At 43.2% G+C, this 144179-nt stretch overlaps 1 long non-coding RNA gene across 3 annotated transcripts; it reads left to right on the forward strand.

Moving 5' to 3' along the window:
- The first annotated feature begins 877 nt into the window (after positions 1-877).
- Positions 878-113082, forward strand: LOC142142851 (uncharacterized). Of its 3 annotated transcripts, none has more exons than XR_012689356.1 (3): positions 878-975; positions 67773-67890; positions 111214-113082. It is a non-coding gene; the product is annotated as an uncharacterized LOC142142851 (long non-coding RNA). The 3 variants fall into 3 exon arrangements; XR_012689357.1 differs by lacking the exon at positions 111214-113082 and adding an exon at positions 109521-110087; XR_012689358.1 differs by lacking the exon at positions 878-975 and adding an exon at positions 2079-2234.
- The last annotated feature ends 31097 nt before the right edge of the window (positions 113083-144179 follow it).

A 144179-nucleotide genomic window follows, 5' to 3' on the forward strand; every position in this document is an offset into this window, starting at 1 on the left:
ATACAGATATTGATATAGATATAGATATATAGAGATAGAGATAGATAGATGTACTTGCTCAGTGACCATTGTAGGTTTTTTCTGCAGGTTTTTTTCTTTTGCAGGATTATTTATTCTCATTAAGAGCCGTGCCTATGGGGCCCCCGGGCAGCTGCCCATTGTGCCGAATGGAAAAGATGGCCCTGCCCCTGTCCCTCTCATATACCCCCTGTGCCACATACTCCCCTGTCCCTCTCATCTACCCCCCTGTGCCACCTTTTCCCCTGTCCCTCTCATCTACTGCCCTGTGCCACCTTCTCCCCAGTCCCTCTCATCTACCCTTCTGTGCCACCTTCTCCGCTGTCCCTCTCATCTACCCCCCCCCGTGCCAATTTCTCACCTTCTCCCCTGCCACTCTCAACTACCCTCCCATGCCACCTTCTCCCCTGTCCCTTTCATCTACCCTACCCCCCATGCCACCTTCTCTCCTGTCCCTCTCATCTACCCCCCTGTGCCCTCTTCTCCCCTATTCCTCTTACTTGTTATCCTGCAGCCCACTTCCAGCACTGGGTGTATATGTCTTTAAAAATCCAAATTTATATAGTGTATGTCTTCTAATGTACAGGAAATAGAAAATTTGTCATTTTCATATTAATAATCTATGATTTCTATTTTTCTCCACATAGTTAGCTTCTATTGCTGTGCAAAAAATACAGATGTAGCCGAGGGCTCTTCTATTTCTTTCCTGCAGTGAGAGAAATTGTATAGGTTACACCTGTAAGGCTACCAGCTACACAGCAATACAAAAGAATGATGTGGCTAAAAATAAAAGTCATAGCTTAAATTATAATATATATTATTATATCAGCAAGTAATTTTAAATAAATTACAGCTGTTACTGCAGTAACTTGCCATTAGGCAGAAGTGGAGCTTGGACAGTGTTGAAAGCATCAGGCATCAGTGCATCTGGACTGCAGCCTTGCTAGGCAGGAGAGGGTAAGTGTTGTTATTTTTTTTACACTTCACCTTGACCCAAATACTGACAGATTTATTTATATATTGTTTGTTTTAGACAACCAGAGTATGGGGGGGTGGGTTGGCTGAAACTTTGCCTAGGGTGCCTAGAGACCTTGCACAGGCCCTGTATAGTAGCAAGATCAAATTTGTGGATACCTGATATTCACAGATAAACTTCAGATGTTCCAGCCATGCAGATATCAAGCTCTTTAACCACAATGAAGTTAATCTGGAAGTATGTTGCATAAAAACTAGAGATGCTCACTGACCCCCGTGAAGTGGCTCTTGTTTTGATTTTGGATCTGTATTAGCTTCGTGTTTTGGTTTTGGCAAAACCACCCTCGTGTGTTTTGGTTTTGGATCTGTATTTTTTTAGAAAAATTGCTAAAATATGCTAAAATCACATAATTTTGCTCTTTTTTTGATCCTACATTATTATTAACCTCACTAACACTAATTTAAAGTCATTTGCAGTCATTTTTGACCACCTCACAGGTCACAATATTAATTTAATACACTTTCAAGCAAAGGTTGCTGCAGTTCTTGCCAGTGATAAGGAAAATAAACCATTGTCATGCCTGGGCCTAAGCCCAAAAATCCACCTCTTATGTGTGCAATTATTTTTACACAAATAATGACAACAGTTGTATAGCCATTTGTAGCGTTTGTAAATCCACATTCAGTAGAGGCATGGACCTTAACCATCTAGGATCCTCATCCATGTTACGGCATTTGAAGTGAGTTCATGGAAAGCTGTTGGGAAAATCAGAAACTTATGTTTAAAAAATAACAACATTACTCTGTTGCAAATTAATACTGCAATAGCTAGGCTCAATCAAAAATTCTATACCTTGGGGAATAAAGCTAGTAAACTACTTGCCCGTAAACTATGTGCGAAGAATGCTATTATTAGAATCAAATCCATTTGTAACGCGCAGAGTATCCATATATCTAATCCTCTTTCTATAGCTAATAGATTCACTTCTTATTATGAAAGCTTACATAATCTAAAGACAGATGTAACCTTGACTCAACCCTCCCAGGAGACTATTAATGATTTTCTGGCCTCTCTTTCAGCCCTCCCAGCCCTGCCGCCGGAGGAGGATGAGGCACTATGTTTGGACTGGACAGAGGACGAGGTCCACGCTGCTATAAAATCCATGAACAAAGGGAAGGCCCAAGGCCCCGATGGACTTACACTAGAATTCTACTCCTCTTTCCAGTCTGAACTATCCCAGGTACTAACTAGCCTATTTAACTCAGCTACTAAGGATTCGTTCCTACCTGCAGAAATGTTAGAGGCGCCGATTATCACCATCCCAAAGCCAGGGAAACACCCCACACAATGTCATAAGTACCGGCCAATAGCGCTCCTTAACCTAGATCTTAAAATTTTTGCCAAGCTGATTGCTAACCGTTTAAATCCTATCCTCCCACAATTAATCCATATGAATCAGGTAGGTTTCATTCCGGGTAGACAGGCTCCAGACAATACGAGGAGAGTTCTGAACATTATTGAGACGCATTCAGCTGGCTCTGTGCCCATCTTGTTGCTCTCCTTGGATGCTGAAAAAGCATTCGATAGAATCCACTGGAAGTATATGATGGCTGTTCTTACTAAATTTGGTTTTGGGGGCTCCTTTCTTCAAGCTATAGCTACCTTGTATACTACTCCATCTGCTAGAGTCTTTAGTAATGGGTTCCTCTCCTCTGCCTTTCAGATTAGCAATGGTACCAGGTAAGGCTGTCCATTATCACCCCTGATTTTTGTTCTTGCCATGGAACCCCTGGCGGCTAAAGTTAGAATGGATCAAAATGTGGTGGGGACGGTCATTGGTTCTCAACAGCATAAAATTTGTTTGTTTGCGGACGATGTCCTTTTGTTTGTTTTAAGCCCTGAGTCTTCCCTACCCACCCTATCCCGCATTTTACAAGACTACTCAGCAGTATCTTAGTATTAGCTTAATACTACCAAATCGGAAGCTTTGGGAGTGGCCCTCACACAAGATGCTTCGAAGCTCCTTAAGTCTACATATAAATTTCATTGGTCTAACCTCTCCTTAACTTACTTAGGCATATGTATACCGTCTGACCCTAACCTGACTATTCAACTTAATTACCAACCATTGTTAGGCTTGTATGATAAACTCACAAAATCCTGGATTAACTTTGAGGTTTCCTGGGTGGGGAGAGTAGCAGCCGTAAAGATGATGCTCCTTCCAAAGATACTATACCTATTCCATTGTATTCCTTATCTGGTGCCTATGTCTTTGGTAAAAAAAAAATATTCTATTGCGTTTAAATTTATTTGGAGCAATTGATGTCCCAAACTATCAAGAGATAAGATGTTTAGAGCTAAAGTAAAAGGAGGACTAGCTGCCCCTAAGCTAGAAACATACCAGTTTGTGGCTATCCTAGACCAGCTTAGGGATTGACATGCTCCTTCCCAGCTAAGGAAGCCTTGGGTTGACATTGAGCAACATAGTTTCTCCTAATTCCCACTACTAGACCTGCTCTGGGTAGGTAAGCCAAGTAGACCAAGCCCTTCCCAAGCCCTGAGAAGTGTTAGAGACTCTCTCTCTGTCTGGGATAAGATGTTGACTCCTCCCTTCCTCTAGCCTTTCTACAATTGCATTGTCTCAACTGATTCCAGATTTGCGCCTTGGCGTTTGGGATGGGCACGGGGCTAGCCGGGTGCAGGACCTTATGGAGGGAGGTTCACTTCTCTCTTTTTCCCAAATTCAGGAGAGATTTGATGTCCCAGTCCGTGACTTTTACAAGTACCTCCAAATTAGACATTGGGTGCACTCTCATCCCTCATTCCCACCAGCCTTGAAACCGGCTCCCCCTGGTATTATGTCATCTCTCTCTCCCACTTCTCATGCGGGAGGCATCTCAGTTTGGTATCGAATCTTGATGGTTCCTGTGGATAGCAGAGATCTCTCGGTACTGGGGATCTGGGAGAAGGAACTTGGCTTAGATATTTCGCCAGAGGTCTGGGTGAAAATCTATAAGAATATATACAAAATGTCAAAGTGTATTAACCATTCAGAAATACTTTAAAAATGGTTCACAGGGTGTATCTCACGCCAGACAAACTGCATAAAATCTGGCCGTCAGAAACTAAATACTGTTGGAGAAACTGTGGGGAAATTAGTACGCTTATACACGTTTTTTGGAACTGTCCTAAGCTACAACCACTTTGGGTTGAAATTTTCCAGCTAATTACCAAGGTCACTAAGGATGATTTATCCCCATCCCCGGCTACAACGCTTTTACACCTATATCCCCCTCATCTTCAGCGTCATAATCACTATGTGGCTGGGCACATTCTCATCTCAGCCAGAGCCGCAATAGCCCAAACCTGGAAATCCCCTTTGGTTCCAACTCTTACCAAAATCATCAGCAAAGTTCAACACAGCTATGAGATGGAAACCATAGGCTTTAACTATTCCTCAAGGGCTTCCTCACCCCTGTTTAAATGGTTCACATGGTACGATTTTTTTTCAGAGTATAGACCTGTGTCTGCCACCTAACTCTCCCATGCTGTATACCCCTCTGGAGGGTAGATGTCCTGTTTTCAAAATGTATTTTTATTGTTGATTGGGTTCACTACGGCCAGTCTCCGACTCTTGCCCCCCTGTCTTTCTCCCTCCCCCTCCCCTTTGAAGTCTTTGTATTACGTGTATTTGAATGTTTCTTGTGTTATTGTTTTTTGTTACTTTTTTGATTGTTTGTTTATGGGCAGTTCTGTCTGAGTTATTGGATTTACATTATGCACTGTACTCTGTTATAACTGCCATGTTTGTTACATATTCTTTTGCTAAAGACTTAATAAAAACCTTTTAAATTAAAAAAAAAAAATTAACAACAAGCAGTCCAGCATCATCTATCTCCCTTCTCTCATCTAGATCCCAGCACCTGCAATCTACACCCCCAACACCTTCATCATCAATATCCTCACAAGTGATGGGAGTTAGTCCTGCATCAAAGTTGCTAAGGCTAGATGACTCCTCCACTAGCCATGATTCCTCTGAAGAATTATTGAGCGTTAGTCCTGCTGCTGCTGCTGGGAGTTGATCTTCAAACCAGAAGTATACTGCTAGTAGTTTACAACAAATGACTGTTAAACAATCCTTTGTTAGAGGAAGAAAGTAAGAAAGCTGTCACCCAATCGCAAAGCGGATCACAGACGCCATGGGGACTATGCTAGTATTAGATTTGCGTCCAATATCCACTATTAATGCAGCTGGTTTTAGACAGGTACTTGAGATCTTCTGTCCCTATTACCAAATTCCATCACGACACCATTTTACTAGAAAAGCAATTCCTCACCTCTAACTGAAAGTTCGTAAAAATGTAACTATTGGGCTGCAAAACTCCATTCTACCCAGTGGACACTTAACCACAAATATGGGGACAAGCGGAACTGGGCAAACTAAAGATTATATGGCTATGACAACCCACTGGGTTGGTGATACGCCTTCGCCAGCAGGAACAGCAGCAGCATGTACCCAAGTACGTCACATTTTTCATAAGTAGGCTACTCTGTGTATCAGCGGCTTCACTAAGAGGCATACAGCTGACAATATGTTACAAAAAGTAAGGTATGTCACTGCAACATGGCTAATCCTGCTTGGACTTTCCTGAGGATATGTGATTTGTTATAACGCCACCAATATTGTTAGATTATTACAGCGGGGGGAATTCCATCACATTTTCTGTTTTTCTCTCAAAATCAACTTGGTGTTACAGAACTTTTTAAAAAATGACAATGACATGCAGGAAATGCTGTCTGTGTCCCCAAAAAATTAGGGTCATTTTTGTGATTCTGCAACAGCATGTAAGACAATGCAGCAGCTACAAGAAGACTAGAATTTGAGAGAGAATGTACTTTTTAGTCCAGTGAAGTAGTCACCTGTGAAGAGAGTGCAGACACTGTTAGATTGAGTCAAGTGATTGCCTTAATTATACTTTTTGAGAAGCAGCTAGAGAAATTGAAGGATGAAATGAAACTAAGCAAAACCGCTAACTATATTGTAATTGTAGATCTAGGACTTAATTCGCTTTGCCAGAATCCAAGCTATCAACATCTTGTAATGACGTCTCCTCCTTCAGTTTCTCTGGCAACTGCTTCTCGGAAAAAACTTAGCATTCCCAAGACACCCAGTGGTAATGCAGATGAGTCAGCACAATATTTTCACATTTGCTCTGCTCTAAAAGAACTGCCCAAAAATCGTGACAGCTCTGCCATAAAATGAAGTACAAATTCCATGAGGAAGGCCATTATCAGCAATTACATCAAAGTACACAGACTTCTGTGATGGTGGATTCCAGCGGGGATGAATTAGTATTGTTTGAGGAAGATGTACACAATGATGAGGGTGAATATGATGACAGTGTAGATTGCAGGTGCTGATCTCTAGCTAAGAGAAGGGAGGTACCTGATGCTGGTATGCCTGATAATATTGTGGGTAGAATGGTACCTTGGCAATTTTATGTTTTTCTACAATAAACTTTCACCTTTTTAGAGAAGTTTTTTTTTCTTTAAAAAGGTGCAAGCTTTTTATTTCCATTTTTGTTTCCCTGACTTAAAATCACTATGCACTTGAAGATAGGCTTTAGCACATGAGGTAGAGGGATTAATGTCATCATGACTGAGACTGCAGAGTGACAACAATGTCACTCCTCCTGTTTCTGTATGAGCTATGGCACAATGCAATGTCACTGGAGACTTTGACGAACACTGTCAGCCCTATTATTACAATTTCTGTTTCAGCACTGATCCCTGCCACCTCTCCTGTTTCTGAGTGAGCTATGGTGCAGTAAAATGTAACAGCAGATTTAGACCAAGCCAGCCAGCCCTATAATTTCTATTTCAGCAATGACTCCTAGCAAAAAAGCACTCCTCTTTGTCTGTTACCTATATAACGTAGTAGAATTTGCCTATAAATTCAGAAGACAAGCCTGCAAGGACTAGTATATTGTATTTGTATTTCAGCAATGACAAAATTAGCAACGCAGCTCTTGTCTTTGGGTGTATATAACACCCTACACTTTTTGGTGCAAATTCTGAACAAAAGCCTGCAAGGACTTGTATATTTGGATTTCACCAATGACAATTAGCAATGGAGCTTTGTTGAACACTGCTACCACCCTTCTCTTTCACTTCTGTACATTTGCCTGCCCAACTGCTCTACGCTCTATCCTACCTCTTCTGTATCCCTCTCTCAAATGGTGCTAGATCGCTGTGGGGGGCGGTATTTATAGATTCCAAATCTCCCGAGATCCGACGATGTCTCGATGAAGTTTTGGAATATGAAAAAGCGCGAAAGTACAGAGCCGGCTTGGCTCGGTACTCGGATCCCCTAAGTTTGGATGGGCTCGATTTTTGGGAAACCAAACCTTCTCTAATAAAAACCAAGCCTCGTGTCCTTACAAGTCTCTGCTTGACCAATCAGTGGTTTCATCAGAGGAAGCATTTTGTAGCTCTATCTGGCACTATTACATACCAAATGACAGAGTAGTATTCCCAGTACATACCATATGTGTCACGACTAGTATAGCGTACCTGCTATCGTTGGCACTACTCGGAGGAAGGCGCGGAGTCTAACGTGCCCCTGGTGTTCACCAGGGACCCCCACAAGGAGGTATGGACTTGGCTGCAGGAAACACGCAGGTCGCGGTCCTTCCACGAGTCAGATAGCGAAGCACGAGAGGGATATCAGACAGGCGGGTTCAGCAATGATGCGGGTAATGCAGGTACACAAGGAGAATTCAAACGGGGTGTGAGTCAAGCCGGGTCGATAACGTTCTGACAGCGAGGTACAAAGGGAGATCCAAAGGGGTAGTCAAGGCAATCCGGGTCACAATGGTCACAGGCAAACGGCAATAAACTGGAGGAAGGCAAGGGTCAGGAAACAGATAGACACAGGAACACTGGAACGCTGGAGGACAGGAAAGGACCTGAAACTCTGGCACAGGAGGTGAGGTCAGAGGGACTTAAATAGGGCTGCTAACCAATGCCCTCAGCACTAGTGGTGCTGTAATAGCTGTAGCGCCGTAGCGCTAGTCATTAGGCAGCGCCGTAGCGCTCTCTTCCTGCAGCGTCCCGTTGTCTAGCAACGGGGACGCTTCTGGGTCTGGGCTGGCCGGCCGGGCGGAAGGGGAAATGACGCGTCTGGTTGCTAGGCAACCAGACGTTCTTGTATGGACGGGCGGGCGGCCGCCGAGCGGCGCCTGACAGTATGCCCTCCTCCTTCTCCCCTTGTTTGGAGGAATCTCTTAAGTAACTGAGGAGCGTGAAGGTCCGGTTTATCCACCCAAGATCTTTCTTCCGGGCCAAATCCCTTCCAGTGCACAAGGAACTGTTGTTGCCCGTAGCGAATGCGGACATCCAGGATCCGGCTGATCTCAAACTCTGTTCCAGAGGAGGTTTGAACCGGAGGAGGTCGAGATGGAGGTACAAAGAACCTGTTAAGCACTAATGGCCGGAGTAGGGACACGTGAAAAGTATTATGACATCGTAAAGAAGCCGGTAGCTTTAGTTTAACACACACTGGATTAATAACTTGTGAGATGACGTAAGGACCAATAAAACGTGGAGCCATTTTCATAGATGGTACTTTGAGTTTTAAGTCTTTAGTGGAAAGCCATACTTGATCCCCTACCTTCAATAGGGGAGTAGCCCTACGGTGGCGATCTGCAAAGATCTTATGGTGCTGTGATGCCTTTTGTAGAGCTGCTTTGGTTGTGGCCCAAATGATAGAGAATTCTCGATAAAGTGAGTCCACCGCTGGAACAGAGGAGGAAGAATTGGGAAATGGATCTGGGATAATAGGATGCATCCCGGTCACAATAAAGAATGGAGAAAACCCGGTAGATTCATGGACATGGTGATTGTGTGAGAATTCTGCCCAGGGAAGGAATTGCGACCATCTGCTTTGATTATCAGCGGTAAAGCAACGGAGAAAAGTCTCTAAATCCTGGTTGATCCGCTCGGTCTGACCATTGGTCTGGGGGTGATATCCCGATGAGAATTTTAACTCCGTACCCAGTTTTTTACAGAAAGCCCTCCAGAACCGGGAGATGAATTGCACTCCCCTGTCAGAGATAATTTCCTTAGGGCAGCCATGAAGTCTGAAGATCTCCTTGATAAATGTGTCGGCTAAGTGACTGGCTGAAGGTAGACCTGAAAGAGGAATAAAATGCACCATTTTAGAAAATCGGTCAATGACAACCCAGATAGTATTGAATCCAGAACTGCAGGGGAGGTCATTAATAAAATCCATGGCTATACTCTCCCAGGGAGCATCCGGCGTAGGTAGGGGCTGGAGCAACCCAGCAGGAACCTTCCTGGAAGTTTTGTGTTGGGCACAAATGGTACATGCTGCAATAAAGTCCCGTATATCAGCGCGTATGGTAGGCCACCAGAACCGACGGCAGAGAAGGAATGTGGTCTTCTTTATGCCCGCGTGATCCGCGATACGGGACGAATGGGCCCAACGCAACACCTTGAGTCGTAATTGTGGTTCCACAAATGATCGTCCTGTGGGCGGAACATCCTTCACCGTATTGGTAATAGCAATGATGTTCGAAGGGTCAATAATGCAATGAGGAATTGATGGGTTCAGGCGGTCTGTATCATCAAAAGAACGAGATAGAGCGTCTGCCCGCCCATTCTTAGCACCTGGACAGAAGGTAAGAATCATGTTGAAGCGAGCAAAGAATGATGCCCAGCGGGCCTGCCGAGGATTCAGACAGCGAGCTTCCCGAATGAATGTCAAATTTCGGTGGTCTGTAAAGATGGTAACTGGATATAGGGCTCCCTCTAATAGGTGCCGCCATTCCTCCAAGGCTGCTTTAATAGCGAGAAGCTCCTTGTCTCCGATTCCGTAATTAATCTCGTTGGGAAGAAATCGTCTGGAGAAGAATCCGCATGGAGAGTGGGTACCTGAAGTTGTCTTTTGGAATAACACGGCTCCAATGCCTATTGAAGAGGCGTCCACCTCCACAAAGAAAGGTCGCTGTTGATCCGGCTGAGAGAGCACAGAGGCAGAGGAAAAGGCTTTCTTCAGAATAGTGAAGGCAGAAACAGCTTCTGGAGACCATATCTTAGGATTGGCAGATCTCCTAGTTAATGCTGTAATTGGAGCAATGATGGACGAGAAATCTTGGATGAACTGTCGATAATAATTGGCGAATCCAATGAATCTTTGGATACTTTTAAGACTCTGCGGTTGAGGCCAATTCAAGATGGATGACACCTTGGTGGGATCCATCTGTAACCCGGAGCCGGACACAATGAACCCAAGGAAGGACACTTGGAGAACTTCAAAAACACATTTTTCCAATTTGCAATAAAGATGATATTTGCGCAGTCTTCGTAAGACCTCCCTCACTTGTTCTTGATGAGAACTCAAGTCTTTAGAAAACACTAGGATGTCGTCTAGATAAACGACTACGGAGGTGTACAATAGATCTTGAAAGATGTCGTTAACGAAATTCTGGAAGATGGCGGGGGCATTGCAAAGACCGAAGGGCATTACCAGGTATTCAAAATGCCCATCCCTCGTATTGAAGGCGGTCTTCCACTCGTCACCCTTCTTTATACGAATGAGGTTGTAGGCCCCTCGTAGGTCTAATTTAGTAAACACTTGAGCCCCGCTGATTCTGTCAAATAGGTCAGAGATAAGAGGTAACGGGTACCGATTCTTGATGGTAATACGATTCAGGGGTCTATAGTCAATGCATGGGCGCAGGGACCCGTCTTTTTTTTTGACAAAGAAGAATCCAGCCCCAGCAGGAGAGGTAGACTTGCGAATAAAACCACGTTCCAGATTCTCCTTGATATATTGGGACATTGCCAGGGTCTCTGGGCGAGAAAGGGGATACGTTCGCCCCTTGGGTATAGGTTGATCGGGAAGCAAAGTGATGGAACAATCCCAGGGCCGATGGGGAGGTAATAACTCGGCCTCCGTTTTACTGAATACATCTTGGAAGTCAGTGTATGCAGCTGGAAGGCTAACTTCCGTAACCGTGGACTGAGCAACAACTTGGGAATCAGGAGGCAGAACACTAGGTAGACATCTATGATGACATTCTGTACCCCAACGAGTAACCTGAGCTCGGTCCCAATCCATCTGCGGAGAGTGTCTTCGTAGCCATGGAAGCCCCAAGATAATGGGATTGATGGATTTTGGCAACACCAACAACTGAATCATCTCGCTATGGAGGGCTCCAACCATTAACCGAATAGGTGACGTGATGTAGGAGATGGAGCCACTGCTGACACGGTTCCCATCTACTGCTGTTAACGATAATGGTTGAGGCAAGGGGAGAGTTGGAATTTGAAGCCCAGCAATGAGAGTGGCAGAAATGAAGTTCCCGGAGGAGCCAGAATCCACAAAGGCCGTGGTGGAGAAGGGACCTCTAGGGGTGCTCAGGGTGACTGCCATAAGAAGCTCAGGGGTGTTTTTTGAGTAGGGAGCAGCTGTGGATACTCCTAAACCGGCCTCCCTGCTACCGTTTAGGAGGACGGGTTTCCCGGTTTCTTAGGACAGACCTGAGAACATGTCCGGAATCGCCACAGTAAAGGCAGAGACGCTGCCTGAAGCGCCTCTCTCTTTCTTCTGGGGATAAACGGGACCGTCCTACTTGCATGGGTTCATCCATAGGCAAAACTGGGTTTTGAAATTGAGGAGCCAGACGAGGAACCACCCGCTTAGAGACAGGACGTTCCTGGGTGCGTTCTTGATAACGTAGGTCTACTTTAATGCATAGCGCAATTAGGGTATCAAGATCAGAGGGGAGATCCCGAGAAATTAGTTCGTCCTTAATACGGTCGATTAGACCTTGCCAAAAAGTTGCGACCAGCGCCTCGTTGTTCCATTTCAGCTCTGACGCTAAGGTCCGGAGCTGGATGGCATATTGCCCAACAGATAAGTTGCCTTGACGCAGGTTCAGCAAGCTGGTGGCCGCAGAGGCTACTCTCCCAGGGTCATCGAAGACTCTCCTGAAAGCTTCAATAAAGGAGCCGGTGTTATTAAGAAGAGGGTCTCCATTCTCCCACAAAGGCGAAGCCCAGGCTAGTGCTTGACCACTCAGGAGGGAGATCATAAACGCCACCTTCGTTCGCTCTGAAGGAAATGCTCCTGCATTGCACTCAAACTGGATGGAGCACTGGTTCAAGAAACCCCTGCATTTCTTGGGATCTCCATCGTATTTTTCAGGTGTGGGGATACGCATGCCAGAAGTTGCAGTGGATACCGTAACCACACTGGCGGACGCCCCTGGGGCGGTGGTAATGGCAGGAGCAGCAGGCAGGGAGCCTTGTAAGGCATCGAAGCGTGTAGCGATACCTTGAACACATTGTAGGACATGTGCTTGGGCTGCTTCTTGCTGTTCTACTCGCTGAGCCAAATGAATGAGAAGGTCCCGGGCTGAGGGTTCCCCCGTTCCTTCGGTAGTCATCGCCAGAGTTTACTGTCACGACTAGTATAGCGTACCTGCTATCGTTGGCACTACTCGGAGGAAGGCGCGGAGTCTAACGTGCCCCTGGTGTTCACCAGGGACCCCCGCAAGGAGGTATGGACTTGGCTGCAGGAAACACGCAGGTCGCGGTCCTTCCACGAGTCAGATAGCGAAGCACGAGAGGGATATCAGACAGGCGGGTTCAGCAATGATGCGGGTAATGCAGGTACACAAGGAGAATTCAAACGGGGTGTGAGTCAAGCCGGGTCGATAACGTTCTGACAGCGAGGTACAAAGGGAGATCCAAAGGGGTAGTCAAGGCAATCCGGGTCACAATGGTCACAGGCAAACGGCAATAAACTGGAGGAAGGCAAGGGTCAGGAAACAGATAGACACAGGAACACTGGAACGCTGGAGGACAGGAAAGGACCTGAAACTCTGGCACAGGAGGTGAGGTCAGAGGGACTTAAATAGGGCTGCTAACCAATGCCCTCAGCACTAGTGGTGCTGTAATAGCTGTAGCGCCGTAGCGCTAGTCATTAGGCAGCGCCGTAGCGCTCTCTTCCTGCAGCGTCCCGTTGCCTAGCAACGGGGACGCTTCTGGGTCTGGGCTGGCCGGCCGGGCGGAAGGGGAAATGACGCGTCTGGTTGCTAGGCAACCAGACGTTCTTGTATGGACGGGCGGGCGGCCGCCGAGCGGCGCCTGACAATATGTAACTCTTAGTTACCTTGGTACATACATACACTTTAGAAATCGCATAATATAATGTGTTTATGCTAATAAAATTTGCCAATTAAAATGTAAAACAAATATCAATATACACTTGAAGTGTTCGTTAAAGATGCACAGTCTTACCAATAATTAAAAACAATCATAAAGATTAAACAAAAATAATAACATAAATAACATAAATAAATAGTAAAACATTTTCTATACTATGTAAAATATTGTTAGTCTGTAGAAATATAAGCTTAAACAAATGAGAAAGTGGAGAATTTTTATTTGGAGTTTTTAATTAATGATTTCATGATTTAATGAACATACATACATAATTGATACAATATATATATATATAGTATCAATTATGTATGTATGTTCATGAAATAATGAAATCATTAATTAAAAACTCCAAATAAAAATTCTCCACTTTCTCATTTGTTTAAGCTTATATTTCTACAGACTAACAATATTTTACATAGTATAGAAAATGTTTTACTATTTATTTATGTTATTAATGTTATTAATTTTGTTTAATCTTTATGATTGTTTTTAATTATTGGTAAGACTGTGCATCTTTAACGAACACTTCAAGTGTATATTGATGTTTGTTTTACATTTTAATTTAATATATATATATATATATATTTATATATATATGTATATATATAATATATATAGAGCTCCAAAATATCATTTACAATAAGCGTGCAAAATGTTTCACCAATACAGACTTCAGCCAGAATTTGCCTAGATATACAAACTATCAAAGACATGGGACCCTTTGCATTTGGTTAAAATATTATTTAGCTTAACCATGTAATTTAATCCATGTGGAGGAAGAGTTCTCAACCTAAAAATCCAAAAGCCTTCCCTTTTGCATAGTAAATAAAACAATTGCCTCCTCTCTTAGTGGCACATATCTGTTCAATTGCTGTTATCCTAAGATTTTAACATTTTCACACTGACATCTAACTAAATATTTAGGTAAATATGACTTTTTACTTTATAAATCACCTTATGATGATGTTTCAGAAAGTATAAATGTTACGATCTTGTAGTGCAACCAATATACTGGATACTACTCTTATATTGAATCAGATATATAGCATAGGTGGATAAAAATGTCTCTGTAGTAAACTTTTATTTGGATATATGGGAAACGATTGCAGAGCTGATATGTTCAGCATGTTCATACAATACTTTTTTCCATATTTAAAAAAACGTTGGGCTTTGGATATAACCAGAAAAGTTGACTCTTAAGATATCTTATTATCTCTTAAAAAAACAAACAAACTAGGAACAAGCTTATGTTCCAGTTTTCTAAAAATAATATTGGTGCAGTCTTTTATTACTGGGACTAATAGATGTACCTCAAAAGTGAATATTTTTTCTTTACTTAATGTCAGAGGCACAATAATTATATTTATATATTAAAGCTATATAATTATCATCTTTCCTTCTTTAATTTATTTATTTTGAAAGTTTCTGCTGCTGTTGAACAGCTCCTCCTCAAATTGAGGAACTGTACATTAGGTATATTAGTATGCCATATTTGAGATGAATCCTGTTGTAATTAAGGAAGCAGTTGGAATCTACCTCTTTCACAAATGTCTCAGTTATCATCTTATTGTCACTGACAGAATTTCAAACATAGAAACATAGAATTTGACGGCAGATAAGAACCGCTTAGCCCATCTAGTCTGCCCATTTTTTTTTATTAAATTAAGGTACCTTAAACCCGATTTGATCATTTGTTCATTATAAGGATATTCTTATGTCTATCTTAATTTCCTATTTTTCATCTGTCTCAAAGCTTCTTTTAAATAATCAGAAGTTTGCTTAGTAATAAAGCAAAAACATAAAATCATAGGATCCAATGAAATATATTTGCGCCAGTGTCTGGCACCATGAGATTGTGCTTTCCTTTCAACTGTATATTTGCAGCTTGTCACCCAATAGGCAGCTATTGCTGGCCGATTCTCCTTGTTCTTGCTCTTATGGTCTGTGATTTATTATGCTCAGTCATGTGTTTTAAAAACAGCTTACTGTATTGACTGTCTATTTCTTACATGATGGAACAAAGTGGAGCAGCAATGTGAGAGGCAGTATAAGACGGAAACTGGCTTATACAATATAGAAGTCTTGTGGCAGAAAAACAGATACACTACAAATTTACCATTATTAGTTTCACTAAACCGTGGGGACTCATTGCCCCTACATAACATACTTGCATACTTTCTTGGACTGTTGGGAGATTCACAAATTTTGTGGAGTAGGCCACCCTCCCAGAGCCCGTGTCTCTTTTTTTCTGGAGTGGAAGGCAGTCTTGATGATGCAAATCACATCATCATGGCCCCTACCCAGCTGCGCAAAGATGAAAATTGCATCATTGCACAGCAAGGGGTGGGGCCATGATGACGTGAGTAAAGTTATCACTCACTCCGCACTTGCCCCTTGGACTTCCCCTCCGAGAGCTCTCAGAGGGAAGGTCCAAAAAGTCAGCAAACATGCTACATAGCAATCCCTATCTCAGCAAAAACATCTTGATGAAGAACTTCATCACAGCAAGAAACTCCTACAAGACGCAGTAGAAATATTATGTGTTATTAAGGTTAATTATTTTTTTTTTATCTTTTTTTAAACTTTTTATATGTAACGGCAGAACAGTAATACATGCCAAAGAATCCATTTATACATATATATATATATAACAAACAACTGAAGAAAGAAGGGCTAGTCATATAAAACAAACAATTTGTTAACTAAAATGCAGACAGCAAAGATCCAGCACTATCTGTAGCCTTAGAGACAAATAGAACACAATTGTTAGAAAACATGAAAAATGTGACCTTGTAGTATGGAGAATAGGCTAAAAAAACTGTTGGATTTTATGATTTTAAATGGGGTGGGAAGTAAGGGAAAAGATTTAGGAAGGGAGGAAGTAACGTTCTAAAGTCTGAGAGGAGGGCCCCTAGTCAAAGAGCCAGGGCCGGACTGGCCATCTGGCAAATGCCAGAAGAGCCAATGGGCAGATGGGCCGGTCCGCATGTCCGCCGAGCAGCAACACTGCTCGGCGGACGGAGAATCAGTGGCAGCCGCCTATACGAGCAATCACATGGGACGGCATCTGTCACATGGTGCTGTCCCATGTGATTGCTTGCATAGGTGGCTGTCACTGTTTCTCCTTCTGCCGGGCTGCGCACAGAGTGTTGCTGCTGGATGTAAGGTAAGTGTCTGTGCGTGTGTGTGTGTGTAATATGTCTGTGTGTCAAATAGTTTGTGTGGGGCTATTAGTGTGGCTGTGTAGCAAATAGTGAGTGTGGCTATTGTGTGGCAAATAGTGTGTCTGTGTGGCAAATAGTGTGTCTGTGTGGCTAATAGTGTGTCTGTTTGGCAAATAGTGTGTCTGGCTAATAGTGTGTCTGTGGGGCAAATAGTGTGTCTGGCTAATAGTGTGTCTGTGTGGCAAATAGTGTGTGTGCCTAATAGTGTGGCTGTGTGGCAAATTGTGTGGCTAATAGTGTGGCTGTGTGGCAAATAGTGGGGCTGTGTGGCCAATAGCGTGTCTGTGTGGCTAATAGCGTGTCTGTGTGGCTAATAGTGTGTGTGGCTAATAGTGTGTGTGGCTAATAGTGTGGCTGTGTGGCTAATAGTGTGTCTGTTTGGCAAATAGTGTGTCTGGCTAATAGTGTGTCTGTGGGGCAAATAGTGTGTCTGGCTAATAGTGTGTCTGTGTGGCAAATAGTGTGTGTGCCTAATAGTGTGGCTGTGTGGCAAATTGTGTGGCTAATAGTGTGGCTGTGTAGCAAATAGTGTGGCTGTGTGGCAAATAGCGTGTCTGTGTGGCTAATAGCGTGTCTGCATGGCTAATAGTGTGTGTGGCTAATAGTGTTTGTGGCTAATAGTGTGGCTGTGTGGCTAATAGCATGTCTGTGTGGGTAATAGTGTGTCTGTGTGACAAATAGTGTGTGTGGCTAATAGTATGGCTGTGTGGCAAATTGTGTGGCTAATAGTGTGGCTAATAGTGTGTCTGTGTGGGTAATAGTGTGTCTGTGTGGCAAATAGTGTGTGTGGATAATAGTGTGGCTGTGTGGCTAATAGCATGTCTGTGTGGGTAATAGTTTGGCTGTGTGGCAAATAGTGTGGCTAATAGTGTGTCTGTGTGGCTAATAGCGTGTCTGTGTGGCTAATAGCATGTCTGTGTGGCAAATAGTGTGTGTGGCTAATAGTGTGGCTGTGTGGCTAATAGCATGTCTGTGTGGGTAATAGTTTGGCTGTGTGGTAAATAGTGTGTGTGGCTAATAGTGTGACTGTGTGGCTAATAGCGTGTCTGTGGCTAATAGTGTGTCTGTTTGGCAAATAATGTGTCTGGCTAATAGTGTGTCTGTGGGGCAAATTGTATGGCTAATAGTGTGTCTGTGTGGCAAATAGGCTGTGTGGCAAATTGTGTGGCTAATAGTGTGGCTGTGTGGGTAATAGCGTGTCTGTGTGGGTAATAGCGTGGCTAATAGTATGGCTGTGTGGCAAATACTGTGTGTGGCTAATAGTGTTTCTGTGTGGCCCCATGTTGCTATAGTGTGCGTTTGGCCATGTTCACATAATGTGCGTGTGTGTGCGCGTGTAGTATTTTAATATAATATGTGAGGGAAGGGAGGATCTTAAAATAGTGTGGGAGGTATGCTATTTAATGGTGGAGTGTAGGTGGGGGCTAATTATTTAAGGTGAGGTGAAGGAACCTTTAATTTAATGCTGGGGTGGTTTAGGGCTATCAGTTGAATATGGGGCTGATTTTGGGGTGGAGGGCTATTTATTAAATGTGAATATGAATTATTTATTGTCTGGGATGGTTGTGAAAAATGGCTATATTTATTAAACTTTAATGCTATTTAATGTATTGCTGTTTGGGGGGAGGGAAATATGTTTTGAGTAAATGGGTATACTGTTAATTTAATGTTGGGGCCGGTTGGAGGGAAATAGGTCTACTTATTAAATGTGAATATTATTATTGTGGAGACTGGAGGGAGGCCTAATTATAAAACGTGAGTGTTATTGTTTTATCACCGGGGAGTTTTCTAAATCTCATGTATCCATTTTTTTTAAAAAATAGGGCATCCAATATTCCAGGATCAAGACAAGAATGAACTGAGCTAAAGAAACCAGCTGCTGCAAGTGGTGAAAGTGACCAAGACAGGTAGGAGAGAGCAGGACAGTCTGCCAACTGTCCTGAATCTGGTGGGGCAGTCCTGAATTTGGGTGAATGTCTCTCTTAGTCAGGATTTGATCCGACTGCAAGGATGGTTGGGAGGTATGTCCTGCTTCACAACGTACTGCTTGTGAAGGCAAAGCTGTGTGCTTCTAACAGTAGTGCCTGTGTATATTTTTAAAATGATAAATGTAATGTATTATTATAATGTATGTATCAATGCCCCATGTTGGCCACACCCACAACACAATGAGGTCAAGCCCTGTTCGGCGCCGCCACGCAGCGGTGGCACATGTTTTCTTTCCTGCTGGAGCTAAGGTGGGCCTGTGTACCTTAAATGCCATGGCTGATTTTTAGTCCCAGTCCGGCCCTGCAAAGAACTTTAGGTAAAGGAAGGGAGAGGAAGGGATAGCATACTTAGCACCGCTGAAAATATATGTTGGAAATTAAATGTGGAATCTACAAAGAGAACCATACTTATGAGCTGAGGAAAGAATAAGGAAGTTAGACGGAGCCAGATTGGTCACTATTGTTCAAGAAAAAACATGGTGTATTTTTCTTTTTACTTCATTATTTTACTTATTTATGCCATACAGCTAAGCTAAAAACTGAGATGTGGTATATTTTTCAATAATGTAGTTCTTCTTCTGACTATAATACCAGTAATTCTCAATGTATTACGAGCCCCAGCAGGGTTCATAGCCTCCGCGGCTCGCTCTCCTCTGTGCCTGGCATCCCGGTTGTCAAGGAGATGTCACTTCCGGTTTCCGGCCTATTGTTGCCGAGGCACAGGCCAGACACCGAGCTGTCAAACGCTGCTTCCCGGGTGCGTGCGTATTAGGGAGGAATTTATTATCAGCCTCCTGTGGCTGATTAGGCACAAGGGGACATTACCCAGTGGAGTTCCTCGTGTTCTCGGGCTTGTTTGAGCTTGCCTCTTCAGATTCTGCAGCCTGCTTCCGAATTAATTCCTCCTCAGTGCTGTGAATTCTGGGATGTATTCTCTAAAAAAGCGGCTGACACTCTGTCTCCACATCGGGATTTGAATTTCGCCATCGAATTAATTCCAGGCGCTAAATTACCAAAAGGAAGACTGTATTCATTCACTGGTCCTGAAACCAAGGCCATGCAAGAGTACGTCGAGGAAAATTTACAAAAAGGATTTTAAATGCCTTCAAAATCTCTGGTGGGTGCTGGCTGTTTCTTTGTCTCCAAGAAGGATGGTGGACTATGTCCTTGTATTTATTTCAGAGGCCATAACAAAATTTCTATTAAAAACAATTACCCACTTCCTCTCATCTCGGTCCTGTTTGATCAACTTAGAGGTGCTACATTTGCAGCAAAATTGACCTTCGCAGGGCATACAATCTCATCCGCATCAGAGAAGGAGATGAATGGAAAACGGCTTTCAATACCCATTCCAGCCACTACGAGTATGTGGTTATGCCGTTCAGTCTTTGTAACACACCAGCTGTCTTCCAAGTTCTCATTAATGAAGTTCTCCAGTAGTTGATCCATCAGTTCGCGGTTGTGTACTTGTATAACATATTAATATACTCCCACTCTTTGTCCCAGCATCGGCTACATGTTCAGCAAGTTCTTCATAGATTACGGGACTATCATCTTTTTGCCAAGCTTGAAAAATGTGAGTTGGAAGTTCGGAGTGTGTCATTCCTAGGATATATAATATCCGCTACCAGTTTCTCTATGGACCCAAGTAAAGTTCAAGCTATTCTGGATTGGGTGCGGCCCGTTAATCTGAAAGCTGTACAAAGGTTCCTGGATTTCGCCAATTATTACAAAAGATTTATTCAAGGTTTTTCCGATTTGGTGGCTCCTATTGTTGCCTTTACCCGAAAGGGGGCTGATCTTGGTAATTGGTCCTCAGAAACTATCAATTCCTTTGAGGCTCTGAAAGTATTTATCTCCGCTCCTGCATTGTGACATCTTAATCCTGAGTTGCCTTTCATTTGGAGGTTGATGCCTCTGACATTGGTGCTGGCGCTGTTCTCTCACAGAAGGATCCTGGTAATCACCGACTGTGTCCTTGAGCCTATTTTTCCTGCAAGTTCTCTGCTGCAGAGGCCAACTATGATGTTGGCAATCGGGAACTCTAAGCCATCAAATGGGCTTTTGAAGAATGGCGTCATTGGCTGGAAGGAGCCATCCATATCATCTCAGTCATCACTGACCATAAGAACCTCCAATATATTGAATCTGCAAAATGGCTGAATCCTAAGCAAGCCTGTTGGACATTGTTCTTTACCCACTTCCATTTTATCATCAGTTATAGACCAGGATCTAAGAACACCAAGGCTGATGCTTTATCCAGAAGTTTTGTCTCTTATCATACATTAGTTCCGAAACCGCTGCCAATAATGCCACCTTCAATTATTCATGCAGGTTTAGCCCAAGACTTGGTTATAACCTTTCTCAGATTTCAAAAATTGGCTCCCTCTGAGACACCCGCAAACCGCTTATTTGTGTCAGTTCATCTTCGCAAGGCTGTCCTCAATGAAGCCCGAGAAAATGAAACCACCGGACACCTGTAAAACAACGGAAAATCTTTCATGTTCTGTTTGGTGGCCCACCTTGTTCTCAGATGTTCGAGACTTTGTTATGTCCTGTGAAATTTGTGCTTAAAACAAAACCTCTAGGAATCGCACTTCTGGTCAGCTTATGCAATTATCTGCTCCTACTAGATTTTGAACACATTTGTCTTTGATTTTATTATGGAGTTCCCTCCTTCAGCAGGTCACAATACTATTTGGGTAGTGGTTGACTGCTTTAGTAAAATGTCCCACTTCATACCTTTAACCAGACTTCCTAGTGCACAGACCGTAGCGTCACTTTTTGTCCAGCACATTTTTTCCATGGCCTACCTTTAAATATTGTTTCTGATCGCGGCTCTCAATTTATTGCCCAATTCTGGAAGTCTTTTTGTGCATTCCTTGGAACAAACATCAGCCTCTCTTCAGCATACCATCCTCAATCCAATGGACAAACTGAAAGGGTTAATCAATCCCTGGAGCAATTTGTTTGCTTATACACTTCTGAATTCCATAATAACTGGTCAGCCCTGTTACCATGGGCAGAGTTCGCATACAACAAATGCTGCCATTCCTCCACGTGTATCACTCCATTCTATTGCAATCTTGTTTACTATCCTAGATCTAACTGATTGGCTTCGCTTAACCCTTCTGGTCTCCCTGGCATACACTCCACGACTTCTAGTCATAAGAATTTCTGGAAGAAAGTTCACTCTGCCTTAAAGCGAGCCTCATTTCAGTCCAAAAAATTTGTGGATCAACACTGTAGATGCTGCTTTTTTAAAGTGGGTAAGAAGGTTTGGCTCTCCACCCGTAATATCAGGCTCAGACAACCCTGTAAAAAACTTGGATCTAGATTCATTGGTTCCTTCTCCATCATCAAGCAAGTTAATCCTGTAGCATTTAGGTTAAAGCTTCCTCGCTCTCTGAAAATTCCCAACACATTTCATTGGTCTTTGCTCAAGCCTGTTATTTTTTCTAGTAAATTTAAATGTGTTCATTTTCTGAGGCCACACTCAGTTAATGTGGAAGGACATCACAAAATTTTCATAGAAAAAATACTTGATTCAAAAAGAGTCCAGTGGCAGATTCACTTTTTGGTCCAATGGAAGGGCCGTGGTCTGAAAGAGCGTGTCTGGGTCCCATGGAAGCGTCTTCATGCTGATAGACTTATTAAAGAGATCTTCAAACAATTCCCCAGGAATCAATGGTGTCAGTGCTTCTTAACCCCTCCTCAAGGGGGGGTACTGTTACAAGCCACGGCGGTGTCCATAGCCGCCGTGGCTCGCTCTCCTCTGTGCCTGACTTCCTGGCCGTCTCCTTGATGACCGGGACGTCACTTCTGGTTTTTGACCGACCATTGCCAAGGTAACGGCCAGGCTCGTGCGTATTAGGGAAGAATTTATTATCAGCCTCCTATGGCTGATTTGTTTAAGCTGGGCTGCTTGGTTTACATTGGATGCTCTGGGTAGTTAAGGCAGGGAGGATTGGACCTCCCTGCCAGTTATAGCGTTTCCAGTCTTGTGCTGTGCTGACCTGCTGTTGGATTCCTGTCTGCCTGATCTACTGTTATGACCCTTGTCTGCACCTTGGACCTTGCCTGTTTGCCTGTTTCCCTGACCTTTTGGCTTGTATTCTGGACTTCACTGTTTTGCCTGTGACCCTGATCTTTGTTTGGATATAAATTTGCCTATTTGCTTCGGACCCCTGACCTCGGCCTGCCACTGACCACCCACTCCAGTCTGGACTAGCGCCGCTGGTTCCATCTGCGCTACGGCCATCTGTGATGAGCTATTACTACTCTGAGCTTAAGACCTGGGGGCATCTGAGTAACTGTGAGCACATTAAGCTCTATGGGAAAGGCGGCTGCTAAAGGTGAAGATCTCTACCCTAACTGTTCTAAAAGCTCATCTTAGTGGTTGTGGGCCCTAAAACAATGTCCATTAATATTCTCTATGAATGAGAAAATACACTGAACAAATTATTTTCTTCTGCATGTTGATGTAACTACCATGTTCATTTGTAATATATAGTACAGTGACAACAGCACAATACCACTTCTTTTGTTTTTTATGTTGATTCAAATTTTCAGGAACTGTTGTTTTTCTGTACTTATGAACAGTTGCACTATACAAGATCTATTGACTTACGTGCTATACGTAATTGTAATGATTTGTTTTAATTCTGCAATAAACAAAGACTCATTTAAACTTTTTAGCCAATGCATCAAAAATCCAATAAAACACATGTGTGTTTTTTTCATTCCAGCAAGTGTTTTTAAACACTGGTCTAGACACCATACCATTGATAACATGAAAAAATATTTATTAACAGATGATAAACGTGTAGCACTCTACACTTTTAATATGAAGATGTGCACAGTTTTGTATAAATCAGAGAAGGGCATGTATAAAAACAAATTCACAGGGAACTGCCTAGAAACGGTTGCTTCTTCTAGAGTGTCACAGCGCCGCGGCTGCTGTATAACTCATGTTCGCGAGAAGGAGCTGCTGCGCATTCACGAGCGCAGCAGCTCCTCCCTTGAATACCCAGCATCACTCATCCTGGCTTCCCTGGAGCACGGTAGGCCCTATAAAAGTTCAAGAATTAGTCACAATTTTTTTTAACTTTAGAGAATATTCAATAATCATCTATGGTTCTTAACCCTGTCCTCCACAAGGACAAAAAGAATGTTTAGCATTGTGATAATACACAGGGAATGGGTCCTTATGATATTAAAGCTCTTTAGAGTGTAAGGGGCTCCTCTCACTTCGAGCCAGGAGTTGATTTACTGTATAGTTTTCTTTGCTCCTCCATGGAACCGAAGTCTGGGATGTGAGTAGAGTGTCTGTGGAACTGACTGTCCCTTAAGCTGGAGGAGACTTGTTCTCCAGTACTTCCTGCTCACATTTATGGCAGTCTGTTCTCTTTAGGTTTATAATTTTTCTTGTGCCTCACTATCCAGGTTCTGGGCACTTAGTGTATAGAAGGTGCATGTCTTTGTTTCATATTTTTAAGTTTTTTTTATAATGGTGCCAGTAATTCCTTTGTAATGTCTGGTAAATTGATAGTTTCCCAAATGTTCTTTTTTTTAGTTCTTTCTTCCATATTTCTGTATATTGCTCTTTGACTTATTACTTACTTCATTTATTTCCTTTTATTGCTGTTAATAATGAGCTTTTGGCTAAAGAGCTTATGAGTTGTTCCTGATGACATGGTTTATTCAGGAACTCATAGGTTAGCATTAAATTCTGTTTGGAACTGCTTTTGTTTAAATGTGGCCAATATGTTTGTGATATCTTCTGTACTGCAATGGGTAAGGGGGAATCAACTCAGAGCAGCAGCCTTTTCTTTTACCTTCCTGTTCTAGAGCCTCTACTATAGGTATGAGTGTAAACGAGTCAGGATTCCTTTGAAGATGGATGGCCGTAAGACTGGCTCTACTAAATGTCCCATATTCTCTGCTCTAAATCCGTGTTTAGGGAGAAAAACTCCCTGGATCCACCCAACTTCTCCCAGAATCCTCTTGTGCAAACTTTTGCATCTCTCACAGACGCCGCCATTTTGGCCTGCAGATCCATACATTTCCCTGCACTTATGCACAAGTCTGCACTTACGCATAAGGCGTCAATGATGGTCTGTATTCCTGTATAGGAAAAAAGAAAGAAGGCACTCTCCACTAATTTACAAGAATAGGTATTATAGACAATCTGCATAGGCAAAGCGAGGGGGGGGTTCTAGTGCCTGGAAACCCCCTTCCAAGCCTGGGGCACTGTATAACTGAGGTGGCTGGAGCCTGTTCCCCCTTCACACAGCTCTGTTTGAAAAGGGAGAGCTGTGTGCCCCTAACAGCAGTGCATGTAGCATTGCCCATGTATATTATGGGGATAGGAAGAGTTGGAGAGCTACCTAGCACTGTCTAATATTATAGCCACGCCCCCATGCATGCTGGTCACGCCCACTGGTGGCGTGGTGTGGAAACTCCCCTCTACAAATCCTGCGTTTGCCCCTGAGAGACATGTTTTCTTTTACAATTGGTGCCAAATCAATATGTTGATATTCTGTGAATAATAAGAATCTAACACTGCTTTGTGTGTGGACTTTGTGTGTGAACTAACAGATTGCGCAGAACAGGTTTTGGCTGATCATTTTATGTTCATTTTATGTGGTTGCTATATTAGTTAAGCCAACTGTTCTGGATGTCTGAGGTGTTAATATCTTGCTAGTGCTTTAATTCAGTTGTTATCATTGCTTTGGCTTACATTAATAACCTGGATGCTGTTCTGCAGGAGTGATATTTAAGGAGCAAACACATTGGAATTTATAATGTTATATTGCAACAACATTATTTGATTACCAGATACAATGTTTCATTTATAATGTAAGAAAATCCACTTTTCATTGGGTACAGTGTTTCCTTTTTGCTCAGTGAATACCACCATCATTTACATTCATTTCAGTCCTATTAAAAATGTAACTATTGGATTCAAATCATCCATACAATGTTACTATTAAGCTGGCTGGCGATACCTTTTCTTCTCTGAAACCTAAGGGAGTATTTTTTAGCTTTGTATAATGGTTAATGTTTATTAAATGTGTTTTCAACCTTAATCATTTTGTGTCCTTTCCATATTTAGAAAAACATCTATGTTTTACGTGTTTACTACATAAAAAATCAGATGAAGAGTGCATAATTATGAATTCAGTGAAAACAAGGTGCGCTTCTTTAAATCAATGAAATATGTAAAAGTGAATAAATCATTTGAAAACTGTTGACCAGGACAATTGAGACCACTGTGTATATGAAAACAAGATAGTGCGGTGCTCTAAAACAAACAATATATAAATCACTATCAGACATATTCAATTAGCGCATATTTGCAATAGTACGGTACCTCAAAATCGCGTATTTCTTCTCATATCTCTATGAGGGGCAAAGAAAAATCCGGTATGTTACATCGCTGCAGAGTGCCTTAGCAACCATTCTAGAGGCACTGCACAAATAATTGAATATGCCCCTGTGTTAGTGCCTTAAAGACCAGAGATGTCGCTCATAATTGTCTAATATCTCAAATCAACCCCCACTGTTAGATGCATGTGAATAATAAAGGTTCCGACTCAGTTGTCACGCTATAGATACCACTAGGAATCATGGAGTTTGATCAGAACAGCAAACAAGGTTTGCAGATAGACACAATCAAAAGAAACTATGATTGGTGATGATAAGCATAAAAATAATTCATGGCTGCCAATTGTGTTACCCCTTGTAAAAGCTGACGGCGTAGGGGTGTGATAACTGACGTCTTAGACCCAGAAGTAACAGTCGACAGCGGCTGTGTAGCCATGTTTATCTGCAAATCTTGTTTGCTGTCCTGATCAATCTCCTTGATTCTTAGTGGTGTCTGTATGTCGACAGAACCTTTAGTACTCACATGCATCTAACAGTGGGGGTTGATTTGAGATATTAGGCAATTATGAGTGACAAAAGGGATACCTAGATGACTAAAATGTCCCACAAGACAATATAGTTTACATATAGGAGCAATAACAGCTCCATAATTTTTATGAGAAAGGGAACAAATAGCTCTATATTAGATAGTAGGGAATGTATGTGTAAATGAATGAGATTGTCTGGGAGTGGCAGCTGGGGTCATGATTTCAATTGCCGACCGTAACCTTATCTGTGTGGAGTTTGTATGTTCTCCCCATGTTTGCGTGGGTTTCCTCCGGGTGCTCCGGTTTCCTCCCACACTCCAAAAACATACTAGTAGGTTAATTGGCTGCTATCAAAATTGACCCTAGTCTCTGTCTGTCTGTCTGTCTGTCTGTCTGTGTATGTGTGTGTGTATGTTAGGAAATTTAGAGTGTAAGCTCCAATGGGGCAGGGACTGATGTGAATGAGTTCTCTGTACAGCGCTGCGGAATCAATGGCGCTATATAAATAAATGGTGATGATGATGATGAATGATAGTTCCTCAAAAATAAAGGAAGTACTAACTGTCTTTGTAACACACCAGCTGTCTTCCAAGTTCTCATTAATGAAGTTCTCCGGTAGTTGATCCATCAGTTCGCGGTTGTGTACTTGTATAACATATTAATATACTCCCACTCTTTGTCCCAGCATCGGCTACATGTTCAGCAAGTTCTTCATAGATTACGGGACTATCATCTTTTTGCCAAGCTTGAAAAATGTGAGTTGGAAGTTCGGAGTGTGTCATTCCTAGGATATATAATATCCGCTACCAGTTTCTCTATGGACCCAAGTAAAGTTCAAGCTATTCTGGATTGGGTGCGGCCCGTTAATCTGAAAGCTGTACAAAGGTTCCTGGATTTCGCCAATTATTACAAAAGATTTATTCAAGGTTTTTCCGATTTGGTGGCTCCTATTGTTGCCTTTACCCGAAAGGGGGCTGATCTTGGTAATTGGTCCTCAGAAACTATCAATTCCTTTGAGGCTCTGAAAGTATTTATCTCCGCTCCTGCATTGTGACATCTTAATCCTGAGTTGCCTTTCATTTGGAGGTTGATGCCTCTGACATTGGTGCTGGCGCTGTTCTCTCACAGAAGGATCCTGGTAATCACCGACTGTGTCCTTGAGCCTATTTTTCCTGCAAGTTCTCTGCTGCAGAGGCCAACTATGATGTTGGCAATCGGGAACTCTAAGCCATCAAATGGGCTTTTGAAGAATGGCGTCATTGGCTGGAAGGAGCCATCCATATCATCTCAGTCATCACTGACCATAAGAACCTCCAATATATTGAATCTGCAAAATGGCTGAATCCTAAGCAAGCCTGTTGGACATTGTTCTTTACCCACTTCCATTTTATCATCAGTTATAGACCAGGATCTAAGAACACCAAGGCTGATGCTTTATCCAGAAGTTTTGTCTCTTATCATACATTAGTTCCGAAACCGCTGCCAATAATGCCACCTTCAATTATTCATGCAGGTTTAGCCCAAGACTTGGTTATAACCTTTCTCAGATTTCAAAAATTGGCTCCCTCTGAGACACCCGCAAACCGCTTATTTGTGTCAGTTCATCTTCGCAAGGCTGTCCTCAATGAAGCCCGAGAAAATTAAACCACCGGACACCTGTAAAACAACGGAAAATCTTTCATGTTCTGTTTGGTGGCCCACCTTGTTCTCAGATGTTCGAGACTTTGTTATGTCCTGTGAAATTTGTGCTAAAAACAAAACCTCTAGGAATCGCACTTCTGGTCAGCTTATGCAATTATCTGCTCCTACTAGATTTTGAACACATTTGTCTTTGATTTTATTATGGAGTTCCCTCCTTCAGCAGGTCACAATACTATTTGGGTAGTGGTTGACTGCTTTAGTAAAATGTCCCACTTCATACCTTTAACCAGACTTCCTAGTGCACAGACCGTAGCGTCACTTTTTGTCCAGCACATTTTTTCCATGGCCTACCTTTAAATATTGTTTCTGATCGCGGCTCTCAATTTATTGCCCAATTCTGGAAGTCTTTTTGTGCATTCCTTGGAACAAACATCAGCCTCTCTTCAGCATACCATCCTCAATCCAATGGACAAACTGAAAGGGTTAATCAATCCCTGGAGCAATTTGTTTGCTTATACACTTCTGAATTCCATAATAACTGGTCAGCCCTGTTACCATGGGCAGAGTTCGCATACAACAAATGCTGCCATTCCTCCACGTGTATCTCTCCATTCTATTGCAATCTTGTTTACTATCCTAGATCTAACTGATTGGCTTCGCTTAACCCTTCTGGTCTCCCTGGCATACACTCCACGACTTCTAGTCATAAGAATTTCTGGAAGAAAGTTCACTCTGCCTTAAAGCGAGCCTCATTTCAGTCCAAAAAATTTGTGGATCAACACTGTAGATGCTGCTTTTTTAAAGTGGGTAAGAAGGTTTGGCTCTCCACCCGTAATATCAGGCTCAGACAACCCTGTAAAAAACTTGGATCTAGATTCATTGGTTCCTTCTCCATCATCAAGCAAGTTAATCCTGTAGCATTTAGGTTAAAGCTTCCTCGCTCTCTGAAAATTCCCAACACATTTCATTGGTCTTTGCTCAAGCCTGTTATTTTTTCTAGTAAATTTAAATGTGTTCATTTTCTGAGGCCACACTCAGTTAATGTGGAAGGACATCACAAAATTTTCATAGAAAAAATACTTGATTCAAAAAGAGTCCAGTGGCAGATTCACTTTTTGGTCCAATGGAAGGGCCGTGGTCTGAAAGAGCGTGTCTGGGTCCCATGGAAGCGTCTTCATGCTGATAGACTTATTAAAGAGATCTTCAAACAATTCCCCAGGAATCAATGGTGTCAGTGCTTCTTAACCCCTCCTCAAGGGGGGGTACTGTTACAAGCCACGGCGGTGTCCATAGCCGCCGTGGCTCGCTCTCCTCTGTGCCTGACTTCCTGGCCGTCTCCTTGATGACCGGGACGTCACTTCTGGTTTTTGACCGACCATTGCCAAGGTAACGGCCAGGCTCGTGCGTATTAGGGAAGAATTTATTATCAGCCTCCTATGGCTGATTTGTTTAAGCTGGGCTGCTTGGTTTACATTGGATGCTCTGGGTAGTTAAGGCAGGGAGGATTGGACCTCCCTGCCAGTTATAGCGTTTCCAGTCTTGTGCTGTGCTGACCTGCTGTTGGATTCCTGTCTGCCTGATCTACTGTTATGACCCTTGTCTGCACCTTGGACCTTGCCTGTTTGCCTGTTTCCCTGACCTTTTGGCTTGTATTCTGGACTTCACTGTTTTGCCTGTGACCCTGATCTTTGTTTGGATATAAATTTGCCTATTTGCTTCGGACCCCTGACCTCGGCCTGCCACTGACCACCCACTCCAGTCTGGACTAGCGCCGCTGGTTCCATCTGCGCTACGGCCATCTGTGATGAGCTATTACTACTCTGAGCTTAAGACCTGGGGGCATCTGAGTAACTGTGAGCACATTAAGCTCTATGGGAAAGGCGGCTGCTAAAGGTGAAGATCTCTACCCTAACTGTTCTAAAAGCTCATCTTAGTGGTTGTGGGCCCTAAAACAATGTCCATTAATATTCTCTATGAATGAGAAAATACACTGAACAAATTATTTTCTTCTGCATGTTGATGTAACTACCATGTTCATTTGTAATATATAGTACAGTGACAACAGCACAATACCACTTCTTTTGTTTTTTATGTTGATTCAAATTTTCAGGAACTGTTGTTTTTCTGTACTTATGAACAGTTGCACTATACAAGATCTATTGACTTACGTGCTATACGTAATTGTAATGATTTGTTTTAATTCTGCAATAAACAAAGACTCATTTAAACTTTTTAGCCAATGCATCAAAAATCCAATAAAACACATGTGTGTTTTTTTCATTCCAGCAAGTGTTTTTAAACACTGGTCTAGACACCATACCATTGATAACATGAAAAAATATTTATTAACAGATGATAAACGTGTAGCACTCTACACTTTTAATATGAAGATGTGCACAGTTTTGTATAAATCAGAGAAGGGCATGTATAAAAACAAATTCACAGGGAACTGCCTAGAAACGGTTGCTTCTTCTAGAGTGTCACAGCGCCGCGGCTGCTGTATAACTCATGTTCGCGAGAAGGAGCTGCTGCGCATTCACGAGCGCAGCAGCTCCTCCCTTGAATACCCAGCATCACTCATCCTGGCTTCCCTGGAGCACGGTAGGCCCTATAAAAGTTCAAGAATTAGTCACAATTTTTTTTAACTTTAGAGAATATTCAATAATCATCTATGGTTCTTAACCCTGTCCTCCACAAGGACAAAAAGAATGTTTAGCATTGTGATAATACACAGGGAATGGGTCCTTATGACATTAAAGCTCTTTAGAGTGTAAGGGGCTCCTCTCACTTCGAGCCAGGAGTTGATTTACTGTATAGTTTTCTTTGCTCCTCCATGGAACCGAAGTCTGGGATGTGAGTAGAGTGTCTGTGGAACTGACTGTCCCTTAAGCTGGAGGAGACTTGTTCTCCAGTACTTCCTGCTCACATTTATGGCAGTCTGTTCTCTTTAGGTTTATAATTTTTCTTGTGCCTCACTATCCAGGTTCTGGGCACTTAGTGTATAGAAGGTGCATGTCTTTGTTTCATATTTTTAAGTTTTTTTTATAATGGTGCCAGTAATTCCTTTGTAATGTCTGGTAAATTGATAGTTTCCCAAATGTTCTTTTTTTTAGTTCTTTCTTCCATATTTCTGTATATTGCTCTTTGACTTATTACTTACTTCATTTATTTCCTTTTTTTGCTGTTAATAATGAGCTTTTGGCTAAAGAGCTTATGAGTTGTTCCTGATGACATGGTTTATTCAGGAACTCATAGGTTAGCATTAAATTCTGTTTGGAACTGCTTTTGTTTAAATGTGGCCAATATGTTTGTGATATCTTCTGTACTGCAATGGGTAAGGGGGAATCAACTCAGAGCAGCAGCCTTTTCTTTTACCTTCCTGTTCTAGAGCCTCTACTATAGGTATGAGTGTAAACGAGTCAGGATTCCTTTGAAGATGGATGGCCGTAAGACTGGCTCTACTAAATGTCCCATATTCTCTGCTCTAAATCCGTGTTTAGGGAGAAAAACTCCCTGGATCCACCCAACTTCTCCCAGAATCCTCTTGTGCAAACTTTTGCATCTCTCACAGACGCCGCCATTTTGGCCTGCAGATCCATACATTTCCCTGCACTTATGCACAAGTCTGCACTTACGCATAAGGCGTCAATGATGGTCTGTATTCCTGTATAGGAAAAAAGAAAGAAGGCACTCTCCACTAATTTACAAGAATAGGTATTATAGACAATCTGCATAGGCAAAGCGAGGGGGGGGTTCTAGTGCCTGGAAACCCCCTTCCAAGCCTGGGGCACTGTATAACTGAGGTGGCTGGAGCCTGTTCCCCCTTCACACAGCTCTGTTTGAAAAGGGAGAGCTGTGTGCCCCTAACAGCAGTGCATGTAGCATTGCCCATGTATATTATGGGGATAGGAAGAGTTGGAGAGCTACCTAGCACTGTCTAATATTATAGCCACGCCCCCATGCATGCTGGTCACGCCCACTGGTGGCGTGGTGTGGAAACTCCCCTCTACAAATCCTGCGTTTGCCCCTGAGAGACATGTTTTCTTTTACAATTGGTGCCAAATCAATATGTTGATATTCTGTGAATAATAAGAATCTAACACTGCTTTGTGTGTGGACTTTGTGTGTGAACTAACAGATTGCGCAGAACAGGTTTTGGCTGATCATTTTATGTTCATTTTATGTGGTTGCTATATTAGTTAAGCCAACTGTTCTGGATGTCTGAGGTGTTAATATCTTGCTAGTGCTTTAATTCAGTTGTTATCATTGCTTTGGCTTACATTAATAACGTGGATGCTGTTCTGCAGGAGTGATATTTAAGGAGCAAACACATTGGAATTTATAATGTTATATTGCAACAACATTATTTGATTACCAGATACAATGTTTCATTTATAATGTAAGAAAATCCACTTTTCATTGGGTACAGTGTTTCCTTTTTGCTCAGTGAATACCACCATCATTTACATTCATTTCAGTCCTATTAAAAATGTAACTATTGGATTCAAATCATCCATACAATGTTACTATTAAGCTGGCTGGCGATACCTTTTCTTCTCCGAAACCTAAGGGAGTATTTTTTAGCTTTGTATAATGGTTAATGTTTATTAAATGTGTTTTCAACCTTAATCATTTTGTGTCCTTTCCATATTTAGAAAAACATCTATGTTTTACGTGTTTACTACATAAAAAATCAGATGAAGAGTGCATAATTATGAATTCAGTGAAAACAAGGTGCGCTTCTTTAAATCAATGAAATATGTAAAAGTGAATAAATCATTTGAAAACTGTTGACCAGGACAATTGAGACCACTGTGTATATGAAAACAAGATAGTGCGGTGCTCTAAAACAAACAATATATAAATCACTATCAGACATATTCAATTAGCGCATATTTGCAATAGTACGGTACCTCAAAATCGCGTATTTCTTCTCATATCTCTATGAGGGGCAAAGAAAAATCCGGTATGTTACATCGCTGCAGAGTGCCTTAGCAACCATTCTAGAGGCACTGCACAAATAATTGAATATGCCCCTGTGTTAGTGCCTTAAAGACCAGAGATGTCGCTCATAATTGTCTAATATCTCAAATCAACCCCCACTGTTAGATGCATGTGAATAATAAAGGTTCCGACTCAGTTGTCACGCTATAGATACCACTAGGAATCATGGAGTTTGATCAGAACAGCAAACAAGGTTTGCAGATAGACACAATCAAAAGAAACTATGATTGGTGATGATAAGCATAAAAATAATTCATGGCTGCCAATTGTGTTACCCCTTGTAAAAGCTGACGGCGTAGGGGTGTGATAACTGACGTCTTAGACCCAGAAGTAACAGTCGACAGCGGCTGTGTAGCCATGTTTATCTGCAAATCTTGTTTGCTGTCCTGATCAATCTCCTTGATTCTTAGTGGTGTCTGTATGTCGACAGAACCTTTAGTACTCACATGCATCTAACAGTGGGGGTTGATTTGAGATATTAGGCAATTATGAGTGACAAAAGGGATACCTAGATGACTAAAATGTCCCACAAGACAATATAGTTTACATATAGGAGCAATAACAGCTCCATAATTTTTATGAGAAAGGGAACAAATAGCTCTATATTAGATAGTAGGGAATGTATGTGTAAATGAATGAGATTGTCTGGGAGTGGCAGCTGGGGTCATGATTTCAATTGCCGACCGTAACCTTATCTGTGTGGAGTTTGTATGTTCTCCCCATGTTTGCGTGGGTTTCCTCCGGGTGCTCCGGTTTCCTCCCACACTCCAAAAACATACTAGTAGGTTAATTGGCTGCTATCAAAATTGACCCTAGTCTCTGTCTGTCTGTCTGTCTGTGTATGTGTGTGTGTATGTTAGGAAATTTAGAGTGTAAGCTCCAATGGGGCAGGGACTGATGTGAATGAGTTCTCTGTACAGCGCTGCGGAATCAATGGCGCTATATAAATAAATGGTGATGATGATGATGAATGATAGTTCCTCAAAAATAAAGGAAGTACTAACTAATTATATGAGGCATGCAATAACAGCACAGACACACACACAAACTAAAGATCCTCAGGCTCGATTCCTCGGAAACCGAACACACTGAGCCGAGTTGGCTCAGTACATATGCGCTTTTTCGAATTCCAAAACAAGGCAAAACATCATTGTGACGTTGTCGGATCTTGGAGAACTCCTGTGGTAAATCTCATTGCAGAAAAATTCAAATAATATTGCTTACAGGGTTGATGTAATTCTGCAGTCCAATTCTACTGTGTTATATAGGTAACACAAAAAGGAGAGCTACATTGGTTATTCTCATTGCATAAAAATAAAAAAACTAGTGCTGTCAGGGTTTGTGTAATTCTGCAGTAAAATTCTACAGTGTTATATAGGTAACACATAAAGGAGAGCTGAATTGCTAATTGTCATTGCTGAAAGACAAATACTAGTCCTTGCGGGCTTTTCTTCTGATTTTGCACCAAAAAGTGTAGGGTGTTATATACACCCAAAGACAAGAGCTCCATTGCTAATTGTCATTGCTGAAATACAAATACTAGTCCTTGCAGGCTTTTCTTCTAAATTTGCACCAAAAAGTGTATGGTGTTATATACACACAAAGACAAGAGCTCCATTGCTCCATTGCTAATTGTCATTGCTGAAATACAAATACTAGTCCTTGCAGGTTTTTCATTGGTGGGGGGAGCTGGAGGTGAAAAAAAAGAAAATACATACTCACCACGTGATCGCGGCGCCGTGTCCCACCTCTCCTCTCTTCTCCATTCACACTGACTGTCGGGTGTGACGTCATCAAGTCACGCCCGACAGTCAGTGAGGAGCGCTGCAGCCTGCAGACAGGACCAAGCATGAAGAAAGAAGAGAAGTCAGAGGAGAAGAAGAGAAAAGCTAACAAAAGGTAAGTAAAGAAACAGAGAGGCAAGGGGAGGACAGTAGAAAGGGACAGTGCCTATAAAGAAGGGGAAAGAGGCACAGAGTAAAAAAGAAGGGGGAATAGAGGCACATAGTGAAAAAGAAGGGGGAGAGAGGCACAGAGTGAAAAAGAAGGGGGAGAGAGGCACATAGTGAAAAAGAAGGGGGAGAGAGGCACATAGTGAAAAAGAAGGGGGTGTCACTCACCGGACTGTGAGTGCTTCTTCCCGGACATTTAGGAACCGTGGCCGTCCTCCATCCTGAGGGTCTGCGCATGCGCAGCCCTTTCCTATACTTCAGTGTATGTCCCTTTAACTCAATTGGCAGATCAGGCAACACTCCCTATATTAAGCACCTGTGGTCAACACCACGTTGCCTGATCTTGGAGTCTCATTCCCCATGAGTCTCTGAAGGTGTTCCTATGTTTCCTCGTGTATTCAGCGCTGCTGATTCCTGTGGTTTCCAAACCACTTCTACCTCTGTGGTTTCCAAACCACTTCTACTACTGTGGTTTCCATACCACTTCTACCATCAACTGTATCATCGTGACTGTTTGCTGATTCCTATCCGCTGCCCCCGTGCACTACAGTCTTCTATACCACTTCAACGCTATCATATTCCATTGTGACTGTTTGCTGATTCCTATCCGCTGCCTCCGTGCACTACAGTCTTCTATACCACTTCAACGCTATCATATTCCATTGTGACTGTTTGCTGATTCCTATCCGCTGCCTCCGTGCACTACAGCCTTCTCTCCACATCCACTCACCTGTTCATCATCAGGACTGTGAGCTGATTCCTATCCGCTGCCTCCGTGCACTACAGTCTCCAGCTTGCAACTCGTCTGTGTTCATCATCGGGACTGTGAGCTGATTCCTATCCGCTGCCTCCGTGCACTGCAGTCTCCAGCTTGCAACTCGCCTGTGTTCATCATCGTGACTGTTAGCTGGTTCCTGTCCGCTGCCTCCGTGCACTGCGGTCTCCAGCTTGCAACTCGCCTGTGTTCACCATCGTGACTGTTAGCTGATTCCTATCCGCTGCTCCTGTGCACCTCAGCCTCATCTCATCGCTCCCGTGTTTCCTCGAGACTGCTGCTATTATTTACCATCTGCTTCTCTTCGTGATCAACAGCTCCTGGTCTACTCTGCGCTCCCGTGTTCCATCGCTATTGGTTCCGGTTGGTTGCTACTGGTTACCTCCGTGTGTCCGCAGAGCCCTGCTGCTGCTGTCAGCGCTATCGTCCATCCGCTGCTGATCCGCTCTCCACGCCTTCCTGTGTCCTGCTGGTCTCCACCCTCCTGTCAGCATTGGATTCGTATCTCATCAGCTACTCCTCTGCTAGATCATCTCCATTCTCCTGGGTCCTCCATGAGTCCAGTTCCACGTTCTACTGATTCCTGTGGATTCGTGTCCCTGTTGGTCTACTTACCTGTGCGCTGCACCTACTAGACTCTTCCTCATCCATCCAGGGACTTCTCATCCTGCCGGCCTCCTGCCGCTCAGGTATCGCTGCACTCCTATCTGACTGCCTACTTCTGAACCACGGTATGCATACTTCTCATTGACTGTGCTGGTGTTTTGCATACCTTGCTGGACTGTGCTGGTTCTCCTCTGGAGTCTGCTATCCGCTGAGTCTATTGCCATCATTGACTGTGTTATCTTGTGCTGGATTACTTCAAGAGACTTTCTATATTTGCAGACCTGTTCAGTCATTTATATATATTGTGCATATTATTGTGGATCGTGTTTAAGGTGCCCGTGTACATCCTGTGTTGCAGTCTCTCCCCGTACACCTCCTCACATATATATTCAGTGGTACAACTTGCTGAAGGCAGACCACTGATCCCTGTTTCCTGTATCACCTGTTCCAGTATCCTCTCACATAGCAGTGGTACAACTTGCTATCGCAGACCACTGACTACCTGGATACCTCCACTTGGATTCCATTCCTTCACTCAGACAGCGGTACCACTTGCTATCCGCAGACCGCTGACTCTCATCACCTCCTCGTTGCTGTTGGACATTCCTCCTCACTATAGCAGTGGTATAACTTGCTATCGCAGACCACTGACTACCTTTCACGTGTCCTTGTCCATACAGTTCCTCGTGTATTAATACTTCCATATTACCAGTGCTGCTAGTCATAGACTTTCCTGAGCATCTCATCATCTACCATTGCCTGTTCCGTGATCACCCTGCTACCAGAGTACTCTATTACCATCTACATTGCTCTGGTAAGCCTACCACCTGGTGATCCCTGGGTAAAGACTCCTAGTGCCCGTGACAGTAAGATCAGGCCATGACAGACCCAGATACGGAACCTACAGCCAAGGAGATGCTGCAGCATCTGGTCAGCCGTGTGGAGCAACAGGATGCCCGCCAACAGCTGTTACTTCAGTGTTATCAGTCATTAACCTCCCAAGGAACATCTGGACAGACTGTGACAGCTACTCCTGAGGCCCCTGTGCTTTCCTCCGTTTCCCCAGTGCCATCCCAGGTGTCTACAGCTTCCACGCTTCACCTGCCTACTCTGTCAAAGTACGATGGAGACCCCAAAACTTGTAGGGGTTTCCTGAACCAATGTTCAATCCATTTTGAGCTCCAACCTCAAAATTTTTCTACCCATCGTTCCAGAGTGGCCTATCTTATCTCTTTGTTTTCAGGACAAGCTCTGGCTTGGGCCTCCCCTCTGTGGGAAAGAAATGATCCAATATTACAAGATAGTGCCAAATTCATTTCTACATTCCGAAGTGTGTTCGATGAACCAGGTCGTGTGACCTCCGCTGCTTCCAGCATCTTCCGCCTACGACAAGGATCTCATACAGTAGGCCAGTACGTCATTCAATTTAGGATCTTAGCCTCTGAACTTCAGTGGAACACTGAAGCCCTAGTTGCCGCCTTCTGGCAGGGGCTCTCCGATAAAATTAAAGATGCACTGACTACTCAAGAGCTTCCTTCATCACTTGAAGATTTGATCTCTCTATGCCATCGTGTTGATATGAGATTTCGTGAAAGAGAGGCTGAGAAAACAACTTCTGCTAAAGCACCTCTTCGTTCTAACCCTCAATTTCGTACAGTTTCACCCTCTGTGATTCCCATGGAGATAGGACGTTCCAAATTATCTTCCGAGGAGAGAAAACGAAGAGTAAAGAATAGACTCTGTATCTATTGTGCTGATTCCACTCATATTCTCAGCTCTTGCCCTAAGAGATCGGGAAATGCCAGGCCCTAACTAGTTCTGGAGAGGTGAAGTTAGGGTCCCTGGAGTCCTCTCCATCTTCCATGAAATCTAAAGTCTGCGCTTTTGATGTTACGATTTCCTGTGCTACCAAAACCTTTGAGTCACAGGCATTGATTGATTCCGGAACAGCAGGAAATTTTATTTCCAAATCGTTAGTAAATCAATGGTCTCTACCAGTGATCACCTTAAAAACACCCATTACTGTGACGGCTATAGATGGATCACGTCTCATCAATGGTCTCATCACCCATAGTACGTCTCCAGTAACACTTCAGATTGGTGCCCTGCATCATGAAGAAATATCGTTTTTAATCCTTCCTGTTACGACAAGTCCGATTGTCTTAGGCCTTCCATGGCTTCAGTGTCACTCTCCCCAGATTGACTGGCGCACCCCTCAAGTCACGTCTTGGGGGCCTGAATGTCACCATCGTTGCCTTTCCCAAGTTATTCCTCTCAAAGTACAGCAATCTTCCATCTCATCTACCTCACCGGGACTCCCTCCTCAATATGCTTCATTTACTGATGTGTTTGATAAAGCTCAGTCTGAACGTCTTCCTCCTCATCGTTCTTGGGATTGTCCGATCGACCTTCTACCTGGCAAGACTCCCCCCAGGGGCCGGGTCTATCCACTTTCGTTACCTGAGACTCAAGCCACATCTGAGTACATACAGGAGAACCTCCAGCGTGGGTTTATTCGACCTTCCACCTCTCCCGCTGGAGCTGGGTTCTTCTTCGTCAAAAAGAAGGATGGATCATTACGCCCTTGCATAGATTTTCGTGGACTCAATGCCATTACTATCAAGAATCGGTACCCCATTCCGCTGATCACTGAGCTATTCGATCGCATCAAGGGAGCACGTATTTTTACTAAGCTGGATCTTCGTGGTGCCTACAATTTAATCAGAATCCGTTCCGGTGACGAATGGAAGACAGCGTTTAACACCAGAGACGGGCATTACGAATATCTAGTAATGCCTTTCGGGCTGTGTAATGCCCCCGCTGTTTTTCAAGGCTTCATCAATGAGATCTTTCGGGACTTATTATATGTATGTGTCGTCGTCTATCTGGACGACATATTGATCTTTTCTCAGGACCTGCCTTCTCACCACCAACATGTGGCAGAAGTCCTCTCCAGGCTACGAAAAAATTCATTGTTCTGTAAATTAGAAAAATGTTCATTCGAATTGCCCCAGATTCCATTCTTGGGGTATATAGTTTCCGGAGTTGGCCTGAAGATGGATCCAGACAAGGTGAATGCTGTACTACATTGGCCCCAGCCAACTACTCTTCGTGCTATCCAGCGTTTTTTAGGTTTTGCCAATTACTATAGACGCTTCATTCAAGACTTTTCTTCCATTGCATCTCCTATTGTGGCCCTGACTCGGAAAGGGGCTAATCCTAAGCAATGGTCGCCTGAGGCTCTTCAAGCCTTTCAAACACTCAAAGAGTCCTTCTCTTCGGCTCCAATCCTTCGACAGCCTGATGTGACTCTTCCCTTCTTTCTAGAAGTAGATGCCTCTAATGTGGGCTTAGGAGCCATTCTCTCCCAACGCTCTGAACAGCAAAAATTCCATCCTTGTGCCTTCTATTCTCGGGGTCTTCTGCCCGCAGAGAAGAATTATACTATCGGGGACAAGGAGTTACTGGCTATCAAAGCGGCATTAGAGGAATGGAGATACTTATTGGAAGGAGCTCGCCATCCGGTGACGATCTTCACGGATCATAAGAACTTGTCATATCTTCAGTCTGCCCAATGCTTGACCCCTCGTCAAGCAAGATGGTCTCTTTTCTTTTCCCGTTTTGAATTAATAATAACCTTCAAACCAGCTGCCAAGAACAAAAAAGCTGACGCTTTATCTAGAGCTTTTGTGACGTCCTCTGATATAGAAGAGGTTTCCAACCATACCATTCTAGACCCCAAATGTATCTCACTGGCTGCTTCATCCACCAAAACGCTACCATTTGGGAAGACCCTCGTGCCTCCTACTCTAAGGAGGAAAATCCTTTCGTGGTTCCATGCCTCTCGCTTTTCTGGACACGCCGGTGAACACAAGACCTTTGAGATTCTCTCTCGAAGTTACTGGTGGCCTTCAATGAGGAGAGACGTCAAAGAGTTCATTGCTTCCTGTGAATTATGTTCCCAATTCAAATCCTCCCGCAGAACTCCAGCAGGGTTGCTGCGACCACTACCCATTCCGTCCAAACCGTGGACCCATATTAGTATGGATTTCGTTACTGATTTACCACCTAGTAAGAATCATAACACTATTTGGGTGGTGGTGGACCGATTTTCGAAGATGGCTCATTTCGTCCCTCTGTCTGGTTTGCCTTCTTCGTCTATCCTGGCTGAACATTTCATTAAAGAGATCTTCCGCATCCATGGATGTCCGTCTGAGATTGTGTCAGATAGAGGAGTACAATTCGTTTCCAGATTCCGGCGAGCCCTTTGTAAAACCTTGGGCATACGATTAGCACTCTCATCGTCTTACCATCCGCAATCTAACGGACAAACTGAACGTGTCAATCAAGATCTTGAGACTTTTATAAGGATGTTCTCTTCAGCCAATCAAGACAACTGGGTAGAGTTGCTTCCTTGGGCCGAATTCGCCCATAACAACATGTACCATGAGTCATCATCCAAAACTCCATTTTTTGTGGTTTACGGTCACCATCCGTCTTTTCCGGAATTTCCTGCCCTCCCGCCCACCCAAGTCCCTGCGGTGGAGACTGCTTGTCAGACCTTTAAAAATATCTGGTCTCAGGTCAAAACCTGTTTAAAGAAGACATCTATCAAATATAAATCTTTCGCAGATAAGAAGAGGCGGGCTATTCCACCACTAAAAATTGGAGATCGTGTCTGGTTATCTACTAAAAACATTCGTTTGAAGGTTCCATCTATGAAATTCGCCCCTCGTTTTATTGGTCCATATAGGATCATTCAAGTAATCAATCCAGTATGTGTGAAACTTCTTCTTCCTAAGAATCTTCGGATTTCTAATGCCTTCCATGTGTCTTTACTCAAACCTCTTATTATCAACCGTTTCTCAAATCCTCCCTCAGCTCCGCAGCCAGTTCAAGTTCATCAGGAGGAGGATTTCGAAATTACTGAGGTACTAGACGCAAAAATTTCGCGAGGAGTCCTCCGTTTCCTCGTTCATTGGAAGGGCTTTGGTCCTGAGGAGCGCTCTTGGATCAAAGCTGAAGATCTTAATGCTCCTGCCCTTTTGAAGAAGTTTTATTCCAAAAATCCGGACAAGCCCGGTTCCAGGCGTTCTGTGCCCACCTTTAAAAGGGGGGGTACTGTCACTCACCGGACTGTGAGTGCTTCTTCCCGGACATTTAGGAACCGTGGCCGTCCTCCATCCTGAGGGTCTGCGCATGCGCAGCCCTTTCCTATACTTCAGTGTATGTCCCTTTAACTCAATTGGCAGATCAGGCAACACTCCCTATATTAAGCACCTGTGGTCAACACCACGTTGCCTGATCTTGGAGTCTCATTCCCCATGAGTCTCTGAAGGTGTTCCTATGTTTCCTCGTGTATTCAGCGCTGCTGATTCCTGTGGTTTCCAAACCACTTCTACCTCTGTGGTTTCCAAACCACTTCTACTACTGTGGTTTCCATACCACTTCTACCATCAACTGTATCATCGTGACTGTTTGCTGATTCCTATCCGCTGCCCCCGTGCACTACAGTCTTCTATACCACTTCAACGCTATCATATTCCATTGTGACTGTTTGCTGATTCCTATCCGCTGCCTCCGTGCACTACAGTCTTCTATACCACTTCAACGCTATCATATTCCATTGTGACTGTTTGCTGATTCCTATCCGCTGCCTCCGTGCACTACAGCCTTCTCTCCACATCCACTCACCTGTTCATCATCGGGACTGTGAGCTGATTCCTATCCGCTGCCTCCGTGCACTACAGTCTCCAGCTTGCAACTCGTCTGTGTTCATCATCGGGACTGTGAGCTGATTCCTATCCGCTGCCTCCGTGCACTGCAGTCTCCAGCTTGCAACTCGCCTGTGTTCATCATCGTGACTGTTGGCTGGTTCCTGTCCGCTGCCTCCGTGCACTGCGGTCTCCAGCTTGCAACTCGCCTGTGTTCACCATCGTGACTGTTAGCTGATTCCTATCCGCTGCTCCTGTGCACCTCAGCCTCATCTCATCGCTCCCGTGTTTCCTCGAGACTGCTGCTATTATTTACCATCTGCTTCTCTTCGTGATCAACAGCTCCTGGTCTACTCTGCGCTCCCGTGTTCCATCGCTATTGGTTCCGGTTGGTTGCTACTGGTTACCTCCGTGTGTCCGCAGAGCCCTGCTGCTGCTGTCAGCGCTATCGTCCATCCGCTGCTGATACGCTCTCCACGCCTTCCTGTGTCCTGCTGGTCTCCACCCTCCTGTCAGCATTGGATTCGTATCTCATCAGCTACTCCTCTGCTAGATCATCTCCATTCTCCTGGGTCCTCCATGAGTCCAGTTCCACGTTCTACTGATTCCTGTGGATTCGTGTCCCTGTTGGTCTACTTACCTGTGCGCTGCACCTACTAGACTCTTCCTCATCCATCCAGGGACTTCTCATCCTGCCGGCCTCCTGCCGCTCAGGTATCGCTGCACTCCTATCTGACTGCCTACTTCTGAACCACGGTATGCATACTTCTCATTGACTGTGCTGGTGTATTGCATACCTTGCTGGACTGTGTTGGTTCTCCTCTGGAGTCTGCTATCCGCTGAGTCTATTGCCATCATTGACTGTGTTATCTTGTGCTGGATTACTTCAAGAGACTTTCTATATTTGCAGACCTGTTCAGTCATTTATATATATTGTGCATATTATTGTGGATCGTGTTTAAGGTGCCCGTGTACATCCTGTGTTGCAGTCTCTCCCCGTACACCTCCTCACATATATATTCAGTGGTACAACTTGCTGAAGGCAGACCACTGATCCCTGTTTCCTGTATCACCTGTTCCAGTATCCTCTCACATAGCAGTGGTACAACTTGCTATCGCAGACCACTGACTACCTGGATACCTCCACTTGGATTCCATTCCTTCACTCAGACAGCGGTACCACTTGCTATCCGCAGACCGCTGACTCTTATCACCTCCTCGTTGCTGTTGGACATTCCTCCTCACTATAGCAGTGGTATAACTTCCTATCGCAGACCACTGACTACCTTTCACGTGTCCTTGTCCATACAGTTCCTCGTGTATTAATACTTCCATATTACCAGTGCTGCTAGTCATAGACTTTCCTGAGCATCTCATCATCTACCATTGCCTGTTCCGTGATCACCCTGCTACCAGAGTACTCTATTACCATCTACATTGCTCTGGTAAGCCTACCACCTGGTGATCCCTGGGTAAAGACTCCTAGTGCCCGTGACAGGGGGAGAGAGGCACAGAGTGAATAAAAGGGGAGAGAGGCACAGAGTGAAAAAAAAGGGGAGAAGAGGCAAGAGTGAAAAAAATTGGTAGAAGAGGCACAGAGTGAAAAAGAAGGGGGAGAGAGGCACAGAGTGATATAGATGGGGGAAAGCAGCATGGGAGGGCGCAGTGTGAGCATAAGAGGACACAGTGTAGTTGTGATGAAGGGGCACATTAATGTGTATGTGATGGCACAGGGGGCTTGTTGCAATGTAGTGTGTGTGAGGTAGGTGGTGGCTAATTAATGGGTACTATTTTGTTTGTAGGGTGATGGTGAGGCAATTTAATAGTGGGGACTATTAATTTAAGATGGGGTGGTTTGGGGGCTATTGAATGTGGGGGTGAGTTTGGGGAGAATGAAGTCTATTTATTAAATGTGACCATGAATTATTTAGTGGCAGTGATACCATACCTATTTGTGGGAAATAGGTATTGCTGGGGCTGTTTGCAGGAAGGGAAATAGGTTTATTTATTAAATATGAATACTATTATTTTAATGTTGGTGCTGGAGGAAAGCCTAATTATTAATTGTGGGTGCTATTGATTTAAGGCTGGGGCTGGTTGTAATTTTCTAAATGTAACCATTTTTTTTTCCAAATAGGTCTTCCAACATTCCAGGAACCAGAAAAGCCGCAACTAAAGAAATCAGCAGCCACAGGTGGTGAAAGTGAGAAGAACAGGTAGTAGAGAGCAGCAGAGTGTGTGAAATGTCGTGATTCTAGTAGGGGCAATGCCAATTTTTGGTGAGTGTTGTGCCCAATGTAAGGTGTAGGCCAAGACTGAACTCTTTCTGTACACACTGCATTCTTTCTATACTACACTGTGGTGCTAAATGTCCTGAAAGTCAGGAGTGCTTGGACATATGTCACGCTCCAGTGAATTCAGGACCTAGTGATTTTGATGTGCTAGCCACGTCCGCAATTGTATGACCACAACCCTGAAAAATTTTGCGCCGTCGTTAGGCGGGGCAACATTTTCTAGCTTGCTCAACTATGAGGGGGGCCCCATGAATTTGTTGTACCAGGGCCCTGAATTCCTCTTGGCAGGCCTGGCCATAGCGACTATGCTCGTATTAGATCTGCGTCCAATGTCCACTAGTAATGCAGCTGGTTTTAGACAGTTACTTGAGATATTTTGTCCTTGTTACCAAAATCCATCACAACACCATTTCAGTAGAAAAGCTAGTCCTCACCTCTATCAGAAGATTCGTAAAAATGTTATTATTGGGCTGCAAAATGCCATTCTACCCACTGTACACTTAACCACAGATATGTGGACAAGCGGAACTGGTCAAACTAAAGATTATATGACTGTGACAGCCCACTGGATTGGTGATTCGCCTTCACCAGCAGGAACATCAGTAGCATGTACCCAAGTACGTTACATTTGTCAGAGGCAGGCTACACTGTGTATCACCGGCTTCACTAAGAGGCATACAGCTGGCAATCCGTTACAAAAACTAAAGGATGTCATTGCAACATGGCTTATCCCACTTGGACTCTCCTCAGGGTATTGTCATTTCTGATAATGCCACCAATATTGTGAGAGCATTACAGCTGGGTGAATTCCATCACATTCCCTAATTTGCTCACACAAGAAACTTGGTGGTGCAGAGCTTTTTAAAAAATGACAGGGACATGCAGGAGATGGTGTCTGTGGCCCGAAAAATATCTGGACATTTCCGGCATTCGGCAACAGCGTGTAGGAAATTGCAGCAGCTGCAAGAGCAATTTAATTTGCCCTGCCACCAACTGAAGTAAGAGGTGGAGAATACTTTCCGTGTTGTGCAAAGTTCTGAAACCATTTGAAGTAGTCACCTGTGAAGTGAGTTCAGACACTTCGAGCTTGAGTCAAGTTATTCCCTTAATTAGACTTTTGGAAAAGCAGCTTGAGAAACTAAAGGAGGAGATTAAACAAAGCAATTCCGCTAACTATGTCGTTGTAGATCAAATACTTTATTCGCTTCGCCAGGATCCAAGAGTTATCAAAATCTTGAATTTGGATCACTACATTTTGGTGACTGTGCTTGATGCTCAGTTTAAGACCAATGTCTTCTCTTTATTTCCAACTGACCCAGATCTGAAGAATTGCAAGGAGCTCCTGGTGAGTAAGATGACAGCTCAAGTGTTATGTGACAGGACGGCGTCTCCTCCTTCAGTTTCTCACTCAACTGCTGTTAGGAAAAAACTTTGCTTTCCTAAGACACCCAGGGATTATGCAGATGACTCTGACCCAAATTTTGACTTCTGGTCTAAAAGAAATGACCAAAAAGAGTGACACATCTGCCATAGCTCTACCTGATCCTACTGTCAGCATCCAAAGGATGGTGAAGGTTTATTTTCATAACAGCATATATGAGAACCAGATAATAGGGATTCAGGTATAGAGCTTAATAGGATATTGGATTAACAGCTACTAGCAGACAATTTGATAGCACTAATATATTGATCCGTAAATGGTAAGGAGAATATAATCCTACCAATGTGAAATAATAAATAATAGGACACGCTGCAAACAATATTCCTCAAGATAGTCAACCTAGTAAGCTGAATACCCTATTAAAGACGCAATAGATATATATTGATAATCTGACTAGTGTCTTGGTATAACTTCACATGGTTAAGATCAATATCCAATTGGTTATATACTCCAATATATTGAGTAACTAATCTTATTAAGAATAAATTTAATCTGGAAGATATAATACGCCATTGCACTAGAAACTATGACAACCTATATACGTAGACAGGATAATATACACTCCCCCTGTTTCTAAGGGAAGTATTTCTCCTAATAAATTGGTTTATAATATCATTAAATAGGGCAGCATGAGGATCATAGTTACCCATATACAGTATAACTAGGGAAATATACATTATAAACACAGCGAGGCAAGGCAGTTAGTTCTGCCAATTTTAAATTTATATTTGTTTTCAGTTTATTTCAACTCGAGTAATTAGTTTATTATTTTTGGTTTTATTTCGCTACTAGTGGTACTATGGTACTAATTTGGGACTCTAACACAGTTTTTAAATGAATCAATAAAAAGTATGTTTTATATCAACAAATAATCAAGAGTGCCCCTACTAGACATGTTTTCCTTTCTCTCTACCTTTATATGCGAATACTAGTTTCACATGTGTAGGGTGCACCAACCCAGCTAAATTGACGATATATATATAAATAACAATAGACTGGGTATATGATTACCTGGTGCGTCGGTATATCTTTCTTCTAGCATATAGATAAATAGGACAATATTGTGCACAATATAGGCAGGTGAGCTTATCCCAATATAGCTATATTCTGCACAAAATTCTCATATTTATGTATATGCTGAAACATAGTGATTTGCATATTGTTTGTTTTCGAACGTTCGACTATCTTTTCTTTTTTTTTCCCACGTAATTGCCAGATCCAGGAACACAAATATCATATATTTTTCAGGTTGTATATTCTAAGTAGAGCTATATGATGACGTCCCCGAAAAACATCAATTAGCACACACTACATCTCCAGCTCTATGCTAATTAATATTTTTTCCAGCATGTGTTGAACCTTTGTGTTTAAAAATTGTGTAAGCAAATAGACATCTTTTCAACCAGTCTTGCTGTGCAGGCTACAGGGTATTAGGAGTTCAGGCTTGCATCTGAATTTTTTTCTACCAGTATCATCACACAGTGGGAGGTATGACTATAAAAATATGCTGCTTCATCCCCATGTGCAAATGCAATAGTTTCCATAACACATTCAGCATTGATGGGATCTATTCATGCTTTATCTCACCCAAATCCCTGGACTGTATGGCTGGGACAGTTTGAATGTTGCTCTGCAGCGTAAACAATAACAATGTTAGTTTGAACACATCTGCAGTCTGTTTATATTCTCCTTTTGGGAGCCCTAGCTGTTGGAAGTAAAACCAAAAATCACATGGTGCCAGAATCCTAAAGCCTGCATGTGTCTGTTTTTGATATGTGGGTATCAGCAGTATGTCTTAAGTCAATTTGTGTCAGTGTTTAACTATAGTGTTGCAGGTGGGAAGGAATCTTTCCGTTAGTATTTGCAATGTTTATGAATGATAGCATCCTTTTCTGTTCCATTATAAATTGTGTAATGCTTTCATTACTTTTCTGCATATTTTTTTTTTTTGCTATACTCGCACAAAGGTCAATTTTCACATTTTGTTCCCAGTTTTATTTCTGGACATCATTGCACATGATTGTTCATTAATCAAGCAAAATGTATGCAATACAAGCCTACACTTCTTAGATAAAGGCAACTCTGTTTAATTCTGAGAAGTATAATGCAATACTGATTCAAGAATCAGGAAGTAAGGATCCAAATACAGTCATTGCATTTCTATGAAAATCCACATTTTACTTTTGTTTTTCATCTTTACTATGGACCTGAACAGCTTACAAGATGTGGTATTATAAATATATAAATATGTTAGAAAAAAATATATACGTTTAGATTACAGTTTTCAAAAACAATTCAAAATATTTTAGAAACAAACATGAAGAATTGTTTTGCTCATCACTATGTATTATAAATACTGTATGCTATAAAACCTGTGAAATATAAAAACCAAAAATATGTACCTGCGTGTGTTTTGTGCATAAATTTAGAGTTTCCTCATGCACAAATGTAACGCCAGAGAGGAACAGGACAGACACACACAGATGAACTTACCTTTCAAACAATGGTCACCTCCCGTCCGCTTCCGATGCACCCCAGCCGCTGTCCTATCCCAGCAGACCAGCAACCAAACCTCTGTCACCTCCAACCACTTCCCTCTGAGGAAGAAACAGAAATTACGGCCGTGCCTACCAGAAAAGGGCTGTCCGAGACAACGGCAATGAGCGGAGACACTCACGTCAACCTCGCTTGTCGCCACCTCGTTTTTCTCTTGCCAAGGGCGCAGGACTATGGGTACTTGAGACCAGGAACAGTCCCGCCTTAAGTACCTCACTCACCTCTCGGTGAGGGCTTAACCGAAAAGAGGAATTGAGTGTTCTACTCACCGGGCACTCCAACTTCCGGTCCCTGCTCTCCTGCTCCTTCCTGACACCTGTGGACGACAACCAACACACAGCCTCCCTCTACTCTAACAGTGAGGCTAGTATGTACACCCACAGAACTGCACTAACTAACAACAGGCGACCCGACCCTAACAACTATCTAATGGCCGGAAACGCAACTTAACTATATAACTAACTGAGTGTAGTGGACCTACTCACTCTATTTTACGGGGAACTCCAGCCAGTGTTCACGGCCTATTCCGGAGGACTGTTCCTAACACCCTCATCCAGGTCGTACCGAGAAGACTGTCTTCTCACTATGGGGTCACCCACGGAATCCTAAGAACCGGTTGCACAGGGCCTGAAAGAGGCTCACTGGAACAGCACACCACCGGAGTGTCAACTGCCGCACGGAACAGCCAGTCGTCACTGCCGGAACTCGAAATGACTGCCTCCACTCAAGCGGAACACCTGTCCCAGACCGGAACCGCCAGAGAACCTGCCGGAACTGAGGACTGGAACACTCAAGCAGAACCACGGGCCACCCCTGGAACTCTAATGAGCTGTGCTGCACTGCCAGTGAGATACTCAATCTCCACCTCTGGAAACCAGCGTAACCCCAGGGACCTACAGGACGAGAAAACTACTGTATGTTCTTTCCCTGGCTATGTGTAAGCTCTTAACTACACCTTGTCCCCACAGTACAGATTATTGCAGGAAAACAGTCAGGAAACAAGAGCCTACCTTTAATGGGGGCCTGATGTCTTGAACCTGTAAAGAAACACACAGCACAGCCCAAATACAATACACGATGCAATATTCACAGCACAGACGGAATAAAACTCTGTTACAGTATATGGCAGGCTGACCACGCAAGTACACCGCTGCTATCTAACCAGCCGGTTAATATAGCACCAACAGGAGCCTTCTGCTCTATGGTTGTCTCCCACCTAGTGTACTCACAACACGCACAGGACCTCGCCCTACTCACTCTGGGCTCTCACGCCACTGACTACAGGGCCTTATGCCCAACACCATGGGCCTCTCTGTCCAGCTGACTACAGAGCCTTGTGCTCTGACTATGGGCCTTAGCCCCCTCTCTACTATGGCCTCTAGGCCACTAACCCTGTCACCTAGGGGCACTAGCCCCTGCCTCACTAGACCTTGCGGCCTACCTAACTATGGGCACTAGCCCACTAATAGGGCCTTGTGTCTTTTATGCACTTTTGGGCTTTAAGCCCATTAACTACCTATAAGGGCCTTCTGCCCGGTTACTCCTGGGCCTTGTGCCCCTAACTGGTGGCCACGGGCCTAGCACCCGACTTTGCCCACGGGCCTTGTGCCCGACGTAATGCTGAATATACTTACCTGCTCTGCGCAGGATACTCAGCTTGGCCCCGCAGTCTTCTTTTCCGGTCTTCCAGACCCTCCAGCCGGTGGCGCCTCTTCTCCGCTTCAGCGCGCTGTCTCCCGCAGCTCTCTGGGCAGGGGCGCTCTCAGCCCTTACAAGGGCTCCCCGCCGGCGTCTCTGGCGCTTGTCTCTTCTTGTCTTCTGGGCGGGGGCGCTCTTAGCCCTTACAAGGGCTCCCCGCTGACGTCTCTGGCAGTGATTGACAGTGGCAGGGTAAGTCCTTGCCCTGACAAAGGCACCCTGCCACTTCTGGCGTCTTGTTCTTGATCCGCCGCTCCGGACGTCCCATGGCGTCCTTTTCTCACTCCGCCGGCAAACTTCTGACAAGATGGCGCTGCCCGGTGGCTTATATAACCGCTGGCGCGAGGTCATCACTGGGCGCTGCCGTGAGGGCTCATTGGCTCGTCGCGAAGCCAGTCTTTTTAACAGCCGGAGGTGAGCCATGATTGGCTCACTCATCCGGCCGCCGATTGGCCAGCGGGGGAAGGCGAGTCCTGATTTGGCTCATCCTTCCTCCACTGTCAAAACCTGCATAAAGAGGGAAATACTCACCGCTGGAATGCTGGATTGGTGAGTAGCCTTCCCCTTCTTCTTTCTTCGCCCTCTTCATGGGCACAGCAGCCAGGACCATCTTCACCCTCTTCAGGGGCACAGCAGCAGCCTCTGTATCCATCTTCGCCCTTTTCACGGGCACAGGATCCGGAGCCAGGGAGCACATCTCCACACATTCATCATCATCATCATCATTCATTTATATAGTACCACCAATTCCACAGCACTGTACAGAGAACTCATATTGTCCCTGCGTTATTGGAGCTTACAGCCTAAATTCCCTTACACGCACACATTATGATCAATTTGATAGCAGCCAATTAACCTAATAGTATGTTTTTGGAGTGTGGAAGGAAACCAGAGCATCTGGAGGAAACACACGCAAACACAGGGAGAACATACAAACTCCACAAGGATAAGGCCACGGTCAGGAATCAAACTCATGACCACAGTGCTGAGAGGCAGGAGTGCTAACCACTAAGCCACCATGCTACCCCATTGTAATGAGACCAGGGTGTCAGGCATTATAGAAATAAAAGTTAACCTTGCTTGGCATCCTTACAGACTGACTAAGGGTTGTGGTTCCTTTTGAGCTGGTTGGAGGATTGTGCTTGTTACTCGATTTTGGAAGCCTCTATGGACTTTGTGAGCCCAGAACAAGCATGGAGACGTTAGATTTGGACCCTACCTCACTGGTAGAAGAGTGGAAGACAGTCGATCAGCAGCCAGAGCAGTGCTGTCCAGGAATGGTGACTATAGCTTCTTTTAGATAGGGTTGTATACTAGGTTTAGTGATTATTTGTTCATTTGTGCCATAATCCCTTGTGTTGTGTTTGAAAATAAAGTCTCCTTTCTTTACACACTAATTGCCCCAGTGATTCTGTGCCCACAAAGAAGGCATCAGAGAAGCCAAACTGATACATAAGGCTGTCTTTGGGTAAACTAGATGGCTGGCAAAGCAAAAGAGCTCACTTTTACCCCTCGTATCTTCCCACACATATGTGACTCATTCTTGGTTGTTTATCTTAATGTATTAGAATAAATTAAATGCACTAATATGCAGTCATCTTCTATTTTCACTCTTATAAAACCTAGAACATCTTAAGATGTCACTGTTGTTTCAAAGCATATGTGTAACAAACCTTTTTTAAAAACTGACCTTATTTCTCAGGAGGTTTACAATAAGTAGACAAGTCACTAAATCAGTATCCAAGGCTTCTGCTGATCTTTGTATTTTATTTTGTTTAATGTTTCATAACTTTCCAATATTTAATTTCCAGATTTTATAACTCTCAGACTACACTAGAACAAGTACTGTATTTGTAAAGCTTAATACACTCACAATAGCAAAAACATTTTTTTTCTTTATTTGGCTTTATTGTGATATTATCACAATAAGTCTATTAAAACTTTCTTTTTTCCTCAATGAAAAGGGTAGACAATGCCTATAAAGAACAATTTTAATACATAGAGCAAAACACTGTTTTGGTTTTATTGCCATAACCATCACAGTGTCTTGGTGCTGGCTTATGTTTTGGCAAAACCAGGCTGGTGTTTTTATGTTTGGATTTCACTCAAAATGTATTTTGATGGAAAATAGTAAATATAAATCTCATATAATCGTGTAATTTTGAGTTACTTTTGTTCATACACTTATTAGCAGTCTATTTAATAACGAACACCTTACAATTAGCAACAATGTGATCCACAGTAAGCTGGATGGCGGAAAATGGTACTTACACCCAATATTAAATGAATTTGTATAACAGGTCAAACTTGTTCCTGATGGGGTAGTTTTCTCTCTTTTCCTTTTAGACCAAATATCTAGACTCAATGCAGTGTTATGTCTTTCTGCTACTAGGAGATGGCTTTGAGTGCAAATGAAACAGACTGGCAGATAGGTAGTAGGATGGTCGCTTCCAAGAACTCAAAGATTGCATAGGATGTAAAGGAAGCAAAGTGGTAGAATAGCCCCAGATAGGATGGCAGTTTGATAAAAGGTAGAGGTGGGCAAAGCCCAGCATTTCTTAGGCTAGGTACACCCGATAAACAACCGTTCAACCCAATATCACATTAGTGTGTACACTTAGACGTTGAACGATTGTCATTTCAAAGTACCGATCATTCTTTGATTTGATTGTTCAGGAGAACTAAAAATCTTGTTCAGCTATAGAACTACATCCTTCCAACCCTGCAGTGTGTGTCTGCACTCATGATCAGGATCTCCATTGAGCAGAGGAGGGCTGTCAAATCTTAGTCCGGGGAGGGGGGCAAGACTTGACTCGGGAGTCTATTAGGAACATTTTAAAGGAAAAAAAATGCAGGTGGCCCAGTGACGCAGCCCAAGGTAGCCCACCCAGCCCATCCTGTCTCTGCTATAAAGTTTACAGAGTCATGATGTCTTCAGTGGACGGTTCTGACAGTTGAAGAGCACAAATCTGAGGGTAAATCTTTTATAACATGTATATTAGGAATTTTTTTCTGTCGTTGGTACGATCGTTGTAGATAACACATTGATTGGAAAATTCTGTACTGTGTACCCAGCCTTACCAGTGAAAGAATATCGAATTGAATGAAAATGAAACACAAAGAAAGATTAGTTTCAGATAAGTAACAGGATGGCAGTACAATAAAAGATTCTGAAAGGCCATGCCCCTATTTCTTAATAATGCAGGAAGATTGTATTTGATGCAAATGAATCAGACAGAAATAGCTGATGTTAGGATCTGGAAGAAAAAAATGCAGAAATCCTAAGCCCTATGAAGTCTCTCTTGTCTTTTGGATATGGGGGAGGTAGTGCTGTCTGATGAGCCACAGTGGGAACTGTTACCTCAGCACTTAATTTTAGAAAACTTGTATTCTATGATTTAGCATAAGCAAGCTCAGTTCAGCCTACTGTCCACTTTCTGGGGGTATAAGTCTGGCAGTCAATTGCATAAACTTCAAGATTATTGTGCTTCACAGGCTTGATCCAGCATATCTCTGACTCCTGATTTGACTCCTCATGTATCACCTAGGCTATCGCTGACAACCACCACAACCTCGGATATTCAACATTCTCTGACCCCAACATTTACCATAAACCAACTGGCTCTATTATCTCGACCACCATTGTGACCCTGCTCACTGATCCTAACACTGCTACTGTCACTGGAATCTTTAACCTCTATTGAATTCCAGGGAACTTAAGAGCCCTGCATCTCCATACTGCACCAGACCTCAGAAGCAGTCTCACATAAGTAGTATGATTACAGTTTAATAAAATATTTTTAATAAAGTAAAATATATTAAAATAAAATGTATAAAAAACAATAACATATTTTTTCATAATCAATGATTTGTAAAACTCCATAGTGCTCCAAGTGCCAGACATTTAAAAAACAGAACATACATAAAACAGGGACTTGCAAGGTAGATACAATATATATCTAGTGATTAAAATAGATGGTAACAGCAGCCTTAGATAGAATGTAGGATATCAGTCTAACAAAAGATTCATCTGCAAAGTATAGCATTTCTTAAAAGTTTGAATTAAATCTGTGCCCTTGTAAGGTCCCTATCGGAGATGTGCCTCACAGGGCGACTAACTCCTAATACCTCCGAATTTACCACGATCCGCGTGGATGACTGGATCCTACCTCGGTCCCGGATTGGGTTTTCTCCGGACGCCCGCAAGTAACACCTAAGAGGGAAAAACACAGTTAAACCGAGTCTACCCAGTAAGGGCTGTCCGAGACTACAGCAAAGAACAAGGGCACCGTCAGTCCAAGCTCCTTGCCGCCTCCTCACTTTGTTCTTGCCAAGACGCAGGGGACTACAGGCACTGAAGGCCAAGACTAGTCCGAGGACTAATCCCGCCTCAAGTACCTCACACACCTGCCGGTGAGGGCCTAACCGAAAGGGGGAATCGAGCGTGATACTCACCGGGACACTCCCACTTCCGATCCGGTTCTCCTGCACCTTCCCGACTCCTGCGGATGACAAGAACACACAGCCTCCCTCTACGCTCTCCGTGAGACTAAGATGGCACCCACCAAACTGGACTGACTGCAACAGCGACCCGACCCTAACAACGTTCTAATGGTCGGCAACGCAACTAGTCAAACCACTATGCCTAACTAGGTGTGGTGCACTAACGGAACTGCTCACTTACACGCTACGGGGAACACCAGCCGGTGTTCACAGCCTAAACCGGAGGGCGGTTCCTAACCCCCTCACCCAGGTCGTACCAAGAAGCTGCCTTCTTGCTATGGGGTCACCCACGGACCCTAAGGACCGGTTCTTTAAGCCCGGCTGAGGCTCAGTAGAACAGCACACTAACCCGCGGGCCGACTGCCGCACGGAACAGCCGATCGAACTGAACCGCCCGACTGCCTGTACTCGGGTATCTCACACATGTCCCTACGTCCGGAACCACAGGTCCACCTGCACGGAACCGGCCTTGAGGACCCTTGATCAGAACCACGGCCGCCCCTGGAACTGCCTCAAGGTGTGCTGCACTGCCACCGACTCACTCAGCCACCCCCTCTGGGTACCAGTGTGACCCCGGGGACCTAAGGGACAGGGAAACTACGTGTGTTCTCCCCTAACTATGTGTATGCTGGTAACTACACTTGTCCCCACAACACGGGTTAGCACAGGAAACCACAGGAACAAGAGCCTACCTTTAATGGGGGCCTGACGTCTTGCCCCTGGACACAGTTATGTAGCACACCCCAAAATACCGTAATGTAAACTACACTCGCCGCACAGACAGAATAAATACAGTATACGGTACTTTGCACGCTACTTACCCGAGCACACCGCTGTTAGCCAACCAGCAGGTTGCTACAGCACCACAGGAGCCTCCGCTCTACTGTACCTCCTAACCACGTGTGCTCACCTCACACAGGACCGCGCCTACACTCACGAGGCTCTCACGCCTCTACCACACACCACCAGGGCCTTATGCCCTACACACCATGGGTCTCTGCCCAGCTACACACAGAGCCTTCTGCTCTGTTTCATGGGCCTCAGCCCCCTCTCTAACTCAGGGCTCTGAGCCCACTAACTAGGGCCTTGTGCCCTACTACCTAGGGGTCCTAGCCCCTGCCTACCGAGGCCTGTGGCCTCCCTAGCTATCTACTAGGGCCTTGTGCCCTTAATAGCCTACGGGCTACTAGCCCCTAACCAGGCCCTCTGGCCTTCCTATGGCCTCTAGGCCACTAACTACCTAAGGGCCTTGTGCCCTTATACACCTGGGGCTCTCACGCCCCCTGTCTAACTAATAGGGGCTTGTCCCCTTTATATCAATACTATGGCCTACTGGCCCACTAACTTCGTTGGGGCCTAGTGCCCAGGTCCCTGGGCCTTGTGCCCCTAAGATAGTGCCAACGGGCCTTGTGCCCGACTTTACTAAATGTGCTGCGGGCGTGGGCCCGGGAGAGGAGTTGCCTGGCAAGGCCTTACCTGGGGCTGTCTTCGGGGAGCTTCTCCTGGACTCCTTCCCCGTCTGCCGCCGCTTCTATGCTCTGCCACCGGCTTCTGTTCTTGATCACGCCGGTCTTCAGGCAGCAGAGGCGCTCTTAGCCCTAACAAGGGCTCTCTGCCGCCACTGCTGGTCTCCGCTGTCTTCTCTTCTTGTCTTAATCCCGCAGCTCTCCGCGACACGTCCTCTTCTTGCTCTCTCCGCCGACGAACTGAACATGGCGGCGCGCGCTGACTTAAATAGTCGGCGCCGCGCTAACGTCATCACGTAGCGTCGACGCGACGCCACGTGATGACATGGCGGGCCCGGATTGGTCCGTCGCCATTTTCCTTTTTGAAATGGCCGGGAGGTGAGCCCTGATTGGCTCACCGTCCCGGCTGAACTGAGGGAACCGCCGCCCGAGGGATGACGACGGCCCCGGCCAGGTAAGTCCTCTACATTTCCCCCCTTTTTAATGTCGGCAGTCCCTGCCGACAAAACCCTGGTCCACACGAAATCCGGGTCAGTATAACGTTCTCCAGGCTGGCCCAAGTTCGGTCGCTGCGATCTTCTAGGTTGAAGCGGCGGTGTCGGAAGGTCCAGGTCCACTGGAGTAGCATCCGGAGTAACAACGTCGTCGGCGGTCATTGGTGCCCACCAATCCACCCCCGTCGGGGCGGGTATAGGATCTGGCTCACTTCTCTCCTGGACGTCGGAAGGCAAATCCAGAAAACCACAGGGACGTAACATATTCCGATGTAGCACCCGCGGTCTTCCAGTCCCTTCCGCAGGAACCACCTCATACAAAGGAAGGTCAGGAGCCATGCGCCGTTGCACTACATGTGGCAACACTTCCCACCGATCGCTGAGTTTATTTCCCAGCCTCTTAACTCTTACCAGTACCCGCTGACCCACTACGAAGGGGGAAGCCGTGCTGTTGGTTGGTCCGTGATGGACTTTGGACTGTAGCTGCCCCCTAACCACGTCCCCGGCAATCTTCAGCTTCCTCCTCTGCTCGGTCACCCAGCCGCTGGGAGTCCAACTGTCCGCTTCTTCGGGGACGGACAACTCCAAATCATGCCACTCCCTTCCAGGCCGCCCAAACAAAAGGAAGTATGGGGTATAACCGGTGGTACTATGTACCCGGTTATTGTATACCCACACCAAGTCCTGCACGAACTCCGGCCAGCGGTTCTTTTGCCCAGCCTCCAGAGCCCTGAGCATTTGCAGCAAGGTCCGATTGAACCTTTCACAGGCGCCATTACCTTGAGGGTGATAAGGAGTGGTCCGGGACTTCTGTACCCCATAAGTGTCACACAGACCCTCCATGAGGCGTCCCTGAAAACAGGCTCCCTGATCCGAGTGAATCCGCTCTGGGCACCCATATCTCCGAATGAAGTGCTCCACAATGGCGCGCGTAGCTGCTTCCGCAGTCTGGTTTCGTGTGGGCACGACGACGGTGAACTTCGTAAAGTGGTCGGTCATGACCAACGCGTAGCTATGACCACTACTTGACTCCCCAACCAGGACGTAATCAATCATAAGCAGCTCCAAGGGTCGCCCCGTCTGGATGGTTTGCACGGGCGCATGCTGCTCCCCAGCCTTACTTACCCCACATCGTGGACAGGCTCGGCAGACCTCTTCCGCCAACGCCTTGGTGCCAGGTACGCAGTACTGCCTGCGTAGCCATTGATGGGTCTTGGCCGCCCCGAGATGAGCGCCTTTTTCATGGGCTTCCAGTACCAAGTCCCGCGCCATGGACTCAGGCACCACCACCTGCCATACAGGACGGAGCTCTTGCTCCAGGTAGGCTCGGCGAACTAGCACCCCTTCCCTCACTGCCAGTTGATCCCATCTGTGCAATAGCCGTCGTCCGGCTATAGACAGTCGACGCCGTTCTTCACTAGAGGGCCAATGTCCCTGTTGCTTCCATCGGCGGACACACCGCAATGGAGCATCCTGAGCCTGCCGTTCGGCCCAATCTACGGTCGTCTTGGGCACACTCAGAGCACAAACAGGAGATGTCAACTGGGTCAGATCCGGGATCTCCTCCCCTTCTCTGTCCTCATCACTAGGCCCCTCCGGCCCTTGCAGGGGATAACGGGACAACGCATCCGCATTTCCATTAGCCTTTCCGGGTCGATATCGGATCTTATATCCGAACTTGGCCAACCGAGCCATCCAGCGCTGTTCCAGCGCCCCTAACTTGGCCGTGCCCAAGTAGGCCAAGGGATTGTGATCGGTCACTATGTCGAACTCAGCGCCGGTCAAGTATTCCGTGAACTTTTCGGTTACTGCCCAAACCACTGCTAGCAACTCCAGCTTAAAGGAACTGTAATTATCGGGGTTTCTTTCTGAATCCCGCAGACTCCGGCTTCCGTAGGCAATGACCCGTTCTTTGCCGTCTTGGACTTGTGCTAGCACGGCCCCCAGGCCCTTGAGACTTCCATCAGTATACAGAACGAAGGGCTTTTCGAAGTCAGCATACGCCAACACTGGAGCCGTCGTCAGGTCTTCTTTGAGCGTCGTGAACGCCTTTTCCTGAGCGTCTCCCCAGGCTATGGCTTGATTCTTAGCCATAGTGGCAACGCCCCTCAATAATTCGTTTAGCGGGCCAGCCACCTTTGCGAAGTCCTTGATGAATCTCCGATAGTAGCCCACTAACCCCAGAAATGCTCTCAGTTCCGTCACCGTTCGAGGGATCTTCCAGTCCAACACCGCAGAAACCTTATCCGGAGTGGGGCTCACCCCATCCCGGGACACAATATGTCCCAGGTATTCCAACCGAGCTTTCAGAAGATGACACTTTCGCGGCTTCAACTTCAGGCCGAATTTCTCCAAGCGCTGTAGGACGACGTCGAGTCGATCCAGATGTTCCTTGACCGTGGGAGCGAAGATGATGATATCATCCAAATAGATCAGAAGAGCGTCGAAGTTCAGGTTTCCCAGACATCTCTCCATTAACCGTTGGAAGGTGGCGGGAGCATTAGTGAGCCCAAAAGGCATCCTACAGAACTCAAACAGACCCATTGGTGTGATGAAGGCCGTCTTCTGCCGGTCCTCTGCCGCCACTGGTACTTGCCAGTATTCGCTGGCAAGATCCAGAGTGGAGAAATATCTCGCCTTCCCTAGCGCAGCTAGCGATTCCTCAATCCTGGGCAATGGATATGCGTCGCGGACAGTACAACTATTCAACCGCCGATAGTCCACACAGAACCTGATAGCGCCATCTTTCTTCCGTACTAAGACGATAGGAGCTGCCCACGGGCTCTTACTTTCGGTAATCACGTGGCTATCCAACATCTGCCTAATCATCAGCTTGACCTCTTGGTACAACTTGGGCGTGATTGGCCGATATCTCTCCCTAATGGGCAGACTGTCTCCGGTACGGATATTATGTTCCAGTTACTCCGTGTACCCAAAATCCTCTTCACTTCGGGAGAACACTTTCTGTCTGGCCCACAATATCTGCTGTAAACGGGTAACATCCCGAGGCTCGATCCCTTCCAAGGAAACATCCATTTGTTCCAAAATGGTGTTGCCGTTCCATTCGCGGGACAGGCTATCGTCACCTTCCACCTGGACCGCCAAGCCCCCTTGTTGTCCTGACGCGGGTTTGAGAAGTATCTGCCGGTCATCTCCAATCTGTTCTGCTTCCACGGCGATAACTCGAGCGACAGTCGTACCAGGACCCATCGTCTGAGTATGGTCCTGCACATTACATAACCGCACGGGTACCCTTCCTCGATGTACCCTGGCCAACGCACGGGCAACAAGAGGTCCTTCCGCCGTTCGTTCCGGACTGACCGGTTCCACCAACACCACTCTTCCCTCTAATCTCCGGTTTGTCCTCACCTCCATATATTGCAGCACCTCCTGACCAGGGGGTACTTCGACAGTCTGTCGATAGTTGGTCCGTAGGTAGCCAAGGAGCTCCAGTCCCGACTCAGTCGGTTCTTCATCACACCGTCGTACCATCCTCTGGAAAACCTGCTGCACGGGCCGGGGTACGTCCAACTCTCTCCAGTATCGAGGCCCTTTGGCGTGGAATAAGGCCTGATCCAAATTCTGTAGGGCGTTCATCCCCAGGATCACCGGGCCATGACGAAGCTCTTTTCCACCAACCACCAGAATGCCCTTCTTTCCCAAGGTCTGTCCGCATACTTCAATTTCCAACCAGACTACTCCCACGACAGGGATGGGCAAATTGTTGGCGGCGGTCAGCTTAATCCACGTTTGGGCCCGGCTCTTCTGCAGGTGAGCGTAGTTTTCCAGGAAACACCGCTCCGACATAGTGGTCACCTGAGACCCCGTGTCCAGCAGGCACTGCTGTGGTTTACCCCCTAACGTGGCTACTACGGTAGGGCACTCCCCCACCAAATCAGCAGAGTTGGTGAAGTTGGGGTTTGCCCCCATCTCCCCCGCGGGTGGCCCCTTCACCGCGAGGGACTCTAGTTTAACGGTGCCTGGTTTGGAGGTTCGGGACAGTTACGGGCATAATGTCCCACGCATTGGCATCTCCAGCAGCGAACGCCCGGTCTTGGGCCCTGCTGGGACCTGGGGGCGCTTCGCCGTTCCTCTATAGGTCCCCCTTCACCTCGGCGATCCCTTGGCCGACGGACTTCCTGCCGCAATTGGGCGACTTCTTCCTTCATGGCTAAGAGAGCTTCCTTTAGATCTTTCACACAACTCTCCAACGGGTGGGCCTCTGCTTCGGACGGGCTACTGGTGAGCAGGACCTGCTGGGGCGCTACCGCATAAGGCCCGTAGTGATCATCTCTGTCCCGGGACACAGCCTCCGCTTGTATTTCCTGGAACGCCAGGTTAGGTTGGTCCCGCACCTTGTCCAGTAGAATGTGCCGGAGCGGCACGTTCCAGAGCCCCAGGGCAAATTGGTCTCGCAGTAGCACATCCGAGTCTCCCATGGCGGCCGACCCCCGTGGGTCTCTCTTCCAGAGTTCTCCCGCCAATTCTAGGAGAGCGTTGCCAAACTGGGTCAGACTCTCGTCCTCCCTCTGCACACGCCCGAAGAACCTCTTCCTCAGAACTGCCGCAGAGGGGGTGTCACCGTACAATTCTTCTAAGATTTTGAAGATGGCGTCCAAGGTGTCCCTATCTGGTTTGGGTCGAAGAAGAACCGTCTTCCTGGCATCCCCTTCCAGGGCGTTCAGAGCCAGCTCCACCTTCATGGCACCGGTGATATGATACAACCGGGCAGTGCCATGCAGCCGTTCCTGCCAGTCGGCGAAAGCAAGATTCTTTCCATCGAACTTCGGCAGGTGGGACAACGCGGCACCCACAGCCATCACATTAGGCGGGTTGCGCTCGGGGGGAGGCGTGGTTGGTCGTGAATCCGTCATCACGAACGCGGATCCTGCCGACTACGCCAAAATGTAAGGTCCCTATCGGAGATGTGCCTCACAGGGCGACTAACTCCTAATACCTCCGAATTTACCACGATCCGCGTGGATGACTGGATCCTACCTCGGTCCCGGATTGGGTTTTCTCCGGACGCCCGCAAGTAACACCTAAGAGGGAAAAACACAGTTAAACCAAGTCTACCCAGTAAGGGCTGTCCGAGACTACGGCAAAGAACAAGGGCACCGTCAGTCCAAGCTCCTTGCCGCCTCCTCACTTTGTTCTTGCCAAGACGCGGGGGACTACAGGCACTGAAGGCCAAGACTAGTCCGAGGACTAATCCCGCCTCAAGTACCTCACACACCTGCCGGTGAGGGCCTAACCGAAAGGGGGAATCGAGCGTGATACTCACCGGGACACTCCCACTTCCGATCCGGTTCTCCTGCACCTTCCCGACTCCTGCGGATGACAAGAACACACAGCCTCCCTCTACGCTCTCCGTGAGACTAAGATGGCACCCACCAAACTGGACTGACTGCAACAGCGACCCGACCCTAACAACGTTCTAATGGTCGGCAACGCAACTAGTCAAACCACTATGCCTAACTAGGTGTGGTGCACTAACGGAACTGCTCACTTACACGCTACGGGGAACACCAGCCGGTGTTCACAGCCTAAACCGGAGGGCGGTTCCTAACCCCCTCACCCAGGTCGTACCAAGAAGCTGCCTTCTTGCTATGGGGTCACCCACGGACCCTAAGGACCGGTTCTTTAAGCCCGGCTGAGGCTCAGTAGAACAGCACACTAACCCGCGGGCCGACTGCCGCACGGAACAGCCGATCGAACTGAACCGCCCGACTGCCTGTACTCGGGTATCTCACACGTGTCCCTACGTCCGGAACCACAGGTCCACCTGCACGGAACCGGCCTTGAGGACCCTTGATCAGAACCACGGCCGCCCCTGGAACTGCCTCAAGGTGTGCTGCACTGCCACCGACTCACTCAGCCACCCCCTCTGGGTACCAGTGTGACCCCGGGGACCTAAGGGACAGGGAAACTACGTGTGTTCTCCCCTGACTATGTGTATGCTGGTAACTACACTTGTCCCCACAACACGGGTTAGCACAGGAAACCACAGGAATAAGAGCCTACCTTTAATGGGGGCCTGACGTCTTGCCCCTGGACACAGTTATGTAGCACACCCCAAAATACCGTAATGTAAACTACACTCGCCGCACAGACAGAATAAATACAGTATACGGTACTTTGCACGCTACTTACCCGAGCACACCGCTGTTAGCCAACCAGCAGGTTGCTACAGCACCACAGGAGCCTCCGCTCTACTGTACCTCCTAACCACGTGTGCTCACCTCACACAGGACCGCGCCTACACTCACGAGGCTCTCACGCCTCTACCACACACCACCAGGGCCTTATGCCCTACACACCATGGGTCTCTGCCCAGCTACACACAGAGCCTTCTGCTCTGTTTCATGGGCCTCAGCCCCCTCTCTAACTCAGGGCTCTGAGCCCACTAACTAGGGCCATGTGCCCTACTACCTAGGGGTCCTAGCCCCTGCCTACCGAGGCCTGTGGCCTCCCTAGCTATCTACTAGGGCCTTGTGCCCTTAATAGCCTACGGGCTACTAGCCCCTAACCAGGCCCTCTGGCCTTCCTATGGCCTCTAGGCCACTAACTACCTAAGGGCCTTGTGCCCTTATACACCTGGGGCTCTCACGCCCCCTGTCTAACTAATAGGGGCTTGTCCCCTTTATATCAATACTATGGCCTACTGGCCCACTAACTTCGTTGGGGCCTAGTGCCCAGGTCCCTGGGCCTTGTGCCCCTAAGATAGTGCCAACGGGCCTTGTGCCCGACTTTACTAAATGTGCTGCGGGCGTGGGCCCGGGAGAGGAGTTGCCTGGCAAGGCCTTACCTGGGGCTGTCTTCGGGGAGCTTCTCCTGGACTCCTTCCCCGTCTGCCGCCGCTTCTATGCTCTGCCGCCGGCTTCTGTTCTTGATCACGCCGGTCTTCAGGCAGCAGAGGCGCTCTTAGCCCTAACAAGGGCTCTCTGCCGCCACTGCTGGTCTCCGCTGTCTTCTCTTCTTGTCTTAATCCCGCAGCTCTCCGCGACACGTCCTCTTCTTGCTCTCTCCGCCGACGAACTGAACATGGCGGCGCGCGCTGACTTAAATAGTCGGCGCCGCGCTAACGTCATCACGTGGCGTCGACGCGACGCCACGTGATGACATGGCGGGCCCGGATTGGTCCGTCGCCATTTTCCTTTTTGAAATGGCCGGGAGGTGAGCCCTGATTGGCTCACCGTCCCGGCTGAACTGAGGGAACCGCCGCCCGAGGGATGACGACGGCCCCGGCCAGGTAAGTCCTCTACATTTCCCCCCTTTTTAATGTCGGCAGTCCCTGCCGACAAAACCCTGGTCCACACGAAATCCGGGTCAGTATAACGTTCTCCAGGCTGGCCCAAGTTCGGTCGCTGCGATCTTCTAGGTTGAAGCGGCGGTGTCGGAAGGTCCAGGTCCACTGGAGTAGCATCCGGAGTAACAACGTCGTCGGCGGTCATTGGTGCCCACCAATCCACCCCCGTCGGGGCGGGTATAGGATCTGGCTCACTTCTCTCCTGGACGTCGGAAGGCAAATCCAGAAAACCACAGGGACGTAACATATTCCGATGTAGCACCCGCGGTCTTCCAGTCCCTTCTGCAGGAACCACCTCATACAAAGGAAGGTCAGGAGCCATGCGCCGTTGCACTACATGTGGCAACACTTCCCACCGATCGCTGAGTTTATTTCCCAGCCTCTTAACTCTTACCAGTACCCGCTGACCCACTACGAAGGGGGAAGCCGTGCTGTTGGTTGGTCCGTGATGGACTTTGGACTGTAGCTGCCCCCTAACCACGTCCCCGGCAATCTTCAGCTTCCTCCTCTGCTCGGTCACCCAGCCGCTGGGAGTCCAACTGTCCGCTTCTTCGGGGACGGACAACTCCAAATCACGCCACTCCCTTCCAGGCCGCCCAAACAAAAGGAAGTATGGGGTATAACCGGTGGTACTATGTACCCGGTTATTGTATACCCACACCAAGTCCTGCACGAACTCCGGCCAGCGGTTCTTTTGCCCAGCCTCCAGAGCCCTGAGCATTTGCAGCAAGGTCCGATTGAACCTTTCACAGGCGCCATTACCTTGAGGGTGATAAGGAGTGGTCCGGGACTTCTGTACCCCATAAGTGTCACACAGACCCTCCATGAGGCGTCCCTGAAAACAGGCTCCCTGATCCGAGTGAATCCGCTCTGGGCACCCATATCTCCGAATGAAGTGCTCCACAATGGCGCGCGTAGCTGCTTCCGCAGTCTGGTTTCGTGTGGGCACGACGACGGTGAACTTCGTAAAGTGGTCGGTCATGACCAACGCGTAGCTATGACCACTACTTGACTCCCCAACCAGGACGTAATCAATCATAAGCAGCTCCAAGGGTCGCCCCGTCTGGATGGTTTGCACGGGCGCATGCTGCTCCCCAGCCTTACTTACCCCACATCGTGGACAGGCTCGGCAGACCTCTTCCGCCAACGCCTTGGTGCACTAACGGAACTGCTCACTTACACGCTACGGGGAACACCAGCCGGTGTTCACAGCCTAAACCGGAGGGCGGTTCCTAACCCGCTCACCCAGGTCGTACCAAGAAGCTGCCTTCTTGCTATGGGGTCACCCACGGACCCTAAGGACCGGTTCTTTAAGCCCGGCTGAGGCTCAGTAGAACAGCACACTAACCCGCGGGCCGACTGCCGCACGGAACAGCCGATCGAACTGAACCGCCCGACTGCCTGTACTCGGGTATCTCACACGTGTCCCTACGTCCGGAACCACAGGTCCACCTGCACGGAACCGGCCTTGAGGACCCTTGATCAGAACCACGGCCGCCCCTGGAACTGCCTCAAGGTGTGCTGCACTGCCACCGACTCACTCAGCCACCCCCTCTGGGTACCAGTGTGACCCCGGGGACCTAAGGGACAGGGAAACTACGTGTGTTCTCCCCTGACTATGTGTATGCTGGTAACTACACTTGTCCCCACAACACGGGTTAGCACAGGAAACCACAGGAACAAGAGCCTACCTTTAATGGGGGCCTGACGTCTTGCCCCTGGACACAGTTATGTAGCACACCCCAAAATACCGTAATGTAAACTACACTCGCCGCACAGACAGAATAAATACAGTATACGGTACTTTGCACGCTACTTACCCGAGCACACCGCTGTTAGCCAACCAGCAGGTTGCTACAGCACCACAGGAGCCTCCGCTCTACTGTACCTCCTAACCACGTGTGCTCACCTCACACAGGACCGCGCCTACACTCACGAGGCTCTCACGCCTCTACCACACACCACCAGGGCCTTATGCCCTACACACCATGGGTCTCTGCCCAGCTACACACAGAGCCTTCTGCTCTGTTTCATGGGCCTCAGCCCCCTCTCTAACTCAGGGCTCTGAGCCCACTAACTAGGGCCTTGTGCCCTACTACCTAGGGGTCCTAGCCCCTGCCTACCGAGGCCTGTGGCCTCCCTAGCTATCTACTAGGGCCTTGTGCCCTTAATAGCCTACGGGCTACTAGCCCCTAACCAGGCCCTCTGGCCTTCCTATGGCCTCTAGGCCACTAACTACCTAAGGGCCTTGTGCCCTTATACACCTGGGGCTCTCACGCCCCCTGTCTAACTAATAGGGGCTTGTCCCCTTTATATCAATACTATGGCCTACTGGCCCACTAACTTCGTTGGGGCCTAGTGCCCAGGTCCCTGGGCCTTGTGCCCTTAAGATAGTGCCAACGGGCCTTGTGCCCGACTTTACTAAATGTGCTGCGGGCGTGGGCCCGGGAGAGGAGTTGCCTGGCAAGGCCTTACCTGGGGCTGTCTTCGGGGAGCTTCTCCTGGACTCCTTCCCCGTCTGCCGCCGCTTCTATGCTCTGCCGCCGGCTTCTGTTCTTGATCACGCCGGTCTTCAGGCAGCAGAGGCGCTCTTAGCCCTAACAAGGGCTCTCTGCCGCCACTGCTGGTCTCCGCTGTCTTCTCTTCTTGTCTTGATCCCGCAGCTCTCCGCGACACGTCCTCTTCTTGCTCTCTCCGCCGACGAACTGAACATGGCGGCGCGCACGCTGACTTAAATAGTCGGCGCCGCGCTAACGTCATCACGTAGCGTCGACGCGACGCCACGTGATGACATGGCGGGCCCGGATTGGTCCGTCGCCATTTTCCTTTTTGAAATGGCTGGGAGGTGAGCCCTGATTGGCTCACCGTCCCGGCTGAACTGAGGGAACCGCCGCCCGAGGGATGACGACGGCCCCGGCCAGGTAAGTCCTCTACACCCTGCCACCTACCTTTATGTTGTAGATTAAACAGGACATGTGCAAACCTGGCATTTCAGTGACACACTATGTAGTTCTTGATAGCTTGCTTCTGAAGCACATAGAGGGATTGATGCTGAGTTTCACATTTACCCATTTGCTTAGCATAAAATACTCAAATTTATGCTGTACATGCCCACAAAAACAGTGTATGCTTACGCCCATATATAGATACTGAGATGTGTTAGACTCACTATATGGTCGTAAATAAGCTATTTTTATGCGTTTTCGTATGCATTTGTGTCCAACTCAGCATCAGTCCCAGAGTGCTGAAATCCACCTTATTACTACCTCTAACTTCAGTTGGTGAAATGGCAGATTACATTTGGGTGCAGTTGTTGTGGTGGTCTGTATGCAGTTGCTGAAAATGGACACAAATTTTATAACCTGCTGCCAAAGATTAATTTCTGACTACTAGTTAAACTAGAGGCATTAGACACAAATGACAGCAGCAGCTAGTTAATAGGATGACAGTTTAATTAAAGATAAAGTTAGGAAATCCCTGCATTTTTTAATAGTACAAGAAGATGGAATTGGACGGAAATTAAACACAGAAAAATAAGCCTCAGATAGATGGTAGGATGACAGTTTAGTAAGATGTGGGCAAAGTCTAGCATTCCTTTACTAGGAGATAGCATTGGACACAGTGGTAGATTAAAATAAGGGCTGGTGTAGCAACTAACCAGGGCCCAGGGCAGTAAGGACTGCTTCAACTATATCCACCCTTTGTAGATTGGATTAAACAAAAGAGACAGATGACTGGCCGAGAACAATAGCAAAGTTTCAGGTACCTGCTTGGCTGGCCTGAGCCAACCAAACTCACAATCTTGAAGAGATTTCTATTTGTAAACTGCTCCTATTGGTTAAATGTTGCTCTCATTCTTTATACTTATGCTGTGTCTAAGGACAACTATACAGTGATACTTCCCTTGTTCTATATACCAGGTGTATTTTTTCCACTTTCCAGCAGTGATAAAGAGGCCCAGCAATCCCTGGGAGGAGAATTTATAGAGTGACTGATGACCCTCCAAGTGTATAGTATTCGCTGGAAGCTGCAGTGGACTTAACGCCTTAACTCCGAATGGGTAAATACTTGACTATCTCACAAACACATGCGTTTATGTTAGTTCGGCTTATGGCCTCCCTTGTCATGACTAACATTTTGCTGCTGGTTTAACTATACTTTTGAAGTATTGTGCAGTTATTAAATGCTGTTTGTAAGAAATCTAAATGGGTGAAAGTCATCAGAGTAACTAACAATCACCACTGTCTGTAAGTATAACTTTGGGCCCATGCAGCCACCATACACAGGAAGGCCCTGCATCATTTCACTGCACAAGAATATGAGACTAATATACTCACCTATCATGATTGCTCTGTACACTTTGAAACCTATCAATGTCTGTATTAGAACCCCCCAATACAGTATAATGTTAGTATTTTAAATTGTATTTTATGCATTACATATTTTAGTCCACTTTTTCACTTATATGCCTTTATCTGTATTGTTTTGATATTAATGAACCATATACTAAAATTATGCGTCCAGATGTTTACCCAATAATTACAATGAACTAAGGGACTTAAGAAAAAAAATGTTGATTTACTTTGGCTAACATACACAATGATACCTATTTTGACATAATAGGTCATCACTGATTAATCTCAGTCTTTGCTCTTATGCTGTGTCTAAGGACAACTTCACAGTGTTACTCATCTTGTTCTATATACTAGGTGTAATTCACTTTAGTTTGTGTCCAGATATTTTATATATTTTTTAGATAAGTATTTCTTTAGTTGCAACTGTAATATTTGCTTGTTTTTTTTCTATATTTATTTATTCAATGGTACCTATAATGGTACTCCTATTCTTTGCACAATAGCAGACATTATACTACTCCTATGTAAACTGCCTGCCAAAAAGAGGGCGAGACCACTGATCTACAATGTCCCTTCTCTATAGGGCTGTGATTCCCATTAAATGAATTAATTATTTGCTGATTATTAATATTATTTAACATTTTATTAATATTATTTTACTATTTAAAATTGTTTACAGTCATACTGTTTTCAGCTGCAAGCTCCAGGATCTCGACCCGTTCCCATCTGCTTTCCAAAACAAGGCAGGGAGTGCTATATATGCACATTGCAGAGGCCAAAACTCACAAAATTTCATTTGACATGACAATTATTTTTTGACTTGCTTTCAAATCCAAGGTGAATAGGAACTCCAAGAGCTAGATTTACTAAAGGGCGGTTTGGTGAAACCACCGATTTTATTGTTGATTTTTCCAGCGGGTTTAAAACTGCCAGATTTACAAAACCTCAAACCGCCATTAAAACAGACAAAATTTACATTATTAAGAACCACAACTCTACAAATCACCATCCCAATTTTTACAATGATGAACATACAAACCACCAGAATGACTAAGTTGGGTTTGCAAAAATAAAAGAGGTGGTTTTGAGTGGCGAGATTGCTCAAACTGCATGCTGTTTGAGCTATTTTGCCATTCAGAAGATATGAGAAAGCACAATTGACATTTAAAATATTTAGGCAATCATTATTTATTGATTAAGGGGGACACTATTATAGCATTATATTGTGCTGGAAATTTGAATATATAATAATATTAGCTGAATGTTAATGGTGGATATAATTATTTATGTTGCATAATTTGACGTTACATAGTGGCCAAGTAATATAATAATTAAATAATGTTCTCCCCTTAATATAATGAAGAAAAAAAACTACCCTATAAGTTAATATTTCATTAACTTTGCCACTTAATCAATAAATAATGATTGCCCAAATAATTTAAATGCCAATGGTGCCTTCTTTTATGTTCTGAATGGCAAAATAGCTCAAACAGCATGTTTGAGCTATCAAACCATCAAACTATTCAGAAGGAGGAATTAAAACTGTCCTGTCCTGCCTTTTGGATGGCTGTTTTGATGGAGGTTTTAACTAGAGATGGGCGGGTCTGGTTCCCCGAGAACCGAACCCACCCGAACTTTGCCTATCCGAGTACCGAGCTGAGTAGCTCGGTACTCTCTCATCCAAATCAAGGCCGAACGTCATCGTGACGTCGTCGGATCTCGGGGCTCGGTTCTCGCGATACTTCAAGATTATAAATACACGCCTCCACAGCAATCCATCGCCATTTGACAGAGGGAGAGAGCAGGGTGTAGTCACAGGCTGATTAGAGCAGGGACAGAGAATCCAATATTCTTCTTGCAATTGCTCTAACAAAAATAGCTAGAGAAGAGAGGAGGATAGAGGTTTATTTTATTTTATTTTTATATTTGGCACTCTCCAGTGCTTTTGGGGTGTCCCCCATAATAGTGCATAAATATTTCTGGCTGTCAAAAGTCATATCTGTAAGCAGTATCTACCAAATAATTTTTAGCACTCCTCAGTGCTTTTGGGGTGTCCCCCATAATTGTGCATTAATATTTCTGGCTGTCAAAAGTCATATCTGTCAGCAGTATCAACCAAATAATTTTTAGCACTCCTCAGTGCTTTTGGGGTGTCCCCCATAATTGTGCATTAATATTTCTGGCTGTCAAAAGTCATATCTGTCAGCAGTATCAACCAAATAATTTTTAGCACTCCTCAGTGCTTTTGGGGTGTCCCCCATAATTGTGCATAAATATTTCTGGCTGTCAAAAGTCATATCTGTCAGCAGTATCAACCAAATAATTTTTAGCACTCCTCAGTGCTTTTGGGGTGTCCCCCATAATTGTGCATAAATATTTCTGGCTGTCAAAAGTCATATCTGTCAGCAGTATCTACCAACTAATTTTTAGCGCTCCCCAGTACTTTTGGGGTGTCCTCCCTAATTGTGCATAAATATTTCTGGCTGTCAAAAGTCATATCTGTCAGCAGCATCTTACCAAATAAATTTTACCACTACAAGTGCATTGCACTCAAAATGGATTCAAAGCAGTCCACAAATGATCAGAATGAGCAACCAGTTTCTGTCACCAGTCCTGATGTTAGTGTTCCCAGTACGTCATCTGGCCAAGGCGATGTCAAACAACAGAGTGTTTACAAATCAGTGCAAAAAACAAAAACCAAAAAAAATTTTACTGTGTTGAAGCGAACAAGAAGTGTTACTGAGCAAAAGTTAAGTGCCGATAAAAAAAAATTGCCAACATGCCATTCTACACACGCAGTGGCAAAGAGAGAATGAGGCCTTCACCTTTGGCTATTAGTGGCAGATCCAAAAATGTTACTGAGCCTACAAGTGGTGCACAACTACTGTTACGCGTCAAAGCCGAGCTGCAAGATAACAGTAAGGCATTGGAGGATAATGTTTGCTCTGAATCAGAAATGACACCGATCCCTGTGGAGAGTCCATCCAACAGTGGTATGCCTAATCGTGAGCATTCTGTTAGTGTACCCATAAAGAAGGGCCCTTTCAGCAGTTCTGCTGATGTGTACCTGAACAGCCTGAGTGTAGCCGGTGATACACAAATTGAGGATGCCACTTTGGAAATAGAAGAGGATGAGGGGAGATTTATGGAGGTGACGAGGGCGCTAATGAGGATGTTGATGATTATGATGCAGACAGATACCAAATTGCCTTTCTCAATTTCTATTTATATTCTAGATTATATAACGGCTGAATAGTCTTCTATTTTATTCCTAGTGGAGAGGGGATCTGATGCAGACAGATACCAAACTGCCTTTGTCCATTTCTTTGTATATTCGAGTTTCTAGTTCTACAGTCTATGCAGGCTGCTTTTTTTTCTATTTTACTACACGTGGATGGGGGGGGGGGGGTCTGATGCAGACAGATACCAAACTGCCTTTGTCCATTTCTTTGTATATTCAAATTGCTAGTTCTAAAGTCTATGCAGGCTGCTTTTTTTTCGATTTCACTACACGTGGATGGGGGGGTCTGATGCAGACAGATACCAAACTGCCTTTATCCATTTCTTTGTATATTCAAATTTCTAGTTCTACAGTCTATGCAGGCTGTTTTTTTTTATATTCAACTACAAGTGGAGGGCAGGGGGGGGGGGCTTAGATAGCCACCAAAGTACCGTGGTCAATTTAATTTTACTTTCTAGCTCCACAGTCTGTGCAGGCTGCTTTTTTAATATTCAACTACAAGTATAGGGTGTAATATACACCCAAAGACGATGGCTACATTGCCAATAATTAAAGATGGAGGAGGTAGACAACCAGGTTTGACTGTATAATTTGCAGACAAGTGTTCGCATTAAGGATGGCCTACCAGGGATTAAACTGTTTTTTCATAATTTATTAGCTTTAGAATTACCTCACTTATCTAAGAAACTGGTGGAGCACTAAATTAGGTTATTTTAGACCAAAAAAATTGTATTTTTTTCAAAAATAGCAAAACAAAACCAAACAAAACCAAAACCAAAACACGCAAGGGCGGTTTTGCAAAACCAAAACCAAAACACGAAGGTAATCCAGATCCAAAACCGAATACAAAACCAAAACACGGGGGTCAGTGACCATCTCTAGTTTTAACCAAACCATTGGCGATTTCGCTTTTTCAATCCGCCACATATCGCCATCGTTTTTTAAATCACAGCCTCAAACTGCCCTATAGTAAATGCGGCCGTTTGACTACTAAACCACCGGCGATATGTGCCGGTTTCAAACTGCCACCAAACTTGATTCTAAATAAATCTAGCCCCTAATCAATCTGAATTTAGACTGTAATATCCAATGGGGCAGGGACTGATGTGAATGAGTTCTTTGTACAGCACTGCGGAATCAGTGGCGCTATATAAATAAATGGTGATGATGATGATGATGATGATCTTGACTTAACTGATTGGTTAGCTTGGAATTGGAATTTCTGCAATCCTTAACTCCTGTGGGCCCTGTATCAGTGGGTCTTCAGTCCTGCCATTGTTTAGCCTGGATACCTTCATTACTCCTGCTACCTTGACAAGCTTGACCTCCAGTCACTAAGGTCCATTCTCTGAAGTAATTAATCGTTATTTCTGTACCTGTGACTGTACTGCATACTTGGTTTATGTTTACCCTGCAATAAAGAGTTCAGGTTTTATTTTATGCTGATTCTGTCACCAAGTTAAATAATTTCTTTATCTTTAAGTCACATTCTGCCATATGACTTGTTGCTCCTGAATCTATACACCAGCCCTGGAACATGATTATTTGCTGCTCTAAAGCATTCATTCCACTTATCTGTAAGTGTGTCAGTGGTTTTGGCTTTGTCTGTTTGTTTGTATATCTTTGGAAACTTTCTTGTTTACTCTGCTATCCATATTGAACAGTTGTTCTTCCCTCTTCTTTGCATCTAAAACATGCTTGTGTTTTCTTCCTGCATGACTTTGTGTCTTTCGGCACAATTTCTGTGTCATGTTGTCTGTTGTCCTGCATGAGTTCCTTTCTGTGCTGTAATTCAGATAATATTATTAACTAAATATTATCAGGTGTTAGATATGCCATAAGTGCCCACGTTTAGTTTTTGCAATCTGGGAGATACCGGAGGGGGGAGTGGCATGGACAGTCGTGTCATTTTGGCTCCGCCCTCAGTGATGAAAATGACCTTTTGTCGTGAGGAATGGAGCCAAAATGACATGATTCCCCGCAAATCGCGTCCTTCACTATGAAATGGACAGGGTCCGGGAGACCTACCTGAAATTCGCGAGTCTCCCAGACATTCTGGGAGAGTAGGCAAGTGTGAAATATGCATCAGGCCTAGTTTCAAGGCATTAATGAATGCACTGTATGAACTGGGTTAACTTTGTGAAAGCAAGGCTTCCACATGGCTGTCTCTTATAGTCTCTGAAATTGATTGCAGTTGTGGCAATACCTCTAGCATACATCTAGCATTTCTTGAGGTTACTGTTTAAACTGGACCTTTCATGCAGCTTTTGAAATGCATTTCACATGCCCTTTGGAGTAGTATCGTGCCTTACATGAATTACTGTAGCAGATCATCCTCCACTAATAAAGTTATGGTTGACCATGCCCGTCTGTTTTTCTTGTCTCATTCTTGTGGGTAAACCTCGAATCTGTTTGTAATAATAAACTCCCAAGAGTTATCTCTGGATAGTAGGGTTTTGAGTTTAAACTTCCATAAATGACATTCCCATTATTCAGTTTATCCACTGTTAGTTTAAGCTCTAAACTGCTCACCATTCTTCCTTCAATCCCTCTTACTTGCGCTCTGTAGATTGCAGTACCTTTTATTTATTTCTAGTGATGATATAACAGTCTGTTCCCTGAACTGTGTTGTGTCTGGGCCCATAACCTGTTACTCAAGCATCAGTACACAGTGGAATCTAATGGGCGTAACCTTGCTTGAATATTGCTGAACAAGTATTATAATGGAAGGCACACACTGGGTCTCATTTAGACGTGGATGTACATCCGTTTTTTTGCACATGACTTCAGCACTTAGTTGCCACTAAATGTTTATATTATATATGCATCCTGCAGACACCAGTACACCGACTTCTTGTTGTAAATCAAAACTTACATTTATTGTTTGCATCACAATAATAAAACACTTCTTGCCAGGATGACACCAGCAAGCGATACCATTTGCTTACATCTCCTCGTGCTAACCTAATGCTAACTAAACATACTCCAGCTCTCTCATAACTGGCCAACTAGTTCAGCACCAGTCACAAACCTAAAATGACAACTCAGTCTTTTAACCCTCACCCAAACACTGCAAACCAGTCACAGACTACAAATCAATAACACACATATGGCGCACCTGCATATTTTTGCTCTATGGGAAAGACTGTGTGGGAATTAACTCTGTATGCAGCTTTCCCCTGCAGACTTCTTGGGACCTCATCTGTCCCTATGCAGTAAAGCTGTGGCGAATACACCTCTTTGCTACATACCCTTCCCATTAGTGTCGCCAACCTAGGTGACGCAGACATCACATCTCTGTGAAAGAGAGATTTTTTTATTACTTAAAGAGTTCCCTATGCAGGAAAGCTGTGGCAAATAGGCCTCCGCTGCAGTATATAAATATATATATATATAAATATATAAACAAAAACAGACATAGGTCCTCTGCACTCACCATGTACAGACTGGGGTGCAAGAGTGGGTTGCCCACATTGTATAGACAAGAAAACAGGGATACTCTGCACTCTCCAAAGACATAATTAATGCTGTACCAAGTACTGTTCTATATTAAAAACAGGGAATGTTAGTTCCACATATTGCAATATATGTTAAGCTGACCAACTCACGCCAAAGTCTTCCCATTCTGGTCAGTCCTAACATGATCAAATGCTATGCTTTTTTATCTGGGCTTAAGGCTTACCTGCACACAGCTTTTAAAGGCAAGTCTTTCCCAAGCACTAGCAGCCATGGGAGACCTGGGACTCACCTGATACAAGTTGGAATTAATTAATGTAAAGAATGGGGTGCAAGAGTCATGGGACTTACATTGTATAAACAAAAACAGACATAGATCCTCTGCACTCACCATGTACAGACTGGGGTGCAAGAGGGGATTGCCCACATTGTATAGACAAGAAAACAGGGATACTCTGCACTCTCCAAACACATAATTAATGCTGTACCAAGTACTGTTCTATATTAAAAACAGGGAATGTTAGTTCCACATATTGCAATATATGTTAAGCTGACCAACTCACGCCAAAGTCTTCCCATTCTGGTCAGTCCTAACATGATCAAATGATATGCTTTACATATATTGCAATATGTGGAACTAACATTCCCTGTTTTTAATATAGAACAGTACTTGGTACAGCATTAATTATGTGTTTAGAGAGTGCAGAGTATCCCTGTTTTCTTATATAAATAAGATAGAAGTGGATGCACTCACTTAACTACCAAAAAAATAACTAAAAGGGCTGTGCGTAATCAACATAATAATTTGCATATCCTGAATTATTCAAATGAAATGAACAGACCAGCACCAACAAGCCAGAGTACTAAAATACAATTTTTCTAATAAGTCCAAAAGAAATCAAATAAAAAGATACATTACAAAACATTTCCTACCCAAAGAAAGTAAAGGGGACTGAAATGATCGTGTTGTTTTGTAATGTATCTTTTTTTATTTCTTTTGGACTTTTTTGATTATTATTTTTTTTTTGTGTTTTTATTAAAATTTATCTTTATCTTTGGCTTACCGGTGCTGCTCTTTATTTGAACAATTGAGGGTGGAAAAAAATAAATTAAAATAATATACACATACAAGTATGTTCAGATGTACCGAAATCTTCCAAGAATTGCTTCCCCCCTATATCAGCCCATCTTTCCTAAGACACAATATACTAGGAAAAAAGGAGGAAAGGGGTTACTCTGTAGTGAAGTTAAAAAACTTTATTAAAAATTCTCCATGCACATTGAATTAAGTTTATCCTAATAAAATCAATAAGAACGTCTGAAATAGTGATGGCATCCTGACATACCTCAAGAGTCACATGTGCGACCCTCCAACCTTAAAATGGTCACACACTACCCTTAGTTTCATGAATTAAAAAACAGCCCTTAAATGACCTCAGCATCATCATCTCTAATCCTAAAATGCCCCCACATTCCCCCCACTTGCACCAAAACGCACATGCCACCCAAATACCACACAGATCTCCACACATGCAGCCCAAACCTTCCCAAATGCAACTTAAGTTTAGCAAATCACTTGTTAAGCAGATGATTTTTAGTCAAAATACTTACATTTTGTCTTAAGCCTCCAGAAGAAGGAGGGAGAAAATGTGGTGCACAATGCACTCTCTCCTCCTCCTCCTTAACCTCATCTGGTATGTTGTGTGACCTCTTTGCATGGAAACGGCTCTAACTTATTCTCTGCTTTTTTATAAAGCAGAGAATTAGGCAGAGCAGGGCACAGAGATTGGGGCCACAGGTAAAGTTACACCCAATGGCTTGCGACCCACTGGCCACCTTTTGCCCACCACTGATGTAAAATATAACACAGAAAAAACACTTTGGGTTACCACCAACATGGGGAGCTGTTGGAATACTTCTACTCCATTAAATGCAAGGCTGAGAGACAAATGCCATCACAGGACCTATGAGGAAATGCTTGAGGGCATGACTTGGTGTTTGATTTACCAGGGGTGGCCAACCAGATGAAGAGCCAAAAAATATGTATAGATACTGCAAAGAGCCAACTTTAAAAAAGCCCAGTTAGGGGTTAATGGCGTACACGGGAGAGTAAGGAAAAAATGTCTTAAAAGATCAGAGAAACAATAATGTGGGATTCAGTTCTTGGCTGCAGCAAACCTGTGGTTGATTGCATATAACCACCAACAATAATATAGAAACAAAGGAGAGACGGTTGCGCTGCGGAGAAACTAATCAGTTGATGTATACAAAATGTCTAGCACGGATTCCGCCAGGAAGTAGTAAGACAGTGGCTAATATTAATCACAACATTCTTTAATATAAAATTGGTTTGGGTGAAATTCAAACACAATGCCCACAAATGGGTTAATCACCCTAGAGACATCAGCATATCTTACATATATAGCATATAAAATGCCCCCCGGCCATCAGTACTGAGGTATCAGAAAACAGATGCAGATCTACATATACATAAAAGACCACATTATTAATTAGTCGAGTGAAATAAAAATATAAGATCTAAATGCCAGATTGAGGATTGACCCATCCAGACAAAATGGTATAACAGTGTGTATATATCAACGGTCCAAAAATAGGAAGCTCTAACAAAGAATCCGGACAGATGATAAGAGTTTGGGTCGTACATAAAAATCGATATTATATACTAGATGGACTGGCGATCCCATGTACTTAGGCTCCAATTGGCTGGCATGCAGTAGAGGAATATATCCCAGATAAAACATTCCAGGTTCTATGCTTGGACACAGTTAGTCACAGATATAAAGATCCAAAAGGATTACAGGTGAAAAAGTTCAAATATAGATCCCAGATACTTGATCTGTTAAGTTGCGGGCAACAAAGTAATATACAACTTACCAGTGTTGAAATTCACCCTCCGGAGGGATTTATCATACTATCTGGCGCTTTTCAAAAATCTGCCCAACTCCACGGCACTTTCACCCTTAGCGCGATCCTGAGCAACAAAAGAATCAGTCCCGCTGGTAACAGAGCGTATAGTCTTCTTGTTCCAGCTTCAGATCACTGGTAATGACAGGTAAGTATCCAGACACAGATAGCAGACACAGCTGAAGCGTTTTGTGCCGATTCCCGGCACTTTCTCCGCAGCGCAACCATCTCTTCTTTGTTTCTAAAAGCCAACTTTACCTTGTGTGTATATACTGTAGGCAGTCACAATTGCGACAGTGGAAATGTTGGCAGTTAACCTTTCTACTGTCTGAATTGTGTACCCTACACGTATATACATATACACAGTATAAACATGCATACATAATGTACACACCTACAGTGAAAATTCAACATGCAATATTTTGCTGAGCGAAAAAACAAAATATCCAACATTACTAAAATGTTCACAAAAATCACCAAATTTGCATAGCTATGCAATCTACTCTTATCTTGTTGCTGTGTCCAGCCGAGGAGGGTTGAAACAGCTACTTATAGTCTCTTCACAGTAGCTCATGCTACTATTGCATCCACAATCACTGTGCAGGGAACTGTTGAAGTGGGGATAAAAAAAGTAATAAATAGCCAACATACCCATCAGATCTCCCCACATGCCATAAAACCTAACCAAATGCCCCTTGACTGCCCCTCAGACATCTTCACATGCCTCTCACATATCCCTCAGATCTCCCAGCATGCCACAAGATCACCCCACATGCCCATATATGCCATCAGGCTTCCCTATATGCAACTTATACACCCCACATGCTCCTTATGTGATATCAGACCTTCTCACATGCTATCAGATCTTAACATATGCCAATCAGCCTTCCCACATGCCATCAGATTTCCCCAAATTTAATTAAATCTAACAACATGCCCCTTACTTACCTCTCACACTGCCCACACAGCCTCTGCATTCTCTCTTCCTCCTTCCCTGATTGGATTGTCTGACACTGTGACCTTTGCATTATGCAGAGGAGATCACAAGACTGGGATGTTGGGCAAGCTGTGGACCAAACTGGCATCCGGAGCACAATGCTCATGTCTTGCTCCTGACTAACGGCCGCATTTAAAGTACAAAGAGTCACATGTGTTTCGAGAGCTACTGATTGCCCACCACAGGATTTACACACAGAGGGCCTTATCATTAAGGAAAGTAAGGCAAAAAAAAAAAATGAGTAAGTTTTCTCCAGCACAAAACTATGTTACAATGCAAGGGGTGCAAATTAGTTTATTATTTTGCACATAAGATAAATACTGGCTGTTTTTTCATGTAGGACAAAAATACTTGATAGCTTTAGCCCCAGGTCTCTCCCCACACATTACACCATTACCACCCTTACCCCTCTCCCAACATATTATACCAATATAATCCTCGCCCCTCTCCCCACACATTACACCAATACAACCCCCTGCCCTTATCTCACACATTACATGCAGGGCTGGCTGGAAAATTTTAGTCTGGGAGCAAGCAAACAAGAGTGGTCCATCATAAGTAACCTGCAAATCCTCATAAATAACCCCTCATCCTAATTAACTCCTTTGTAATAATCCTTCACCCCTTCATCAATCAATCCCCTCAACCTCTCATTAACCGCCTCAAAATCACTCATCATCATATTAACCTCTTCATCAACATTAATCTTCCCCTCATTAATTAACTCTCATCGTTCCAAATTTAAACCCCTTATAATCATTAACTCCCACATCACCCCCATCATAAATAATGAGTCCCACCTTATAATCATTAAAACCTTTAGCCTCATCATAACAACCCCTTCCACTTCATTAATCCCTTTATAATCATTGACTATCTCATCCTAATTGTTAATTAAACTTAACATCATTAAAAAAATCCCTCTTAAATTAATTAACCCCCTTAATCATTACCTCCCTCAGTCTCATCAAAATTACCCTACTAAGATCATTACCCACTTCATTCTCATAATTAACTCCCAATCATAATGCCAAACCCCTTTGTGAAAGTCAAATAATTGGATGAAGTCGTTCCAAATTAATAAACATCAATTTAATTGACTTTATCTGAAAATATGTGAATAGCACGCTACGGCATGGATTGTTACGCAATAACACTATCGAACACTAGGCAGCTGTTGGAGAGTTGACCCCCACCCTTGGAGTGCATCGTTTGAACCGATCTATGACCTGTATTATACTGGACTGTCCTAAATCCTGAACCAATGGAAGAATGCCATGACATCATCACTGTTTTTTATGTACCACAAACTGTATATAAACCAGGCACTGTGACATCTTTCAGTCTACTTTGACCACAGGCTTCAGGATTGAATGACTGTATGCTGGATCCAGTGTGCTACATATGTATCGGCTGTACTTTATTTTATTTAATTGTTATTTGTTACATCTTGCTATTAAATCTCTTCTGTGTGTTCGAACCGCATTGATCGCAGCGAACAATATTTATTAATAGCGACTAGACGAACATAACAATTTGGGGCTCTGAGCGGTAAACACACTACCGGAAGATTTGCAAAACCTACGGATTTTGTGTCTCAACAAAGGGTGGAAGATGCATCATAAATGGGTAAGAACGTAAATAGTTCTGTGCCTTTTTATCATTCTGTGTTGCAAAGCCGAATATCCGCTTTATGTAATCGAAGGGGCGCTGGTTAAAACCTAGGGACAAGGAAGAAAAACTGTTTCTTTTTATTGTCATTGTACGATATTAATGTGATTTGTTTGCATAGCATACACATATATATATTTCCCTGTATATTTGCCACATGTTTAAACAGTTGTATTGATAGATAGTCCTGTTGTATTTTATAGTGAAGTGAATTGCTAAAACCTCTGAGAAATTATTACAATCATTTGAGGAAAGTATTTTTCTGCGCAGAAAAAAAAGGTGTATGTGAATTGTGTAATTGTAGAAAATACAGGTTAAGACAAAGATTCTGTTGAGGAAATAGGGTATAAATTGACCTTTGGAGAGGTTCTGTTGAAGAAAATAGGGTATAAAAATTGACCTCTGAAACGTTCTGTTGAAAAGACAGGGTATAAAAATTGACGTTGTGTGGTATACGGTGATACGAAAACAGGGTTTTCGTCATAATCCAATTGTATCTGCATAAGTTTGCAGATAATTGGTACCTGCAGGCTTGTACGATCGGACCGTATGTGTGGCATACGCACTTGATTATGAAATTGTGGATGTTGGAGAGGAAACTTGCTGGAAAGACTGATATTCTTTAATATTCAGTTCTCCCAGTTCTAAAGTACTCGAATAGGTGTGCTGGAAAGGAAAGATATAGCAAGGTTGATATTTTTGTTCTCCCAGTTTCTGTATTAGGGGTCCTCACTTATCATCGCATGAATTGTTAAGTTGTACCCAGTTGGAAAGAATTAAGTGGATGCAGCTTACGGAATTCATCCACGGCCATCACAAATCTCTCACAGGAGTTTTTCACGTGAAGCGTTGAGGATTACGTTTGCACATGGGTGCTAAACAAATGTGTGAGATGGCCGATATGACCGACGTACAGGTCAAAGGTATATTATATGTAGGAAATAGGGTGGGTACGCAATGGCATACTGTGATAAGTGGGTCAAGATGACCAATGAGTGTGTGAAACTCTTTCCTAAAGTTGGTAGTTTGGGGTATTAGGTACTGTTTGAGATAAAATCTGTTTGATTAAGTCATTAAAACAGAGAATTAAACACAATGACTGTTTAAAACTGTGGTAACAGGAAGTGAACACATGGCAGGATAGCGCATGCATAGCGGAAGGAAGCGTTTCGATGCAAAGAGAAGGGATCGCAAGCGCGCCCCCGCCGCCATATGTGGACGGGGAAAAGTACAGCCAATACAAAAAATGATAAAAATAAAACAAGCAATTTATACCCTATATTGAGTAATTTAAAAGGTAATGTTTCTGAAGCAGATGATGAACCCACTGTTATTTCAGCTATTGCCGATGCAATTAACATACAAGAGGTGCCACACAGACAAGGAAAGGGAGCAGTCCCATTAACAGGGGCAGTGGCTGAAATTGGTGAGAGTAGTGTGGAAACCAATAGACGGGGAAACATCCATTGTATTGAAAGAGTAATTTCAGCACTTAGTCCAGAATGTAGTCATTTAGTAGGCTTACTTCCTGTCCGTTGTCGAAGTCGTATAATTGGATGAACAAAAGTATATTGGTTAATATTGTTTTATCATGCGATTGCACTAAGCATGCCACGCTACACGGGCATGGCGCTATCACGCTGTAAAATATGCACGCACACACTCGCACTACAACATTTAGTTATTTATATATTTCATATTTATTAAGGTTCCAATCCACATTCATTTATTAGTAAAATGTATTAGCTTGTATATTTATTCATATATAATACTGTAGTAAAGGTTTTTATGGTTCAGGTGTTTTAAAAGATAAAGAGTTTGGTCTCATATTAAAGCTTATTTCACCAGCATTAACCTGGTGTGGACGGAATAGCGATCGCATCTAGCGATCGCAAGATACAAGCAATATGAGATTAATGCTAAAAAAAAATACTTTTGTGTGGGTCAGTTTGAACTGGTCATTCAGAGTCAAATCATGGGAACAATAGGGTGCGGGATGTTCCCCTCACCCTTTGTAAGGATCAAATGAACTGACCTATAACTTGCAAGGAACTGGAATGCCATTAAGCCAGGACCAATGAAGACCTTACTAAGTGTTAGCTGGACAAGTATATACAAGCATGCTGGCTTTTGTTCCCTCTTTCTCTTTGAAGCTGGGAATGTGACCGCATGGCTGCATTCATTGAACCTGGGTGAACCGTATAAGGAAGATGTAATGTATTTTGTGTTTTATACTTTCCTGCTTTAATGTAACATCTTTAATAGGTATCATGTATTGGCTATGCTGTACTGTATTGTACTTATTTATTTTACTGCTAAACAAATTGCTTTTGCTAAATAAATTGCTTGTGTTCGGAACCACACAAATCGCTTAGACAATGCTTATTGGAAAACGATAAAATTACTTTAATACCGTACAATAGCAGTTTCCAATGGGAAAGCGAACAAAGATGGTGTAGTTCCCATAAAACATGAAGCAATGCATTTTCCATGGACTAGATCTGAGCTGCATTAAATTATGTCTGATTTCCCAGACCAAAGGAAAGATTTGGCAAAATGTCAGACATTTTTCAAAGATTTAGGTAATGCACATGAGCCAACCAATAAAGATTGGCGAGTGCTGTTGAGGGCATGTCTTCCTCCCAATATTATTATAGAAAAGTTTATTAAGGATTGTATTCTGGAGGAAGATAAGTCCTTAACAGATGATGATAATCAGGAAAATATTAAACGCATAACTCTCCAAGTGGGTATATATTTTCCAGTAGTAGTGGACTGGAGCAAAAATTTCAAAGATAGTGAAACTGCAGTAGACTATTTTACTAGAGCCCTGACAGCAATGGCCAAATACACTGGGTTATCAGACATAAACGATGATGTAACCTACAGGGAGGTAGCTTTTTCAGTTTTAATGGATGGCCTTAAGGAAAATATTATTACCTAACTGGAGAGGGATCATAGTAGTTGCCTCAGGGAATCCGCTATAGAACATGACAGAAATATAAATAAAAGGAAGGAAGTGCAGAGTGAGAGGCTAATGATGGTAAGTATCCAGGCGTTAGAGGGATTACATACACGACCACAGACTCATAATACATATTATGGGGAACGAAGATGAAAGAAAACATTGAGGTTCTTCAGATGCACTGAAACTGAACATTTATCAAGGGACTGTAGGGTAAGAACAGATAGAGGAGAACAGAGGGACAATAGAAGATTTGGCCCACCTAGGAGGAAATCACAGAGATACCAAGAAAGAAGACATACACAGTCCTCATTGGTTTCCCAACAGTTGCCGGCACACATCATAGCAGTAAATGCTTTGCGGGAGGACAATAGCCAACACAAGGGGTTAGGTCATACCTGTATCCTGCCACCAGTTAGGTTAATTGAAAACCTTTAGGAAGAACCCACAGTGACAGTTGATGTATCTGGTGTAACACAAACTTTTCTTGTAGATACAGGGGCGGCCAGGGCAGTGATAACTTCTCCTTTAAGTTTACAGGTTACTAACAAAACTGTTCCAGCTATAGGAGTAAAAGGGAGAGTGCTACATTACCCGTTGACTAAGCCTGCAGAGGTTACTATCGGGCCCCTGCACACAAAGGATTAATTTCTCTTGGCTGCAGCCGATCCTACTAACCTACTGGACAGGGTTTTATTGTATAAAATGGAATGTGTCATTTACTGTACCCCTGAAGCAGTATTTCTAGATATACCAGGGAAGGTTGCATATGAGGTACAGGACATATTAGACTCCCAAAAAAAGGTTAATGCTGCACTCTACCGTTCTAGAACAAAGTCCATCTCAAGTAGAGGAAATGTTATCACAAATACTGGGATCCCTATGGACCAAAGATTAACAGGACACTGGATTGATGTCAAATGTAGCTCCTATAATGGTTAATCTGAAAAGTGACAGGCAAGCTCCAAAAATCCCACAGTACCTATTAGAACTGGAGGTGGAATTAGGGGTGTATCCTGTAATTGAAAGGCTGCTGCAACAAGAGATCTTAATTCGTACATCCAGCACAGACAATAGTCCAATTTTCCCTGTGAAAAAGAATGGGGGAGGGGCTAGAGAGTAATGCAAGACCTAAAGAGAATTAATAAAGTAGTTGAGAGCCAATTCCCCGTAGTGCCCAAACCAGCTGTCATCCTTACGCAGATTCCACCATCTGCCAGTCATTTTACTGTCATTGATCTTTGTTCTGCCTTCTTCTCTGTCCCCCTTCATCCTGACTGTCAATATCTCTTTGATTTCTCCTATAGGGGGGTGCAATATACATGGACAAGATTTCCCAAGGGGTTCATTGACAGCCCCAGTATCTTCTCCCAGGCCTTACATGACTGTTTACAATCCTTCCAACCAAGCAATGGGCCTATCTAACTCAATATGTGGCTGATTTGTTGCTGAGCTCTGATTCATTTATGTCACCTGTGCATGATACTAAACTGTTGTTGCTTCATCTCTCACAGACAGGACACAAGGTTGCGAAGGATAAATTACAGCCATGTCAGACCAAGGTTAAATACTTGGGAAACTGTCCCACTAAGGGGCTGAGACACCTGACAATAGACAGAATTCAAGCAATATAAAACATGACCCTGCCGCAGAATCAACAGCAGATCCGTACCTTCCTAGAGATGTGTGGGTATTGTAGATCATGGATTCCAGGTTTTTATATTCTAGTATTACCATTGCAGGAATTAGTCTCACCCTCAAAGCCTGAGCGTGTTACACACACAGAGGAGTCAGAGCAGGCATTCTTTAACCTTAAAGAGGGTCTAAATAAAGCACCTGCTTTCGGATTACCTGATTATGAAAAGCCTTTTGAGTTATATTGTACGGAACCTGTTGGTTGTGCAGCAGGTGGCTGTCTTGACACAGAAACACAGTGATGCTAGCAGACCGGTAGCATACTACAGTGAACAATTTGACACTGTGGAAAAATCACTCCCAACATGTTTAAGAAGGTTAGCAGCAGCTGCTCTTCTGGTAAGTAAGAGCGAGGATGTAGTACTAGGACATGATTCAACTATCTATACACCACATGCAGTATCGGCTCTGTTAAATTCAGCTCAAACTAGACATGTCTCCTCAGCAAGGTTCACAAAGTGGGAACTAGCTCTGATGGCACCTGCAAACATCACCATCAAACGGTGCGTGCAATACTTTAAATCCAGCTACATACCTACCATATGTGCCTCGAGATGCACAGAGGGTGGTAGGAGAAGAGACTCTAGCTGAAGGTGAATTTTGCAGGTATACTGATACACATAACTGAACCAGTACTTTTACTTGAAGAGAAGTGCATCCAGCGATGCCAGTTCAATAGTAATTTGGATTTGGGCGGGCATCCCCTATATGGTCATCACTCCCTAGTGGGTAAGGTCTTAAACCAAACTGAGTGCTGGGAGTGCTCTCAAGTGTCTCAGGAACAACATAATGTAGGATTAGTACCTTTCCCTCTAAACATCTCTGAGGTCCTCGAATTATGGGGAGAGAGGACCATAGACGGGAGATATAATACCACTAGGTCCCCTAGTCTAAAACTTCGCCAATACTCCATAGATAGGTCATTCTTATGTCTGAATTTCTCACAAGAAAAGAGATTGGAGAATCGGGAAGCTGACCTACCTGATCAGACAATAGCTCGCCACACCGGTATTGATAGGAGGCTCTCAAGAATACCAATAACCAGGAATAATAATGGACATCATAGACAGGGCCATACCAACAATTTATGTTTCTTTTATGTGTTGCAGCAGTACCTCTATTCACCAGAGGTGCTGCTATTGTGCCTCACTTGTTTGTATCAGGGGTTAACATGCCCTGTAATTATTCCTTGCACCTGGGTGTGTCCCTTCTTAAACCTGTTACTCCCAGCATAAACTGCTGGTTATTGTTGTCACATCCTGGTGTTACACTCTGTGGTCACTTCCTCCTGTTGTGCTCCTGGATTTATGCTGCTTGAGATCTATCTCAACATACATTCTGCTGACCTGTTTCATCTGTGAACCTGGGACTTACCTGTGCATTTCCCTGTACTTGCTGCCTGGAATCTTTCCTCACCTCCCATTTACCTGCAACTGCTGTATATCTGGTCATTTCTGCAAGCTTTATATTACATCTTCTGTTCATACTCTCCAGCAATAAACATTGTATGTTTTTTCACCTTATCCATGGCTCTTTGGCTGTATTTCTACATTGATTCGTGACAGTATAACCAGCCCAAAAAAACAGCTTAGGAGTCAGGTGAAAAGTTTTTTTGTTCTGGGACCTTTTTGTTTTGCAATCAATTTTTCATTTATTTTTGGAACATGTCTGCTTTACCAGCTTTTGAATTGCCACAGCTACAGGCATTACAAATAGACATAATCCTGCTACGCTCCCAGCTGGCTAAATTTTCTACCTTGCTTATGGACCCACTCAGGAGGCTGTCAGACTCTGTCTCTTCTAATGCAGAAGCAGGTGATTTATCTCCACCAACCCTCTCTGCTGTGGAATCTGTGCAAGCAGCACCTCGTAATTGTGCTCCTACAAATTTGCCATGTACTAAGAACTATGGCTTAACTAATTCCCAGTTCATAGGTGGCCCACGCCCCCATCTCTCCGAAGAGGAGCGGCGGCGCAGAATAACAAATAATTGTGTCTGTACTGTGCCAGCAATGAGCACTTCTTACAGGACTGTCCTATCCGTAGACCACGTCAGCCTACTGATTCATTCCCTGTTGCTTCCGCTCTGCATTCCAAAATTGTTTATGCTTCACCATTTCTGTTCTCGGGGATGAGACCCAATCTGCTAACTCCAGCCGCCTGTCCTGAGGTGCCAGCTCCAGCCGCCTGTCCTGAGGCGCCAGCTCCAGCCACCTGTCCTGAGGTGCCAGCTCCAGTCGCCTGTCCTGAGGCGCCAGCTCCAGTCGCCTGTCCTGAGGCGCCAGCTCCAGCCGCCTGTCCTGAGGCACCATCTCCCTCTGTCTCGTGTTGCGAGGTCCCAGCCTCTGTCTCCTGTTCCGAGGTTCCAGCCTCTGCCTCCTGTTCCGAGGTTCCAGCCTCTGCCTCCTGTTCCGAGGTCCCAGCTTCTGCCTCCTGTTCCGAGGTCCCAACCTCCGTCTCCTGCTCTGAGGTCCCAGCCTCTGTCTCCTGCTCCGAGGTCCTAGCCTCTGTCTCCTGCTTCGAGGTCCCAGCCTCCGCCTCCTGTTCCGAGGTCCCAGCCTTCGTCTCCTGCTCTGAGGTCCCAGCCTCTGTCTCCTGCTCCGAGGTCCTAGCCTCTATCTCCTGCTCCGAGGTCCCAGCCTCTGTCTCCTGATCCGAGGTCCCAGCCTCTATCTCCTGCTCCGAGGTGCCATCATCTGCCTCTTGCTCTGAGGTGCCATCATCTGCCTCTTGCTCCGAAGTGCCATCATCTGCCTCTTAATCCGAGGTGCCATCATCTGCCTCCAGCTCGGAGTCTCCTGCCACTGTGTCCGGTCCTGAGTCTCCTACCACTGTGTCTGGTCCCGAGTCTCCTGCCACTGTGTCTGGTCCTGAGTCTCCTGCTACTGTGTCCAGTCCTGAGTCTCCTGCCACTGTGTCCGGTCCTGAGTCTCCTGCCGCAGCCTCTGCACCAGAGTCTCCAGCCGCTGTCTCCAGTTCCGAGTCTCCAGCCGCTGTCTCCAGTTCCGAGTCTCCAGCCGCAGTCTCCAGTTCCGAGTCTCCAGCCGCTGTCTCCAGTTCCGAGTCTCCAGCCCCTGTCTCCAGTTCCGAGTCTTCAGCCGCTGTCTCCAGTTCCGAGTCTTCAGCCGCTGTCTCTGTTCCTGAGCTACAGTCCACTCCAGAGGGGGCGCTGCCCTTACAGTCCGTTCCAGAGCGGGCACTGTCCCTCCAGCCCACTCCAGAGTTGCAGGTTCAGCCCGAGTTGCCTGTCCATGCAGTTCAGCCCGAGTTGCCTGTCCATGTGGTTCAGCCCGAGTTGCCTGTCCATGTGGTTCCGCCCGAGTTGCCTCTCCATGCGGTTCAGCCCGAGTTGCCTGTCCATGCGGTTCAGCCCAAGTTGCCACTTGGTGCTGTCTGCTCTGAGGCTTCTCACAGTGCTGTCTGCTCTGAGGCTTCTCACAGTGCTGTTCTCTCCGAGGCTTCTCACAGCGCTGTCCCCTCCGAGGCTTCTCACAGCGCTGTCCCCTCCGAGGCTTCTCGCAGCGCTGTCCCCTCCGAGGCGTCTCACAGAGCTGTTCCCTCCAAGGCTTCTCACAGCACTGTCCCCTCCAAGTCTGCCGCCCAGTCCGGGCCTGCTGCCAAGTCTACCGCCCAGTCCGGGCCTGCTGCCAAGTCTGCCGCCCAGTCCGGGCCTGCTGCCAAGTCTACTGCCCAGTCCGGGCCTGCTGCCATGTCTGCCGCCCAGTCCGGGCCTGCTGCCAAGTCATCCACTCAGTCCGGGTTGTCTTCTGCCAAAGGTGTCCTGCCCGAGTCCCCAGGGACGTATGTTCAACCCGAGCTGGCCAAGTCTTGTGCTAATTCATCCTCTGTTCCAGACTTCCGACCACCTACCTTCAATGGGGATAATCAACAATTTAATGCTCTTATTAAATTTTGTATTTTTTATTTTCCCTCTGTACCCGACCTCCTAGATACCCAACGAAAGCAAGTATTTTACCTGTTATCTAACTTTTCAGGGAAAGCTCTGGAATGGGCAAGCTCCTTCATTGAAACCAAAGATCCCATCTTGTCTGATTTACAGCTTTTTACAGATGCAGTGATCAAGGAATTTGCTCCAGCACTTGTCGGTCATACTCCCTGCATGTCTACTGTGCCAACTTCGTTGTCTCTAGTTGCCCAACCCTTGAGGCTACCTGCATGTTCTATTCAGTTTGAGCAATCCTGTGTCCATAAAAAGAATGCAAAGAAAAAGAAAGGTAAAAAGAAGAGAGGTGTGACTTCGGGATTCCTGCATTCTTTGGACATGGTTCCCGTACCGTATCTGTCCATGGATAAGGATTTCTCCACTACATACCCGATAGTGGACTATGACTCTGACACTTTCAAACACTTTTGGTGATTTTGGCATCTGGAATCCGCCCTTAAGGGAGGGGGTACTGTAACAACCTGCCTCCTGGACTTTTGAACTTTATTATTTGTGTTTCTTTTATATGTTGCAGCAGTACCTCTATTCACCAGAGGTGCTGCTATTGTGCCTTACTTGATTGTATCAGGGGTTTACCTGCCCTGTAATTATTCCTTGCACCTGGGTGTGTCCCTTCTTAAACCTGTTACTCCCAGCATACACTGCTGGTTATTGTTGTCACATCCTGATGTTACACTCTGTGATCACTTCCTCCTGTTGTGCTCCTGGATTTATGCTGCTTGAGATCTATCTCAACATACATTCTGCTGACCTGTTTCATCTGTGAACCTGGGACTTACCTGTGCATTTCCCTGTACTTGCTGCCTGGAATCTTTCCTCACCTGCCATTTACCTGTAACTGCTGTATATCTGGTCATTTCTGCAAGCTTATTATTACATCTTCTGTTCATACTCTCCAGCAATAACAGTGTATGTTTTTTCACCTTATCCATGGCTCCTTGGCTGTATTTCTACATTGATTCGTGACAGAAAGTGCCTTTAAGTTATTGTCAAAATGTTATACATGCCGAAACTTGTCTTGAACAGATGGAGACACTAGGCATTGGGAGTTTTGTCAAAACTTTATGTAATATTATTAATGATCGTACTGAACCTTATGTCCTCTTAGATGATGTGTATTATGTTTGTGGAAGAAAGGCTTTCTCCTGGTTTACTCCGAGTTCCAGGTGTTTATGTATTCTAGGTAAATTGGTTCCTATGGTTATGACCATTACACATGATGAAATATTGCTATCCATAGAACAACATCACCCACATGCGTACACACACAGTATGAATACCATGGGAAAAGAAATAAGATTCCCTGTGAAGAACCTGTAGCTACAAAGTTAATTAATGAAATTATAGGATTTTAAATTATGGTTGCATTAGACCCCACCAGAATTGCTTGAGGAACCCTAAATTTTAAGTATATACAAGACCTGGCAAATGAATAGACAATATCTCTGAGATGTAGAACGACACTTTTAGGTATACGGGTAAGGAGCTACAGGCTTATAAAAATGAGTTAGTTCAACATAAGTTGGTGTTAAATTATCTCACATCTATTACTGGTGGATACTGTATGACATTAGCCACCCAGTTTGGTGTCAAATGTTGCACATACATCATGAATAATACTGATAACCCCAAAGCAGAGTAATAACTAGACATTTTAGTGCCCTGGGTCTATTCTCCCCACCAGCCCCACAATCAAATTATGGCTTGCAAATTTCCCCATATTTAATAGTAATTATTATTATATAATTAATATATTTATTATTAATTAATATTTTACTGATTTTTTACATTACTTATGTTTTCATAGTATGCATCATATATTTATGTACTCCAAACCCCTGCATCTTCCTCTATTCTTTCCAGACCCCCCACCACCACTTCCGGACTCCCTCCTCTCCAGACCCTCACATTCACTCCAGACACCCTCCTCGCCAGACCTTTTACTCTTCTCCAGGCGACCTTTTCTCCAGACACCCTCCTCACCAGACCTCTGACCCCTTCTCTCCAGACACCCTCCTCACCAGACCTCTCACTCTTCTCCAGACACCCCTATTCACTCCAGACACCCTTCTCACCAGACCCCTGACTTCTCTCCAGACACCCCCCTTCTCTCCAGACACCCTCCTCACCAGACCTCTGACCCCTTCTCTCCAGACACCCTCCTCACCAGACATCTGACCCCTTCTCTCCAGACACCCCCCTCACCAGACCCCTCACTCCTCTCCAGACACCCCCAATCACTCCAGACACCCTCCTCACCAGACCTCTGACCCCTTCTCTCCAGACACCCTTCTCACCAGACCTCTGACCCCTTCTCTCCAGACACGCTCCTCACCAGACCTCTGACCCCTTCTCTTGAGACACCCTCCTCAGCAGACCTCTGACCCCTTCTCTTTAGACACCCTCCTCACCAGACCCTCACTCCTTCTCACCAGAACCCTCCATTCACTCCAGACACCTTCCTCTCCAGCCCTCGCTCCTGTCCTCTGCAGCTCCCTCTTCTCACCAGCACTGCAGTATTTTACTTACTTGAGCTTCTCTTCTTCTGTCATCTTCTTCCTTCTGTGTCGGTTCCTCGTCGCCTGTGTTCTGACAGCTTCCTGACGTCATTATTTGTACGCCAGGGCGCTCCAGGAGCAGGAAGCCGGCACCCTTATTCTTGCGCTGGCTGTCTTCAATGGGCAAAGCAGTCCTGCGGTGCTGCTACCGCAGGGCTAGATTGCAACTTCATTGGGGATGGAATATGTAATGGGCGGGCACCCTGGACGGCCACACCGCCCGCACCACCCTCGTTATGGCTCTGCCCCAAAGAAGTTAGTGACCGAAAGATGGGCGAATTCTTAAAATGAAAAAGCTAATTTGGGAAGAACCATAATTATTTGCTGTATGAAATAGGAGAAAAGGTTGCAGGATGGTTCTCATGGTTGAACCCTGCAAAATAGTTTTCAGGTCTAGGGGAATGGGTACAAGAAATTATCGCTAGCATAGGTAATCTCCTTATTCTTATATTTGGTGTCATTGTAATAATTGGCTTATGTGTCAGATGTGTTCCTACTGTGTTGAAGTATGGAAAGTGTTCTGCTGAGGTAAATACCGAAAATGAGACTATAATGATGATAAGTACAGGTATCGCGGTTAACGAAGAACTGAATTATAATCCTGAATTTGAAAGTATAATTAAGTGATAGTTTTGTGCACTATCAAAGGATGGCATGTGAAAGTCAAATAATTGGATGAAGTTGTTTCAAATTAAAAAACATCAATTTAATTGGCTTTATCTGAAAATATGTGAATAGCACGCTACGGCATGGAAGGTCTTAATACACAATAACACTAGCGAACACTTCTACATACATTTATACTCACACATTCATTTGTAAATAGTTCACCTTAATAAAGTTCCAGCACATAGTCTTTTATAATCAAATGTAATAGATTTAATAGTTTATTATAATAATGTTAAAACCACTTTATTGATATCTAAGGTTCAGTATATATGAAATGTATCATGTTTAGTGTCATAATAATCCACTTTCTACCATTAGACATGTGCTCCAATCGGCTAAGCGATCGCACCTTCCGTATGCTAATTATGGATGATAGAGGATTAATGGTCAAAATGATATTGTGTTTGAAATCCTTATTGACTAGTTTAAACCAGTATTTTAGTAGGAAGACACATAGGCAGCTGTTGGAGAGTTGACCCTCACCCTTGGAGAGCATCGTTTGAACCGACCTATGACCTGTATTATACTGGACTGTCCTAAATCCTGAACCAATGGAAGAATGCCATGACATCATCACTGTTTTTTATGTACCACAAACTGTATATAAACCAGGCACTGTAACCATCATCATCATCATCATCCCCGTTTATTTATATAACACCACTAATTCCGCAGCTCTGTACATAGAACTCACTCACATCAGTCCCTGTCTCATTGGGACTTACAGTCTAAATTCCCTAGCACACACACAGACAGAGTCAGAGACAGACAGACTAGGGTCAATTTGATAGCAGCCAATTAACCTATCAGCATGTTTTTGGCGTGTGGGAGGAAACCGGAGCACCCTGAGGAAACCCACGCAAACATGGGGAGAACATACAAACTCGTCACAGATAAGGCCATGGTCGGGACTTGAACTCATGACCTCAGTGCTGTAAGGCAGAAGTGCTAACCACTACGCCACCGTGCTGCCCCATTCAGTCTACTTTGACCACAGGCTTCAAGATTGAATGACTGTATGCTGGATCCAGTGCGCTGCGTATGTATCGGCTGTACTTTATTTTATTTAATTGTTATTTGTTACATCTTGCTATTAAATCTCTTTTGTGCGTTGGAACCACATTGATCTCAGCAGCCAATATGTATTGATAGCGCCTAGATGAACATAACACCTTCAACTTCAACTTCCCACCAATTAAATTAAATTTTCTCTCCATCCCCTCTTACCTGTTGCTGATCCATCATTAGTCATATGAGAAGTCCAGAGGTTCCACAGCTGCTTGTCAACATGAGCAGCGAGCTGGGGGATTGGACGGGCCATGTCTGATGCACTCCATGCCTGATGCTTCCTATACGCTCCTCGCGCTTAATGTGGAGTGATTGACCCAAATCATTTTCTTGTTTCTGGGCGGCAGCAGACCACTAAAAATATGTGGCACCAGCCTTCAGTGCCGTAGCCTAAAGCCCAGTGCCCTAGGTAACTGTCTAATGGTAGCGCTTGACCTGAATGGCTTTATCTACTAAAAGTAAATTGCAGCAAAGTGAACTTAACAAGATTATGCCTATATAAAGTTTTTATCACAGTACTATAAGTATTATAACTCTAATTTTAGCTTGAAAAGAGGTGTGAAACCTACATAATGTATTGATTTGTTGCAATAGAGCAGGGTAGGATCTATACTTGTTTAAGGGACAAATTAGGAACTGTGAGGACTGCATGCCATGTAAAAGGCTCTTATGTAATGCTGGAACATTAGATGCAAATGGTCTGAAGTCAGTGAACTAAACTGTGTTGTACGATTTTATCCAGTTACCCTGGAGTCACGGCCAGCAAATACCTCCGGGGTGACATAACTGTACTTATTATTTTTATTATTATTTTAGCAAAACTAATTTTGGTGGTTAATTGCATTTTTTTTGCTTTGTTCCAAAATTAAGTGTTTAAACCCTCCGCCTCAAAAAATCCTACGTATGCCTGGGTTTTTCAGTGAAATTTATGAGTGGCAATGATCCGTCTGAATGCTCTCTGCAGATATTAAGTATTGGATAAATCATTCTATTCTATTCCTTGACTGGAATATAACTATAAAAGTTTATTTTTTAAAATAGCACAATGTTTAGTTTTCACATGCGTGCTGCAATAGCTACATATCTTTTTACAAAACCCCTCATGTTAGCATGTCATATATTCGTTTGCTGCACTAAACTCCGCAAGTATGGTTTTTGATTCAATAAGATGCTAACTCTAAATGTGGGCTGTGAGCTTTGTACAATGCACAAATGTAAAACTAATGTAAAGTGTACATGTTTATCTTAAAAAGTGCATATTTTCCTAAATTCCTCTGATGACAGTTACTTAAAATATAATTTGGTCACTGTGTCTTTATTTGTAAGAGTATGGTAACCTTATATTGGTTGTAAACTATTGTAAATGTTTTAATAGTGTAATAATACTAGCTTTACTGCGTTTTCATTTCCAAAAAATACTAATTGCTCTATTGCATTTATAATGTTTTGGGTTCACAGATATATCATGAATAGAGACTAGCAAATGTACTCCAGTTTGGTAAGCCAAGTTATTTGCTCCACCCACCAGAAAATGTGTTACTATATTTGGTGGAATAGTCTTCTGAAGATATGAAACCTGTTGCAGACTTCCTTAAGAAATTCTTAAGTACGGTCTGCAAATCATAAGAAATAACTGGATTTGTTATAAGGAAGAGGCACGGTGCCATTTTCCCATTGATGCAAAAAGTATATATCACAGATTGCAGACAGAACAACAGAGGATGATGTGTTTATAATTCCTCTTGATGCTCACATCACATTTTATTTTAATGCTTTGTAGGAAATGATGACATTTAAGAGTGCTTTCAGTTTAAACTTGAGCTAAAAGCTTCCAGTTTGGTCTGTGAGATATTCACATTGGTCATTTGGGGTATTGGTTGACTGTTCTCAATTCTCAAAAGAACATTGCTTTTTAAAAAATTTAGAGCACAAAATTATGAAACAATATGTTTCCTAATGCATGTATTGCATAATCAACTACTTGTTGATACAGAGAACAGGAAAGACAGAGAGTGATAGAGAGACAGGGCTTTGTAGTTGTTGGTTTGTTTCTCCTTGGAGCACATTGTTGGAATTAAATTAAATCAAATCAGATCTGGTTTATGTATGATTCAAATGGCGCATTATCAGTACACCAATGATGATGCTCTGTGAATGCAGGTCACAGAGTGCCAAGGTGCAAGACCAGATGCGAAAAGGACATGGAACTGCGCATAGCATTCCCTGTTTGTAAAGAAACGGGGACAGTATATGGAAACAGATTTACAACTTTTTCTTCTAGTCCAAACCCAAACTGTACTAATTAGCCCTGTTGTTCTCAGGAAGTACCAGTGATGGAAATGTAACATCTCCTTGAAAAGCACTTCAGGGGTTAAATTCCATCTCCACATGGAACACTCAGGAGTGATTTAAGGTACCATTGTCCCTTCTGTTTGCTTCCTTATTGTCCACTAATGAGCTCACACAGGCAGCCAGCAGGGGTCACCTGAGAAACGACACCTGAGGGAGGTTGGGGGGAATGGATAGTATGAGGGGTCCACCAATCAAGACCTTTTGCAGCTCCCCTGGGTAGGCCATTCCCATTATGGGATTATCAAGTTGATAAAAGGGGCTAACCTGAGAGCTGAGTTGTGGAGTGACTGATTTTGGTCAAGAGGCGATGCTCTACCAGAGATTCATTGTGGAATACATCACACTGTATTTATTTGGACTTACTTTCTCACTTGGAAGACCTGCTATTGTCAAGTGTGCCATGCTGTGTTTAATCCTGTTCTGCAGAATAAATCATTGTTCTATTTGCATCTAATACTGTGTCTGAGTGATCTGGGGGACCCCATATCTTCATGCTGTTCATGAAGGAAGAGTGCTGTTATCATCTATGTGTTACTGCCTGGATAATTATGTGCAGGATGGAGCCTGAGTTCAAACACAAACAGTTGAAGATCGCCTGCTCTAGGTAAGCCATTTAGATAAGGGTGCCTTACAGTTTCAAGCATTACTTTCTTGCATCTAGCTGTTACTAATATCCTGTCTTTTCAGTTCTGTTGTAGAACCTGTAGAATGGAAGAAGCAAGAGCAATGCACAACAGCTTAGTCTGTGGAGCCTGTGATAAACCTAACAACAGAATTTTAAGTGGTCTGTTGTACAATGTGTAGTTCTAAAATAAGCCCCCTGAGCAGTTTAGAGAATTGATACCCTGGATGAAGGATTTTTTTGTTACCAAGGAGGAAGGTCCAAGAATATTCCTCTAGCAATGAATCTGAAGAAATTAGAAAAACACCTAAGATTTTTAATCTAGATAATGTGGAAATTTTGCTCGAACATATGTACAAGTCTATCGGAAGAATGATACAGCAACTTCCACAATGGCACAGAAATCCCCTTTTAAAGATCTTAGTTAAAAGGGTACAATTTTTTATGTAATCCAGTTGTGAAAGAATTTATTTATAAGAAATAGGCACAAGTGGTAATGCGCCAGTCTAACTTAGATTATAATGTATATATCCATTCAGTGATGAAGAGGCACATAAGTGGAGAATGGTTCAAAATGTAGACAAAGCTATAGCCAGTATTTCGGCCAGAACTGGTATCTCTCTTGAAGATGGTGGTTCTCTAAGGGACCCCATGGATATAAAGATGGAGAAATGTTTTTAAGTCTTTATATTTCATTTTAGACCAAATTGAAGTCTGGAGTAGCCATGGTCTCAGTGGCCAGAGCACTTAGATTGTGGTGAAAGAGAAGGTAAACAGGCAACACATGTTGGAATGTTTTATGGTTATGGAGAGAGGCATAGAATTTTAGTGTGAAGCATCTTTGGACATCATCGCCTTTTCAGCAATTTTGATGGCATTAGCAGTGGGGGCTAGAAGAGCCTTCTGGTTACGCAGAAGACACTCATTCAAAAAATAGTCTAGCAGTCTCCCATTTTAAGGGTCCCAGAACTTTGGAGACAAACTAGATACCATGATACAGAAGTGTTCTGGGGCAAATCTATCTGCTTGCCAGAGGATCAAAGGTTTAAAAAGTTCATTCACTCTTCTTCGTCCCATCAACATTTCAGACATAAGAAGTTATAGGCCCGAAAGGCAATACACTAGACAGAATATTCCTACTACATCCAAATATTCATTTTGAATGTTCAGTCTTAAATAGGGAAATACGAATGAGAGAACTTCACAATGACTATTTCCAGGATGAGTCCCCATTAACTTTGATAGGGGGCAGAATCACACAATAAGCAGAAATATGGACCAATTATATCACAGATCAATGGGTTTTGGACATTGTAAGAAATAGATACAAGATAGAGTTCCGTCAGTATCCAAAAATAAACTTCTTAGTCTGATCCAAGACTCAACCACAGCATATTTGGAAGCCTTACACAACAATCTGCAAATGTTAAGGAAGGCCCAAGCAATTTATCTTGTTCCTTCAGATCAAGAGGGAACAGGTTTTTTTCTAGATGCTTTCTTATCAGAATATATTCAGGGGCCTATCACACAATGCCTATTATCATATTCTTGTTGCAGTTCATCCCAGGAAATTTCTTAGGTTCTGGGTCATGGGACAACACTTTTATTTCATCTGCTTGCCATTTGACCCAGTCGAATCAAAAACAGATTTTTCTGAATCATACCATCAGACTGTAAAGAACAACCAAGAAGTATCTTAACTGGTGCCAAAGGTTAAAATTAAAAGTGGCAGTTTTAGAACCTAAGTTTGTAAAATGATGGACTCCAGTATTGCAGATGGGGGTCTCATCCTCTGGCATAAATAGCACAAGGACAATTCGTTCCCCACTCTAACATTCTTCCATTTGCCTTTTTTTTCTGTACCCTTCTTTGAAATTCTTACAAAATTTTAATAAAAATTTCTCGGTAAACAAAAAAACTTCATATAAATGTCATAAAAATGAGAGCAGTGTGGAAGGCAGTTGAGCACTTTCATCTTCAATTACAAAGGAAGCCTCTTAGAATATTTTCCTTGCCTGGGAGAACTATTACCATGACCTCTACCTCTTAGGCTAGATGGAGACTGATCATGAACTGTTTAGAGATATTGAAGTACACTTCAATAATCTATTACAGAGAAAAAGGTTATTATGTGTTGTGAGTCTAAATCCAATCCAAGTACAGCAACTATTCCCCGAATTGTTGATTTCCTTCAGGATCAATTAAGCAAGGGTCTTGCTTTATCTACACTCAAGGTACAAGTGCCAGCACTGAGTGTCTTTTAACATACCAAATTACCTTCAGAGAAATTTATCATTTGATTCTTCCAAGCAGTGAAGAGGATCCAGTGAAGAGGATCCATCCTTTGCGGTCTGTGGGACCTCAGTTTAGTTCTCAACACTATGATGTTTGACCCTTTTGAATCACTGCAGAATCACTACAAAAGGTTTTATTGAGATCAAAAACACTAAAAGTGGTGTTCCTAGTGGCTGTTACCTCTGCCACCAGGATTGTAGAAACACAAGCAGTGTGGTGGAACATGTTCTGAATATTTATACAGATAAAGTGATACTTTGAGCCAATTTCAGGTTTTGGCAAAAGTAGTATCTACATTCAACATCAGGAGTTTTCACTTTTTGTCCACAACCTACTTATGAAAAGGTAATAAAACTTCACTCTTTTGACTTTCCATATACTTATCGAGGACAAATTTATTTAGATGCACAAAACAAATGTCTGTTATTCCTAGAGGGCTTCAGAAAGGGTGTGCCCCATCTAAACATGCCATTTCAAGATGGATCAGAGTAGTTATACAGATAAACAAGAATAATGGACATAAGGTACTAGAGATTCTGAGGGCCCACTTAACATGAGCAATAGCAACATCTTGATCAAGGGCTCAGGCTTCAGCAACAGAGCTTTGCAAAGCAGCTGGGTGGACAGACATCCATACTGTCGCTAGTCATAATCATCTGGATGTCTTATCTTTTCTTGACTCTTTGTTTGGGAGACATGATCTCCACACAGTCACTTAATAAATTCATGATTATGCAGCAAATGTGGCTGATGTGTTATTTTGTAGCCCTCCCCTACTATATTGCTTGGATACATCCCATTGTAATGGCTGCCATATAGAATTGAAGATGGAAATAGTGAATTATACTAACCACTGATTCCATGTCCTCAAAATACTTAATTGCAGCCTAATTTTCCACTCTTGTTCAATAGGTTTATATCATAAGCCCACTAGGAAGTGATGGAGGAATACCTGCCAGCAGATGGCACTACTGAACAAAGAGGTCTAACATACCCCCTTGATGTGTCAGTCACTAGAGAGATAGCTGTGGTCAGAACAAAAGTAGTCAATGTAGCCAATGTCAGAACTGGGAATCCAATAAAAACCAGAATCAGTAATGAGAAAGGTAGTCCAGGAAGCTGGGATCAAAGCAGGTGATCTAATAGAGTCAGAATCAGATGCCAAAGTGTGGTCAGGAGTAGCAGGAGTCAAGCCGGGAAGTCAGTAGAACTTAAGCAGGTTAAGTAGTAACACTGGAGCAGATACTGACTGCCTTAATCTACCTTATATAGGCAGTCCAGTTGCCCTGGCTGGTCAGTGACATCATCAGATGAATGGCCACCTATAATAAAACAGAATTGCACATCCTGTTGCCGAGCAACTGATTCACAAAACCATCAGCATGGGAAGCCGGAAGCACGACAAAGAGAGAAAGCATCCATCCTTGCAAATAGGTAGGTAAGCAGTGACAGCCCCTGACTGTTTATATATTTCAGAGACAACTTGGGAAGCTACAAGCTAAAGATACAAGAAAAGTGGAGGAGCAGCTTTATATACTGTTTGGAGGCATTTTTGTTTAACCTGTCTCAACCTAAGCTAGAAGGAAGCTTACGCATTGTAATGGCTGCTATGGTGTATTTCAAGGAAAAGGAATTAATAGAAAAAATAATTCACTATTTTCCAGTCCAGTGCTCCTTGGCATGTGTTATCAATATCTAAGGGTGACTTCTAGGTCCAATGTGTCTGGTATCTATCTCAGGAATTAGGTTTTGTTATTTATAGTTAATGATTCAATTTTTATTATTGAAAAATAGATAAATGTAACAGATAACATAACAAGTGTGTTTTCACTACTAGCCTGCAGCTTGCTCAGTGGCTGAAGGGGTTTGGCTTGCATCTGATTTTGTTTTATCCCCTTCACCACTAAGCATGACTGAGACTCATCCTCATCCTTAGCCCTAAAAGAGCTAAGGATGAGTCCTACTCATACTTAGCACTGCAGGAGTTTAAGTGAGTGAAAAACTAATTTACCCACTGCTGGAGCTTGGTAATGGTACCAAGCATGGGAGGAAACCCACACAAACATAGGGAGAACATACAAACTCCACACAGATAAGGCTATGGTCGGAATCAAACTCATGACCCCAGTGCTGTGAGGCAGAAGTGCTAACCCCTTAGCTGTGGTATAAATTTATTTAAAGGAAATAACGGAGGGTGCTTATTTATATAATTGCAAATGTACTTATTTTTGACATTGTGTGAATTTTGGTAAAGAAAATATCTTTATTTCTGAGACACTGGAGGAAATTCGTTTTTTTATGTTTTAACTTTGCAAGAGGAAATGCATTATTTCTGAGTATATATCTGATCCAATGAGCATTTGTTGAGGAAGTCTTTTGAGTATTTTGGTGTAGATAAATGACTTGTTTGGGGTTTTGTAACTTTTCTTTGAGATTGTGTATTCTGCAACTGTCTGAATAAAGGACCCATGTTTATCTCATGTTAATTAGACCTTTGGATGTGTGAGGGTCCAGTACCTGAAGGCACAGGAAGGTTTAATTAGACTTGCTGTTAAATTTCCTGTGTCTAAAACAAGATACAGGAATCACAGCAAGTTTTAGGATATCACAGATGAAAATATTGTTAGCTTTGCAGTGCATGTAAATCCATGTTTGGGTAAACATATTGCATCCTGATGCTAAAAATAACTCAGATCTCAAGGGGCTGGCTTACTATGTGAGGCTGTGTCCAAAATTGTATAAAAAAGCACTGTTTTGTATTGGAAATTATTCTTCTTGTTTCATCTGACCTGCTCACTGGTACATTCAACCAGTGTGAGCAAATAAACACCACTTGCTTCAAAGACCTGCTTGGAAACTTCTCTATCCCTGTGTCCTACAGATTAGACCCGACTCTAATCCGTTCCTGGCTGTTCTAAGGTTTGGACCACCGCTCTGCCTGCTACCCAGCAGCTCTCGCCAGTGTGATAGGCCTGGGGGGATCCATCCACAGCAACCCTGGTCCATAGGAAGAGGTCAGGAGTACCAGCCCAGGTACACCAGTAACGGGGTACTCTAACAGCGTCAGTTACCCAAAAGAAACCCGATGCTGGATGCCGGTAAGGAGTCCAGTGGTGGCAGCATTTGCAAGCCCCTCCTACTGTGGTTAGAGGGCTCATTTGGGATACCGAAAGGGAACAGTGGCAAAGTAAGCCCAGCCGGTTCCCAACAACAACAGACAGGGTGACATAGACGGTCCATCCTGTCACAGGGTTAAATGACGTTTTACCATTTGTACACTTTACCAGGCTTTCTGACTGGAAATTATGGCAAAGCATGTCACTTCCGGTTTCTCTGTGCCAGGAAAAATTTGGTATAATATATCTATTTATATAATGAATTTATATTGCTGTGAAGGAGCTCCTATATCTCCTGTGATGATGCAATCATGGAGGGCGGAGCTTGAGCCACATATAATGGCCACTAGCATTCCACTGCTGTCTACACGTGCCAAACTCATGCACAGATTAAGATATTTCAAGCATAGAAAACATATGCTCGACAGGAAGTTAGATCAAACAAAGAAAACAAAAGTACAGCTAAGCACAGAGCAGTGACTCATCATTCCAATGTGCTGGTATGAAGGGGTGTGGTGAAGGTCACCACCCCTACCTGAAGCAGTGCATTCTAGGTTAAGGTTTATAGACTCTAACCCAGGCTAAAACATGTCTCTTTGTCCATACACATGAACTCACTTGGAGGCTTAGGACATTCCTCTGACATCACATTGCAAAATAAGGTATCTTCTGCCTTAACTTCTGTATATTATACATGCTTATATCTCTCCTCAAACACATCCTATATATCACTCCTCTCTACCTACATGACTTACACATGCACACACACACACACACACACACACACACACAAACACGGACATTATACAAAGAGCAAGGACTTATAATACACTTATGTACATTATTTCTATCTAGCATACACACACACGTACGTACGTACGTACGTACGTACGTACGTACGTACGTACGTACGTATGCACATACACACACACACAAAGAAATTCCTGAATTTAAGTCCACAAAATGATGATTACTGAAACATAAAGGTAACACAACAACAAAATAGGATATAAACTCGCTTCTGAAGTAAACTTGTAAAATCTATATAAAGTCATGTCTGCTGAAACTATAATGTATTATCTGTATTGCATGTAAGCATTTTATGTACTGTATACTTGATCTCAAAGTTATCTTTGTAAAGTAAAAAAAAAATTGGATAAGTTATTAATATGATCAAAGACATTGTATCATTATTACAACAGAACACACAATATCAAACAACAAATGTTTTTGCAGCTGGTTCCCTAAAATTGTAGCTGAGGCTATGTTTTGCTTACAAATAATGTCTAATTTTGTACTGGCTGCTGTTCAGCCAACCTATAAAGGATTATTTAGGTACAATTTACTTTCTTGCCACATTTAAGTAGTGAGTTGATTGTATTCAATTTTTACTGCATTTTAGTCTGTCTGAAGTATAGCTGACTGTACAATAACTTGCAAAAATATGGATCCTTAACATTAGGTTGCGACTTAAATTTTTTTTAGTGCAATGTTTCTATATTGAAATAGTTACACATGTGTAAGAGATATAATGAAACAGCATTTGATGCACTAGTTAGTTGTAAACAGAATGAGTAAATAACTCAATATAGGATAATTGAAAAAAAAAAACCATTGTTCCCCCAGCATCTCAGAACTTTTGGCACTCAAATGACATTTAGACGTATTGGGTGAAGAACATTTAGTCATTGAACCACTCTATCATATAAATTGAACCAAGGCCTCCTAAAATAGGGAGTAATTAAATGAGTACAATAGTAGAACATGTAGAAAGTTGTTAGGTAAATGATGGGGCTTGTTCAAGGTCAGAGAAGAGAAGTAGAAGAAGTGAGGACATGCTGGATAGCCAAGGGGTCAATATAGTAATACAAACATGCAGCGTAGGACCTTCCGTGGAGATCCAAAAACTTTTTACACTATTTGAAATTTGTTAAAAAATGTCATGTGGAAATCTGAATATTTAAATTGCACCACCTACTCCATGTAGCACAAAAATTCCTAAGCCTATCGATGTTGAAAGCATAATATCCTCAATATTCATGGAGTATTTAAGTATAGCAAACCAGTATTCTAGTGTTATAGGAAAGGAGGATTTCCAACAGGTGGGTATTGTCTGTCACCCTTGTTGCATTGTTTAGGTTTTTTTTTTATATTTTTCATATTTTATTGGATTTCCATAAAAAAATATACTTACAAAGTAAGTTTCATACAATTAATATCCAGACAGTATTATGCATACCTTTGTAAGCCAAATACTACCCTTACAGGATAAGTAAAATAAATATAATAAATAATAGTACTAATAAATTAATTTATGAACCGGTGTTAGAGCACAGCACAATGTGGAAAGTTCTGAAAAGTACATCTGATTTTCTAGCAGTGTCTAAGTTGGGTGCGATGGGGTGAAGATTGAGTAAGGGAAGGAGGGATCAGGTGTTAGATAGACATACTGGGCCTGATTCACCTAAGGAAAGTAAAGAAAAAAAAGGAGTAACTTTGCCAAAATCATTTTACATTGGAGGGGGAGGTAAATTTAAAATGTGGGGGCAGATTTATAGTTGGGTTAGGGCATGTCCTAGATCAATTTCAGTGTAAAAATAAAGTTATCAAGTATTTGTGTGCAACATGAAAAAGCAGCCAGTATTTTCCATATGTATAAAATAATAAACTAATTTACACCCCTTGCATTGTAACATGGTTTGTCCAGGATCAAATTTACTTATTTTTTTAGCTTACTCTCCTTAATGACTCAGACCTACTGAATCGAGAGGCATCTTAAAGATTTGTTCAGAAATTTCCTGGTAAAGATACTGAGTGATAACAGTACCAGGGTTCTCATACTTTTTGACATGTTTTAATAAAGGCATTATGTAAATTAGTAATACGTTTCATATTTGACACAAACCAAATGTGTTTGAGGACTTCTTGATGTGATGGGCAATTGGTTTGTTTCCAGTAATCCAGGTATGGCAAGTGTAACCATGTTAGTTATATGGAAAATACGTATGTCCATAGGTCTGTCCTTAGTTTCCATAGGGTTATCAAGAAGAAATAAGATTCCAAGTGTGGTCTGAAACATGTGATGTTCAAAATCAATTCATTGACTGCTTCTCAAAAGGCTTCTACTTTCGAGCAAGTCCACTAAAAATGGTACAACATGCCCTTTTGGCTACAGAGTCTACAACATTGATCAGATAAAATCCTCCTTTCTGGCTAAATGTTGTATAAACTGTGGAACAGATTATGTAATCTAATTATTACAGTGTTCTTGTAAATTGCAATATATAGGAAGAACAATGTGATCATTAAACACCAGCTTCTTGGAACATAGGAGAAATATATTGAAACGTGTTCAGAAACATAGTATTTCCCCTTAATTTCTGTGAGAAACTTGCTATTAAGATATTCAGCACATTTGAATTTAGTTTATTGCCCCAACCTCTAGAGGAGGAGATTGCTATCATATATTGTATATGAGATAAGCATTTTGGATACATAATCTAAGGACATTATATCTAGAAGGATTGAATGAGATTATTGAATTAGCTTTTTGATAATGCTTCTCTTTATTAGAAATTGCTCTTTTTTTAATCATGTTTGAAGATATGTTTTGTAAACTATGGGAAAAATACTGAAGGTGAACAGTGCATTGTATTGTACTGATAATTCTATAACTACCATTATTGTGAAAAACAATTATATTTTTCTTTCATTTTACAACACTGCAATTAGGAAATGTTTTTTCAATGAAGCTATGTTCCATTTCATTATCTTTTCTTATTTATTATTATTTGTATTTATGTACAAATATGACATTTTTGAGGATAAAAAAAAGATTATGAAAAAATTAGGTTTAATCATCCATTAAAGAACCTGAATTAATTGTAGATAGATTATATTAGCCATGGGTATATTCTACATTAATAACAAGTTAACTTAGGTTTACACCATTTCATTGAGGTAAACCTTGCAAATTTCCGCCTTCCAGTTAAAGCTACACTGACAAGGATGGCTGAGCTGGGGGGTAGGAGGACATCTGCCGCCTGGGCCAGTCACATAGCGGGCTACCTTGGGCTGGGCCAATGGGCTACCTGCATTTTTTTCTTCAAAATGTTCCTAATAGACTGCTGAGCTTGGTATTGCCCCCAGGCTAACATTTGCCAGTCATCCACTGTGTACTCCCATCTAGTCAAAGATTTTACTAAGATGCCCCTCCAGCTGGGTCAATGCTACATGCAGCTATTTTTCCCGGCTTTCCCAGGTCTGTAATACAGAACCGGAAAATCAGTTAGGTTAGCCATCTTTAAATGTTGGAGATGGAATTGAGGATGGGTTGAGCAGGAGGACCAATCGCATGCCACAATGTCTTGAATAGAGGCACATTGTAAAATATTAGTGGTATATATTAGTGGTAGTGGAAAAATGGTACCAGATTAAATGAAAAAAGCATAAATTCTCCTACAGAATAAAAATGAATTCATATGAAGTGCTCAGAATTTCACAAAATACTGTAAATTGTTTGGACAGTTTCTAGTTTGAAATGCACTACTTAAATTTATGGAGTAAACTTTCACAGCTTTCCTAATAGCTCATTTTGTGTATACTTAATTTCTTATAAACGAATAAACTAATCTTTCCCCTGATTGTGAATTGCTATGACCAGTCCAAATAGTGATTAATTTGTTAAATGTATTACATTTTGTACGTAATTATTAAAGTCTGCTGATGCAATCAGTGTTTCGGAAGTTCTAAAATATTTCTTACCAAACAAGTTCACAAAAGAAAGATGCCTTACTGTATATGGTATACTAGAAGCTGCCTACAACAAATTAAGTTAAACAGGTCTTCTATTGGTCTTCCGATACAGTATCAGGTTATGTGTTCAATTTCAAATATCTCTTAATGAAGAATAAGGTATTTATTTGAAAAAACAAAAATGGATATAATGCATTAATTAATAGATATAATACACAGTATACAACAATTTGATACAAAAGAGGATACAATACATCACAGAGCGATGGTCACCGGGTTATTTGGCTTCTGTAACGGAACTTACCTCTCCTCGCTCCAGCGCCGGCTTCTCTGTGCAGCGAGCGGCACTTCTCGGAGGCGAGTCACATGACTTGTCTCCAGAGGCGAGTTTTTCAAACTTGCCTCTCCACTTAAGGCTCGCAATGACACTTGTACAGTGTCAGTGCAACTTGTTTGCCTTGCTTCTGACTCCTGTGCTGCTCCCTGTGTGTTCCTGATATCTGATCTTCTGCGTAGCGAATCTTGCCTTCCTGACCCTGAGCTGCCTGATCTCCTGTGTACCGAACTTGCCTGTGTGATGATCCTCCGCCTGATTTTCCGTGCACTAGTCCCGGCTTGTTCCTGTTTACGCTGCACCTCCAAGGTACTTCTCACTTATATTTTCCCTATTGTTACATCCCAAGACAGTCCAGGGGGCCCAGACCTGCCAGTTCTCGGCAGCAAGGCCCATCCTGCCTTGCGGCGGTTCTTGGTGAAAAACGGGAAACTCGTTAGACTCCACGCCCCCGGGCTGCCAGTGCCAATTGAGATTGACGCAGGTTTCTAATTAGATTGTAACAGCTTCCTTTGCCAGGTCAGATTCCAGGGATGCGCTCTTGTTCCTATGGCCAGTAAGGCAGTAATCAATTTCAAATGTCAACTCAATTTAAGTGGCCACATGAAAGTGAACAGACCCTTTTTGCAAGACAGGATACAGAGTGTCCTTATAGTCTTTGATCATTCCTATAGTGCTGATGCATAATGACAGTCCAGAGGAAGCTGTATCCTCCAGCAAGTCCGGTTACAGAAGAGAACTCCAATTTGTGCCCACCTTTTAAGCTCCTCCAGATTATATCTAACCATATGTGACCATGTTCTTTTGGCTATACGTATGCATTAAGGGAAACATTTATTTTCTGTTACAGAAGCCAAATAACCTTTTTTTGATACAAACATAACACTGACTGGCCAGGAATTTTGAAGGGTAAAATCACACCAGGGCCAGCATCTCCTTGACTTCTTTAATGATCATCTGGACTTGCTCGTAAACTACCAAATATGCTAGGTGACTGATGTGTTTAGCCTTCCTTGTATCAACATGATGGGTAATCAAGTTGGTAAATTGGGGTGTTTGCAGATCCAAAACTTCCATTTCCTTAGTCTGTTGGTTTATCAACTGGGTCTCCATCTGCACCTGCTCTAGCCCTAAATCTTATGTAGCGTTGGTTAGCAGCTTTGGGAAGGTGGTCCATCTCTGAGATCTGCATAGGTGGGTTGCAAGCCTCCATGGCTCCTACCTCTCTTTCCAGGTCTTTTTTTACGCAGTTTACGTTGTATGTGCAGAGCTAACTTCGCTCTGCAACTAGTCTGCTTTGCCATGTCTCTGAGTGACTATGTAGAATTCTGCTTGTATTAATTGTTCTCAGAACTGTTCTACATTTGATTATGAGGAGTTTCAGGAACAAAATTTTCCCTCCCAGCTTTTACAGACTAAGTCCAGCAAACCTCTGATCCTCTGTCTGCAGAGCAACTTTCACAAGGAGAACTTTTTGGATTCCTGTGACACCACTCTATAAGCAAACAGAAGTTGCGGCAGTGATCTCTCCTAGTTTCCCCCCTTCTGAAAGTACAAACATTTGCAGCAAATGATTAAGGTTTTCATTGAACCTTTTACATAGTCAGAGCCCTAATTTCTCCCACACATGTTTGCATCACCAAACCGTGGAGTTGAGACCCTTGGTTGGTTAATACTTTGAAGGGAAATTCTGTCGAACTAAAGAAATACATTAAGGCTTGCAAAATGTTCCAGTTTTGGTAGAAGCTAGCAACAATGCCTCCAAGTACTAGGTGGCAAAGACCGCTAGGACAAATATAAAATTCTTCCCAGTCTGTCTAGACTTAGGAAGCAGTCTCACAATATCCACTGTCACCTGCTGGAGGATTTCACTAATAATGGACATGGGGTGGAAGGGGCTTTATAAGGTTGCCCTCAGTGCACTGACAAACATAGCAGGCAACGCAAAATTGTTTCATTTTATGGGTGATGCCAGGCTAAAAGAAGTTATGTTGTAAATGGGAGATAATCTTCTATACCGCTAAGCATCTGACTACTAGAATACCATGGGTTAATGCCAGCAGTTGTTGGATTGACATCCACAGTTTTTGCTATGAGTATGTGAGATTCTGTGCAATAACCCATCTTCCCACTCTATGTGGTTCCTCTCCACTGGGTGTTTGGCCTGTCATCTGTGCTGCATAGCTTAGTTATGGTTGGATATGTCTATTGTTCAGCCCCAAATTGAGCCCAGTCCACTTCCTACAAATCTATCCCTGTTTCAGTTTTGTCATTAGAAGGGTTAATCAATGAAGATGCATTATTGAGGGTCTCAATGCTGGATATGGCTGTAAGTCACAGCACACAAAAACTGGCTGGCCAATCTGTGGCACCAATCATTTTCTAACATTACATCCATGGGCAGTCCCTCAAGCAAACCGACTTCCACAAAGCACTGATGGTGCCCCCAATCAATATGTATTTGGCCATAGCAATGCAGATCTTTCAGTTTCTAATCACTTGGGACCTTGGGTGTCAAGTGCTAACATAATTGATGTGCCTGTATCCCTAAACCTCCTGGTTAATCACCCTGACACCATGCAAATGACATATTCTTCAAGGTAACCCACTGCACATTTGCAACAATTTTCACTTGGTGCATCACATTCTCAGGTTCTGGATCATAACAGAATCATAACTCTCTGGGAAATGTTGCAGACTGGTCCATCATAGAGGAAGGAAGGCCGAGGCAATGACATGCAGCTGAAGCATAGAAAAAAACATGGCTGGATTCAGGAACCTCAAGAAGGCCCCACAAAGTAGTTTTTTGTTACCCACCCTCAGGTGTGTATTGTGTGTGTCTCCAATGGTGGAGGGGGTGGAGGAAACCTGTTTAAAGTTCAGCATGAGCATATGCTGTGTATGTGAATGTGCACTGGTCTAAATAGTATAAGGCCATCACTTGGATACTCTTTACATTGTATGGTGGTCACTTGGATGGTCTTTGTATTGTACAGCTTTCACAAGCATGCATCACAAATATATTCACAAGCATGCATCACAAATATATTAAAAGTATTCATTTTTTAAAATCTCCTACCCCCATGAAGAGGTATAGAGGGCATTAGTAGGTTGGGGGACAATGGCATGCTCTGCACAATGGCTGGGACACCCTAAAGTTTCAGGTACAGGTAGGCGAGGCAATGCATTTTTTTAAACTGCTAGGTAGATTTTAAAATCAGTGGAAGAGTGACAGAAAATGAAACCCCAGAATTATCTACCTTACTTTGGTCACGTTTCATGCATTATGCCACAGGTGAGATGCTGTGTAAAAAGCCTCATTCTTTGTGGGCAACTCAATAAAAATTATGTTTGTAAATGAGGGAAATGTAGAGATTCTTTTATTTCAATAAAAATAATGTTTATACTTGCGTCTGTGTTTTATTTACATTTTTCTTTACTACACTACAGGTCCCAGAGGGTGCTGGGTGCAAGGAAATGCTGACACTTGTGGTTCCCCCCAGTGCCAGCATGGCCTGGCAGCCATTAGATGGGTATCCTGGTGCCTGGGCTTAGTAGTCATTATGGCAGGTGGACCCCATGCTGCGGGTTCCCTGCTATAGGGCCACCAGCCTGAGCTGGAAAAACCTAGTGCTAGTACCAACAAAATTGGAGGGACCCCATAGTTTTTGGCCCCCAATTTTGCTAGTACCAGCATAGGCTGGTAGCACAAGGGTTAGTTAAACTGTATGGGGGAGGCCCACACATTTTTTAATGTATACTCTATTGTCTGTATAAATTTGATAATTTATGTAAACATTGTGACTGCATCCCATATGATGATAGTGGCATAATGGTTTTGAGGCTATATACTGTGTGAGGAAAGGAAACGGTTATCCACCACACAAACTGTAACTCATTCATGACAATAATAGGTGACTAACTTATGCAATTATTATATCTGTTACCCTCATCATGCACTTAATTTTGTTTGCAAATGTATTGCAGTTAATATCCACTCAAAAATTCCAAATGTGTTTCAAATATTAGCTGAAGTTCGAAATGCCCCATCATTATGGTACTAATATACCTGACTACACATTTTCCTATTTAGAAAAATGAACACACACAACCAATTTTGAACGAATATAGACTTTTTTATATAATAAATTGAATGAAAATATCAACATTTTAAGTTTACCAAAAATTAAGATTTTGATTTTGAATTTTGATATTAGAATATGTACAGGGTGAATGAAATTTTTGGCTGGGGAAATGCCAACTGTTTCAGGGGTACTTGAAACTGTGACTGGGGCTGTATGTCATTGGGTAACCTTTTTGGGGGTTTTTTCTTTCTTTTTTTTAGATGATAATGCACATACAGGTGGTGCTCAGGAGGAACTGGTGGAGGAGGCCTGTAATGTGGAAGAGACTCAGATGGAAGAGGATGCAGGGGTCAGTCGGCAGAAGGAACTTTTATCGCATACTTACAAATCCAACACAGCAATAAAACACACTATCCAAGAGATGAGCACTACCCTCACCCATATTGAAAACAAGTTGTACACTTCCCTCAACACAATGAATCACACTTTCACTGACATTTCACTGACATTAAAAATATCCTGTCCAGTCTCACCGACTTTGTTGTCCAATATGTAACTAACAACCCTCCTGCCCCAATGTCACACGTTTCCTCTCCTTCCCCATTAGCACAATTCCTCAGCCCTGTCAATTGTTCATACTTCACCACACAAGACATTCTGATACATAATCCTTGCCCATGTTACCCTTCTTATCATCACCAACTACCATGGTGCTCCACTACCCTCACCAGCCCAAATGCACTTTTTTCCCCCAAAAACCCTTTTGGTCCCACAACACACTTTTTTTTCCCAACAACCCTCTTTTGGCTAGAATTCCTAATTTGCCCAACCACACTTTGAACCAACATCTCCCCCCCTAACCCCCTCTGACCCCTAGCCATCTCTGCCCCCCTAGCCACCTCTGCCCCCCTAGCCACCTCTGCCCCACTAGACACCTTAGCCACCACTGCCCCCAGACATCTCTGCGATCCAGTCCTCATTTAATTCAAGCATAATATTTTTACAAAAATCATAAAATTACTTACATGCAAAGAAGGTGGAAAGCACATATTCTTTAAATAAAGCTGTCCACCATTTCAGGAGGGCTTAGGTCAAAGTCTTCCACCATCTTACCAACAACCTTGGCCTTTTCAGCCAAGGAACCCCACTTCTAATAGCGATGTTATGGAACACTGCACACAGAGAATACTGTCTTTGGCGCATACAAAAGAATGCCCCCAGACCAGCCAAGGTACCAAAATCTTGCCTCTAAAAGGCCAAATTCCCTTTCAACAAAAGATCTAATGGCCATATGGGCCGAGTTGAAGGCAACTTTCTGCTACATGTGTGGGTTCAAAAGAGGATTGAGGAGGCAAAGGTAGGAATGGTATGCATTGTCTCCTATAAAAGGTGACAAGAAAGACAAAATAACAAATATTAGTAATGAGAAACCAAACATACAAACAATTCTGGAGATCTTCTAACATGATATGGTGCTTTGTAATAGTACAATATTTGACATTTGAGTATAGAGTCCTGCTTAATTAGAGCAAGCAAAGGAAAATAAATAAGTAAATTTGTCCCTTGGCAAAACCATACTGTATTGGAGGGGGTGATAAATTAAAATTTGGCAACAGATTTATAGTTGTCATAGATAAACTTTAAATATCAGTATAAAAGTAAAGCTATCAAGTATTTGTATGCTATTTGAAAAGCATCCAGTCTGTTCCTTATGTACAATATAAAAAACTAATTTCCACCCTTTTTATTGTAACATGCACCATAATGCAAAGACTGAAGATGGCTTAGGACATTCTTGCTGTGACACCAACTATGGTCTGAAAAGACTCAATGGGGCACAGAAATGCAAAATCGCCAACAGTTTGGTCAATGGCAGTATTGCTGTCGGGCTGTTGTGCATTGATTCTAGGTCACTCTGCACAATGCACAGGGTGGCCATGATGACATGAGGTTGGAACCAATAACGATGTCCTCCTCAGCATTTGACATGTGGACTGAAGACACACTCTCTGGACTGGCGACGGTGGACCCGTTTCTGGTTTCGGAGGGGATGATGCTTGTTGCCTTCCTCTTCCTCCAAATGAGTCATGCCCATGACTAGCTGGAAAAGCATGTAAAAACGATGGATGAAGGGGCGAATAAATAAATTACCTCATGCCTTGCAAACATTGTTGTCTGTATGTTTGTTACTACATAGGTGTATATAGTAGAATACATAGACAAGTCTGAAAAATTTACACACATAAATTTAAACATGCAATAACATTGTTTTAAAATGTTATGTGCCTGTTGAATAGTTTTTCACCCGCTTGCATACAAACAAGTTTTGGCATAAATGTATGACAACAGATTTAACAACAATTGCAATGAAACCATTCACATTAGTATGCAGTGCTTGAGCAAAAAATACCTATACCTTTTAAGAAGAAAAAGAAAAAGTTGAAGATGACTTTGGACAATCAAAATCGCATGCAACATAGAACTTACTGATGAAATGGCACCATAGTAATTTCCCACCATGGGACTTATATAGTGGTGTATAATGAGATGAGTGTATGCAGGGGGATAGTTCAAACTTTCATTAGATAATGCAGATGTGAGGCTGTGTTAGTTCATGGCTGTTAGCAAACTTAGATCAGCCCCCTAGCAGGCACAGGCTTTTTGTCGGAAAAAACAGCGTATTCCTAAATGCACCAAAGTTTCAATCGCATGTATGTGCAAGGGAATGCCTTTACTGTACATTGCCCACATGCATCCGCCCCTTTCCCACCCCATTTCCTCCCCAAAATCGCATGCTGACATAGGTGTCATTTTCTCTCAAAGATGGATAAGACATTGCTGCGTTCACTGGTGTATGTCCCATTTCTGGGCATGCGCACAAAATTGCCACATATGTGCCTTGATGAATCAGACCCAGTGTGTTTTCCTATTACTGGAACCAGCGCAAGAGTCCAGGACTTGACCCCACTCATCTGACAGTGCCCACAGTGCCCCTATTCCACCAATTTTCTTCTTGCCTGGAATGTGGGTGTGGTGGCATCTTCTGCTGTTCTCAGTCTGGAAATTTCTGACATCATGGCCCAATTCTTTTGTCTCAATTCTTAATTAAAACATGTTGGAAGGTTTACATATGGTGGCCGGAGGTGGGGTTTGGGGCGCTAAGCACTAATCTTGTGCACACTACCATTCTTAAGACAGCCCTGCACCACAGGGTAAATAAGAACAGATAATGCATTAATTATTTTCTCTAATTTTAGGTGCCCCCAAACCCAGTGCTACTAGTCGAGCGCATATGTTCTCTAAGTGATAGCGTCAGCCATGCATTTAACTGAAGATATAGGGCCTGATTTATCTTTGAGCATAATGTGAATCTAACATGTATGTATGTAAGCCTGATTTTAAATGCAAGTGGATATAAAGATTTGTTTCCATTTGAATCTTGGTATAAGTACGCTGTGGCTATATATTTCTTGCCATATGTAGACAGAACACACTGCACAAGCATACATGCAACATAAATTCCCATAAGAAGGTATGCAAAAAAATATTTTACATATTAAATTTTTCATTAAAAAATTGGTCATCTATTACAAATCATTAATAAAAATAAATGTTTTAAATTTTTTTTACATTAAAGAGCCTAAATAAATCAGGATGATCTTAATGCATATTGGACATAAAAATGTATCAGTCGACACTTACATCTGCCCTGCTGCTTTTGCACATGATACGACTAAAAAACATATATTTAAGAGATGCCCTGATCTCCTGATCTTGAATCAGTCACGTCTGCATAGGCATGTCCTTGGAACGCCCTTACTGTATATTGTGGGAAGATGCAGGAGAATGCCCTACTCTCCTGGGAGTCCTGGAGTCCTACCCAGGTTTGGTGAGTTTCCTGGACATTCCGGGAGAGTAGGCAAGTATGTCTTAAATAATGAAAATAAACAATGCAACAAAAAATAAATATCCCTTTATATTGCATTTTATTTTAATCTAACACACTAGCCCATCAATACACAATACTGTGGAGATTGCACTCACACACGGTCAACACAATACTGTGGAGATTGCACTCACACATGGTCATTTGTTTCTACAGGGCTCCTGTAGTCTAGGGGAGGAGCCCTGTAGCACTGTCATGAGAAAAACGCAGTGCAGGCATCTCTGCGCATAGGTGGCCACCACATACTATTGGATACAGCCACATCAGCTATTGATAGAATATTGTGCTACAAGCTGTAGTACCAATATTCTATCAATGGATGACACATATCGAGAAGTATGCAAAGTGTGCAGATATGTGTGGACGGCATAAGCTGCCTGCACTGCGTTCGCTACAGGACCAGCAGGTTCCCTTCCCCTACAACGTACCTTTGTGGGAATAGATGCTACCTCTCAGTGTTTACGTATCGCTGGTATCTTCTGTCCGCTGCTCCTATGCTTCGTTGCTGATTGGCTGCATCCTGGAAAGTTGGGGGTCCTGTTTGGAAAAGAGATAGTTATTATTCACCTTCTGAAAAGTTGAACAGTTAGTGAAGAATCTAGGCCTACTTCCCCACAACCAGATATACATTAAATCAGTAGCTTTCTCCCTGTAATAAACATGCCTACTTCCACCCAATCAGCTCCAGAATTTAATTAATACCGTTTATGTGTAATGTCTATTTGCTCCATTTAGCCCGTACATTAAATAAATAGCACCCACGTTTAATAATTAGGCTTCCTTCCCCCTAACCAGCCCAACATTAAATTAAAAGCCTTTTTCTCCCCAACAATAAATAGCTTTTAATAACATTCCCATTTATAAGCAAACACTCCCCCTATTAGCCCAGACATTAAATTAATAACCTCCGTATTTAACAAACAGACTGATTTCACTCCACACCAGCCCAGACATTAAATTATTAAAATTCCATGCAATACAAAGGCCTATTTCCCCCACCAGCCCCACAATCAAATTGTGGGTTACAACTTTCCTCTCATTTAATAGAGATAATTATTGCAAATTGATATTTTACTGATTTATTTTTTATATAACTTTTTTTTATAGTATGTATCATATATTTATGTACTCCAAAGGAAATCCCCCTTCTCTCCACCCCCTGAATTCTATCCTTTCCAGAACCCCTCCTCTCCAGCCCTACCTCCTCTTCTCACAGCCCCTTCTCACCAGCCCCCTCTTCTCACCAGCCCCCACTTCTCAGCAGCCCCCCTCTTCTCACCATCCCATTCTTCTCACGAGCCCCAACAGTAATTTAATTACCTGAGCACTCATGAGCATCTCTTTTTCTTCTTTTTGTGTCCTTTTTATGTAACTTTTTACAGTGTCTTATTGATCCTCCTACTTGTTGCCGGCTCCTCTTGTCTCCTGTGTTCTGACATCAGCACAGATCTTACACCAGGGGGAAAGCAACCGCAACAGATATCTGCAGCTACTTCTCCCTAAGCATAGTATATAAAGAGTGTTAATAAGCTACGCAAATAAAAAATAATTAAGGATAAACAAATTCCAAAAATGATATGCTGTCACTGAAGAGTGCTGGTCTAGGCATCTGCCTAGTTGGTAAGCACAGCTGTGAAAACTGTTGGGAGATATTGATTAACTGTTCCTACACTGAGACAAACAGCTATAATGACAATTGATTTAAAATCCTTTGATTTGTCTAATGCAGTTTTTTAACTTCTACTGTTTAGAATGCAGTGTAGTCGTTTTTCTTCCTTTTAGAGTATGACACATTCAGTATAATATAAGAATGAAAAACAAATACCTTTTCCTTGTCAGTCTTGCCAACAAATGCATGGTCATAAAAATGTTATTCCATGATGCACGCTCCTAGTGATTCCATCTGAAGACAAAACAATCCTCTCTGATTGTAACAATCTAACCAAGAAACGCAACACAATGCTTTATTTTTTTCACTGCAGTGAACATCATACTTAACTGTCTGTGAGTCTATGTATATTTATATATATATACATACATACATACACACACACACACACACACACACATATATATACACACACACACTCAGCTTACAGTCTAAATTTATGTCAAAAAATTGTGTCCAACATCTATTGCTCTTCTAGCACCTTTCTCAAGCCCTTGAGGGAAACCCATGAGAAAGATGCTAGAAGAGCACTGAAACTAGAGGTGCTCACTGACCCCCGTGAACTGGTTTTGGTTTTGGATCTGAATTAGCTTCGTGTTTTGGTTTTGGTTTTGGAAAAACCATCCTCGTGTGTTTTGGTTTTGGTTTTGGCTTTCGATCTGTATTTTTTAGAAAAATTACTAAAATATGCTAAAATCACATAATTTTGCTCTTTTTTTGTTCCTACATTATTATTAACCTCAATAACACTAATTTCAAGTCATTTGCAGTCAATTTTTACCACCTCTTAGGTCACAATATTATTTTCATACACTTTGAAACAAAGACTGCAACAGTTCTTGCCAGCGATAAGAAGAAGGTCATTGTCATACCTTGTCATAAGACCAAAAAATCCACCTCTTATGTGTGGAATTATTTTTACCCAAATCCTGACAACAGTTGTCTAGCCATTTGTAGCGTTTCTAAAGCCACAGTCAGTAGAGGTAGGGACCTTAACCATCTAGGATCCTCATCCATGTTATGCCATTTGAAGCAAGTTAATGGAAAGGTCTTGGGAAAATCAGAAACTTATGCTAAAAAAAATAACAACAAGCAGTCCAGCATCAGCTAGGACCCTTCTCTCATCTAGATCCCTGCACCTGCAATCTACACTCTCAACACCTTCATCATCAATATCCTCACAAGTGATCAGAGTTAGTCCTGCATCCAAGTTGCTAATGTGAGATGACTCCTCCCCTATCCAGGACTCCTCAGAATAATCCTTGTGTGTTAAGCCCACTGCTGCTGCTCCTGCTGCTGGGGGTGGATCTTCAACCCAGAAGCAGACCAAGAAGAAGACTACTAGTAGTTTACAACAATTGACTGTTAAACAATCCTTTGCAAGATTGAAAGCTGTCACCCAGTTGCAAAACGGATCACAGACACCATGGTGACTATGCTAGTATTAGATCTACATCCAATATCCACTATTAATGCAGCTGGTGTTAGACAATTACTTGAGGTCTTGTGTACCCATTACCAAATTCCATCACAACACCATTTCACTAGAAAAGCTATTCCTTACCTCTACCAGAAGGTTTGTAAAAATTTAATTATTGGGCTACAAAATGCCATTCTACCCACTGTACACTTAACCACAGATATGTGGACAAGCAGAACTGGGAAAACTAAAGATTATATGACTGTGACAGCCCACTGGGTTAGTGATTCGCCTTCACCAGCAGGGACATCAGCAGCATGTAACCAAGTATGTCACATTTTTCTGAGGCAGGCTACTCTGTGTATTATCTGCTTCATTAAGAGGCATATTATTATTATTACTATTATTATCGTAGATTTGTAAGGCACCACAGTGCTCCACAGCACCCTACAGTAGGGAAGATAAGAACATACATAAAACAAGACATACGTGAAACAAGCACGGACAAGGCAGACAAAATGAATGGAGACATGAAAACAAAGGGTATAGAGGACGCTGCTCAATAGAGAGCTTACATTCTAAAGGGAAGAGGGCACAGCTGAAACAAGAGGAGCGAGTATGGCTCAGAGTGGAGATTGGGATAGTTGTGAGGATGCATTAGTGTGAATAGTGTTATCGAGGATAAGGTCACCTCTAAAAAAAGAGATGGGTTTTCAAAGAGCATCTAAAGATTTGAAGGCTGTGGGAAAGTCTGATTGAGTGTGGTAGGGAATTCCTGGGGAGCAGCACAGGAGAAGTCTTGAAGGCGGGAGTGAGAGGTGGCTATCAGAGACGAGACAAGGTGCAGGTCAGAGCTAATACTGCTGACAGCCTGTTTGAAAAAGTAAGGCATGTCATTGCAACATGACTTATCCTGCTTGGACTCTCCTGAGGATATGTGATTTCTGCTAATGCCACCAATATTGTTAGAGCATTCCAGCGGGGGGGAAATCATCACATTTCCTGTTTTGCTCACACAATCACCTTGCTGATACATAACTTTTAAAAAAATGACAATGATATGCAGGAGATGCTGTCTGTGTCCTGAAATATTTACGGTAATTTTCGGGATTATGCAACAGCATATAGGAGAATGCAGCAGCTGTAAGAAGAATTTGAGGGGGAATGTACTTTAGTCCAGCGAAGAAGTCACTTGAGAAGCAGTTAGAGAAATTGAAGGAGGAAATTAAACAAAGCAAGTCTGCTAACTGTATTGTAATTGTAGATTTAGTACTTAATTTGCTTCACCAGTATCCAAGAGTTATCAACATCTTGAAATCGGATTACTACATTTTGCCAACTGTGCTTGATCCAAGGTTTAAGAGCTATGTCTTTATTTCCCACTGTCCCAGATCACAAGATATGCAATGAGCTCCTGGTCAGCAGGCTGACAGCTCAAGTGGTACTTGACACAACAACGTCTCCTCCTTCAGTTTCTTTGCCAACTGCTTCTAGAAAAAAACTAAGCTTTCCCAGGACACCCAGTGGTGATGTAGATGAGTAAGCACAACATTTTCACATTTGTGCTGGTCTAAAAGAATTGCCCTAAAATTGTAAGAATATTGCCATAAAATAAACTACAAATTCCACGAGGAAGGCCATTATCTACATTTACATCAAAGTACACAGACTTCTGTGATGGTGAATTCCAGCAGGTATGAATTAGTATTGTTTGAGAAAGATGTACACAACGATGAGGGTGAATATGCTGACTGTAGATTGCAGGTGCTGAAATCTAGCTAAGAGAAGGGAACTACCTGATGCAGGTATGCTTGGTAATATTTTGGGTAGAATGGCATTTTGTCAATTTTATGCTTTTCTACAGCAAACTCTCACCTTTATTAGAGAGGTTCTTTTTCTTTACAAAGGTACAAGCTTTTTAATTACATTTTTGTTTCCCTGACTTAAAACCACTATGCACTTGAACATAGGCTTTAGGACATGAGGTAGAAGGATTAGTATCATCATGACTGAGACTGGAGAGTGACAAAAAACAATGTCACCCCTCCTGTTTCTGTATGAGCTATGGCACAGTAGAATGTCACTGGAGACTTTTAAGAATACTGACAGCCCTATTATTACAATTTCTGTTTCAGCACTGAACCCTGCCACCTCTCCTGTTTCTGAGTGAGCTATGGTACAGTAAAAAGTAACTGCAGATTTAGACCAAGCCAGCCTGCCCTATAATTTCTATTTCAGCAATGACAATTAGCAATGGCGCAATGAACTCTCTTCTTTGTCTGTAACCTATATAACACCATACAATTTGACTTCAAAGTCAGAATAAAAGCCTGCCAGGCCTAGTATTTGTATTTCAGTAATAACAATTAGCAATGGAGCTCTCCTGAATGTCACGGTAGATTTTGAAAAACACTGCTCTCCCTCCCTTTCTATTCTACTTATGTTGCTGCCCAACTGCTCTACAGACTGTGCTACCCCTTCTGTGTCCCTCTGTGAAATGGCGCTGGATCGCCATGGAGGGCGGTAATTATAAAATCCAAAACTTGCGAGATCCGACGATGTAGCAATGATTTTTTTCCTTATTTTCAATTCCGAAAAAACGCGAAAGTACCTAGCCGGCTGGGCTCGGTACTCGGATATGCTAAGTTCGGGTATATTCAGTTGTCGGGGAACTGAGCCTGAGCATCTCTAACTAAAATAGCTATTGGGCACAATCTTCTTCACATACACTTTCATGAACAATGCTTCGCTTCCATCTTAAGATAAGTATACCATTGCTATGCTGCTACTTTGCTATAAGTGTTTTGCCGCTATGCTATAATGGAGCAGCTCTGACTTGGATTTTGGATACATTAATTAACAGCTTCTATTACATTGAACGTTGGTCTCCAGGCTTTAATTTTATGAAGTGTATATGCATTTTCATTTGACCAGGCACCCATTCTCAATACTACTGAATCTCTTCTTCAACATATATATATATATATATATATATATATATATATATATATATCCAAAAACGTAATAAACAATGGCGCTCACAGCAGTATTGTATAAAGTTAGTATAGAGAAAGTCCACACATACACCTCTTCCACATATGGAGGCAGCCTTCCTTATAATAGGTGGGTAAGTCCAGAGTCAAATGGAAAGTCAAACAAGGATACGGCGCACAATGGTGTGTTACTAGGAATTTATCCCAGGTTCAGTGGGGAAATGATAATATAGTCAATGAATCAAAGTTCCACGTTTGCTGGACGGTCTTATAGGACCAAGGGTATAAGTCCAGTTTGCACATATAAAAGACAGAATGATATAGGCATAGGATTAGTAGAAGCAGTGTGTTAGTGATAGCCCATCACCATAGTATTACACACCCAAAGGAAATTATATCGCTTATCTGTATGATTAATCCAAAGACTGGAACACAGCTTAACAACCACTTCACTTTCAATATTATGTGGTCAGCATACTCAGCAACTGCAAGTCTGGTCTCCAGTCAAAAACATCAGCATACTGTAAACATATCTCTCTTCCACTCAATGGGTAAGAAAAAAAGGGAGATAATACACTATATGGTGTAGTATTTCAAGGTAACAGTATTTAATCAGGATTTTAACATATAAAATGCACACTCACAAAGAGTAATAATAATGCAAGCTTATCTGAAATTCAGGTATCAGATATACCATGTCCTCAGGTACAGCAGGAACCTCCCACAGTCTTCCGCACAGGAGCGACTAATGGTGTGGTGACCCAAATACACAGGAACAGTTGGAAAGAAGCCTCTACGCGTTTCGTCCTCAAACAGGACTTCACCTCCTGAGGAAGTCCTGTTTGAGGACGAAACGCGTAGAGGCTTCTTTCCAACTGTTCCTGTGTATTTGGGTCACCACACCATTAGTCGCTCCTGTGCGGAAGACTGTGGGAGGTTCCTGCTGTACCTGAGGACATGGTATATCTGATACCTGAATTTCAGATAAGCTTGCATTATTATTACTCTTGTGAGTGTGCATTTTATATGTTAAAATCCTGATTAAATACTGTTACCTTGAAATACTACACCATATAGTGTATTATCTCCCTTTTTTTCTTACCCATTGAGTGGAAGAGAGATATGTTTACAGTATGCTGATGTTTTTGACTGGAGACCAGACTTGCAGTTGCTGAGTATGCTGACCACATAATATTGAAAGTGAAGTGGTTGTTAAGCTGTGTTCCAGTCTTTGGATTAATCATACAGATAAGCGATATAATTTCCTTTGGGTGTGTAATACTATGGTGATGGGCTATCACTAACACACTGCTTCTACTAATCCTATGCCTATATCATTCTGTCTTTTATATGTGCAAACTGGACTTATACCCTTGGTCCTATAAGACCGTCCAGCAAACGTGGAACTTTGATTCATTGACTATATTATCATTTCCCCACTGAACCTGGGATAAATTCCTAGTAACACACCATTGTGCGCCGTATCCTTGTTTGACTTTCCATATATATATATATATATATATATATATATATATATATATATATATATACAATTTATATTGGATTTAACAAATCCAATATAAAATTGTTCTACTAACATACAAGGCCATCAACAAAATTGCCCCATATATCTCCTCACTTGTCTCAAAATATCTCCCAACTTGAAATCTCTGCTCTGCACAAGATCTGTGTTTCTCTTCCACTCTCATCACATCCTCCCATTCCTGGTTACAGGACTTTTTTTCAGGCTGCATCCAATTTGTTGAATTCCTCCCTCACACAATACGACTTTCCTCTAGTCTTCAAACCTTCAAGCATTCTCTGATAACTCACTGCTTCAGACAAGCTTAGAACATTCCTCAACCACCCTCTTCTTCTCCCTAGGTTACCCCATTACCGCCTGTGAGGATACCGGGTTTAACGTAACCTTCTGGGCCGCACAGCTGGCCTATCCGGTACCTATCCAAGGTTCAACATCACACAGGCAAATATCCGAAAATAACACAAATAAATTTATTGAACAAAATGGTAGCACAAACAGCAATAAACAGATGTAAATAATAATAACTTGCAACAAATATCACTACACTACAGTCTGGCACAGACAACATACAGGGTATAATGAAAACACCTCAGCCATATCTTTGTTACTTCCAGGGACCGCTGCCTCTCTCCTTTAATACTACCAGCAAATGTAGTGGCCTTAAGTCACTGTCACTCCGCTTTCGGCGGACACACAGCTCCCCAAGACCTGGAGAGGTAGATCAAGGCACGGCAGTACTTAAGGGACCGATTGTCCCTTTCCTGTCAGGGGCAGAGCTTAATACAGCTCAACGCCAGCCTGACCTCAGCTATCACTCTTAAGTAAATGCCAATTTGCTGTCTTCTCTAGCTGTCTTTTAAACCGAGAAATGTCCTCATCAGCAATTCCAGGACCAGCCTGATTGGTCCTTTCCTTTCTTTACCTTTTCACAGGTAAACATACCGACCAGGAGATCGCAGATTAATCATTCCTGATTTAATTAGGAACAGATATTTTTATGTGGCTATACAGGAAAGTTTGTTTAAACAGAGATCAGTATCCAGACACATTTACATTTAAATACACAATGCAGTCCTCTGCCATTAAACATAGAGCTCTGTGTCTGGGCCTTTTCTTATGCTAGCAAACACAGCACAGCTAAAGGATGACAGGAAACCCCCTGGTGTGATGTCCATTCATACAGGTCTGGTGGACAATAAACCCTTTTGCCTAGACTGAAACAATGAACTAGTGTGCATGTTAATAATACACACTGGCAGTTACTTCAAAACAGAATATACACAAGCTTAAATATGACTGACAAATATTGGGAAACCAGAGGGCTAGAAAAAGTATATGTTTGATAGTCTGCAGTCACCTCATTACCTCACACCACCCCTTACACTGCTAACACATGACAACAACCCTTTGACCAACATTGCTGTGTGACTAATCATATGGCCCACTTTTTACCTTTACCTTTACCTAGCTGGACCAATATGCAATGTGATGTAGCACTTTTTCTTGTGTATTAAACTCCCATTGTCCCATAAATTGTAAGCTTGTGAGCAGGGCCCTCTTACCTCTCTGTCTGTATGTATTGTTCCAGTATTGTTTTATTACTGTTTGTTCCAATTTGTAAAGTGCTAAGGAAATTGCTGGTGCTATATAAATAAATGATGATAATGATGATGATGATGAAACCTCACCTCTGTTTTCATTGACGATAAAGCTTTTTGCTATTTGATAAAAAAAGACCACTGTTATATGTTTCCAGAATATTGTTTTTGTTCCAGGTCCAGTAATCCCAGGCTTAAAGCAACCTGTGAAAATGGTACTTTGCATTTTAATTATATATACAATGAAAATATATTTCAGCTTTATTTTCCGGGTGGCTCTATGAAGGTCTCTCTCTTATTCTGCTCATTGTCTCAGAGTCTTCTCTTCAATTCACACTCTGTGTGGTACCCACAGATTCGCTGACTCAATGTGGCACTGAAGGGACTAATGCTTCTGCTACTTATTAAGACAGGATGGCTAAAGGCAATCTGACATATCGCTTTCAGGAATATACCAGTAGACATGGCATCCAAGCTAGATGGTGCAGTTGTTACCTTTTTGCTTTCCCGTGCAACCTTCTAGCTCCATAGTCTCATAATTTTAGTTATTGTACATAGGAATATTACACTCTCCCCTTGTCACATATCCACTCACCCCTGTATTCTTGTTACATTTTCACAAAGGAGTATTTCTAATTTTAATAGATATGAGGGGAGGAAAAATGAACTGTTGCTTTTCAGTAAAATTTCCCTAAAATACATTTTTATGTCTTTTACATCTAAGTATCTGCAATTCAAATAGCTAGTCACTGTCATTTGACTTCTTTACCAAAGCCATGTAAACTCAGAAGGTAAGAGCATTTATTGTTATTATTATTATTATTATTATTATTATTATTAATATTATTATTATTGTAGTGATACTAGCAGTTGTAGTAGTATTTTTTCAGTTTTCGTGACTTAACACTGCATATCTGTTTATATCTAGCAAAATGAAAACATAAGGTATTAGTTCATATTTTCACCAAAACATTTAAGCCTGCATCCCAGCGTCAAGGGCACTTTGTTATATGCAGGTCCTACACTGACCTATATGCGTTAATCACTATTACAATGCAGTTAAAATCAGATGTACTCACCTCCCAGGTGGCTGACATGAGTCCAAATGAGCCTTAAATAGGCTTGATGGTCAGATGCCAAGACAACATAAGTCACTATTTTGAGACAAAACCAGAGAATGAAGCCTGCACTCAGTATATCCCATATTACATATGGTACCAGCTGAATGACAATATAAATGCCAATATATGTATATAAAACAAAAAGACAGTTGTCAGCGTTTATCTTTAACTCTGCATATCTGTGTGTATCTAGCACAATAAAAACATGAGGTATTAGTTCATATTTTGATCAAAACATTTAAGTCTGCATCCCATCGTCAAGGGCACTTCATATATGCAGGTCCTACACTGACCTTTATGCTTTAAACACTATTACAATGCAGTTAAAATCAGATACACTCACCTCTCAGGTTTAAAGGCTTACATTTAGCAAGACCTGGCTTGTGAGCCCAAATGAGCCTTAAATAGCCTTGATGGACAGCTGCCTAAGCAACATAAGGCAATATTTTGAGACAAAACCAGAGAAAAAATAAGCCTGCGTTCGGTATATCCCAAATTATATATGGTACCAGCTGCATGGCAATAAGGAAGTATATGTTAATCAAGACATTCAGCCCATAAAGTATTACTGTGATGTCCAATATACTTCACCTATTTCACATCAACAAGAGCAATGAAAAAAACTGCCAGTACCCATTAGTGCTCATTTTGGTATAGAGCCACTTAAAAATTCTGCAGTGCTGTCCTTATCTTTTCTTCTCCTGTCTGTTTGCCTACTGTGTAAAATTTTCAGGCACACAATACAGTTGTGAATTTACAGCCATACAATATATATATATATATATATATATATATATATATATATATATATATATATATATACATATATACACTATACACAAGATAAATACTCCAAATATGTGATTTCGAAAATAAGATTTGTTCCTTTGTCGTGTTTTCATTATGTTGTGTTGTGGCGAGGTTTCCTTCCAGCTGTCAAACAATTGTTTACAACCTCAAAAAATATGTTTTCTATATTTTCAACAGCAAATAAACAAACACACAAACTTCTTTTTATATATATATATATATATATATATATATTTACGTATATATATATATATATATATATATATATATATATATATATATATATTACATGACTAATCTGCTAATCCTATAACCTGAAAATAGGTAAAGATGTTCACAACAATAAAAAAACTCAACATAATGCGTCAATATTGAGCCAAAGGACATTATTAAGGTATTGCTGTACATGGATTAAGTTTTACTATTGTTTATGTTGATATATTCTATGGCTTCTGTGCCGAGACTTGAAGAGAGACATGGAAAACGTATTTGCAGATATATGAACTACAATTAAATTAGTAGTGCTTGCTAAATTTTGCAAATAAAATGTATATTTGCAGTAAACCACTTTAATGACTCAAAACATGACTCAATGACTCAATACTAAAACATACCAACAGCTCTGCAAATATATTCAAAAGCTAAACTCTGAAAGGTTTTATACAGTTACTCTGTATTTATTATTTGTAGACAAAAAAACAAATTCCTTAATTTGTGTAGTTTGAGTTAAAACCCTAATCACATGCAAAATTTAGCTCTTACCAGAGATCTCAATGGTGCCTGCAAATTTTTCATCAACACAAACAGTATGTCTAAACAACTATACAATGTTCCTACATGAAACAGTGAGGATAGAGACATATTTCTTGCCTAATTATATATATTGTCAACATGTTATGACTGCAGAATTAACATATAGATACAAGAAAAATATGACTTTGGATAATGATTTGATCTTATGTTGAATTGTTTAATTTTGTAAATAAATCCACCCTCCACGAAGAAGAAAGGATAATAATAAGTAGGTACAAATGTTTGAGGTTTTTTGGTAAAGAATAAAAACTGTTTAAACAATGGAAGTTGTTAGTTTCTTCAAGAGAAAGAGACACAATATGCTTAGTCAGTTTAAAGTAAATCAAAGCCCTAGACAGCGCAGCATTTCTCAGGGACAGTATTCAAATTTCTACAATTATACCATCAATGCCAAATACATTGACTACACTAGCTTTGTCATCATATAATATAAGCATTTCCTGATGATAAACAAGACGTGTCCCGTATTATACCACCAGTACCCTCATTATACCAACAGTGCCCACACAGTGATTATACCAGCAGTGTTACATATTGAATTAATATTGACTCACACAAACTTTGTCCCATATTCCATTCACAGTGTCATATCACTATACATTATACCTACTGCCCTGTGGTCTGGTTGATGTTGATCTGGACCTCTGGTTCCACTGTTGCTGCCTTCAATCTTGTTGCAGGGAGACAAATGTTGATGGCATTATTTACTGGACTGTTTGCATCCATAACTGGTAGATGATTAGCTTAATACATGTATGTAGAGAACTTCAGAATAGTTATGTTCCATCTGCATTTGAACAGATATTTATTAATATGTTGTGTAGAGCAACTTATACTTAGAAACCAGTAATTGCCCTCAATTATTTATGGAGACATTTTAATCCCCGACTCTCAGCTACTGTAAATAATTTCTTAAAGCTATGGATCATAATGTCTTTTATAAACTTAAGCATATTTATAAAAACTGGAGCACAAGAAAAGGGAGGTGTAGTTTATGCAATCAATAAGATTTTGTCATTTTTATAGTAGAATTTAGATAATGAAAGCAAATGCAAGAATGAAGTATAGTAGAACGCATGATATCCATCAAATTATGTAAGAAAATCATCTTACTACTGGAACTCTGCAAAGTCTGAAGAGTAAATCAGTGGCAGCTGCCACCACTCGTCCATGGTATATCACACAAAATACTGCAAAAACTGTAATTCATTCACTTATAATCTCCCTCATTGACTATTGCTTTTCTACTCTTCCAATAACCATATTTTCACCCCTACAAAATATTTTTAATGTAGTGGCCAAACTCCTTTTCCTCTGAAAAAGTTTTGCTATTGCTGCTCTGTTTTGCCAATTCATACATTGTCTGCATGTATTTTAGAAAATCCCATTAAATAAACTTCTACTAACATACAAAAGCATTAAAACCCCACAACAATATACATCTCTTTACGTCTCAAAATATCTTGACCCTACATTACAGGGTCTTTTCAAGCAACACCCACTCTGCGGAATTCCCTCCCTCACACAGCGAGTCTATCCCTAACCTCCAAACCTTAAAGTGTTCCCAGAAAAGACTCAACTTCAGGCAAGCATATCATATCATACCCAAACCACCTTCTTAACCTTCTTGGGTGATTCAATTCAATTACCACCTCTCTACACAGTATACTCAAAATGTACATACATTCTCTTTATTCAAACAACCTACAATTGCTGTGTAACTGGAACATAAAACCCTACTAAGCACTTTTTCTTATTGGCCAATACGTAATCTATGGTACTTATCCTTATATAACAAACTCTTTTTTTTCCTATAGATTGAAAGCTTGCAAGCCCTCTTACCTCTTTGTTGTTTGTTATTACCAAGGACAAACAAGTATATTGTTTTCTATTTAATCTATTTCGTAAAGCAGATAAACAGACCTTGAGGGGTTAAGGAATCTTGTTATACTTCTCAGACAGAGAAAGTGTTAGGTGATAATATCACTTCAGAACTCAGGAAGGGACATTTTTCAAGTCAATGAATTAATAAACTGATGTGGCCGAGAGACAGACAATTTAAAGGTGATGCAGATCAGTGTGTTAACAATCTTGTGAGAGACGTCTCCCGGCAGTTCTCAGAACAAAGCCATACTTTTAGATCTTGGAGTGTCCCCACAGGATGTTCTTGGTTCACAATAGCTACAATGTGGGAAGAGGATGTTTGATGTAAACAGGAAAATCTGTAGAAGTTCAGAGAGTTCTACAATGATGAAGAAAGACAATATGGTTAAGTAATTACTAAGAAATCCTCTGGTTGATTGTTCAAGTTTACCATATGGTTTCTTAAGGCAAAACACCATTTCAAAAGATAAAAAAAAATAGAAGTGCAACGCAACAAAAAACATGTATACAGAAATTGCAAACACAGCATAATATCACCATATGGTTATTTCAATTAAATAAACACATACCTAAATCAATTAACTCTTCCCACATTTCCTGCTTCTCCTTGCCCACCATTTCCCATCCTTTTTCATTTTCAGCTATAGTATTAAATGTCAACTCTCAAGTAATTTAAAAGATAAGCAGAACTCTATTGGTAAGTATTCCAGTAATTCTTAATATAGTTCTCATTAGTGCTATTAGTGCATTTGTTTTTGCAGTAACACATTCTGAATTATTTGAGATGTATTAAATAGGGAGATTGTTGATGAAAATGTTCATTAGAGTCTTGTTGGTAATAGATAAGATATAAAATGTTTAGTTTTGTTCATGTAGGAAATATTAAAGGATCTTCTAGAATTTGGCTAATAAAAATAATATAACTGTAAAGATGGTCCAAAATGCAACTGGACTATGCTTTAGCATTTGTTATGTGACTAGACCAGCTGTCTTTGCTCTTTGTTTGCTTAGTAAATGGTAATTTGATGAATTTAATTTGCAGTCTAAATACCAGGGGGTAAATGTATCAGGTTTTGCCTTTCCTCAATAAATTGGAGTTTGATACATTTACTCCCTGATGTTATAATGAATATTATGCAAAGAAATTATTTATGATAAGGAACTGAACTACTCAGGAAATATGCATGTGCAACAATCTTTTATTGCACCAAAGGGTGCAAAAGTTGCAAAGTTTTGGATTCTTTATATTCTATCTTGACTTTTCATACAAATACATTGCTCTATAGTAGTAGAAAAATAAGTGTGTAATCGCACCAGATAGTTTTGGACAACTTTTATACAAACAACTGAGAATTCTAAGAAACACTATTTACGAGCAAGTGAATTGTTAAACAGTGTAGACTCAGCTATTTCCAACGAGTCACTGGGTACTAAAGACTAGACAGCTAGAGTTGAAAGATCCAGACTGCCATAGCTTAATAACGAACAGACACTGGGGCATATTTAACCAGCACTGTCTTTTAAACACGATCATTTTCATTCCTTATCGCAATGATAAGCAATGAAAGATTGTGACTATTTATGAAAATTCTTTTTGTTGAACTGCTGTCCCGAGAATCTGCTGGTCCTGCGAAGACCTATCTCGTATATATCCTCTATGGTCACTACCACAAAGTGGCCACCTTTACGATAGTGACCGGAGGGGAGAGCAGGTAAGAACCATTGAGGGATCCGAAGATTCCTCTACTGTAATTCTCTCCCTATAGGCTTCTATGGCTAATGTCATTTTCACTTGTGCCCGATTGATCTTCAGAATTTGAATGAAATATATTCAGTTAGCTCCTGATGGCCCAGTGGTGATGGTATTACTTTAAAACATTGAGTGTGCAGTGTGGACTTTTGCAGGCAATAACTCACATTGTCTTACTAACCACACTCATGGTCCTATCATTTGCATACAGCTTATGGGATTCAAAATCTCTGTTGCTCAACCTGATGTTTGTCTCTTGTTTACCCTGTTATAAACTTATCTCTGTCCCAGCTCTGTAGTTTCTCTTATCTTCTCAATTTCTCTCATGCTAGGAACTGTAATTTTTCACTCCAAACACCACAAACATGGTTGCCAGCAATCCTAGAATCTCATAAAGAGACATCCTGCTTTAGTGGGGTGTCACACTTAGAGAGCCATTACCTGCTGTTTCTAACAGTATGACTTACCATGGAGATTAAAGGTGATATGAGGGTGTAGCCAGGGCCGGACTGGCCATCTGGCACTTCTGGCAAATGCCAGAAGGGCCGATGGCTATATGGGCCGGCCCAACTCCCCCTGTCTTCTTGGTGGCTGGTGGTTCCAGGAACCAGCCACCTCTGCTGCGCGCTCCCCAGCTCCCTTCCCCGTTATGCTGTGCAGCCAGTTACACTGGTGAGTTTCCTGTTTTTTTTTCTAATTTGTTTTTTTTTTTACTGAAGAGGGGGGGGTGCCCGCGATTTTCGGGGGGTGCCCGCGATTTTCGGAGGGGGGGGGGTCGCGGGGGTGCCGCGATTTTCGGGGGGTGCCCGCGATTTTCGGAGGGGGGGGGGGTTGCGGGGGTGCCGCGATTTTCGGGGGGTGCCCGCGATTTTCGGAGGGTGGTCGCGGGGGTGCCGCGATTTTCGGGGGGGGGGGGGGGTGTCGCGGGGGTGAGAGCCAGGGGGTGCTGGGAAAGGGGATGAGAGCCAAGGGGTGCTAGGAGAGTGGGTGAGAGACAGGGGGTGCTGGGAGAGGGGGTGAGAGAGTCGAAGGGGGTGCTGGGAAAGGAGGTGAGAGAGCCGAAGGGGGTGCTGGGAAAGGGAGTGAGAGCCAGGGGGTGCTGGGAAAGGGGGTGAGAGAGCCAAAGGGGGTGCTGGGAAAGGGGGTGAGAGAGCGGAAGGGGGTGCTGGGAAAGGGGGTGAGAGAGCGGAAGGGGGTGCTGGGAAAGGGGGTGAGAGCCAGAGGGTGCTGGGAGAGGGGGTAAGAGAGCCGAAGATGGTGCTGGGAGAGGGGGTGAGAGAGCCGAAGGGGGTGCTGGGAAAGGGGATGAGAGCCAGAGGGTGCTGGGAGAGGGGGTGAGAGAGCCGAAGGGGGTGCTGGGAAAGGAGGGGAGAGAGCCAAAGGGGGTGAGAGCCAGGGGGTGCTAGGAGAGGGGGTGAGAGAGCGGAAGGGAGTGCTGGGAAAGGGGATGAGAGAGCGGAAGGGGGTGCTGGGAGAGGGGGTGAGAGAGCCGAAGGGGGTGCTGGGAAAGGGGATGAGAGCCAGGGGGTGCTGGGAGAGGGGGTGAGAGAGCCGAAGGGGGTGCTGGGAAAGGAGGTGAGAGAGCCGAAGGGGGTGCTGGGAAAGGGGGTGAGAGCCAGGGGGTGCTGGGAGAGGGGGTGAGAGAGCCAAAGGGGGTGCTGGGAAAGGGGGTGAGAGAGCGGAAGGGGGTGAGAGAGCGGAAGGGGTTGCTGGGAAAGGGGGGGAGAGCCAGGGGGTGCTGGGAGAGGGGGTGAGAGAGCCAAAGGGGAAGGGGGTTCTGGGAGAGGGGGTGAGAGAGCCAGGGTGGTAGGGGGTGCAGGAAGAGGAGTGAGAGAGCCGGGGGGTAGAGGGTGCAGGAAGACGTGTGAGAGAGCCAGGGGAGTAGGTGGTACAGGAAGATGTGTGAGAGCCAGCGGAGAAGGTGGTGCAGGGGGTTAAGTGAGAGGGACAAAGGAGAAGATGGTGCAGGGGCATAGGTAAAAGAAAGTGTAAAGGGAGAGACATCTTAAGAATGGGAATGTCAGGGATGCAGCCATCATAAAACACAAGTAGTAATGAAGAATGGAAATGCACAGAGGGGACAAGTGTTAAAAAAACAAAAAAAAAACAAGCCTTCATACTCCATTCACTTATATTTTCTATACCCCCACTCCTAAATTTCTGCTTCGACCACTGCCCTCTATTCCTGCTCCCGACTGCCTGTGTGAGCTGACAGCTGCTGATCCCTCCTCGCCCAGCGCGCCCAGTAGGAGAACAGAACACAGGATGCCATAATCAGGTAAGTTCATATATTTTCTCGTGTGCAATATGTTTTTAACCATCCTTTCTTGAACTGGGGACACTACAGCGTATCCAATAATGTTTAACACTATGTATTGCTCATTATTGCGCTGTAAAGTTTTTTGCATATTTATCTGTACAGAGATTTTTAATTAAGAGGAAAAAACATTGCTTGTCATAAATTTTATCTGTAATTGTGTCAATATATCTATTTTTGTTTGCATTGTAAATGATGTATTAAGCTGCTCTTGGGAGACTCACACTCAGTATCTGATATGCTGTACCAATTTTTATTTGTGAATGAGTTTTTATCTGAGCTTTACTAATGATTTGGGGGCACTACTATGCCATAATATGATTTGTGGGCACTTCTGCATGACCGAATATGTATTGAGGGTAATACTATGTGGCATAATATGACCGTGGGGCACTACGATGTGGCATAATATGAACTGGGCACACTACAGTGTGGCATCATATGAACTTCTGCCAAAGGCAAGTCTTTCATTGTTGAATATGACGGGAGCCCAAAGAAGTTGCTGTATCGGGGCCCAAAATTCCTCTTGTCAGCCCTGCCTGTGAGTCAAGGCGGTAGACGCCTCCAGGTAAATAATCTAGATGTTTCCTATCTAATCAAACTGATGGATCACATCCAATTATTTCTCACCCACCTCCTCTATCCCCCTTAATTTATATACTGTGTTATTTAAAATGAATAGAAAAGACGCATATCCAATTACTGTAGTAAAACAAAAATATTTTTCTGTGACATTTTGCTGTAGATGGAAATACTTTTAATGCGGCCGTGTGGGTTCAACTGATCATTCAATAGTTATGTTTTTTTTAGATATATGTTAGTTTTATTTCATGTGGAATGATTCATGAAAATTCTGCCATTACTATTTAATTGAGGGAATAGGGTACCTGTTACCTATATGTGTGTGTAAGTACTCTGTTGGTTGTTGCTATTTTGTGGGAGATTTGAAAAAAGCAAAACATTGTTTCCTACAGTGGCGTCTGTATAATTGGTGGTATTGCTGTAGTATGGGGTGGCGTGCTGGTGGCAATGTTGTAGTGTGTTTGGTGCTTAGTATTGCTAATAAGTAGGAGAGGGTATTGCTATAATGTGGGGGGTGACGCTGGACGCTGTAATGTGGGGGGTGATGCTGAATGCTGTAATGTGGGGGGTGATGCTGGACGCTGTAATGTGGGGGATGATGCTGGACGCTGTAATGTGGGGGGTGATGCTGAATGCTGTAATGTGGGGGGTGATGCCGGTTGCTGTAATGTGGGGGTGATGTAGTATGAGTGTGTGTGGGGGGTTATTTATTGCTGTAATTTGGGTACTAATAATGTATTGTCATGGTGTTTATTGATGTAATTGGGGTGCTAATAATGTAATGTTGAGGGTCATTAGGAGAAATAAATACCCCCCCCCACACACACACACTCATACTACATCATGTTGTACTGCGCCAGCATCAGTGTGCAACAATATAGTGCATGGAGCCCACAACACGTGGGCCTGTGTGCTTTAAATGCCAGGGCTGATTTTTAGTCCCAGTCCGGCCCTGGGTGTAGCTATATTTTCTTGATGTATAATGGATATGCAACAGAGAGAAAAGAGAAAATATGCTATTCCAAGTTACAGCTATTTACTAATGCAGTAGATAGGTATAATTGAAACAGATCTTAAAGGGCGCTTCACTCAAGTATGCAGCCGTGTAAACACTCCAGAGTTTCCACCAAAAAACTCCACAATCAATACACAGTAATACACAGAATGGTACGTACACTGACGCTTCCGTCTTTGACTCACAGAGAACCTCTAAAACAGAGGAATGTGTCTCCTCAATCCTCTCGTCATACGAGGTACATAATAAAGAAAGAGACAAAGAAAAAACATGGCATAGTAACGCACAACACCAAATAAAGTCCACCACCACTATGGGGTATATGTTGATCCTCAAAGGTAGGTGATGTCAGAGCGGACAGATTATGTGAACTCCACTTTAACATCGTTATGTTCCGATGTCTGTTATGTATAAAGTTATTTTCAACCAGACCTCGGTCTGGAGGAGGGCGTGTCTGTTGAGTGAGGCACGCTGTGAACGCTCCGTCAGCGCCTCTGCGTGATTAGCGGGGAAATGAAGACTATTTAAACTTGGACCTGGATTGTGAGAGTCATGCCTTGAGAAAGACCCGGGACTGTGGGTTGAAACGCGTCGGCTGGGGACCCGGTGATCGAGTGTACAGGTGACAGTGCTGTTTACATTGGAACTGAGCTGCAGCAGTGGTTATTTGCATACATGCGCTTTCATTTTTTACACTTGGTACGGGGCTACACCATTGACTTTAACTATTCAGATTGCTTTTATGGATAATAAATGTGTTTTGAGATAATGCACCATTGTGGTTGCTTTGCTTCTTTTTCTTTTTATGTCCACATGTTGGAGTGGAGTGAGAGAGAACATATACTGCAATACTGTTAAGGGAACAGAGAATAACCCTACAGGCGCATATTGATCTCCTTCAATGTAAGCATATACCTTAAGGGGGAGAGAATTGAAGAAAGAATCACGGGTGTTTATTGGAAGTTTTATTGACATCACCTACCTTTGAGGATCAACATATACCCCATAGTGGTGGTGGACTTTATTTGGTGTTGTGCATTACTATGCCATGTTTTTTCTTTGTCTCTTTCTTTATTATGTACCTCGTATGACGAGAGGATTGAGGAGACACATTCCTCTGTTTTAGAGGTTCTCTGTGAGTCAAAGACGGAAGCGTCAGTGTACGTACCATTCTGTGTAATGCAGTAGATAGTTTATGGTTTGGACCATATTTTGCAGGAAAATAGTGTGTGGAACATTGGGCATGGAAAATGGATAAGAGCTGAGTGTTTAAGAGAGAGTGTTTAAGGAAAGGGGGCTTACTGGTTTTCCTTGTTTAAAGTGGACTAGAGATATGTTTAGGGGAAACACCGAAAATAGACTGTGGTGGTCCTAGAGTGGTTCTCATCCCACTGTTTTGGTCTAAGATATACCGGTTTTAGATTGCCACCTGGATGGGGAGTGAAGCTGCAAGTTTATTGGGCACGATAAAAGTGACCCCTGGATTGAATTATACTATACAGCAGTGAATCCCAAACTTTTAGCAATTCAATGCACCCTTAGTTTCTCCATATTTTTTTTCAAGGCACCCCTACGCCAAAATAATTACCAAGTAGACCCTCATCTTGCTTACCACAGGCCTTGGCCGTGGCACCCCTGTGAGATCGTTGCAGCACCCCATGGAGCCGCGGCACACAGTTTGGGAACCACTGCTGTATGGTTTACTTGGCCTGTAGCAAGATCATTGCTTTACTACCACCGCCTGTAAAAGTCAGACAACTTGAACTATTTCTCAGGTAGTTTCGTCCTACTAAACATATCAGGAATAGAAAAGCTGTACTCTGATGTAGGAATTGTTAATTATTTGCATAGTGGATAACTGAGCATTGTATTCAAAGTAATAAGTTTGTAACAATGACTTCAGACAAATATATTGGACATTATCTCATGGATAGGCCGAAGTAAACACAGCATGAAAGAATTGTATTCTTGTCATGCAAAGCAGGTGATCAGAGAGCTGGACATTAGTTATTGTGAAACATACTTTTTCCATACGGCAAACTATAAATATGCTTAGGGTGGTCATGCTGAGTGTTTATAATATAAACGCCAGAGGATTTAGGCACACATGCACTTATTAAAAGATTTAAGATAATATAGCACTTGGCTGTAATTGATGTTCTGTTCTTTATAGCTGACCCTGACATGCTGACATAGCACATGTTTAAAAGTTGAGAAAAGATTTAAACACATACTTCTTATGACATCAATTTAAAATGTGTTTTTCAATTATGTTGATATCATACACTTACGCTCACTTAAGAGATGTTGATGTCAAAATTTCTCAGAGGCAAAAATATTCAGTACATATTAGGGATGTGCACCAGCGACTTTTGGTGTCTCGTGTTTTGTGTTTTGGATTCGGATTTTCGCAATGTTTTGGGTTCGGATTTGTTTCGCAAAACACCTGCCGAAAGGTTTTGGTTCGGATTTAAGGTTTTGGATTCGGATTTTTTTTGAAAAAAGCATAAAAAGTTCAAAAATCAAGTTTTTGGGCTTATTTTCACTCCTACGCTATTATTAACCTCAATAACATTCATTAACAAGCATTTCCACTAATTTACAGTGTATTCTGAACACCTCACAATATAGTTATTAGTCCAAAACGTTGCAACGAGGTATCTTTCTGGACTGCGTAGTGGAGTGGTCCCCACAATATAATAAGAAAACCATCAACTGGTCTTAATCGCACCAAAAAATGTACCTGTGCTGCGTAGAGGAGTGGGTCACCACAATATAATTTAAAAACCCTGAACTTGTATGATTCGTACCAATAAATGTATCTGGACTGCGTAGAGGAGTGGGTCACCACAATATAATAAGAAAACCATCAACTGGTCTTAATCGCACCAAAAAATGTACCTGGACTGCGTAGAGGAGTGGGTCACCACAATATAATTTAAAAACCCTGAACTTGTATGATTCGCACCAATAAATGTTTCTGGACTGCGTAGAGGAGTGGACTTTTACTGCTGAATGTGTGAACTTTGTAATATTGCAGCAGTACCACTGGACTTTTACTGCTGAATGTGTGAATTTGGTAATATTGCAGTACCAATGGGCTTATACTGCAGGATTGGTTTGGCAAATTTTGTTGTAATTAAAAAAAAATTTAATTATTTTTTTGTATTTTTTTTTATCACTTTTTTTTAATTTTTTAAACACTTGGGAATAATGGGGAAATAACTATGCCCTTAAAAGCACAGAGCACAGGACATAGCAACACTTGACTGAACAGGACACAGCACAGGACCCAGCAGCACCACTGAACTCAAAATTAACAGAGCACAGCACACAGCACCACTGGACTGATACTGCAGAACAGAACACAGCACAGAACAGCACAGCACAGCACAGCACAGAACTAAACAGCACAGCACGAGATCTACCAGAACAGAGGACCACCTAACACACCCTCCTTCTACCCTGATCAATGCCCGAGTGAAGATGGCGGCGACTAGCGGGGAATTTATAGGTTCCGAGTATCGCGAGATCCGACAACGGGATTATGACTCGGAGCCTCGCTTTCAAGTTTTCATTTGGCGCCAATACCCGGATCTGTCTCGGATCCGACTCGGATCGGCAACGTTCGGGTGGGCTCGGATTCAGGAAATCCGAGTGCGCTCATCTCTAGTACATATGACATATTTAGAAAACAAACAGAAGCACAATGATAATTATTAACTCACCCAAATGTAAAATTCCCAGGAAATGTATGCATAATTTATACTTACACAAAGCTTGCAGAAAGCATTTATAGTTAGAATGCACTTACCGTATTTGCCGGCGTATAAGACGACTTTTTTGCCCTGAAAAACATGCCTCCAAGTGGGGGGTCGTCTTATACGCCGGGTGCAGGCAGTGGAGTGGTTTGATTCAGAAAGCTGTGCAGCAGAGGGCGCTGCATTCGGGCCACACCGCGCATGCTCCTAATAACAATGGTTCCTACCGGTGATAAGAGGAAGCGGGAAGACGACAGAACGGCGACAGCAGGGATGCGAAGAGCTCTGTGGAGACACAACATCCCCTCTCCGGATTCCGACTCAAGACTGCCCTGAGAGAGTCAGCACGGGACAAAACCATCTTCCTGCACGGACAGGTACCCGGGGGAAGAGTTGCGGGGTTACACAGCTAACTGAAGACAATGGGCGGCGTGTATCACTGGCGCGGCGCGCGGGGGGGGGGTGTGTTATGTCACCCCATTGCTGTCCAGAGATACAGATCAGGGGTGGGGAGCAGTATCTGCAGGACTGGAGCAGCATATTACAGTCATGTCTATTGATATAGTAGATGCTCAGCTTTCCAGTCTCCATAACACAGAATTACATGTCACACCAGCCTATCTTACCACAGATTGACGTCATTACACGTTGTAATGAGAGAAGCGCGCTCCTGCCCAACATCCCCTTGTTGTCATTTTATTAGAACATATGGGGGTATTCAATTGACCGAGGTTTGTTTTTTTCATCCGCAGCTGTACCGTATGGTGTGCGGAAGGGGGGGTAGTCTTATACGGCGAGTATATAACAAACTCTATATTTTGAGTGGAAATGTTGGGGGTCGTCTTATACGCCGAGTCGTCTTATACGCCGGCAAATACGGTAGTTACATTTATAAAAATGAATTCACAATCAGCCAATCAAAAGCAGTAAGCTAGTGATGGATATCATCATCAATATTAGTGCAAATTTGCATCAGTCCAGTGGCTATAAAACGTGTATCGGCATCATCATAAATGGCTATAAAGGTTCATCTGATTTCAGGTCTACATTGGTTTTAACATGTACACAGTACTTGGCTTAAGTTATAATGTCCCTTCTCTCACACTTTCCCATCCTCTTCAGACGTAATCAGGCACAAGTAAGTATGCATGCAACTCTGCATAGGCATGGGTACTTGGAGTATTTTTGTGGACATGCGCAGAGCAAATTCACACAACTTACACTATGCAAACAGGCATATGTTCAAGTTAGAGATGAGCGCACTCGGATTTCCTGAATCTGAGCCCACCCGAACGTTGCCGATCCAAGTCGGATCCGAGACAGATCCGGGTATTGGCGCCAAATGAAAACTTGAAAGCGAGGCTCCGAGTCATAATCCCGTTGTCGGATCTTGCGATACTCGGAACCTATAAATTCCCCGCTAGTCGCCGCCATCTTCACTCGGGCATTGATCAGGGTAGAGGGAGGGTGTGTTAGGTGGTCCTCTGTTCTGGTAGATCTCGTGCTGTGCTGTTTAGTTCTGTGCTGTTCTGTGCTGTGCTGTGTTCTGTTCTGCAGTATCAGTCAAGTGGTGCTGTGTGCTGTGCTCTGTTAATTTTGAGTTCAGTGGTGCTGCTGGGTCCTGTGCTGTGTCCTGTTCAGTCCAGTCGTGCTGTGTACTGTGGTCTGTGCATCTAAGGGCATAGTTATTTCCCCATTATTCCCAAGTGTTTAAAAAATTAAAAAAAAGTTATAAAAAAAATACAAAAAAATAATTAAAAAAATAATTTAATTACAACAAAATTTGCCAAACCAATCCTGCAGTATAAGCCCATTGGTACTGCAATATTACCAAGTTTACACATTCAGCAGTAAAAGTCCAGTGGTACTGCTGCAATATTACAAAGTTCACACATTCTGCAGTATCAGTCCAGTGGTGCTGTGTGCTGTGCTCTGTCAATTTTGAGTTCAGTGGTGCTGCTGGGTCCTGTGTGCTGTCTCCTGTTCAGTCCAGTGGTCCTGTGTCCCGTGCTCTGTGCTTCTAAGGGCATAGTTATTTCCCCAATATTCCCAAGTGTTTAAAAAATTAAAAAAAAGTTAATAAAAAAAATATACAAAACACCACCAAATAGACATGTCAGACAGTCCATATTGTTACTGGCAGGAAAAAAAAGGCAGTTTGGAAGCCCCTGTACAAACTGGCTCTATTTTACCTGAGTTGTCCCCCCTCCAGTGTGTACTCGGAAAGAGTTTTTAGTGCTGCGGGGAACCTGGTCAGTAAGCGGAGAAGGAGATTGCTTCCTCACAACGTTGAAAAAATGATGTTTATAAAAATGAATAATCAATTCCTCAATGAAGTACAGCACTGCCCTCCAGATAGTACAGAGGGACCTGTGGTTGTGGAGTCCAGCGGGGACGAATTGATAATGTGTGAGGAGGAGGAAGTACACACTGTAGGGGGAGAGGAATCAGAGGTTGAGGATGAGGACGACATGTTTCCTCAGTAGAGCCTGTTTAGTTTGTACAGGGAGAGATGAATTGTTTTTTTGGTGTGGAGGCCCAAACAAACCAATCATTTCAGCCACAGTTGTGTGGTAGGCCCTGTCGCTGAAATGATTGGTTTGTTAAAGTGTGCATGTCCTATTTCAACAACATAAGGGTGGGTGGGAGGGCCCTGTTAGGAACCCCTCCAGCCGGCACAACACAACCCGGAGTCTACTCTGCCAGTCAGGTGTTCACTGGAGCCCCTGATGGTGGGGACAGACTGGGCTGCAGACTGACAGAGGGTCGTGAAGTGTGTATCGGCTGGGGAGAACCCAGGCAAGAAGAGTCAGGTCCACGCAGAGGTCAAAAGGTCGGCAGCAGGTAACAGAAACAATGAACAAGCTGAGGTCAGAGGTCACAGGCAAAGTAGCAGAACGGGTAAACGAGCCAAGGATCAGGGTCACAGGAAACACAAGCGAAGTCAAATACGAAGCCAAGGGTCATACACGGGAAGTCAAAACGTAGATACAGGAACAGGAACTGGAACAAGCAGGTCAGCAGACTGGAGCACAGAAGCTATAACCGGCAATGAGGTGGCAGACCTCATTGCCTTAAATACTTGAGACAGCCAATCAGGGCCTGGCTCAGATAGAAACCAGCCCCCTAACTTCATTAACCCGCAGGCTAGTAATTCTGTAGAGCGCATGCGCCCGGCTTCTCAATGCCGGGACGCAGCGCTGGAGCGTCTAGTCGTTGCCCCGGCAACAGCCGGGACATGAGAGGAAGTGACGTCCCGGTCGCCATAGCGACGGCCGGGACGCAGGTGAGTGAGTCGCGGCGGCTGGGCACCGCCGCGGCTCGTAATAGTACCCCCCCCCCTTGAGGAGGGGTCGAGGGACCCCGACATCCAGGTTTTCTTGGAAATTTTTTAAAGAACTTCTTCAACTGTTTAGGAGCATCGAGTTGTCTCCGTGGGATCCAAGACCGTTCTTCTAACCCACGATTCCTCCACTGCACTAGGAAGTGCACCTGACCTTGCACTTTTTTGGAATCCAAGATCTTCTGAACAACGTATCTTGGTGATCTGTTTGATTTTCTCTCAGGCAAATTTGAAGACTGGATTTGAGTAGGATATAATACCGGCTTCAACAGAGAACAGTGAAATGTGTTGGGAATTCTCAACGAGCCCGGAATTCTTAACCTAAATGCAACAGAATTAACCTGCTTGATGATAAGGAACGGGCCGATGAACTTGGGACCCAACTTTTTGCAAGGCTGTCTGAGTTTAATGTTTTTTGTAGACAGCCACACTCTCTGGCCCACCTTGAAGGAGCAGATGGTACGGTGGCGATCCGAATTTTTTTTTGCGACAACTGAAGCCTGTTTCAGAGATGCCTGTACTTTCCTCCAGATAACTCTGAGATCTCTTGCAGTGGAACGGATCTCCTGGACACCAACTGTGTTAAGCGAATACAGGGAGTTAGATCTGGGGTGAAAACCATAATTGCAGAAAAACGGAGAAGTTTTAGTAGATGAATGACAGGAATTGTTACAGGCAAATTCCGCCCAGGGTAACAAGGAAGACCAATTATCATGGAACTCTGACGTGTAGCATCGCAAAAACTTTTCCAAGGACTGGTTAACTCTTTCGGTCTGCCCATTAGACTGAGGGTGATATGCGGATGATAAACTAACCTTGATTCCGAGAAGGGTACAGAAAGATCTCCAGAATTGCGCTATGAACTGAGAACCCCGATCGGAAACTATGTCAGTAGGGAGTCCATGGAGCCGGAAAATATGTTGAATGAATAAGACGGCCAAATCCCGAGCTGTAGGCAGTCTGGGTAAGGGAACGAAATGGGACATCTTGCTGAACCGGTCTACCACGACCCAAATGGTATTGTGTCCTGCAGAAGGTGGTAGATCCACTATAAAGTCCATGGACAAGTGGGTCCATAGTTTTGCAGGTGGTGCCAAAGGAACTAACTGGCCTATTGGGCGGATCCTAGGAACTTTGTTTCTGGCACAAACCTCACATGAGAGGACATGACTCCTGACGTCAGCAGACATAGATGGCCACCAGACTGTACGGGAAAGGATTTCTAACGTCTTGAAAATTCCAGGATGCCCTGCAACCCTACTGTTATGCGCCTCTGCAATAACCGCCTTCCTTAGATGGACTGGAACAAAGAGACGTCGCTCCGGAGTAGTATCAGGGGCTAATTTCTGGAATCTCTGAAGTGTGATACTCAGATCTTGGGTCAACCCGGCATGGATTACAGAAGGAGGAATAATCGGCTCTGGGATAGCGACTGGAATGTGGTGTGCCGAGAAACTTCTGGAAAGGGCATCTGCCCGGACATTTTTGGAGCCTGGTCGGTAGGTGATCAGGAAGTTAAACCGGGTAAAGAATAACGCCCACCGGGCCTGTCTGGGATTTAAACGTTTGGCTGACTGTATATATTGTAAATTCTTGTGATCGGTAATGACAGAGATCTGATGTGAAGCACCCTCCAACCAATGCCGCCACTCCTCGAAGGCCCATTTGATTGCCAATAGTTCTCTATTACCGACATCATAGTTGGCCTCCGCTGAAGAGAACTGACGGGAGAAATAAGCACATGGGTGCAGACGATTAGTATGAGGATCCTTCTGCGATAGGATGGCACCGGCACCGATGTCAGAGGCGTCGACCTCAAGAATAAATGTCCTAGCTGGATCCGGATGTCTAAGGACCTGAGCGGAGACAAAGGCCTTTTTCAGGCTTTCGAATGAGGCTGCTGCTTGGGACGACCAATTAGTTGGATCCATTCCTTTACGGGTCAGAGCGACAATGGGAGCCACAATGTCGGCAAAGTTGTGAATGAATCTCCTATAATAATTGGAGAAGCCCAGGAACCTCTGCACCGCCTTAAGATTGTTGGGTTGCACCCAATCCAAAATAGCCTGGACCTTAGCTGGATCCATGGAGAATCCCCCAGAAGAGATTACATAGCCTAAAAAGGATACCCTCTGTAGCTCGAACTCACACTTTTCCAGCTTAGCGTACAGGTGGTTCTCTCGTAATTTCTGTAGAACTTGTTTGACGTGAGTCTGATGGGCGGGCAAAGATCTGGAATAGATGAGGATATCATATAAATAGACGACCACGAAACAACCAAGGAATTCCCGAAGAAATTCATTGATCAAGTCCTGGAACACTGCAGGTGCATTGCTAAGGCCAAACGGCATGACCAGATACTCGTAGTGGCCAGAGTGCGAATTGAATGCCGTCTTCCACTCATCTCCTTCTTTGATTCGGATGAGATTATATGCTCCGCGAAGGTCGATTTTAGTGAAGACAGTAGCCCCTCTTAGCTGATCAAACAATACCGAGATGAGCGGAAGGGGATAGGTGTTCTTGACTGGTAGTCAATACAAGGTCTTAACCCTCCGTCTTTTTTTGATACAAAGAAGCATCCTGCTCCTACGGGAGACTTAGATGGCCTGATGAAGCCTCTCTCCAGGTTTTCGTCGATATACTCCTGCATGGATTTTGTTT

This window comes from Mixophyes fleayi, chromosome 3, assembly GCF_038048845.1.
Source record: "Mixophyes fleayi isolate aMixFle1 chromosome 3, aMixFle1.hap1, whole genome shotgun sequence".
Taxonomy (NCBI): Eukaryota; Metazoa; Chordata; class Amphibia; order Anura; family Limnodynastidae; genus Mixophyes; species Mixophyes fleayi.